Here is a 144,179-nt window from a genome sequence, read left to right on the forward strand (position 1 = left end):
TACCACAATAAAAAGAGAAAGTCTTGACCAAACCAGGTCTCTAGAAATGGATAAGTGAAGCGTAAGGAGAAGACATGTTGGACAAGTTGAGATTAACTTGGATATCAAAGTGAGAAGACGACAATGCATGAGAAGATTTCCTCTGAGGGTTTGCTATTATTACTCTGTGCTTTGTGAGATTTAAGGAGGCCTCACTTACGTTTTAGCCAATGCAGATGTATGAATGCAGTGATGTGTATCTCCTGAGATCTGAGCAGCTTCCACTCATAGTGCTACTGATTAGCTTCAAAACATGGCAGTGGCAGCAACTCATTGAGAAGAGCTACAATAAGATATTATGCATAGAGAACACATTTCAGGGGATAAGAAGCGCCATTAGCCAAGGCAAACACACACAAACATACACAGTGTTTCGGCAACAATACATCTTGTGTTCGCAGCCCCCCTAAAAGAAGAAAAAAAAAATCTCCATGAATTGGAAGTTTGATAAGGTCTGTAAGCGTTCTTCTGCTCTCTTTTATTCTTTCTCTGCTGTAGTCTTTCTTTGCAGCCTTTGTTCTGGGCCCAGGTGAATGGAAGTCATGTGATGTCCTCCATCAAAAATGAAAAAAAAAAAGAGAGAAACACACAGTCTTGAACCGAACAAACAAAAAGTGGTTTTCAAATGGAAGGACCTTGGATGTCTTTCTGGAGAGCAGCTGGAGTGAAGCTGTGCACACAAAAGTTTTTTCTCTATTTCAAGGACCTTTTTCTATCATGGCTGCAGCCTCACCTGGACCACTGGATTATTGCAAGAGGAGCACATACTTGAGGATCCTGCCAGCTCAATCAGGTCTGTTTGTGTTGAAGGATGTTGTGGAGAGGAAGCTCAAATGTGTTGCCTTCCAAAACACTTCTCATTGTCTTCTTTTTGCTGTAAAGTTTAAATTAGTGAATACAGTTGTAAAGGGATGGGCCAGCTGATCATTCCAGAGCTAGAGTGTCAATGGAAACAGGTGAGGAAGAGTCTAAATCGGTGAATGAAACTGAGCGTGTGCATCTGTGCTCAGAAAGATGGGACCGAGCACGATATTGTGTATGCATGTGTGCGTGTGTGTGTGTGTGAGGGTGTGTGTATTCAAGTGCAAGAGTGAATCTGTAAGTAGCAGATTGGGCAATCTTGGGAGAGAGTGTGGGAAGTGTTTAGGCTTGAAGAAGACCGTGTCCAGATGGACGCTGTGGGATTTGCAAGTGTGCACACCAAGCGTGTTAGTATGTGAGAGTGTACACATGCCACATGTGTGTCAAAGACTGTAGTGTAGCACTCTGCGGGTCGATTACAAAGCAGAATTATCCACATTGGGTACTGATGTGCTGCTGAGAGTGGGTGTGATGAAAAGTAAAGAAAAGGTCGGAGCAAAGAAATCATTTGTTGTTTTTAGGTAATTTGTTTGTATCAAATTGTTTAATTACATTAATTTACTTTTTAAACGTACTATCTCGTTGTGCGTTTCTTGGCTCGGGGAATTTTGCTTGGGCTTGGAGGTTTAGTGTCTGTAAATGTGTGTAGTTGGTTATGGAGGATTGTCAATGGAAGTTTGTATACAGTAGATCAAAACACTAAAACATTCAGTGTATATATCGTTTTTCTGTATATATTTAAATAGCCACCTTCTGTGTATGTTACTGGTGTGTATAAATCTTGTATAGGGAAACAGCTTGCATAATGAAATATAAGTAAACCTTATTGAAGTCATCCTGGTGTATTATGCTGATATTTTATAAGTACGCAGTTCTACCGTATAAAATTAATTATCCATTCAGCCATCTATCATCCATCCGGTGCTTTTCTGTACCTGCTTATGGCCCAATCCCTTCTCCTAAACAGCACTCTCACTAAGACATTGGCAGTAGAGTGACCCATAAAGAATTCAGCAAAGCACATAAGTGTGTCCAAAGGTAATGTAAGAAGAACAAAACTGCAGGAGGAGAAGGACCAATATGTCCACGTGGTGTTGTAAGATTAGTGGCGAGCGTCTATCTCCATTACATGTCTACGTGGAGCCTTTTCCACTCCAATCGAAGAATACGAGTGCATCTGGGTTTTCGGTATTAATGTGCATGCAGTTTTAATATTTGCATCATAAGTTGAAAATGTTTATTGCGTTTGTGTTAACATACTAAATAGATAAAATGCATAAATATGTAGAATTTCTTTTAAATGCTTTGATTGGTACAGAGAACGGTGAATACTGACTTTATCCCAATTTACTTTGCTTGGCAGTACAGATAAACAGTGCATTTGAAAACAGTCAGTCAGGGATTTAGTCATTTACTTAATCCAGAGTGCCAGTCCATCACAGATACCTGGGAAAAAAAAGATGTAAACAGCGTCAGAGAATTTGTTGAAGAATATATAATATTTATTTGATAGAGTTGTAATTGCATATGGTGGGCACACTTTATAACTGATTTTAGTTTCAGCTGCATCTTTGTACATAATTCTTTTATGTGTAAATTTATGTAAGGTGTGTTTAATTATGCAAAAATATTGACACATGAAAGTCACAAATTCTGCTTAGCTCAACATGCATCCATCTATCTATACATTTGATAAATGCAGAGGGTCTAGCAGAAACTGACTTATTTTTATAAATAAATAAATAAGTAAATAAATAAATAAATTTTTTGAAGCATACAAGTACTTTTGCTATTTAAAAACTGTTTATTTGAAGATAGCACACAACAGCATTTCCAAAAAAATAACATTGGCTGTTGTGCTGTGTGTTAATTCTGCACACTGACACAGAGGAACATGCAGACTCCACACGGATACCCAGTATGCCAGAGCTGTGAGGTAGCGGCGTTAACTACTACTGTGTCTCTTTAGATGAAAGATAAACTACCATGCAATGTATACAGTCATATATGCACATATATACATGCATACACATTCATTCATTATTTGCAGGGCATAATTACACACGCAGTCTCACCCATATTCACTAATACTCGCCCTATTTCGTTATCCATTAATCGAACTTGAACGTTTTATCGGAAAAGCTGACAAAAACCCCACACTGACTAGGACATGAACTTGGACCCTGGAACAGGGAGGCAGCTGTGCCAACTTGTGTCTAAATTAAAAAAAAAAATGTAAAGATATACAAATATATACACTAATACATTAGAAGATGGTATCTGTCCATGTATAGTATATTTATAGTAATATATCCCTCTATCTATATATAGTCTTTCTCTATCTCTCTCTGCGTCTCTCCCCGAATTTATATATATATATATATATATATATCTACATATCTATAGCTATCTATCTACATATATATGTATAGATAGATAGATAGATAGATAGATAGATAGATAGATAGATAGATAGATAGATAGACATGCTTTCTGTTCAATAGCTGTTATATTATAATTATGGAAAATTCTATTGTACAGAAGATTTATATGAATTATAAGGGAATAACATGTACATGAAAAGGCTGCTTTGCTGCAGTGGACATTGTGTAAAGATTTCATGGAAAATTTTCTTTTTTTTCTGCTTTTCTCCTTCCTTCTGAGACAGCTTTGTTGTCATAAGAGAAGCTCAAAACCGCCAAATTGTATACTTGCCGGAAAAAATGAGACCCGATGATTATGTATGCAAGCACTTTGCTGTGGCTCCAGCGTTTTAAAAGTGAACAAAGCAGAAGCAAAACTGTCCATCTTTTTGTGAAGTAAACTGATCTGAAAGTGACTCTTGATTCCCGTCTAAATGGTGACGTCTGTTGTTTTTTAGTATGCAGGTGTATGTTGTCTAATTATATTTGCACTTTTTTGACTCCCTAGAGTTTTTAAATTTCTTCAACAGATTAAAGGATGCATTGCATAGCATTCTAGAATGAGTTCATAAAATGTACTTGTTTATTACCTTAGCAGTGCAATAACTGAGAGGTACAAGGAAAATTTGAAGCATAAATGGTTTCTACAAATGTGACCAACTACAGTTGGAAAATAATACATTTTATTCTCATGGCCACTCAGTCCAATTTTATGATATACTGTGTTCTTTAAAATGAAAATTATTTTCAAAATGTAATGAATTCTCGTATTAGCCTGCATAGTGAAAACCATCACAATATGCTTTGTATGCTCAGGGGGGCAAATTTATAGGGCCAAAGTAGAAAAGAATCTCAAATAACATCAAATATTGAGTCAAGTTAACCAGCCGTCCCACCTGTCATTTTGAAAACACTGTTTAACAGCCTTTCAGAGATTCAGTTAACATGTCCGACAATGTGAAGAGAATGTCTGTATATCCGTAAAACTGATTAAAAATGCATTCACTTTTAAAAATGAAATTATCAAACCAAATACATATATGTTATGTTTGCTAGAACAAATATGACTTCTGTTTTAATGTATATTGTTCACAGCTTGTTGGCAGAAGAAGGAAGATTTATGAAAAGCAGTGCATAGCAATGAACATGATTACCAGCCCATAACCTGAAATGAAAAGTAAACCATATACTCGTACTGTATGTACTTAAAACCATCCATTTAAAAAAGCATTTCAGTCATTTTATTGCTTCTTCGACTATTCTTCTTAAAATATCTGCAGTCAAACAGTAAGCATAACACTCCCCATTTTGAAGGTAGCATTTAATGTAAAGATGACATAACACATTTGTTTAAATTTATGAATTGTTACATGTTTGTAACAAAAAGATATGAAGCAACTAAAATCAGAATTGACAATGGCAGATTATTGCTGGAAAATGAAAGGACAAAATCTAATAAAGTGAAAACATGCACTGTGGTTTTTGTTGTAATAATAAATCAGCAACCAATTACTGCAGCAAGAATATTTGGTTTGATTAGGTCATCCATATATATAGAAATTAGAAAGTTTACTTTAGAAGTTGTAAAGGAGACGGATATCAAAACAAATGACAGATAGATAGATAGATAGATAGATAGATAGATAGATAGATAGATAGATAGAAAGGCACTATATAATAGATAGATTGATAGATAGATCCATTTTACTTTCTATGTTTTTATTATAACATTTACATTTAATTATAACATTTAACCCAAAATGATTGCAGTCATGGTATCAAATAATTATTACACACATATATATGTATGTGTGTGTGTATGTTTGTATGTATATATATATATATATATATATATATATACTGTATATATATATATATATATATACTGTATATACATACAGAGGGGGACTGGGCAGTCTCATGGTCTGGAATCCCTACAGATTTTATTTTTTTCTCCAGCCGGCTGGAGTTTTTTTTTTGTTTTTTCTGTCCACCCTGGCCATTGGACCTTACTATTATTCTATGTTAATTAATGTTGACTTATTTTCTTTTCTTATTGTGTCTTTTATTTTTCTATTCTTTATTATGTAAAGCACTTTGAGCTACTGTTTATATGAAAATGTGCTATATAAATGAATGTTGTTGTTGTTGTTAAATGTAAATATATATATAAATATGTAAATATATATATATATATATATATATATATATATATATATATATATATATATATATATATATATATATATATATATATATATATATGTTTGTGTGTGTGTATCTATTTATCCCTAGTTTAATGTAAAAGATAGTTTCAGAATATATATATATATACTTTTTCTAAATATCATTGACCTCACTTATGGAAACCGTTTTCATGCATTGTGTTAAGTAAGTGTAGATCTTCCTCTATTGTTTAATGAAGCAAAAACTTTAAAAGCAAAGAATGTCTATGCCCCAAAAAAAGAATGAAAAAACTTTATATTTGAAAAAAAAAAAAAACTTAATGTGTTCGATTGATGTCAGGATTTAATGGAATCAAGTAAATGACTTCTAATGATATTATATCTGGAACAGCAAAAGTCTTTGCCTTTTAAGCAAAAATTAAAGAAATGCCAATTTAAATAGCAGAGGAGTGGGTTTGGGCAAAAACACAAGGGCTCCTTTTCATTCTGAAAGTCTCAATATTTATGAGTCACTCAGTGGAGGAAAATGACAGCCAGTTTTGTGGCCTTTTGTCCCCCAAGCCTGTGATCCAGCCTCCTCAGGAATGTACAGATAGAAGCATTGAAAATGCCAAAGAATTTCAGAGGGGTCCTGCACCCTCAGGGGGAGACTGGGTGGGTTTAGGGCATTCAGTCGGGAGGGGGTTTGGGGCAGTTATTAGCACTATTTCCACTTTGCATCATTCCAGAAACATCACACTCAAAACATGCAGTGTTTACAGTTAAACTGGCTTCCTTTCGATATTAGTGCTATGAAGCAAAATGGTATTTTGCAAAGAGTTTAGCACTGCCCATGGTCAACTGTTGCAATGACATGCTACTTCATAACTAGCCAAACAGAATCAAATTTAAATGACTTTTCTTCACAACGAATCTTAACCTCAGTCAAAACCATAACTTTACGCCCAATGTTGATTTACTTTTATAAAAATATAAATATATTAAAATCAAAAGAAATAACTGTGTATAAAGGGAAATAAACAATGGTTTTAGTTTTCTTCTAGGTACCACAATGTGTAATAGTTAGAAAGAAAATCTAATAAGTATTAATTTCACAAGTATTAGAAACAAATCCTAATAAGCATTAAAGCAGTCACATTTTACCTATTTAATCTGCACTTCACATTTGACAAATATAGAAATAAGCATGAGTTAACATCTTGTTGGCAGATATAGTATTTACTACCACTACGGTTACTTTTTTGTGTTCTTCAATACTCCACATTGGACCAGTTCTAGCATGGAAATAAATAATCATTAATAAGAAATCCAATAATATTAATATACAAGTTTACTGACCAGTTTGGTTCTTTTACTATTTATTTAAAATCAGGGACATGCAGTGTAGAATGTATTTGAATAAACATACGCACATGCATTTTTTTTAAGCCACTTATTCCAATTGGGGTTAATCTGGGGGTAATCCTGACTGCATTATATATGCACAGGAGGGAAGAAGCACTGGAGAGAACACCAATCCATCACAGAGCTCACTCATGCACATGTCCAAAGTGACATTGGGCCAAACCACCGGATCAACATGTCTTTTGGAATGTGGGAGGAAGAGTGGAGTAAATGGAGAAAAAACAATTCAGATGCTAAGAGAATGTGCAGACTCCACATGGACAATAATCAGGTGTGGGATTCAAACCTGAGGCACTGGATCCACGAAAAAGCCTCACCAATTTATGTGGTAACTCTCTGTCCATCCATCCTTCTGTATATTTTCTAATCCTGCCTACTATACTAAAATTAACATCTATCTATCTATCTATCTATCTATCTATCTATCTATCTATCTATCTATCTATCTATCTATCTATCTATTATACTAAAATGAGTATCTATCTATCTATTATACTAAAATGAGTATCTATCTATCTATCTATCTATCTATCTATCTATCTATCTATCTATCTATCTATCTATCTATCTATCTATTATACTAAAATGAGTATCTATCTATCTATCTATCTATCTATCTATCTATCTATCTATCTATCTATCTATCTATCTATCTATCTATCTATCTATCTATCTATTATACACTTTTTTCTTTTTCTGATTGTAATTAATCCATCCATCCATTATCCAACCCACTATATCCTAACTACAGCGTCACGGGGGTCTGCTGGAGCCAATTCCAGCTAACACAGGGCACAAGGCAGGAAACAAACCCCGAGCAGGGCACCAGCCCACCACAGGTTTGTAATTAATAAAAATTGAAGTGATTTTCATAACGTTCCAGGGTTGATATTCATTTGAGAATTCGACGTTTTGTATTTTCTGTTATCTCATTATGTAATGTTATCTCATTACTTCTGCTGAATTAATTCAGAATGTAAATATATGTACACCAACTACAACTGGAATATGTGTGGTGGTCTGAAAGTGCTACTAGCTCTAGCTCTGAGGCTAGGGATCTGCACTGGCAATTAGAAGGTTGCTGGTTTGAATCCCTTAAATGCCAAAAGGGACTCTGCTCTGTTGGGCCCTTAAGCGAGGCCCTTAACCTGCAATTGCTGAGTGCTTTGAGTAGTGTGAAAAGCGATATATAAATGCAAAGATTTATTATTATTAAACCAAGTCTCATTGTTTCATTTGTGAATGGGACAGCTTTTGTTAAGGAGTCACATTAACCTAAAAAGAACTGGATGATCCTTAAGTATTTGGTTCCAAAGCTTAAAAGTCTGACGTATAAACCACTCGTTGACTCAACAAAGAAATTTTTGCTTCCCTTCATATAAAACATTTTGATATTTTAGGGAGATGTTTGCACAAATAACTGATGCCAAGATTAAGGACTGCATTTTTTGTTGGCAACAAATCAGACACATTGTTAATAATGTGAGGTTTGAAGAATTATATTTAGGAAATCACATGGATCGCATTCAGGAATGTTTATGAAACTTTTCTTGGCAACTACAAAGCACCACCCTACATCCAGCTGCTTGACAACCTGCTTCAAGCATACAAAACCATGAAGTGCAATATGTCCCTAAAGATTAATTCCCTGAATTCACACCTGGACTTCACCTTAGTCTCTGCTAATGTTGGTGCAGTCAGTGATGAGCATGGTGAAATGTTTCACTAGGACAATGTAAGGATGGAAAAGCAGTATCAGGGCAAATCTAATCCATCACTTCATGCCGACTAATGTTGGGAACTGAAATGAGAAGCATCGGATGAGAAGTACAAGCAAAAATCTGCAGTAATGCATTTTAGCTCAGTTCAGCTAATGCAGTGTGTCAACATCATCAAGCAATTCAATACAAGAAATTCAATAAAAGTTAATTTCAGGTTTCCCAAAATTCCTAAGTGATACGGCCAATCTGAAATTATATTTGTGTTCATCTTGAAGCTCTCTATCATGATCACCAAATATTTTCTGGAAGAAAAAAAATGTTTGTCCAGTGTAATCACTACTATCATTATTATTTAAGTAGGAGGGCAAGCCACCCTGGTGACTTTGGCGCCCAAACCCCAGTTGCGGCCAGAATATTAGTTAAATTTATAAATGTACAAAAGAAAACGGATTATTTATTGCACTCAAAATCACGAAATTCTATAAATATGTAAAAGAAAAATAAATTATTATTTAACGGAGTAAAAATCATGAAATGAGAATACTCTCTTACCGATTAGAGTATTCCCGTTAAACTGAGGTCCACTATGCTTGATGAGTATTTATTAGAGACTAAATAAACGATCCTTTCATTTTAGCTGACTTTCTTATAAACCATGATAATTTAAAAATGGAATAAGAATCAATACATCTAACAACATCACATTAAAGTTTGATACATTCTGAAAAAAATGATACCAAACATATATATGTAGGTTTTAAAATAAGCCCGATTTATAACATGACAAAAAATGTGACATAAAAACGTTACATAAAATCGTTGCACTTTTAAGCTTAGGATTTTATATATAGAGAGTAGATTAAGAATTTGCTCGTTGCTTTTTATTTGGAACCCAACTGGTTTCCTTAGGTCTTATTGTTTGACTGTCAGGCCCTTAGAGAGTATGAGGGCCGTTCCGAGGATGGCGATCTTCTAAACCTGGGTGGCACTCACTTTATTTGGAGAAACATGGAGATATTTTTGGAGATCTAGTTGAGCATCTCAGAGTAGTCTGACTATGACCGGCTCATCATTATCATTATTATTACTGTTATTATTACCATACCTTCATTACCTCCAACCACTAACGCTAAAATTCAATAATTCCACTTAGGTTGTTGTTTCTACTCCAGCACAGCAGATTAATATTTTGCGCTAAAATAATTTTTTATTTTTATTTTGTTTGATTTTCTAATTTAAGCCAGTAGCACATTTGCCACAAAACCACGTGAGAGCATTTACAAGTCTGTATAGGTGGCAACCTTAATTTAGAATCTGAGCTGCCTGAATACCAGAAACAGGGAGCTCTGTGTCCGACTGCAGGATAGGAAAAAGACTTAATTTATTCTTGGCAGGGTGGTCTTTAACATATTCAGGAATTTAAAAAATCTGTAATAATAAACAAATAGGTCCTAAAGCAGCTGCCTACTGACTTAAAGGAAAGAGTATATCAGTATAAAATGAGCAATAAAGCTAATTAGAGGAAAATACAGTATGACTTTGCCTTTGAGATAATCCATATGAGCACAGCATCCAAAGCAGTGGGCTTCATTTTGATGTGACCTTCTTCTAAAGTCCCAGGGTACAAGCATTGATGATATCAGAGACCTGGAGGTGTCACCCATGAAGACACGGAGATCAAACAACAAGGGCTGACTGTGTTATCCACTCGAGCACAATGGCTCCTCTTCTAAACTCACATTATTTAAAAGGAAATAAGGAATTTGCTGTTTCTTTTTTCCTTTTCTCACATAAGAGTGACAAGAAAATGTAATTAATATATTCTAATAAGAATGTCTTTTATTATGATACATCAAAGTGAAAAAAAAAATATATAAGAAGATTACAAAACAAGGAAAATATGAAAACATAAAATGACTAAAAATAAAGTGCATTGTGAAAGGGGCTATTTAGAGCCAAAAAAGTTGCACAAGTGGAAAGTGAGCTGTTTCCTGGTATAAATACCTTTAAAAAACAAAATTTAACTGACAAAATCTTTAAAATATTTACTATCGCCAGCCACTGAGCCGCGTCTGTGAATGACTCCACACAACCTGCCAGATTTCTTCCTTTCATCTCCTTTTTTTTTTCCCCGTCCTCAAAGGTCGGTTTATCAGACTGTCTGATCTTTTGTGATCCACTTCAAAATGTACCTTTGTAGGCGTCAGCATGCTGACTCTGCACCTTTTTTCTTCCGGGATTATATTTAGGGTTTTGATATGTTTGTTTTTCAGCACTTTGTTAAATAATTCTGTTGTAGTATTATTTCAAATCTTTAATTAATGCATACCTGAGTGACTGCATAATCCATTTTCTCTATAGATATTTTAGGAATAGCACAGATATTAGAAACAAAATAGCACGGACAAGTATAAAATGACAAGGGTCACTAAATCAAGGATTCCATATATGGCCCCCCTGTGTATTTAAACACCTGCCAGGATCGACTTAACAGGGTGCAATGGAGTGCAATGCTGGGAATTTACAATTCCAGTCCTACAGAATTCATTAAGTGAGTTCTTAGATGGTATGTCATTAAATTTATTTCTTTAGTGATATCTGTGTGTTATTATTACAGCAATGATAAGCAATGACATGACAAATAATAAGGAGCAACCATTTTGTTTGACTGTTAGTGAGAAGGAGAAGCACAATTATTCGGCCAATACCATGAATCTTGCTTTACTGCTATATTTAAAGCAGCATTAAAAAACATAATTTATGGGATCTGTATAAAAGATCTACAGTATAATGGACTTCTGGAACTTTATGCTTTTATAAAGACATAAAAGCAACCTCCATTGGCAAAAACTGGCAGTGGAATGAGTTGTACTGAAGAGCTCAGGGACCTTAAACGTCACACTGTCATAGGATAGCACCTAGGCCAATATGTGAAGTTTCAGCTCTGCTAAATCTGCCTGGTCTACTATAAGTGCTATTATTGTGAAATGGATTTGTTTAGGAGTAACAACAGCTCAGCCACAAAGCAGATCACACAAAACTCACGGTGTGCTGCCGCAAAGTACTGAAGCACATAGTAGGTAAAAACCACCTATCCTCTATTACATCCCTCACAACAGAGTTCCAAACTGCCTCTGGAAGAAACACTGGTACAAGAATTGTGTCTCAGGAGCTTCATGAAATGAGTTTCAATGGTTGAGCAGATGCACACAAGCCTAAGATCACTACATGCAATGTGAAGCGATAGCTGGAGTGGTGTACATCACCAGTGGACTCTGGAGCAGTAGAGAGGCGTTCTCTGAATTGTTGAATCATGCTTCACTATTTGGATGTATGATGGCTGAATCTGGACTTGGTGAACATCGCGAGAACATTACCTACAAAGTGCCTATTGTAAAGTCTTCTGGAGGAGGAAGAGTGGTCTGAGGTAGTTTTTTGGGTTTGGGTTAGGTCCCTTGATTGCAGTTAAGGGTGCTGTTAATGCTTCAGCATAGAAAGACACTTCAGACAATTGTGCAACAGTTTGGGGGATGACATTTTCTGTTCTCAAAATGACTGTGCACATAATTAGATTTAAAAAGAAATGGAAACTCGGTGGTCTGCACAGAGCCTCGACCTCAACCCTATTGAACTGCTATGGCATGAATTGGAATGCTGATTGTGAGGCAGATCTTCTTGTGTAACCTCTCAAATATTTTTACGAGTAAACAGAAAACATTTCCAGAAGAGTGGATGCTGTTATAGGCAGAATGGAAGGGCAACTCCATGTTTCATAATTGTTATATTTTGAATTTTATTTCTTCTGGTAGCTATCTCGTGTGCATTGAGTGTAAAGCAGCTTGCTCCAGTTGCAAGGGTAACCTTTGTCATCATTGGAGGGTGTAGCACCAAGGTTTGTCACCTGTTGGCAATTGTAGCAGTGGGTTTAAATAACTGCCCAGTTTGTCATATCTTTATCCAAACTGCTTATAGTAACTGAGTTATTTCTTATGTTCTGATTTGATTTGGGTTCCTGACTCTCATTTTGTCCTTCTGATCTCGATTTTCATCTTGCTGTTTGGCCTCATTGTTTTGACACTCACCTGGTTTTCACTATTTTCTGTTTCGTGTCTCTCTCCTGGTTTTCTCTTTTGTCGATTTTCTGACACAGCAGTAGTATCTATAGTAGTTGATTTCTAATAAAATATTTAGATTGTCCTGCTTAATGAGAAACACTTCTCGGCTGTTATGAAGTAACCAATATTTCTGCTTTAATTTGACCTAAAATATAATTTGATCTTTACTCAGATTATTATAAATATAAGTATATAACACCCATAAATTGAGAATTTCCATCTCTTTACTGAAAATGTATTCGTACAGTCACAATCTTCAATTTACATGCTGGAACAGTTTTATTAATGAGATTAATGGAAGTTTGTTCTAAAACTGCCTAAAATGCACCCAAGAGCAAGATTCAAAATGAGAATGATGTTATCAAATGCCTAGCCTCACAAGGTCATATGTTTTGGGAATGTCCTACATTCTTACATAACTCACAGATATTTTTAACTCTAAAATCACTCCCAATCCGTTCACAGCAATATTCAGAGTAACATCAAGTGGAATAACATTAAGGATGAGAAATCTATCATGGTATTGTGTACTGCATCTTTTACCCAAAGACTCATATCACTCAGCCCAAATAATTCTAACCCACCTACATTAACTCAATAGGAAATCAATGTTTTATAATTATCTTGAGGTAGTGTAACTGGTGATGTCACCCACAAGAGTCTTGATTATTACTATTTTATAAGTCACTAACTTAGGAAACACTAACTTAGAAAACTGATATTGTTTCTGTTGACTTCAAGTATCAGCGTTCAGTGGCAGGGTCTCAGCCTTTCAAATAATAATCTTTAATATAGTCAATCAATCAACATTTATTTAGATAGCACATATTCATACAAAAAAAATGTAGCTCAAAGTGCTTTACAAAATGAATAGAAAAATAGAAGACACAATAAAAAATAAACATAAGTCAACATTAATTAACATAGAATAAGAGTAAGGTCCGATGGCCAGGGAGGACAGAAAAACAAAAAAACTCCAAAGGCTGGAGAAAAAAATAAAATCTGTAGGGGTTCCAGACCACGAGACCGCCCAGTCCCATCTGGGCAATCTACCTAACATTAGTCAAACAGTCCTCTTTGTATTTATGGTTTTCATGGAAGGACCTGATGATGATGGTCATGTAGACTTCTGGCTTTCAGTCCATCAATGTTGGTGCATCATGATGCTTTGAGTGGGTGGTGGTGGCGCAGGCCGCCACCACAAAGAAACAGGAAAAAGAAACAGAAGAGAGAGTTGGGGTCAGTATGGATTTTGGAGCCACTGTGAATAGTTATTATGAAGAATTGAACGTACAGAGTATCAGGATTAAGATAAAGTGAAGTTATAAAAAGGCCATGTTAAAGTAATGTGTTTTCAGCAGTGTTTTAAAGTGCTCTACTGTATTTGCCTGGCGAATTCCTATTGACAGGCTATTCCAGATTTTAGGTGCATAACAGCAGAAGGCCGCCTCACCACTGCTTTTTCACAATAAAGGAATTTAGATGTTCTCTCCTGGTAAACAGCCCAAGATTCTAGGATTGGGTCTCTAATAACACCTGACTTGGCTAAGAGGGAGATCTTCTTTGATGTGTGCTGAAAGTGAGCTCCTGTGACTTAAACCTTCACAAGGGGTTACCTGACTGGACATAGAATCAGTTGTGTGAAGGACCAGTTTTCAGTCTTTCTGTTTTTGTGACATTACTGGGTACACCTGTTTCCCTGAACTTCCTATAATACCCTGTAAGAAAGCAGAACAAGTTTCCAGGTATCAGGAGTTCATCTCTCAGCCGCTCAGGTGCTCTCTGTACATATGGCCTGCATTTGGAGCAAACAGTAACACTGGACAAATACAATTATTTTAATAAGGATAAGGAACAGTTCTGGAATGTATCAGAATTTGGTAAGAATTCATTATTGCTGTTTTAAAATTTGCATGCCAGGAACCTGCTGTTGTTTTAATAGATACAAGGAAGCATATTAAACAAATGTTTTGTTACGTAGCTTTTTCACTTAGGAGAAGGAAGGAGGTGGTGTTTTTAAATTGATGGAATTTTTTTTGGAAATACAATGTCTGTCTTACTTATTGTTTATAAAAATGCATCTTTGACTGTACTGTTTGTTATTGTTTTCTTTTTGGTCCTGTTATAAAAAATGATTTAGCTGAAGTTGGTTAGTTGACCCCAACAAAAACTACACCTAACATCACAAATTTATTACAATGAATTGTGAGCCACTCAAAAATCAAATATTGGGGGATGTTAACATTTATGAGGTTCAAAAGGATTACAAAGACTTTTTAAAGACATTCATTAGTCCATGGTTAAGCAAATGTTCAGAAACAGAAGAAATTTCACTCCAAAAATGTGATAATCTAGGCCGCAACCATAATTAAGTCAAAAGGCCAAAAATGTGTCTCTCTCTTGCCAAATGCAAAAAAATGCAGGGGGAATGGAAGGAATCTATTGAGATGCTGCCCATCTCAAATTTGTTGCAGAGTGCAATGTGTAACATTTGGCATTCGTGAAGGTTTATGATTTCCCATGAGAATAAAACACTTTTGAGCAGGAGATATTCATCTTAGTATGGAGGCAGAAATGGAGTATAATCAATCCGGATAGATAGTCTGAATTTATTGAGATAACAATGAGTTCTATGCAGTACTAACAATTTTGAAAAGATCATATTTGTGTACCCCTCTGTGAGTGGAGGTTCAGCAGAACGTGAACTATGTAATGCAAGCAATCTAAACTTACATGGAAATTTATAAGAGAAATGACAAAGCTAGTGTCATAAGGCGCTTTTCCACTGCATAGTACGGCACAGCACGGTTCAGTACAGCTCACCTTGGTTTGGCTCAGTTCGGCTCGGTTTGCGTTTCGACTGCAGTTTAGTACCACTTTAGAGTGGGCGGGAATATTCACGTGTCGTTATAGTTGCGCCGCCTCTACTGCCGTGACACCGTGGAACTTTTACAACAACACGCAGACAACGACAACACTTTAGCTCGACGACGCGCAAGGGTAAGCATCTAATAAAAGCACATCACTAGCTAACTTTTATCACTGTTGCAAAGCATAAAATGAACTTAACTGCCAGTGTAACATTAAAATGCTGATTCTGTATATTACAGATCTTCCACATTTTGCAAAAAAGTCGCCGCAACAGACTATCTGTTTGGACATTTAACCGTGCCTCAGAGTGGTGGGATGTGATTGTTCCCGGTTTTACAAACACTCAGTGGCTGGAGAACTTTCGAATGTCTGAAGAAACATTCATCCACTTATGCAACAAACTGCGTCCAGCGATGGAGAGACGGGACACAAACTTCCACGTGTGTGTACCTTTAAAGAAAAGAATAGCCAGTGACGCAGTAATGACGATTTTCTCCGGCCAATCAGTGACCAGCAGTTTACATGTCACGTTTTGGTAACGGTTCGGCGCGCTTGGAACCTCGGCTGAGGTGGTACTAAAAAAAGGACCAGGTACCAGGGACTGTTCCCAGTGGAAAACCCCCCAAAAGTGAGCTGAACTGAACCGTGTCGTGCCGTACTATGCAGTGGAAAAGCGCCATTAGTGTACAGGTATCAAATCCAAACTCATTGAAAATGCTGTTTATCATGAGTGAATATATTTAATAACAAAAGCAAAATGCTCAATGTGTTTGTCCTGTAATTTTTGAGTAGCAGACCGATAATATTTGATGCAAAGAAACAATGTGAAGGAAATAAATAAGGATAGAAAAACATAAAGACAGTTAAAATGATATTTAGGCTCTAGATGAAATCAAACACAAGCCATGGTTGATGTCCTAAAATTATTTTAAGCAAAGTACATGTAAAAATATATTTACTTATTTGTTTAGTTACTTTGTGATGTTTTTCCTTTAAAATAATAGCTTTTACAACAAGGATAATTTAGTTAGAAAGCAGGAGATGCATGATCTAACAGAAAAGGGTCTAAAACAACAAATCAAATAAATTGCAACTAAACCAGAGCATGAGGCAAAATCAAGGTTAAAATTTGTAGTGAAAATGCCAGTACTGAAAAAGCAATAATGAGAAATTTTAACGAAAGGTCTGGTAAGAATGCAGCATGGTGGCAAAGTGGGTAGCTCTGCTGCCTCGCAGTAAGGAGACCTGGGTTCACTTCCCAGTTCTCCCTGTGTGTTTTCCCCGAGTCTGCTGTGAGTCAGCCTCTCGAAGAGGCAGAGCTTATTTGAAAAGATTTGGGATTGGCATGGTCACCGGTGTTGCTCTTCCACCCCTACAGAGAGAAAACATAAATGTAGGAGATAGATAAGGAAAATGGATGTAGTGATCAAACACATACACAGCTGGGTAGTTAAGAGATGAGGCCATCATTTTCTGAATGCAGACCAGAAGGCAGGAACACATTCTGAATGTATGAAGACATGGAAGCAAAACACAATACCTGCGGAAAAACCATCTAAACACCAGGAGAACACTCGGAGTACACACAGAGAGACCCAGAATGGGATTTGAAACCTAGAAGGTGCTAAACCCTGTGCTCTCATGACCTTCTCCACTGGACTGCCAACACATAAACAAGACAGAAAAAATATGGAATAAGAACACTTGATGTTAAAGAACCCCGTGTCTACGTGGGTTTCCTCCCACAGTCCAAAGACATGCAATTTAGGTGCATTGGAGATTCTAAATTGTTCATAGTGTGTGCTTGTGTGTGTGTGTGTATGTGTGTGTGCATGTGCCCTGTGGTGGGCTGGCGTCCTGCCCAGGGTTTGTTTCCTTCCTTGCGCCATGTGTTGGCTGGGATTTGCTCCAGCAGACCCCCGTGACCCTGTAGTTAGGATATAGCGGGATGGATTGGTGGTCTGGTAAGATTTTGAGTCCGTAGATCTGTCTAGGAAGTGCACCTATGGCCGACCTTTGAACCTGTTGTGATGATCAGCAATGGTCATGACATCTGAGCCTTTGTCCCTGACAATGTGGGAAGAAAACCTAATGACAGGCTATAAAAATGGCTGCAATTGTTAGAATCTGAAAATGGTGTTTGAAGGGTAGGAAAATTAATGCCAGAATTAAACCTCTGTCTCAGAAACTGCTAAAAGGAGTATAAGATTAGCAAAAGGATAAACAATATTGCATAAAAATGGATAAGCAATATGGCAAAAGGATAAATAATATTGCATAAAAAATTATTAACACAACCCATATCATAACAATAACAGTTAAGAAGAGATATACATAAGATCATGATGCTTGATATTACCTTCAGGCCCCTTGACAAATAAATATGGTGCACATTGGCAGCCTCTTATGAGCTTCTGGTTAAAAAAATGTCAATATGCTAAAAATTTAAAAATAAGACTTAAAATATCCTACCTGAAGGCTCCAATAAACTCAAAATGCAAAAATTAGACCTTGCCTCCTAAATTTAGCCTCAGGCTTTTCTGAGGCCTAATGCAGAAAATTGAAATATAAAAATAATTTCAAACAATGAATGCTAGAATTGTCTAGAATCTGTCATTGTGGAATGACCTAAGATGATCCATTAAAAATATCTGTGAAAAATCAACAAGTTTAATAAATTCTCTAAAGTGGAAGTGGGCAAGACACACAAAGTTGATTTGTGGAATTAATCAATAAGTTTAAGAAAATATTTTAAGGATGTGTGTTATTATTTTGCTAAAAACAGCGGGTGTTCAAGCACTTTTTCAAGTGCAAAGTCTTGGAAGTAAGTATGTGATGAGCAGTGATGAGTAAACCCCAATGAAATTTGCCACACTCCATGTTCAGCGAAATTGCGGAAATGTTTGGTAATTTTGGCAAACTTGGCCAAATGTATTAAAGTCAATGAGTAAACTGAGCTAGATTTGAGTGGACTATAATTCTATGATGGTCTTTTAAGTGTCCTTGCTAACTAGGGAAACATCTGCCCAATATACTAGACCATTTATTGTGGGCGAAAATGTGACCTGAGCTGTGAGGCAGCAGTTCTAGCCACCATGCCAGCCTACCTTCTTGAAATACAATTAATAGAAGTAATTTCCAGAACAGTAAAATTTCTTGCTGACAGAAAGCATGAATGCCCTGTGGCTTCCCCTTCACAGACTCAGTAGGAGATACTCACCTCTCTCAAACCAAAAAGAATACAGTTTTGATCGCTCATTGCTGCTGCTACTGAATAAGCACAACACTAAAGCATGTGGATTCTTCAATCCTTCCTGATTGGAACAACTGCATGAACGCTGGCTAGTTCTTTAATAGGCAAAGGCACAGATATTACACAGAGGTCCTCACAAACAGACATTCTATATAAAACACAAATATGCCAGTCATTCTGCATGAGCTTTTTTGTGTTTAAATCTATCCTCACGTTTTCCACATATTTTTCGCCCACTGCTAGGATCAGGGACACAGGGGATTGTCCATTCAGTATTGGCTGCCACAGACCGCTCTGTGACGTCACATTGTGATGTCACGTTTGTCTAAGCCATCCACGTGACAAATTTCTTGGAAAATATTCAGTGAGCAAAAGCTCACATTAACTGTGTAAAACACTTCAGTGAATTTCACCGATCAACACTAGCGCTAAGATTCTAGTTTTAATTCTTTATAAGGAACATACATTTTTTTTTATTAGTGGTACCAAGTTTGATATTGTAAAATGGAACCTAAGGTAGGAACAGTCACACAGTGGAAATTTTCAGGTATATATATTGCACCTGGGTGAATGATGAGGCAGGGCAAGAGCCAAATGTTTGGGGGTGCCAACAGGGTAAAAGCCCATTTAATTCCAACAAAAATAAAAATAAAAAAAACGCAACAAAAGCATGCGCTCATAGGCAGTCTTTGTCAATGCCAAATCTCTTGAATTAGTGCTCCACCTCTCTCATCTCGGTCTCTTTTTACCATTCAGTATCCTATCAGATCCAAAAATGAGCCTCCACCATCTGGGTAGTGTTCTCCCTTTTATTCCATGCAGACTGGAATAGACGGGGCTTTCCTTGTCTTTGTTTCCCTTAAGGCTGTGTGGGAAAAAGGAGACAAAACCGTTAACGACAGCACCCCCTCTCATCCTGGGGTGGTATCACATACCTTAGGTGAGCCTGGAAGGCAACCCTCTGACGGTCATTAATGACAACATATGTTGTTACAGTCCATAAATATGGTAAATTTAAGAAAATGTTAATATATATTCTGTTGTTTTCAATGCCTTTTGATCCTAAATCTTTTCAATATCATCACTTAAACTGTTACAGTTCTTCTATAACTATGGTGTAACATAATAAAAGAATGAAATCTTGTTTATCCAAAAGAGTTCAGAGCACATTAATTCCTTCTAAATGAAGACCAATCAAAGCATGCATCAAACGTACCAACTGCAATATTTGTTGTAATATTTTTTTACAGGAGACTTTACATTGAATTAAAGAGCCAGCTTTGTTTTTATTCAGAACATCTAATATTCATATATTCATTTTCTACTTGCCTCAGTATGTGCTTCTTCTGTTTCAGAGCTACAAAATCTTCTGGGAGATAAGCTGCATCATGGAGAGGTTAAGGTTTTCTTTGCTTGTAATTTACTGCATCTTTTAATTTAAGTTCTTTCATATTTGATTACCATGGCCACTATAAGCAACATCATGACAGACATATGATGAGATATTTTATATGTGTATGTTTTTTATAATAGGCTGATAAATAAAACAACAAAGCTTACTGCTTTAAAAGCATCCCACGTGACCTCATCTATGTGTCTTGTGATTAGCAAAAATCTTTCCAGCAAATTGTGAAAATTGAACTAAATATAATAATGGCTATTTAATTTAATAAATGTTCTTATTAAGTTAAAATGAACATCCTTTATGTAGTTATTGAAGTAAATACATCCGTTTTGTCATAGAGTAATTGGAATTCTTCTGGTTACGGTATCCTGCCACTAGATACTTTATCCACAGTTTATCTAACAACAAATGTCTGCTGAAGCCACTGTTCTGACTTTTAAAAGCATTTCATGAAATTTTAAATCCAACCTGAAGGCTTCTTTTAATGTCAAATTATTTGGCCTATCATGTAAACAAACAAACAAAAAATTAGACCACATACTTTTTCTAGAACTGTAAGCAGAGCAAGCTGTATCATTTAGTTGAAACTAGATGGTCTCCAATAGAGCAGCAAAATTTTGAGTTTGGCAGTTTTTTAAAACAGTTTACAAACAATAGGACTTAATACCACTGTCTGATTATATTATGTTATTTTTGTGTAGTAGTGATATTTGGTCTTCTCTACACATGGTCTTCCAAAATATATGTTTGCACAGTTCTCAGCCTCTGTCTGTTTAACCCTAACCCTAACCTAATTTTCTTCAAATGAAGATTCAAAGTTATAATTTTGTTCTCATGGGTGTTGACTTGTCATGAACATGGAGATGAGGTTTACAATGTAGTTAATAAACAAAAAAAATAACACAAACAACAATCACAATAATAATAATTTTAATTGTAATAATAATTCTCAAACTGATATAGCAGAGAAGACACGGACACGACAAAAGAAACCTAAACAATGAAAATGGCAACAGGCTCTTGAAAGTATTGCTAAAGGTTGTATTAACTCAAACAACAATCATCTTCCAAATGAGCTTACATTAACACTTACGTTAAAACTGAGGATAGTTTTTCATTTGTTCACTACCATCTATGAGATTTGCACTTGGCATGCCAAAAAAATTCTCCATGGTCCACTTGTCACCCTATAGGGATAAAAAACCAAATCAGAGATCTCCTTAATGTCTCTTTGGTTTCTCCTTGGCAACAATAAGGTCAGAATGAGATAAAATGGAGACGTATTCTTTTGCGTCATGCTTGCCAGATTTTTCTACAAAGAAAAAAATAGCAGATTAGTCTCAAACGTTTCTCTACTTGAGTTGCAGTAGAGATCTTAGAAACATCACATAATGGGCTCAGAACTTCCAAGTACTGTCTTGACATTTTATTTTGCAATTTGAAAGTGTTTGTATTGTGTGTTCTGTTTTAGATGGTGAAATGCCTGTTGTTTGTGGTAATGATACACTTTACTACAATTGCAAAATTGTAGTCCTTGCTTCTGAATAATATTATTAGTTGCTCTAATTCATACTGCTCTGCTCCAATTAGATCAATAGTCATTCTGGAAGAAAAAGCAGGCAATATGACATTAGACTTCAAACCCAGATATTATGTGTTTAAATCCCACTTTTACCACCATGTAACTATGAGCAAGTCACTTCCTCTCCCTGTGCTCCAATTGGAAAAAAACAAAAAGAAATTTAACCAATTGTTGTAAGTCAAATGTTGTAAGTCACCTCAGATAAAGGTGTCAGTCCAATAATAAGTTAAAAATATGAAGTCTTCAAAGAGGATCCAACAACATTAAAAAGAGATTTCACAAAATACAGTATAATACGCACCTCAACCCATAATTCTCAATTTTGACTGCTTTTACCTCAGTTGTATCTCATGTCTCCTTTTGTCTAAAGCTGTTTCTCCTAAGGAAATATCAGTGACAAAGTTGATTCTTAAATGAAGCATAAATGGGAATCTATTTCAAGTCTCAATATATCAACCTTTCTTATGGAGCTGGAAAAACGCTCTGAAGCCGTGCATTAAATGGACAGTTAGGGTCCATTATTTCAGCATGCGCGGCAACAGTAAATAGGAATTATGGATTTTTCTTGATACTTCTGCTTCCTTGAATTTTTTTGATCATTTTAAGTGCGTCAATTTGTTTAATTAATTTAAATAAAAAGTACAGTATATGCTACAGAGCTGTTTTATTAAGACGACTATAACTAGCCTGTCACAATCATCGTACAGTATCAGTTTTGCTGGCTGTTTAAATAAAGACATTCAAAATGTGATTTCAATTAAAGTGGAAATGTGATTATGTGAAATGAATTTATTTCTTTCCATTTTAATTTAAATGAAATGTAAATGTTGAGCTGCAGCTACATTATTAAGAGTATAACTGGACAGTCACTGTCATTGTATGATACCGGTTTAGATGATGGTTTAAATCATTGTCGGGTAACCGGTGCGCCGCAAAAACCTTTGTAAAATATTTAAAATTGCTAGTGTTTTTGAACTTTTGGTTGATTAAAAAGATAATGTTTAAAAAAATATTTTATGTTGGAAAAACAGATAACGGAACACTTACGGAAATTAAGTCTAATAATCGTGAGAGACTTCAAATGATCGACAAGGAAATGCGCGTCTGTCTTTTGAAAATTGATCCTCGTATCAATCTCATATGTGCTGAAAAACAATCTCAACGTTCACATTAATTAAATTTAAGATTTATCCTTTGATTCCTTTATTAATAAAATGTCTTTCAAACTTGTAAAATTAACTGTTTTTATTGCCGATTGTCCATAGATTGTGTTGTCATAACTTTATTTATGGGCAGACCCTCAGGTGCGCCGCGAAAGAAAATTTTTGGACTTAGTGCGCCACAGCTCGATAAAGGTTGCCGTTCACTGGTTTAAATAAAGACCAACAATAATTTTGTAAGTGGTAATTTTGATTATGTGAAACAATATTTTTTTTAGATATTAAATACAAATAAAATAAATAAAACCTGTACATAGCCCAATTCCTATGTGTTTTCTGAATGTCACCCTTCATGACTGTATTTTTCTTAGACAGCTTTCTTAACAAACGTTGCTATAAGAAATCAGACATCTCCCTTGACATTTGCAATCTGTGAATCAATTATATTCACTTTCTTCAGTTTGTGTCTCCTCTCTCAAGTCTGCAGGTTTCTCGGTCTGGCAGTGGTGATTCCACTCAATGCAAAGGGGTTGATTGGGCTCCATTTACAGCTTCACCTCGGGCAGCAAAAATGCTCGAGCCGGCCCTGTCCATAAGAGTCGTAGTTCAAAGTGATGCTGTGCTCTCAAAGTGTATAGGGCAGAGAGGTAAGAATGCCAAGTGGCTCTGAGGCAAAGTAAGAGAATATTTGACAAAGACTATTTTTTAAAACCCTTTCACCTTTATTCAGTTCAGGTTAACTTCTAAATGTGGTTCATTTTCACCTTAAGTAGCCCTTTTTAGTGTGATTACATGCTAAACATATCAAGCAGTAATGCTGTGAAAAGGAGGATGGTGAATTCCTTGATGTGCTCACTACAGACCTCCGTACAGGTTTCAATTCCTCTGGTTTCTTTATTATTATTTATTATTTTTATTATTTCTCTCTATTATAAAAAAAAAAAAAACTTGGGATGAGACTTTTTTTCTGCGATGAGACGTGATCTTTTGAAGAGAGACAGAGAAACACTTTCATGTCCCGCGAGATGGGCAAGTCACATCATACTTACAACCTTTGGAAGCAAGTCCCGTGATACACATGCAGAGCAGGTTAGAGATAATGGAAGTAGGAAAATTCGAAAGTCTCAAAAAAATGAGGGTAAAGATCACATTAGTGCAAACAAATGGAAAATATTACTCATTGAAATAATGGAACTGCAAAAAGAGATCGAATACTGTTTGAGGATGTCTGGGGGAGAAGAGAGACAAGGCAGTGACTTTAAAATGTTCGAAGCATTGCACAAAATGCAGATCATGCGTCACGGGAGCAGCAGCAAGCCAGCAGCTGATTGAGCAAAGAGGAGGTAAAAAAAAACAACTGTTACTTGTTTCCCATTGTATCACCATTTAAGAGGGGTTTCGGAGGAGCAACTGTGTCTCCTTGGGGTACATTCAATCCCCCTCTTCACAACGGCGCATAGTGCTAGCGGAAGGGGATGGTGAGCGAAGCCAAGGAGGCCTGTTACTCCCGACTATTATTTGAAGCTATGTGACATTTGAGTGGTACAGATGATCACATGACACAGTTGCCAACTATGTATTGTATTTACTAGTGTCATAGCAAATATTGTTTTGTTATCGCAGAACTTTTGTCTAGAGTGTTTGTGGTCTTCAGACATGACATGTCAGACTGCCAGTTACAATATATTCAGCATTGACATCCTCCCATTCCAGCAATTTTTTACAAATATTAGTCAAATGATTATAGTGTTCAGACATCCCATGCCATCAATGGCTGCAATTTTGACAATAGACGCCTCTATTACCACTTTTATTTTTTTGTGTGCCTTTATGTGGTTAGCAATGCTGCCTACTGCATATAGCATTCTGAATTTTCATGAAGCATCGAAGCCACTCTCTGTGTGAAGATTGCATTTACACCTTGTGTCTGCATCCATTTCCTCTGGGTACTCCAATTTTCCCTGCTGCTTTACAAAGGCATATGCTAACTTCATTTTCAACTGTAAAGTTGACCCTGTGGAATTCTGGATGTGCTTGTGGGAAGGACCTCAACATTGCCACCCATTTCTTAATGCACAGCACCACCCATCAACACCAGCTTTCTGCTTGTTTCCCAGAATTCTTATCAGGTGCTGATTTGTTGCAAATCACTCGCACTGAGGGGAGACGTTTCTCTTTGTTTTCAAGGACCATAGTTAATGGAAAATACATTCATTCTTGGGTTGAAACAATTCTGGAATTTTAGTTTTACAACAAGAGATGCCAAGTCTTTGGATTATCAGTTAGGATGACTCAAACTCATATCAGGAAGGCATGGCCTTATCCTTTCCCTTTGACATGTAATCTGTATTGTTCATTTTGTAAAGACTCTTGGATTTTTGGTGTCCTCATGAGTATAACTTCCAGGCCACCACAGGCATCTTTCACTTCTACCTCCTCCTTGTGGTTTCTGCCTACTCACATTAGCCTGCATAAATGTATTCTGGCCACCTATATGGCCTCCTTTCTTCCAATGAGAGTCTATGCAGACTTTTCTCCACCCTTCTGACACAATGACACACAAATGGTGTCATTTCTATGACTATGTGCTCTTTGTTTAATCAAGCTGTCTTCATCTATTATTATGATTTCGACAAAGGTCAGATCACATTTTAGGAGACCTTCATGCTAAAATTCCAGAAAATTCCAAAGAGTTCAAAAACTTCTCACAGTTCTCTACCACGCAGGGCACTCTTTTGTCTCTGGGACAGCCTGAATTCTTTTAGGCGTGGATTCAGGAAGGTGTTGGAAACATTTCTTAGAGAATTTTTTTACCCTCATTTTGAGTTAAAAGTATCACACAATTCCAACAGTATTTTCCTTCACACATTTGTGGTGCGAACCTCTCATTCCACCTCAACATAATGGCACTCGAGTGAACTGAGATCTGAGGACTGTTCAGGCTGTTGGAATAAACCAAAGCTACTGTCGTTTTTGTGGGACAAGCTTACGGTGATGTGCTCCTGCAATTATTCAAAGGAAAAGACTAGGATGTGACCATAAGGTGGCATACACAGCCAGTAACAAAGTTTAGGAACACTGTGAAATTCAGGTGGCACTAAGAGGTCTGATGTATCATGGAAACAAGGCAGGATGGATCCATGGATTTATACTGTTTATTTTATAATAGATGTGTAAGCCAGCTTCCTAGAAACTATTGAAATCATCAGAAAAAAAAATTGAAATGTAGAGATGTCAGGTAATTGGAAGGAACTACTCTGGGCATCTCTCTCTCCTAGGATTCGTTTTGCCGACGTGCTCGCATCATTTCTGCAATAGCATCTAAGCGACTGTCTTCCTTCGGAGGTTTCATTTTGCTGACATGCTTACTTCACTTCTGTAATAGCGGATAGGCGAATAACTCTAACTTAGGATATTTCATTTTGCCAACGTGCTCGCCTCGCTTGTGTATCCTCAGAGGTGGAGCCCTTAGCCCGACTCCACCTCTCACTTCCGGGCTTGACAGACGCACACATTTCCATGTGTAGACGTTTTATTTTACATTCTGAACCTACCATCTTTACAGTCTGTCGCAGAAGAAATTGAGACTCATCACACTGGGTGACATATTTCTAGTCTTTGGTCATCTAGTTTTGAGGATACGTGGCAACTTCATGCAATCTCCCTTTTCTTAAGTGAGAAGTATGGAACGTGCTGCTGTCTTCTTCGGCTGTAGCCCATTGATTACAAGGTCTGACATGTTCTGTGTTTAGAGAAATCCTACTGCTACACATTATTTACTGTTATTCTATGGCTTGCTGGTGCTCTCATTCAGCTGCATCAGACATTACCAAAACTATTGATTTTCACTTTATGAGGGCAACATCAAAACCTTATGTGGACCAGAACAGATTAATGTTTTTCAGATTTTCACCTTTGTTTTTTGTTTCATTTTTTCCCAAATATTTTATTAAAACAGATGTTGCATGATGGACACAAAAGTGAAAATTGAATCAGGTTACCCCGTCATGTGTTGGCTTGCTTTGCTTCTCATCTTTGTTTGACTGCTAATTATGGAATGAAAATGAGCATTCTGAGTATTAAAGAGAAAGTCAATCACAATTCATTAGCAATAATGGTAGGAAACTAAAACAGAAAGTGGATGGAATGAAAATCTGCAAATACTGCTGGCCTTCAGAATCTGAGTTTGACGTTCCAGCTCTAGTGACTGGTGTGTGCAATTCCTAGGAAAGCTGCTTCTGAGGGACTTCAGTCACCATTTCTAGCAGCAACAATCCAGTGAAAGTCACTTAAATGACATGTTTTTTCAATTCTGGTGTGTCATCAAATGCAGCTGTTTGGAACTGGAAAACGTGGCTATTCGGAAATAAAGCAATAATCTAATAAAGTGAATCCTTCAGATAGATAGATAGATAGATAGATAGATAGATTTGGAGGTTTGTCCTAAGAATTCATAACACCCTTACAATATCGTCAACATGCATTCTTACTTACATCCTTAATCTCCTACAAATGATCTTGTGTACAATCTATTCCAAAAGCAACACATATAAGGTGATGTTTCATCATTAACTGTCATACCATATAAAAACACAACCACATACACACTCATACAGGGTCACTTTTACAGTGAAGGAGCAGAAATGTTGGCCAAAACAACATAGCTCACAAGAAATTACAATTCAGATATGTCAACTGCATTATTACACACTCATCTTTGCTAAGAATTGTAGTTCTGTCTTCTTTTCTCTTCACTCTGTACACCTTAAACTATAAATATAACACCAGGTAAAGTCGCTTGCATACATTTCTAGATGACTCTGCACTTAAATGGGTGCATTGACAAAGGTGGATGAAACAGAAGAAAGGAGTCAGGTTGAGAACTTTGTTTCTTATTGCAAAGAGAATTGTTGAAACTTAGCATCAGCAAGGAACTGCTTATTGACTTTCAAAACACCAAGGAGACTCATTGCCTGGTCACTATTCAGGTAGTGCATGTAGATGTGGCCCATTTGGGACTCCACATCAATGACAGGTTGGACTGGTCTTGGAATACAGAGGAGTTATATATGAAAAGGCAGAGTAGGCTCTTCTTTCTTAGGAGATTGTGCTCCTTTAATGTGGGTATTGACATCCTTCTATAACAATGTGATGGCCAGTGACTAAGCTGTGGGGTGTTGGGCTGGTAACATCACTTCAAGAGAGGCTTATTGAATCAACAAGCTAAATAAAATGTCAGGCACAGTTATGGATCACACTCTGGACCCCCTGGAGGTCATAGTGAAGAAGAGAATTAAAACAAAACCGAGTGTTATTATGAACAATGCTGCACATCCTCTCTGTGACACACTAACACTGAGGACACTCCTTTATACCAACAGCAATACACCTGCAAAATGTCTCAGTGGGACTGAATCTGCCAAATCAGAAGTTTTCTTTTCTTCTTTTAAAAAATTGTGTCTTTTTATTCATTTTTTTGCATGTTCAGACCATAGTATGTGTATATATATATATATATATATATATATATATATATATATATATATATATATATATATATATATATATATATATATATATATTTACCCATCTATCGATTTACGCATTTATTTATTTGAAGAGCTTCTGTAAAAAGCCACATTTGCCCCTGGAGACAATATCTATCTATCTATCTATCTATCTATCTATCTATCTATCTATCTATCTATCTATCTATCTATCTATCTATCTATCTATCTATCTGTTGTAGATGTCACATTGGGATGGTTCCTCACCCAGACAGGAGACTCCTAATAGACAGATTAGCATCACAGCTGGGGATGAAAGAAGGAGCAGATCCAGAAGGAAAGATCGGTAAGGATGGATGTACAGCCCATTGAAAAGAAAATATATCTCTGGAGGTTTGATATTCCCCCAGTATATGGCAGCAGCATCAGATATCGGTATCCAGTGGAAAGCCAGAAGGACATGCAGGGAAATGTAGTCCTCCTGGAGTCACTGGGTACCGTAAGAGGGTGCTGCATGGAGACAAGCTCCTTACTGTAATGGACTTCTGTATGACCCGGAAGTACTTCCATTGGTCAGGGGCCCTGGCAACGAAAGTACTCCCAGTCCTTAATAAAAGGGACCGCACTCCCTTGACAAGGTGAGTCGGAACTCGTGGGAAGAGAGGCAACACTCGACTGGAGGAGGGCAGTGGTGAGAGAAATTGTAGTGGTGAATTGAATTGTGAAGAGAGAAAACCTGTGTTTTTGTGGTTTTTGCAACTTTGGAGAGTACTTTGGTGACTAAACTTACCTTTATTTGAAGCCTGGACTGCGCTTGTGTGTTTGTGTTGGGGTTTGGGCTTGCTGACACCCCGGTTTCTATCTATCTATCTATCTATCTATCTATCTATCTATCTATCTATCTATCTATCTATCTATCTATCTATCTATCTATCTATCTATCTATCTATCTATCTACAGTCCTGTAGGCCAATACCCTTTATGTGCATTAATACGGTGCCATCTTCACCTATTCTTTTTGCTCTAATTATTTGCTTGAGCTCAGACAATTTTGTTCTGATCCATAAGAGAATGTAACTTTTATATTATAACTTTCCAAATCTTTGAATACATATCTCAGTTTCTTCTTTGTAAGCCACACCAGCCTACCTTTTGCCACATTGTGTATATAGTATATGGAAAGTGAATTTAAGGACCAGTTTTATAGCCGTAGCAAAAGAAACAATTTCTCCTTCAAGATTGGGTCACATTTTGCTCCTCCCATTTTTTCTTAAATCCTGAGAGATCCCCACAGTACACATAGACTAGTGTGAGCATAGTTGGTCTCATATGACTACCAAGTGCAGTAAAACTTTTCTGTTGCGTTATAAATCATGATGGTGCTTCATCTTTTATTAAGCTGTTGCTTAGACCATTAAACAACTGGAATATACTGTAAATGCTATTTTTGATATTTGTGAGTTTTGTCATGTATATTGTATAAACTGTCATTTTTAACCCTGCTGTAACTGGTTTCTTCTCTGTTTCAAACTCCGACTTCATACCGTTGAAAGGGTGATGCTATATCATGTGCATAGCCCAGGTCTTCTAGATGGCAGTGAACTCCATGGTTCATGTTATACTGGGTCAATAATAGTTAACCTATGTGTCAGTTAATGACAGCATGACTAACTCTTTACAACTGCCTAAACAGCTTGTTTAATAAAAAAGATTTAAATTAATGAACTCTATGTGATGAAGGCACGATTAACCAGAATGTTCGATAGTCAGGTAAATTTGTATATTTGCTATTTACGTGAAATCCCATATCTTGTCCATTTCTTGTCTTGTTTTTCTGAAAAATGTACAGGCTTATCCACTAGGGGGTGCTGTATGGAGCAGTTTTGATTATTTATAACATAAACGCTTCCTCCGTCTTACAGCAGCTCTAATTCCCATCACTAGGATCGCGCTGGCTAATACAGAAGAAGATGCCTTCCTGAAAGTATCCTGGCCTTGTGTTTTTTAATGTCCAAAATTAATAGGGAACTATAATTTAGATTGGGCAGTTAAAAGAGTTTGGGGGGTTAATAATTCATTGGTACACCATGACCTGAGTGACCTTTTCAACTTTTTAATAAATGTGTGCAGCTGCACGATGCTGATATGCTTCCCCCTCCTTCTAGTGTCTACGAAAGCTATGAATCCCCGCTTTGTGTTCTTCCTTGAATTCAGTTTCCTTTGTTGAATACAGAGGCTGGACCGGGTTCATTTGCAGCTGGGGGTGGGCGGAGGGTCCTCTGCACACCAGTCGCGGTCAATGGTCCATTGTGTTCCCAGTGAGATGTCCAAATGTGCCGCTGTGGCGGTGGGGTTGGGGGGGTGGGGGGTGGGATGTGAGTTGGTAAAGTTTCTCATTTCAATGTGTATGCATGCAGTGATACACCATTTTCTAGAGATAAGAATAAAACAACAGCAACACAAAAAGCAGTTTAAATAAGGATCTGTTAGGCGATTAAAGGCTTGTCAGATATTTGGTCTTTTTGAAACAAGAGCAGTGTCTGTTTATAAAAGTCCCCTGCTACCTGATACATCCAAACAAACAATTCCAAATATTTACTGCTGTCATTATGTTAAAAATAATTTGTTTCCTACCTACCTACATACTTGGAAGTTTCATTGTAATAGTGGAATTAAAAATTATAAACTCATTACTTCATCAGCAATGTTCATCTTAATTCTGAAACTCAAAAGAGTCAGCAAGTACATTTGCACTGTGTTAGAATTTAATGGTGGCTTGGCATTGTGGCATAGTGGCAAAGGGGTTAGACTTCAAGAAGATACCAGATGAGTCAAATTCACTCCATGGCTTAAAACTTTCTTGTGCTTCCGAAGTAAAACGTAGATCTTGTTATATTGCAAACCTCCATTAGCGAGGCTCAGAGCATGGTAAAGATTAACAAACACAGTTCCCCCTATAATGTTTGGTACAGACACATTTTTCCTTGATTTACCCTTCTGTCCCAAGGTATAAAATTTCAACTCAATCAATTCCAACAATGCACATTGCAGACTTTCATTTAAGGGGATTTCCATGCATTTCGGTCATATCATGCAGAAATGACAACACTTTTTCTACATTTTCCCTGGGCACCCTAATGTTTGGTACACAGCAATGGCAGGTCTGCTAAAGCCTTCATATTTAGGACATTGTCGCATATCCCCTGAATTCAATGACTGCTTGAAGTCTGTGATTCTTAGATATTAGTAGGTGCTGAGGGTCTTCTCTGGTGATGCTCTGCCAGGCCTCTAATGCAGCCATCTTCAGCTCCTGCTTGTCCTCTTACGTTTTCTCTTTAGCATATGGATGGCCTGTCCAATTGGATTTAAACTGGGTGACTGGCTTGGCCATTCAAGAATTTCCCATTTTTTAGTTTTGAAAAGAAAAACTCCAGTGTTGATTTAGCATTGTGTTTGGGGTCATTATCTTGTTGTAAGATGAAACACCGTCTATTGAGTTTGGAAACATCTACTGAAATGTGAACAGATCAGACGCTTCTATCTGCCACAGAATTCATTGTGCCACTACTGTCAGCAGTTCAATCATCAGTGAAGAGAAGTGTGCCAGGACCTGTGGTAGCCACACATGCCCAAGCCAGAATACCCCCAGCACCATGTTTAACAGATGAGGTGGTCTGCTTTGGATCTTGGGCAGTTCCTTTTCATCTCCACACTTTGGTCTTCCCATCAATCTCATGCAGGTTCATCTTTGTCTCGTCTGTCCACAAGACCTTTTTCCAGAATTCTGCAGGCTCATTAAAGTCTTTTATCACAAATTGTAATCTGGCCTTCCTGTTTTTATGGCTAACAAGTGGTTTTCATCTTGCAGTGTGGCCTCTGTATTTCTGTTCACGAAGTCTTCTTCTGATAGTCATCTCTGACGCACAAACATCTGCCTCCTGAAGACTGTTTGGGGCTTTTTCTTTACTATCGTGAGGTTTCTTCTGTCAACAGCAGTGGAGGTTTTCCTTGGCCTACCAGTCCCTTTGTGATTATTGAGCCCACCAGTGTGCTCTTTCTTCTTCATGCTATTCCAGATAGTAGATTTAGGTCATCCTTAGGTTTTACCGATGTCTCCAATGGTTTTATTCTTGATTTTCAACCTCCTAATGGCTTCTTTGACATTCATTGACACAACTCTTGTCTTCATGTTGAACAATAGCAACTACAGACTCCAAAGGGTAGAAGCGAGCCGAGGTATCTCATGAAGCAATGAAACCCACCTGTGTGATCACAAACACCTGAGGTGCCATTTGTCTCAAACATTATGGTGTCATGAAATGGGGGTACCATATAGAAAAAGTGTTGTCAGTTCTACATGGTGTGAATGAAATGTATGCTAATCCCCTTAAAAAGTCTGTAATGTGCACTTTAACCACATCTGAATTGTTTGATTTGTAATTTTAAACCGTTGAGCCTGTTGGGAAAATAAAATAAAAAACGTGTCTTTTTTCCAAACGTTATGGAGGGCACTGTACATTTACGTACTTTGCACAAGTGAACATTTGTACATTAAGTATCTATGCATGTGTAATAAATATATGTACTATAAGGCATATATAACTTTTTTTACAGTCTTCCAGGTTCATAATACTTCTTTTAATGGCATTGTAATTAAATTTTAATGTAACATACAGAAGTGTAAGCTTAAGCATGCTATGCCAGGATCTATGCTAAGAGCTGTTGGTTATAGATCAGAGGACATCCACTAAATCTTGACAATAAACCTTTTTAGTGATTTAAGATCTCAGAGAAAAGACAAAAGTAGTCTTTACCTGTCCAAGACCAAATGATGGCTAAGGCCCTATCTGGGCTTTCTACAAAATGTTTCATTAGTCATATAATTGTCTTACTCTTGCTGTCCCAGCACTGTTGTCATTGTAACCATCTAATGCATGAAATTCTATTTCAAGACAAGCATGGATAATGCGGCCAAGTTAACAATAACTTCCAAGCTCTAGCCAAACGACACACTTCTGTGAGTATTTTAGATAGGAGTAGAGTTTTGGCAATTCTTACTTAGCACAAAGATCAACTAGAGTTCTTCTATATGGTTATTTAGAAGAGAAGTCAGTGGTTTTGGAAGCATTGGTTCACAGAATGTGAATTTTTTTTTTTGCATAACATTTCTAGGCTGTTTAATGCACACCAGCTGTTATCGCACGAGCGTCACAATGTTGTGTGTCACATAGTGTGCACATCACATTCCTACTATTGGTTAACATATGAAGCCACAAAATGGTGGTGCTTATGAAAACGAAGCACACAAAATGATGACGAGATGATGTCATCAAACTAATGATGAAAAATACAATTGATCGAAAATCAAAATCAGTAACACATACAAAACAAGAAGGAATGAAAAAATAAAGAAAGGTTTAGTAATAACTGGCTATAATGACTAAGATAATTAAAGGATTTAACAGCAACATTGCTTCATGATCAGCCATATTTAGTTTTAATTGACCTAAATTGTGCTACAAAAATTGGTCGTCAGCCTTGAACCTTCTAACATTAAAGAACTGTAATGGCCAGTTCTGTTTAGGCAAACTAATCAAACAGTGCTCAAATTATTGCATAGTAAGAAATCAGTAAAAAGAAAAGTAAGCTTTTAGCAGATAAGTAATAACTTTAAGTTACACATAAAGTCTTATCTATTGATAAAAATTAAAGTTTATCTATTGATGAAACCAACATTCATTTATTTAGCCAGTAGTAAAGTTCAAAGTTCAAAGTGGTCCATTGCCATGCACTACACTTTCTTGGTAATTCTCTGTTTTGTTTTCTTTTTCGAGACGTTTGACACTGCTGATGTGACAGGTTTGAAGGCCAGCGTCACAATTGAAAATTGCTGGTAGAAACTACTTTTTGTTAACAATTCTTTGTTTAAATGTTTTCCTGGTTACAGATCTTCTTGCTCTGAAATATTATGATTTTAGATTCATGTTTTAGTCCCGATGACAGTATCTTAATCATCCTGGTTATGACTTTGCTTTGCTTTTTGACAACATTTAATATTCTGGTCTTTCTGAAACTGCTAGCTCTCCATGTCTACCAGAACAATGAATTGGACTTCCCATAGAAATGAAATCTCCTTAATATCTTTTTGCTTTCTCTTACACAAAAATGAGATCAGAAAGAACTAAAAGGGAGACAGTGTCTTTTAACTTCTACTTCTCAGCTTTTTCTCCTGAGACAAAGTACCCTGGTAGTCTCACATGCGTCTCCTCTTGAGTTTCAGAAGAGACCTTAACAGAGTCACACAGTGGGCTCAGATCTTCCAAGCTGTGTCTTGACATTTTTTTGCAGTTTGAAAGTATTTGCATTGTGTGCTCAGTAATATATGGTGAAAATATATGGACAGTTGTTTGTGATAGTAAAATACTTTACTTTAATTCTTGCTTCTGAAGAATACTGTTAGTTGCTCCCATTAAATTGGGGGGTTGGAAATGTCAGTCCTGGAGGGCTGCAGTAGCTGCAGGTTTTTGTTCCAACCCAAATACTTAATGAGAAACCAATCCTTGCCACTCTCAGACCTTATTTAATTTTATGGGTTGTTAGTTTGCAATGTTAGGTTCTTATATTGTAGATTTTTTCTTTTCTAATTATATCATCCAAATGATTTTAAGCCTAAAACTGATAGTTTTCAATCTGTCACATTTTTCTCTTAAGTGTTTTATTAAACCAAGTCTTGCATGACGAATCCACGCAGGTGTAAATGGAAACAAGTTAGATGGAGATGTTGGCTTCTTTGTCATTTGCATTATATTGATAATAAGGAGCCATTAAATACACTGAATGCAACTGTTTAAGACTGAAATAAGCAACTAAGGGCGGGGAGCCTTAACAAGCGAGATCACTAAAATGAAGCATTAAAAATGTGACTTGAGCAATTAGCTGCTTCATCATGAAACAGGGTTGGAACAAAAATCTGCAGCCACTGCGTGCCCTCCAGGGCCGACGTTGCCTACCCCTGCATTAGACTATATTCTTTCTGGAAAAAAGGCAGGCCATGTGGCATAGTGGTTAAGACTTTGGACTTCAAACCCTGGAGTTGTTTATGTACATCCCACTTCTGACACCTGTAACCTTGAACAAGTCACTTCTCCTGCCTCTGCTCCATTTGGAAAAACAAAAGAAATGTAACTAATCCTATTTCAAATGTTGTAAGGCACCTTGGATAACGAAAAATAAACCATATGAAGTCTTGAAAGAGATTAAAACAAGACTAGGAAGAAATCTCACATAAGATTTTCAAACCAAATCCTCAATTCTGCCTCCTTTTTCTCTAAAGCTATTTCTCCTAAGGCATTTTAGGATAAACATCTGTGACAAAGTCTCCCATGCCATCAAAGATCAATCTTTGAGCATTAAACGTTTCTTATGAAGTCGTTTTCATTTTTTTTTTTTCACAATTGGAGCACAGACATATTAAGTGACACACAGACATGCAGTGACTCAGGTGTGGTAACAGAATGAATGACAGGATCATTTTAGGCTTATAGGGTCCTTATTTTGATATGCACAGGACAGAGTACAGTACAGTCAAATTCTTATCTGCAATTGCTAATCAACGTGCAATATGTCGCCACTCTTTGGCACCATAATAAGTGAGCATGAATACATTATCTTGAAATCTCTGTCTTCTTTAAGTGAAAAATCTCAGAACACAGCATAAACCACTATCTGCAGTCTTTTACATAATAAAACTACTGAATTAACCTCGAAAAAATAATTGCAAATGAAGTGAAAATGCAAATGATGTGAAAACTGAAACTGCATCGGTGCTTTCATGGCTCGGAAAAATCCTACAAAGCTCAAGTCAAGGAAAGTATTTTTGGTTGAGGAGAAAATTAGGTTTATAGCAATGTATAGCTACGTTAACTTAATAGGTTGCTAAATTCATCAAAGATTGAAAAATGTTTTGTGGGGTGTAATCTAATTGAACATGATTTCCCTTTAGTATCTGCCATTAGGACATCAAACTGATGAAATATTTTCTGAAGATAATATGAGTTGAGCGTGCCCTGGGACCAGAAGTATTTTTGTATTTTGGATTATTTGCATAATGAGATATCTTGGGGACACCTTTGATCAAGTAGGGAAATGCAGCCAAACCAGCTAAATGATGACTTGTGTGTATAATAATTCATATTATCAAATCATAATTATAATGTGAGTTGATGTGACCTACATATTACATTTCAGAAGTGTTGACTATGATGTACAGACTTTATGTTAGCTTCCTAATACTGCTTATTTGCACTGAAGATATTTTTCAGTTTATATCTGTTGTTACTTCTCAGGTCAGTAATATCTCAGCCAATTTTCAGTCCGTCATGCCCACTGTGCTGGAAGTCAGCATCCATTGTGGAGGGTTACATACTGCACATAAACCATAACGTGTTTTTACCAATTTAAAAATAAACTGCCAATATAAAATGGCAATTTGCAGCAGGGTCCCGTTTTCTTAGCATAACTGGAGCAAGTTACTGAACTTATATTGCCTACAAAGGCAGGGCATCTAGTGGGAAAGAAACTATGATGTTTCATTGCTTAGCAGCACTCAAAGTTCATGGGTAACCCCAACCCACACATCCTGATTGTCAACTGTATGTCGTTGCTTTATATCGCAGTTAGCTTCATAGGGGACTCTCTCCCACCTCCATCTCACTCTGAAAGAATAAATACATTTTGAGTCTGTGTTTATGTTATTCACATCCTCTTTTTGGTGTACACATATTTTCACGTTCAACTTCAAGCAAAGTTTAATGAAAGAGACTCCTGGTGTCTAATTTTCCAGTTGTGGTATCATGTCGGCCCTCAGAAAGTTTTGGATTTTGGAATTTTAGATCACGGATACTCAGCTGTTAGTAAATTTAAACAGTGGTGTCATAACTCTATACTGGTAAGAGTTATGAGAGTTATTATTATATATACTAAACAAGAATAGTTGTGTAAGATATTTGAAACATTAAAATGTGTGGTTCAATTTAAACAGTCTGAATATTCTCGATTGTAATAACTTGTTATTTTTCACCCTCTGATTGAGGTTCATAGATCCTTAGTAAAAGATCAAAAATCAGAAAATACATCATAATTGTAATCACTGACCTTGAAATAGTATAGAATAATACCCCACAGGTTTATGTTTGAAATTTGACATTTTTATCCTTCTGGGAGTGGCTTTTACAAGGCTATTACCACCGGTAAAAATCAAATTTCAAAAATATGATTGTGATTAGTAACCTCAAAATAGCATAAACTCCACCTGCCTATATTAAAGATCCCTCCTTTTTATGAAGTTTTGTGAAATAGAGTACCGTATATGCTCGCGTATAAGTCGGGTCTTGAAAACTGAAAAATCGATCCGACTTTTTAAACATTTTTTACATCTTCTTCCCTCCTCCAATCTCGCACCAGTTTCTCAGACGCATCGAAGTTTGTTGCAGCAGCGCAGTTACCAATTTCTTTTGCCACTTCAATGACGTTTAATTTAAAACCAGCTTCATATTTCTTTTGATCGAACGCTCCATCGTAGATAAGGGATGCTCTTACGATAAAGGTGTATGAGGGTGTGAGATATAATAAGCACAAATCAGTGCAAACATTGCTTCGAGAATAGCTTGGGTATTACCGTGTGGTCACGTAGGCATAATACATAGGAAAAAAAGGCAGTGTGTTCCTTGGTTACTCTCTCAGGTGGGTGTTAGCATATCATAATCCCGTGTACCAATAGCGTGAGTTTTCTGCATTCAACTTATACGACTGACATTATAAAATACCAGAAATTATACAGTAAAATCAAGTCCTGACTTATCCATTACTATGTACGGTAACTTTGACCCCTCATATCCCATTAGAGGTTGAACCCCTGATGTTGCATGCATAATTTCAACTCCTTCAGATTATTTTTTTCTTAAGACACCTATTATTTTACTCTATTATAGGGGTGTAAATTCTTGTACAAAATATGGACAAGCACATCCTACAAATTAGGATGTTTTGAGTCTGGTACACCAAAAAAATAGTAAATACCCCCAAAAAGCTTGACATTATGAATAACTAGACATCAAGATGAGTCCTATGGTATATCATATGTGGGTGGTTTTCTCATACTGGTGAGTCAGGAGGTGCCTCACATAAGCCAAGCAACAAACCCTGGCTGAAACATAACAGAGAGGGGAACTGCAAAGACCCCTGGCTCAACTAATAAAAGAGTCCTTGTTGTAATAACGAAAATGTTTATTTAAAAAATATTAAAAATTTTAAAGTAGAACGATGAAATGAAAAAAAAAAACCCGTTACATCAAAAAGCTAATCCAGAAAAGCAACAAATCCAAAGACCGAGAACTAATACAACTGCTAAACCAAGAGAAAAGAATAAAAAATTGAAAATCAAAAACAAGAATGTACAATAAACCAAAACGAAAAGATAATCCAAAATGGTGACAACACGAGCTAGTTTGGTAACTAATACCTCAGCAAAGGTTTTGAGGTAGTACGGGCCTACTTAGGGCTGAGGGTGGACCTCCTGCTGCAGCAATATATAAAAAACAGGGAACACCTACAAAAATATTTACAGAAAAAATGTAATCTATCCATCTCTGTTTTATGCTAAATAGGGTCACATGGAAATTGGAGCAAATCTCAGCAAGCACAGGGTGCAAGTCAAGAACAATCAATGGACAGGATGAACACACAGACACATTACATCTGAGTTGGCATCACTGTTCAACCCTACCATCATATCTTTGGGCTGTGGGAAGAAACCTACATGGACATGGGGACAACATACAAACCTCACGCAGGAAGGGCCTGGGATGTGAACCTCAGCTTCTTTGTTGTGAGATATTGCACCATTGTGCCACCCAATAATAATATGATTATTAAAAACTCAAGGCACATCAAATGAAAATAATAAAGGAGAGAAACTGACAAAATAATTTACATAGAAAATTAACCAAAACAATTGGTAGAAAATAGCAAAATAAATAAAGCAAAAAAAAAAAAAACAGAGTTCAGGGATGACACACTACCATAACCATAACTACATGTCATTGGGAGTGTGGGAGGAAAACCAGAGTACCCTGAGGAAGAGGAGGTAAACTCCATATGGAACTGAAATCCAAATCTATGAGGCATTAGTGTTCCTCAATGAATTAAATGAAAGTTATTTATTTTTATGTGATTATTTGACACTTTTAATTGGAATAAAAATCTTTACTCTTCACACATTGCATGGAATAGACAATTAATTGTGAATTTGGCCACATGCACTTGTTCCCCCAGTCATAGAGATCGCTGTGAAACTTTAGAAGTTCAACTTGAAATGATCTGCTAGTCTTAAAGGTCGCTGAAGCCTCAGGGGGACTGAATGCAGTTTTTTTCTTTTTTTCCTTTTTTTTTTGAATTAGTATGAAAGTGTCCAGACTCACATTTATTTCAGACCGGCCAAGTCCTGCTCTAAGCTGGGAAATGGTTAGGGTGTTTTGACCTCAGCCAGATGTCACAGTACACCTCTGAATTAGTGTCTGCATTGACTTTTGCCTGTACAAGCTCTGTGTTTTGGAGCCAATTATGTGCATAGTAGCTTTTGGGTTCCAGCTGCTGCGAGCCGTGCTATGGTGTCCCCTCCTTTTGATTCAGAGATGCCCATTTGCTGCCAAAACACTTCTAGTAGTCCTGAGGAGGGGTTGCTTTCTTCCCAGCTGTATCAGCGCAAGGTTGGCAGTCAATGGATTCTTGTCCTGGGGAAAGCAGCCAGCATCTGCAGAATAAATCTCCTCTTTCTTTATCTCTTTCACTTGTAAGGGACCTTTTGAAAGAGTACATAGTCCAGTTTTATGGAGAGTTGTCCATTTCTTTTAGAGGCACAGTACTGCATTGTGGGAGACCCAGTGCATTAGTTTCAAGGCAGATTTATGCCAGGTTGCATATATAACTGCACACACACACACACACACACACAGACACATTCATATAGTTTACAATAACTGCAATGCTTGTATCATTGTATTATATGGGCAATACTATTTTGACGATTAACCCAAATCTTCACAGCTCATTGTTGACATTAAAAATGACCTATCTGAATTTTTAAATACTACTTACAAATTATGTATTTGTTTGAAATATCAGATAACACTTTGTGGCTGAATAAACAGATACCATTGTGTTGGCTGAATCCTTTTAGGCGTTGAGATTGAGATTTGAACTGACATACGGCAAATAAGATTTAATGTGAAAAACACATATAAATAAGAATCGGGAGTGGTCTCCCCTCGACTTTCTCATATACTCAGATATGGAGATGGATATTGGAGGAGTAAACCGCAAGACAATGATTATATTTTTATCTTATGTACATTAAAAAATGATCGATAACAAATCAAATTAATAAAATATATTCAACAATTATTATAAAAGTAAAGTTGAATAAATCGGACTCTGCTGCTGCTTGAATAAAAGGTAAAGTACCACTTCCCGGTTAGCGGAAGCTCATAAGTTAATAGAAATCTATGTTTTGTACCTAATACTTGAAAGCGTACTCAGGTTATTGTGTTTACACACACACACACACACACACACACAAAGAGACAGACACACAGACATAATTCCAAAAATTTTATTTTTCGTGTGAAACGTCGGGATTCATCAAAATCTCAAAGTTGAATTTTTGGACGATTACAATACTTTCCTTATGCTTCTTATACGAGAGAGTAAAAAATTCCATTAATGTGGAAATAATCACATAGTAGTGGGGTGTGGAGATATAAAAGAAAAAGACTTCTGAGTCAAATTTCACTTTTCCTCTAACACCAGGAACCCCTGAGAACCAGAATGAGGTGGATGTCGATTATGACCAAGAAATTATCTGTCACTTACAAATGAACTCATAAATGTAACAAATAAGTCTGAAATTATTTTGGTGCCTCTATACTACTATTTCTAGTACTCCTGCTTCTTTTTATTTTTTCTATTTGTATTGTTTTCAGCTGTGAATGATTCCCATGTCTGTATTAATATGCGTCATTACAGATCGATGCTTCCAAGTCATGTTAAACATAATTTTATCCCAAAACTGAAAAATCTCTCAAAAGTCAAAAAGCCATCAAAAATACTTTTAATTAATTTACTTAAAGTTGTATACATCTCTGGGATGCATTCCTAACTAGTCTAGTCTTGGCCAGACTACTTCTAGCCTTGACCAGTAGAAAAGAGGTCATCAGGTGGTGCCCTGTCTTCAAGTATTTCAACCCCAACAACAACAACACTCTTCAGTTAGTGGATCAGCATTGGTGGTCACTGAACCTCTCCTCCTGGCTTCCAGCTCGCCTCCCCGCTCTTGAACAAGAACCAACAAGAAGCTCTCTCAGCTGCCTTCCCGACCTTCTGATCTTCTGTCTCGGCCTCTTACTTCTATCCTGATCATTAGACTTCACACCGACTGTGCGGCTAGCCCGCCTCCACCTCCACTGGAAGCAAAACAGGTTTTCCCTTCTTTGTTCTTGCTGTTGTTTGCTAGCAGTTGCTGGTTTTCAATTCTTCTGGCTCCTCACTGCGTTCTTCACACAGTAGCGTTCAGTTGTACTCAAATGTTTTTCTTCCCTTCTGTTGACCAGATAACGACATCTTCCCTTATGGTAATGAACACTATGACCTAAAGGAACTGGGACCTCCATTTCAGGTCAAATCTCATCTTCCAAGCTTTGGACGAATGATATATACGCCTAAAAATAAAGGTGCCAGAATGGTTCTTCAAAGCGATGCCATAGTTGAACCATTTTTGGATTCCATGAAAGTTCCAGAAAGAACAGATAGATAGATAGATAGATAGATAGATAGATAGATAGATAGATAGATAGATACTCAGTATAGTAGGCAGGATAGATAGATAGATAGATAGATAGATAGATAGATAGATAGATAGATAGATAGATAGATAGATAGATAGATAATTTAATAATCCCAAGGGGAAATTCACATAATCCAGCAGCAGTATACTGATACAAAGAAACAATATTAAATTAAATAGTAATAAAAATGAAAAAAAATGAAAAAAATAAAAATAAAATTAACGTTAGCATTTACTCCCCCAGGTGGAATTGAAGAGTCGCATAGTGTGGGGGAGGAACGATCTCCTCAGTCTGTCAGTGGAGCAGGACGGTGACAAAAGTCTGTCACTGAAGCTACTCCTCTGCCTGGAGATGATCCTGTTCAGTGGATGCAGTGGATTCTCCATGACTGACAGGAGTTTGCTTAGTGGCCGTCGCTCTGCCACAGATGTTAAACTGTCCAACTTTAATCCTACAATAGAGCCTGCCTTCTTAACAAGTTTGTCCAGGCGTGAGGCGTCTTTCATCTTTATGCTGCTTTACCTTTATTTATTTAGATCTGTAACAGGCTCTATACAGTAAATAACCACAAATAGATGGTAACATATTTGTGAAATACCAATGGGTCCTGGTTTTGAAAGGACTCTTGCTATGTACAATAACACAGGCTAAGTCCCGGTTTTCTTAATCTGTCAATGTCCAGCTAGGTAGCCTACCATACATTAAAGATTTTAGTGTTTTTCTACATCTTAGGAAGGTTTTCAAAGCACAAAGAACCAACATCATATACAATGAATTCTTCTCAGAATGAAATGGTGCTTTGTCAAGCAATAGTTCAATGGGAAACCACACAACCCACTAAAGAATAATACAGTGCCATTAAAGAGACATTATTCTCAAGAGTGTAGAGTGGGTTTGGCTGAGTTTTGGACTATAGGCTTTCCTCATTCCTAAAAAAGAAAAATGAGGTTGGTGAATCAGTTTGCTTTTGCTTTGTGTTTCCTCCGCCTTTCTTGTTCCAAAATATATGTGAACATCAATAGTACCTTATCATGTCATCATCTGTGCCTACTTTGGTCAGTGACATCTTACAGCATGACAGGATGTGGTCCATGGTTCCTCTCTCGTCACACAGCTTGCCCAGTGAGATATCCCTTGTCCACCACCTGTACAAGTTGTCTGGTGTAGGGATGGTGTCATAATACATTAAAGAATTTATGCAAGAATCCTTTATAGATGCATAGGGTCTTTATTGCCATGCATACAAAATGCAGAGAAATTCATAATTGTATGTGTTAATCAACAGGGAGCAAACCTCCTTAAATAGTAAATTAATAATAGAAAATAATACAGTTTTATAAAACAGAAAAAAGGAAGAAATTAAAAAAATTAAAACATTCACAGACAATCATTAATAAAATCATAAAAGAAATAAGTACCTACTTAAAAAATCAAAAGGAAGTCTAAACAGCATAAAGGTTTTGGCAGGCTGTTATGATTCTATGTATGTTAAAAAAAAATTCCAGTGTGTTTGTTTAAACTTCCTTTTGTTCATAGCTGTCCCATTTTTTTAATGTTTTGCATCATATTTTGAATTTTATTTAGTATTATTTTTTCCATTAAAAAAAAAAAATTGTGCCACTTTTGTTAGCCATGTTGTAATTTGTCATATTTTATTCAGTATCAGTTACTCCAGAATGCAGGCCCAGAAAAGACATATCAATGCCACTGATGATTGAAAAACACGATATCAGACACGTCATCGCCCAAGTTTGTGGAAATCTCTAAAGCAACAACCATTTGCATGCTTTAGTATTCTTAATTTCTGACTATTTACTTTTGTTTCCTTACTACGATTTTTTGAATTCGCATTTGTGTATCATGATGGGTAGGACAGATCTCTGGTTTTGACATTGGCTTTAGTTCATGTTTCCACCCCTGGTCATCTCCATATCTCTACCAGCCTTTCCTTATCTTACTTCTCCTTTCCTTCCAATATCCATCCATCCATTATCCAACCCACTATATCCTAACTACAGGGTCACAGGGGTCTGCTGGAGCCAATCCCAGCCAACACAGGGCGCAAGGCAGGAAACAAACCCCAGGGAGGGTGCCAGCCCACCGCAGCCTTCCAATATCCTTAACAGTAAATCTCCATTGAGGTATGATGGATCAATTAATAACACCATTACCTAAAGTTACCAAAAAGCAATGAAAGAGCGAGCACAAAAGAGCCATAAAATCACACGAGCTAGCACATGCTAATTGCACAGCACCACTTTACAGAATACAGGCACATAGATAGATAGACCTGTAGGCCTAAGGACCTGAGAGTCTTATTTACAATGATGCCTTGGCTCAGCAACAGCAGAGCAAACCTTAGGCTAGGTCTCCGGAGAAAACAAAAATATAAAGCTAAACAGTCTAAACAAAGGTAAGCAATGAGGGAAATCAAAAAATATAAGGTAAGGCCTTGCATCTTGCTGAAATCCCAACAATTAATCTGTTCTATCCCAGTTCACTTTAATCTAATTTTGCACAATTCAAATTCAAACATTCATCCATCCATTATCCAACGTGCTATATCCTAACTACAGGGTCACGGGGGTCTGCTGGAGCCTGCAGGGCGCACATACACCCACACACCAAGCACACACTAGGGACAATGTAGAATCACCAATGCACTTAACCCGCATGTCTTTGGACTGTGGGAGGAAACCGGAGTACCAGAAGGAAACCCACGCAGACATGGGGAGAACATGCAAACTCCACACAGGGAGGACCCGGGAAGCAAACCCAGGTCACCTTATTGCGAGGCAGCAACGCTACCCACTGCGCCACCGTGCTGCCAGATTCAAATAGCTAAGCCAAATATTAACAAACAGATTAAGCGATACTTCAAATTACTGGCTTATTACCTACATGGTGACACGGACAGAAACCAAACCATCACCATCACTTCTCGAAGCTTTCCAAAATCATTAGGATTATACAAAAAGAGGAACCAACCATCCAATGAAACTTCATGTGCTGTCAAACAAAATATAATGGAAATGAAACAGGAACCATGTATTCCTAGCGGAGTGACACAAGTTGAGTCATGACAGTCTACAACAGGGTAATGTTAAGAATCAATTAAAAAGTTAATCAGATTCTGGGTTATATAATAGAGACCGTGGAATACAAATTAAGAGACCTTATACTAAAATGTACTTATTTATATTATTATTAAGCTGCAAAATGAGATTAATGCATGTGTGAAACTTAATCTTGATTTTTTTAAACAGCAAAAAGAAGTGTGGGATTGTGGGCCAAAAACAACTGGAAAAATGTTCCCAGTTTCCAGTCTCTGTAGTCTGCTTCCACAACGGCTACAATTTAAAACAATGCAATATTTTACAATGTCGGGGATCCCATCAATGATAGGCCATTAAGTTGGGCGTTGTATTATAATACTCAATATGAGCCATTGTACATCTTGGTCCTTGCATCCCATTTAGTGCCTGACCAGTAACAAACTTTTTGCAGTACTGCAGATGATGCAGGAGCATTTAGAGAAATTAAGATCCTTCAACTTAAAAAAATTTGAAATGAAGAGTTTGAAATGATTACTTTAAATAAGGTTGATGCCAACTGTGTTTTGAAATATGCTGCTCCACAAACACATAGAAAAGGATTCATCCTGGTTAAGGGTAACGTTTACAGGAATGTAAATGATTTTTTAACGCAGAGACCAGAATGCTACCTACACTCTACTCTCAAATATTTCAGTGGCACTTTACTGGGAGATGTGGTTCCCCATTAAAACCTTTACTTGATAAAGAAGCATTTCATTCTGGGAAGGGTTCTCTGCAGAGCCGATTGGTGCTTTCAGCTTTAAAAATGTTCCTAATTGAAATCTTGAAGGGCCACTGAGCAGGACACAAGAGATCAAGAAAACCTGAAAAAAGTCTGTGTTGTTATACGCAACAGGAGTCCTTTTACAATCAGTAACCCATTGGTGTTTCACAGTTTTTATTATTATTGTTATTATTTATGGTTACTTATGGACCCTGTTACAGTTTAAAGAAACAGAGGTTCTCTCTGAAATCTTCATATGGATCGTTCTTTTCAGAACAAAACATGGTTCCCTCATGGCATTGCTTTAAAGAACCATTGTGGCACCTTCATTTTTAAGGGTGTAGTGTAGTTGAAAGCATTGCCCGGGAGATCAAGAAATCTCACTTTAACATTATTGACAACAATAACAGTAATGATAATAAAACAGAATAGAACAGAAGCTGACACGTGATGCTGGACTAGACAGTCTGTTCTCAGCCTAATTTATATAGCATTTTCACTCAGTGTGCGTGTGTTAGATACTTTACTAGCATTTCACCTCAGATTTAATTACTGAAATAAAAAAAAAGTAGAGACAAAAAAATAATTATCAACCTTTATTATTAGACAGCTGATGTTCTACAGAGAAAGCAGGTGAAGACATCGTCCAGCAGTCTGTTCTCAGTCTAATTTACACAGAATCTTCACTCACTTTGTGTTAGGTACTATCTGGAAGTTTGTATCAGCTCCAAATCTAATTTTAATTACTAAAATAAAAAAGTAGAGAAAGAAGAAGAATTTCCAACCTTAATCAAGAATAAGTGATGTTCTAAAGAGAAAGCAGGTGAAAACATCAAAGCAGCAAGAAGTGAAGTCGATCACTAAGACAGGCAATTCATATTTTAATGTAATCTGCTTCATTTCAGTCCCTTTATTTGTTTAAACTTTTGTGTGGTTCTACTATAAACAAACTACAGTATAATATAGTTGGTGTCAGTGTAAATTCATATAAACACAGGATAATCCTATATTTTTAGTAGGAGTAATTTATATATGAAAATGAACCTGCTGTTTGGTGTCTTTTTTTTGAATATACTGTATATTAGATACAAACATATTATACAGTATAGGATATTGCACAAATAAAAGATACACTCTGAGTAAACATGAAGATAGAGATGGTGCTACTAATTTATTAATATTCTTGCCTAATCGTATTTGTTTTTCTTTTCTTGTAACTTTCTCTTTGACATGTAAAGCACTTTGAGTGACAAAAATGTGGTATAGAAATAAATGCTGTTGTTGTGTTAAACTTGTTTCCTTTAGAATGTATAGAAATGTTATTTTGTGTAACAATTTTTCTGTATAGTTGATTAAACTCAGCTGTCGATGACTGTATAGTAAGAATCAACAAACTTATACCAATTGAAAAAGAAAAAAGCCTAGTTTTAAAATTCAAAACATAGTATTACTATTTTATTTTTTCCCTAAATTTCCAAAACAGAATTTACTGTAATATATGTATTCGTTATATAAAAAAAAAAAATCAACAAAACCTCAGAAATCATTAGCAACCCCACTTGTTTGATCAATTTTTAGGGCCCCGTTTTTCTATGAAAAATGTAAACGTCAATTCACCCATCTGACAGATTTCCTTCTACATCGCAGTTTCTGGTGGTATTTTTGTGAATTTTACCCAAGTGGATTGTTAAGAGTTACATCTGTGGAGAAATGTTCCAAAGGTGCGTTTTATTATTAGCCAAATGAATAATTTGTTTTTGTTGTTATAAAAATAATAATTGCAATTCATAGTAACATATAATCCTTTAATTTGTTTACAATACCCTGCAATTCTGAACTGCACAAACAGGTTAGTAAAGGGATGAATGGGTGGGTGAAGGCACCTTATATTTTGGTATTTCCGATTATCTTCTTCTTTCCATTGGTCTTAGAAAGTCAAAGATCAGTCTTTGACCGGTAACGATGAAAAAAATCAAATACACAATTAACAAAACCTAATTGTGTCGAATTGTGACATACAAACAAACTGAAGCATCGGTGCACAATGAGTTTTAGATTGTAAAGATATGACTGATACACACCCACACACATATGTATTATGTATACTGTAATTTCAATAAAACAAGGGACAAGAAGACATTTTAAGATACCGGCGCAGTCCCCACTGCTGCCATTTCCCAGCACCTCACTACCTCCAGCTCTTAATTTACTCTCCATGGCGTTTGTCTTTTTTGCTGCTCGTGTTTCTGATTCTCGCGCACGACTCCTCATCGCAGTTATTGGTGCCCGGCTGCAAACATCTGATAATAATGTCACATGTAATTTAATTAAATTGTTTGGTATTAAATAAACAGTGGATAATGAAGTGTTAAAATGAAATGAGTAATAAATGTCTGCTTCTATTAAAGGAAATCTGTGTATTCGTTAATCAAATCTGATAGCCTAATGGTACGGAATAAGCGTGAGAGAATCACAGTTGGTTACTCATTCAGCTGATATTTTTAGAAAGACGAAATATGTGTATGCTAAAACTAATTTATTAATTACATTTTCCTCCGCACGTTCCCGTTAAAGTCCATCGATTATTAAGATCTTTTTATCTTTCATGAGCTCAGTAACACAAACCTTTTACTGTCATTTTTCCACCGCTCATGACCTGCTCATCCCGTCCTCGGTTTTATCTACAGACTATCCGATTCCTAATTTTGCCATAAATGACATTCTTGTGATTTCTTCAGCATCGTAGCCTTCCGGTGTTCCTGAACATTACAAAAGAAACATTAATAATATATACTGTACAAACCAGTTTAAGTCGGGGATGTCCCCACATTGCAGACATTCTTGAAATGATCAAAGAGAAGATCTTAAGCCCAGACATGTCACACATCATGCTTTTTAGACACGGACATTCACGTGCTGACACTCTCGGTCTAGCTGACACACACTGGGCTTGAGGGAGACCTCCATATACAATGTGGCTACTACCGTTGTCCAACGAAATGGGCAGTTATACCCCGGTCCCTAAAGGGGCATTTCATTTCTCTGCAGTTTTTCTTTTTCTTTCTTTCTTTCTTTCTTTCTTTCTTTCTTTCAAATCGTTTAGTTTTTTATCTGAAACAAAACTCACTCTGATATATTATCATTTGTGCCCTTAATTTCACCTGAGACATCCTGTTTAAAGTAGCATGAAAGGGCTTCTGTTGAGCAGTCTGTATGCTATACGACATGTGGGTCAAGCGCACATTACGCCTGTTAACAGTGTCATCGACTTTAATTAAGAGCCCACTGGGGTACAGAGACACCGCATTGGGAGGACGAGTCGCACAACTGTCGCTTTGCAGTCGTCTTCGATAATTAACCATTTCTAAACAGTATTTTTTTTAAACAAACTGTAAAGTAAATTAGTTTTTGACCCTATAGGTACCTTAAATATAACAAACTAAGTCAACGAAATATTTATCATTTAAAAAAGCTGCTGAATGTTTCCTTAAAGATAAAAGAACAAAGGAGCGGTTTAATTACGGATGCGACATGAAACAACTGCTGATCGGCTGATGAAAAACTCGGCACATATACTGATGACAAGATAATGTTCAAAGATATTTCAAATGATATCAAATTACCCAAAGCGTGTTGCTCAATTATGGCTATTTTAAAAAGTCAAATTAAAAATAAAATTAACAATGCAGTCCATTGTCTCCTATTCGGAGTTTAGGTATACCGGAGCGTGTCTTATATTCACTATTATCATTTTTTTTTCTAAAGTATTTTTGTTACAGGTCAATGTTGTAATATTCGATATGTAACGAAATGGCACTAATTTGATATTTATACGGATGAGAGCAACATTCTTGATCTTCTGGTTTATTTCAGCTGGAATTCCCGGCTCCTGACAGCGCAACCGCAGTGACTTTCTACGCAGGAGCTCGACCTGCACGGACTTCACGGTAACAGCAAAACTGGAGACTTTAGCAAGACACGACATACTGGATCGGCAAAGCAATCGGCCCTGCGTGAGTTCTATTATGAATCATCCAGTAATGAATATACAAAAAAAAAAAAAAAAAAAAGACATCTTGGATTGTGAAATCAGGTGCAGCACAAGAGACTCTTCAGACACTCGAGTAAAGCATTACTGTCGCTCCCTAAGTAAAGCTTTTTGGATGAGTACTCGGCACTTTAGCAGCAGTTTTTATCCGTTTTTGTTTTAATTAGTTTAGATGCTTCTGTGACTTATTAAATGAAATCAGAAAAGCACTGATAATCGAAAACAATGTCATCTCAGGTTTTGTTTTCTTTTCACAACACCCCAAAGTGACACTTTTTAAAGTAATTTCACCATACCATCAGTAAACCTATAAATTATTTAACACACGCACAACTGTCACCACCAAAAGCAGCAGCCTTATAAATAATAATAATAATAATAATAATAATAATAATAATAATAATAATAATAATAAAAGAAGAAGAAATGTAGCTTGTAAACAGTTGTCCAGGTGATCATTCTGTCATTTGTATCCACCACTACTGTCATTCCACATACACTACACAAAAGCCTACAGACTTTACAGATAAATCAATACACATAATGCAGCCATTTTAAATAAATACATAGTAAAGAAATTCCTTAACACAAACAGTCCTATAAAACATATACATGAATATGCACCACATTGATAAATCTTGGCCTAATCCCTAAAGTTATAGCAATGAGCGTATCCCAGAAAAAAACAAAACAACAACAATAATAATAATAATAATAATAATAAAATAATAATAATGCTTGCACGTAGGGTTTACCAGTACTGTCTCTCAGCTTCAGAATCTCGGGTTCAAACGGAGACTCAGGCATTGCCTGTGTTAAGTTTCCATGTCCTCCCTGTGTTTACTCTTAAAAATAACGGTTCTTTAAAGGCACATCACTCGAATTTGTGATTCCTTGTAGAACTATTGCTGGGTGAAGAACCATTTCATGCTTGGAAGGATTCTTTGCATATGAAGTTTCTCCATTGTGCTTTGAAAAGGTTCCTAATATGCGGGCTAAACAGAAAGCCTTCAAGATGGTATAGGCTGCGTAGAAGGACACAACAGATCAAGAAATCCTGAAGTTGCCTGTATTATTTTATGCAGAAGGAGTCCATTTAAAATAATGAACCATCTGGTATTTCACAAATCTTTTATTATATTCATTGTGGTTTATGGAACTTCGTACATATTTAAATACAATTATTTTTAGAACACGAGTTTCTTTTGTGAACATAAAATGGTTCCCCTATGGCATTTCTCTGCATAGACCGTCTTCATCTATGTAATCGGATTTTTGGCAACATGGGTCTGCCCTCGCTGGCGCCCCGTCCAAGAATGTCACAAACGAGTAAGAAAGTGAATGGATCGATATTTATTTATTTGTTATTTATTAATATTAGTAGTAGTGGTAGTTCTATTATGTTGTAGTACTTTAATACTAAGTAGTATTAACAAGAACATTAATAATAGTACTACTACTACAACATTAATAATAACATTAATTATAGTTAGTATTATAGTACTACAACATAATACTACTACTACTACTACTACTACTACTACTACTACTACTACTACTAATAATAATAATAATAATAATAAATGCATTTGTACACGCGTATTCAGATTTCTTAACCCTGTTTTTTCAGGTGAACGCTGTATACCCGAATGCATAGTACCGGCGAAAGGCATATTATTTTATCAAAAATACGGAAAAAACTGAAACATTACTAATGGCATTATTTCGCACTACATTATTCTTTGATTTTATTTTTGTAGTTATTCTGGTGGAAATTAGAGATGAAAAGTTTCTATTAACGAAGCAATCTGAATGTGGGATTGCAGTACAGTTTTGCAATTTAGTGGGAATTTTTAAATTTCTTTATCAATGAAAATTATTAAGTTGCAGTACAGAGACTTGGGAGATGGAACCATTTCTAAAGGACTATTCATAAATAATTTTGCCAGTAGTTTCAAAACTCTGCAATATGGACTTCTCCTAAAATCTATATCTTCAGCGGTACAAATTGTGAGGAATTAAAGCAGCAGCTCAGTAGAAACTGTCGAGCACCTGCGCCCGCTACGGAGGAAAGCAGTGCAGGGCAGGGCATTCCATAACCGCGGCCCTGATACACTAAAAGCCCTGCTGCCCATAGTGCGCAGTCTGTATAATGGAAATGTTAATACCAAAGTGACAGAAGAACGAAGTGAACATGACGGAGTATGGAGAGAAATTTAAGAAGGAAAGAAAGGTGGAGTTAGACCATGAAGAGCCTTAAAAATTAAAAGAAGTTTATACTGAATACGGAAGGGAACAGGTATGCAGTTTAAAAAGTGTAGGAGTGATATGCTGCCAGGGTTTTAAGTGGGTAACCACTCTAGCTGCTGAATTCTGTACATATTGTAATTTATTTAGACTCGAAGCAGGGATACCAAAAAGCACTGCATTGCATTGGGAAGACGCGAGGTGACAAAAGCACGAACAAGCGTCTCAGATGCAGTATCAGAGACACAGGCCTATACATTTCTTTAAGGTGGAAAAGGGCAACCCTAGTAATATTATTAATACGAGGATCGAATAAAGGAGAGTGTATAGGATCAAGGACACACCAAGATTTTTAACCTGTGCAAACAACGATGTAATAAAGCCAGGGATTTTTACTGAGGTATTGTCTATTTTCTTTAAAGTGTCTGGTAATGCAATAATGAAATCCTCAGCTTTTTCACTATTTAGTCTGAGAAAGTTTTCAGAAAACCAGTGTTTTTATTGACAGCCAAACAGGCAACCAGTGCCAGTCATGTTTGCGTAAGCCCTTTGTGCAAAATAAATAAATAAATAAATCGGCGTATCGTCGGCATAACAGTAAAACCGTATAGGCCGTGCCGTCTAACAACACCGGGAGGAAGAATAGAAATGAGAAAAAAAAAAAAAAAGAAGCTAAGGGCCAAGAACTGATCCCTGTGCGACGTCCTGGAGCAAGTAAGACGGTTCTGACTTAAACGTACCGACAGCAACAGATTGCCGAGGGTTCTTAAGATACGGTTTCAGCCATGCAAGAGCTTTTCCAGTAATATTTAACTCATTCTCAAGTCGAAACAAAAGAACGTCATGATTGACCGTATCAAAAGGAGCAATGAGGTCTAAAAAGATCATTAGTGTTAAAAGACCACGATCTGCAGCAATTAGTCACCATGACAAGTGCTGTCTCCGTACTGTGATCTATCTATCTATCTATCTATCTATCTATCTATCTATCTATCTATCTATCTATCTATCTATCTATCTATCTATCTAGTTTTGTAATCTCTTGCTTCCATTAATCGCTCCATGCTAACCATAGGAAGGGCTCGCTGTGACGCGGTTTTACGCAGGCCATAGCGGCAAGGAGCGGCACTTCTTTACAAACAATTGAAGTCCTGTTGAAGCGTGTGTCCGGCTTGATCGGTGACATCGAATTTATCTTTATGTCCCTGCCTTTTGTTTTCCAACGTAGAGGAGAGGAAAAAAGAGATGAGAAGAGAAGGGGAGATGGAGAGAGAGAGAGAGAGACAGATGAAATGACACCAAAACTGCGCGGCCCATAAATCTAATTAGTGTATTAAACAGCCCGAAGTGATCTGACATATGTATAAATCATCAATGTCAGAATTTGAGGTTTAATAATCTGGATCAGATTATTAATGGGTTGCTATGGATTTTTGAAACATTATTTTGCTGACATCTTGTGTGCTCAGAGACCTGTGCAGGTTTATGTTTAAGCATTCAAACTTACCAATAACTGAATATGAACATACATTATATACATAATAATATATATCCATTCATAAGTATATATAAATATTTTAAATTAAAAATGATTTTAAAAATCGGTTTCCTCAAGTATTACTGAATTTAGCCAGCTTTGAACTGACATTGCACGGTTTTTGCCTTCCGTTTGATGAAGCTGGCAAAGGACTTACCATCCTCTGAAATGGAAATAGTAGGTTTAGTAAATGGATGTTTGTATAATAATGGTAAAATGTTTATCCTTTTAATTTATGATATATGAATGGAGACTATAACTTATTATTTTCAAATAATTAAAGTATTGGCAACATGGAACTGCTTCATTCAAGTATTGCCAATTGCAGCTGAGAAGCCCAACAAGTTCAACATCTCTGTGTGCTGCTCTGGGAAATCCAAGCATACAACAGGAGTGAGGAAAATTATTAGTGATAACTTTGATCTTAAAGATATGCATAGTGTAACATTTAATTCTAAATCTCACTTCATTCACTTTATGGTGATGGGAGACTAGAGCTTATTTTCTGAGCCCTACAGTCCTGGGTTGAAATCCTGGATCTTAACATTCTGAAAAAAAATGAGTTCAGTTTATGTAAGTAAAATTGACCTAAAACCATATTAGAATCTTGTTTGCTATAGCTTGTAACACTAGGGTGCAGATAAACAGCAGCATTATTTAAAGTGCACTTTTTAAATTTATATATGAATTATCATGAGGCCCAAACACAGAAATCTTCACTGCTGCTTTTCTAATTGTTTAATACGTATTTTGATAGACATAGGCTGAAGATACAGTACTGCAGTACTAAGAGAAAAAAACTGTCACGTCATTACCATATTGCGGTACATTTAAGCCTCATCATCTATGCTAAATTACTTCAGTAAATCAATTTAGTCTTGTGAACTTTTTATAGTCTGCTTGAGAACTATTCATGCATGTTAATATCACATGTTTGTCCTATGCTTAGCTTTACATTTACACCTGGTTATATATTTTTTGGATCATTTATTGAATTTATTAAAAGCATAAAACCTTCCATATAATCGAGTTAAACTTAACACAACTAAATACAAATCAACCCCCACCCATGAGAAAGAGAGGAAGGCCAAAAGCCAGAGCAAAACTGTTGAGAGTAGTAAAGAGAGAAAGGAGTCTTTCTCCCCAATATGAAAGCTTATTCTAAAATGTTATTGATTAGATCCTGCCAGGTTTTAAAAAAGGTTTTGAACAGATCCTCTAAGTGAGAATTTGATTTTTTTCAATTTCAGATAATATCTAACATCAGTTACCCAGTGACTTAAAAGAGGAGAGTTAGGATTCTTCCAGTTTAGCAAGATAAGTCTATGTGTCAATAGTGTAGTAAAGGCAACTATAGTTTGTTTGTCCTTCTCCACTTTAAGCCCCTCTGTGAGCCCACCAAACACAGCTGTTAGTGGGTTAGGAGGGATTGTGACACCAAGGCTGTCTGATAGGTATTTACAAATCTGTCTCCAGAATGATGTTAATTTGGTACAAGCCCAAAACATGTGGCCTAGTGAAGCTGGAGCTCGATTGCAACGTTCTCTGGTTGAATCTTACCCTGGAATCATTTTGGACAATTTTAAGTGAGATAAAAGGTTTTAGGTTGAATAATTGAATGTTTTGCACATATGAAGCTCGAATGAATTCTATGTGTAGCTGCCTTCCAATCCGTTTCTGAAATGATGAGTAAGAGATCCTTTTCCCACTGTGTTCTGGGATCTTTAAAAGGATGGAACCTAGTTATATTAATACTTGTAATAACTTGTCAACTTTTTTCTAAATTTTGGTCTTATGAGTTACCTTGATACAATGATTTCCAGTAGGCGAGTCATCCATCCATCCATACCTCCAGGCAGCCAGCCAGTTCTCATCTCAGTTGCATTGTGCAATAATCAGGAATTAACCTTAGATGGTTAGTCAGTCCAAGAGAGTGTATACTCATGCTCACTCACACTGAACAATCTAGACCTGACAATCACCCCGGATTTACAGTGTCAGATGTCCATAATTCCATTATTTTCTTTTCACAGCCACTCTACACTCAGAATAATTCCATAGAGGAACTATGTTTGGTTCCAAAAGAAACATCCACATGAAGGTTCTGGAAAGACCCAATATTTATTTGTTTAGTTCTGTAACAGGGTCAATAAATAACCATGAAAAGATAATTACAGATTCTTTAAATAGCAATGGGTTTGTAATTTTAAAAGGACTTTTGTGGCATACAATTACGCAGGATAAGTTTAAGTTTTCTTGATCTGTTAGTATTCTGCCATGTATAAGATTACACAGTAAAGGCTTCCATTAGGACCACATATTAGAAACATTTCCAAAGTCCAAACAACCAACTTCATATGCAAAGAGCTCCTCCCAGATTTAAATGGTTCTTTGTCAAATAGATAGATAGATAGATAGATAGATAGATAGATAGATAGATAGTTCTTTGTCAAATAGATAGATAGATAGATAGATAGATAGATAGATAGATAGATAGATAGATAGATAGATAGATAGATAGATAGATAGTTCTTTGTCAAATGGTTCTCAAAGGTTCTCAAAGGAACCACTCAACTCAGTAAACCTTGTTTCAGGACCATTATTTTAAGAGTGTCTATCCAGCATTAGTGGGTAACATGGTGTAAGTTGGTCTGCTCAGGGGTCTTATGTAAATGAATTGTGGGAATATTATTAGCTATTGAACAATTTAATTGCAAATGATGGCGGTGGTCTAATATTGCAGACAGTTTCATAATCAGTAGCATCAATGATATGGAGGTTACACAACTTTACTCTTCCACCTTTCTAAATGCCTCTCTGTAAAGCACCATGACTCACTGCGGTCTTGAAATTGGACTTTTAACAAGCACATGACCGACTCTTTCTGGTTTGTGGAAAAGTTCATTTTTTCTCTAGTAACCCATCTTTCACTTGAGTGATTCTATTTTTTAATTCATTTGAATTTTTAGCCATCATTAACTAATATCTTTAATGTATTTAAATTAAAAATAGCCATGGTCATTACAGAAATAGGTAGTTTCTTGACTATAATCTTCTTGACATGGTTATAATGTTGTCAATTTGCATTTTTAAAAGTTGTTTTGATGGTGTCCCTATGACCTCCACTGTCCTGAAAAACTTGCTAATTTAACATATAAAGCTTGAATTAGATAGATCAGATTACATTAGATTATCGTTTATTTGTCCAAAGAAGAAATTAAAAATTTACAGACATTCCCAATAAATAAATAAATAAATAAAAACAGCAACCACCCAAAACACACATACAATCTTTTGGCTTGGATACCCGAGAGCTGCTCCTGTCAATAACAGACTTGTAGCTGGCAGTCAGATGAATTTAGATCTGCTCAGATTGTACCACAGGTTTATATTTACATTCATTAATATTTGTTTAGAGCAGGACCAGCTGTAATGTCCACAAATGGAACATGCCTAAGAGACACTTGACTCCAAGTCTGAAGTCAGCAGCATTCAGAATGATTCATCATTAAGGTGTTGGTAAAGAATTGGTATCATTGCTGTTGCTGAGCAAGCCAGGAGGATGTAACTCGCATTCAGGGGCAGTGACATGGATGAATTCAGTCCGCATTTCAATATTTTCATCACACGATGTAGTTTCAATTTTATCATGCTACCTCTGTCACCATTGCACATTCACATACATCTCTAGTCCCAATCCGGCTTTTTTCAATCAGTCTGATGAAACCTGTCTGGCATTAAAATAGCATCTGAAATAAGAGATATAAGCTGATTCTCCACAGAACCCAAAATATTAAAGTAACTGACCTGAGCTGTATCTCACTATGAGATTTAACAGTTACTTGAAAGCAATCAAAAATTTCTCATTATACAAAGTCAGCCCAAGCCTCAATCCTTTCTATTTTAGTATTATCCTCACTCTAGTCTAGCTTGCAACTTTTATCCTTGTGGCTGTGGAAACAATTTGTGGAAAAAAAAAGGTATCTTTCTTATAGAAATTTTTCATTGAAGCAAAAAATAAAACAAAACATCATCTTTGTAAATTAAAAAATATATTTCAGGGCAAAAAAATCAATTAACGCACCAGTTTGCATCACCAGGTTTTTGAGTTACGTCAATCACTGTTTACCATATATACTCGTGTATAAGTCGGGTCTTGAAACCTGATAAATAGGATCATAAAATCTGACGCCGACTTATACACCCGTTCAGAAATGTGACACTTGAATTTTATTTTTTTTAACATCTTCTTGCCTCCTTCAATCTCACATCAGTTTCTCAGACACATCGAATTTTGTTGCAGCAGCGCAGTTGCCAATTTCTTTCGCCACTACAACGACTTTTAATTTAAAACCAGCTTCATATTTTCTTCTCCACTCCATCATAGATAAAGGATGCTCTTACGATAAAGGTGTATGAGGGTGTGAGATACAAAAAAAAAACAAAACAATGCAAACGTCACTTCGGAATAGTTTGGGTATTACCATGTGGTCACGTAGGCACAATACATATAAAAAAGGCAGTGTGCTCCATGGTTACTCTCTCAGGTGGGCGTTAACATATCATAATCTCCTGGACCAATAGCGTGAGTTTTCCGCTTTTGACTTATATGGCCGACATTATAAAATACTGGAAATTATACGGTTAAATCAAGCCCTGACTTATCCACGGGAGAACATATCTACGAGTATATACAGTAAATTAAGTAGATCCAACACACTTCAATTTGTAGCATGAATTAACTTTGCCTTTACATTATCATGTACTTAAAATTTACCAGAAAGTACCAAAATTTTTATGTTGGCTACACAAAAAAAAATTAAGTTGTTCCAGAGTACTCCTTTTCACTATGCATTAAGGCATTATGTGTCTTATGTCTCCCATCCAGGACAAAAACTCTGGTGTCTTCACTGAGGCAGCAGTCCTGCCTATCACATTACCTTTTAACATGCCATGTACTGTGCTTAGCAAACATCAGCAGGAATAAAAAATTTTTTAAGTTGTTGAAATGTTGTACATTTATGTCCTTCCAAATAGTTTTATCTTATTATTTGTCATCGTTATTAAGTTCAGTTTTGACATTAACATACATAAATGTTATCTGTTACACTCTTAACAATAATAGTACAGAAATGGCATTTTAAGTTTTTTGACTGGGTTGTGCGGTTTCTCATATAAGTATTGCTTGATAAAGCACCATTTCATTCTAGGAAGGGTTCTTTGCATAAAAAGTTGGCTTTCTGTGCTATGAAAAACTTCCTAATATGTTGAAAAACGAACCAAAATCTTTAATGCATGGTAGGCCACCTAGCAGGACACTAAGAAAACCTGAACTTAGCCTGTGGTACTATAAGAAGTAAGGGTCCTTTGAAAATTACGAGTCATTGGAACTTCATAAATCTGGTATCGGTTCATGGTTATTTATCGCACGGAGCCTATTATGGGTCTAAATAAGTAAAGGTTCTTTTTGGAACTTTCATGGAGGTGGGCCTTCTGTAAACCAAAAATGATTCCTCCATGACATTGTCGTGAAGAACTGCTATGGCACCTTTATTTTTAAAAGTGAACTTCAGTCAGACAAAGGCTGGAAGATGAGACCAAACAGATATTTTTAAAGTCTAATAGGTATCCTTACAGGACACATCAAGAAAACCTGGCCTGTGATATTGCATGCAGTAAGAGTTCTTTTAAAACCATGACCCACTGGTATTTCACAAATCTGTTATCCTCTATTCAAGGCCATTTATTGAATCTCCTATGGTTCTAAATAAATAAAAGGTACTTTCTGGAACTGACTCTAACATAGCTCAAAAACACACTCACTTCTTACCTCGGTTAGGGAACAGGGCATTCATTTTTATTGCTAACATGGCTCTCACAGTGATATCTTTCACTACGTTAGAATGATATTTGGTATTACTGGTTCCATTATTGTAGCAGCATTAAACTGCACAGGCCCCGAATGTTGAGCAACAGCTTGTCTTCTGTGAAGATACAATGTTTTGGTTTTAATTACAACATATTAGATTACCTTAGATAAGATATACTTTATTAATCCTCAAGAGGAAATTCAAATGCGTACCACAGAAAAAACATTGAATACACAGATACTAACTCAATACAATATAAGACATTAGAATAAAAAACAAAAAACAAAACAATACAATAGTAGAACGTTTCCACTGCGGCCTTCAGGGTGTCCAGGGTCAGTTCTTTAATGGAACTGGCTTTTCCAATAAGATTTGTTCAGGTGTTTTGCATTGGCCTGAACTCAGGGTTGCTTTCTCAGGAGACCGCAGTATGGAACAAATACGTGTTGGCTGCAACAGACAGGTAAAACATCTCCAGCAGCTCACTGCACACATCAAAAGACCCAAGTCTCTTCAGAAAGTACAATCTGCTCTGGCCCTTCTTATAAAGTGCCTTTGTCAGGCCAGTCCAGTTTTGTCTTCATATGGACTGCCTTTGTACGTACAGTATAGCTCTACCCCACTTCCACTCCCCCACCCTGGATGATTACTAATATCAGGGGGTCCTTGACATGCCAGAACTCTTTTGTCTTGTTGATGTTGATCTGCAGGTGGTTCTCCCTGAACCACAAGACAAAGTCTTCCACCAGTCTTCTGCACTATGACTAGTTTCCTTTACCAATACAGTCTATGATGGAGGAATCATCTGAGAACTTCAGTAGACAGCAAGATGGCTGGTATTATAGACAGTGAACTAGAGAGGATTAAGGATGGTTCTGTGAGGTGCCCCAGTATTACACACTTTAGTGTTGCATGTAATGATAGCATTACATATTGTTATAGCTGTAGCAGACAAACAGATGTCCTGACAGGGATGTTGCCTGCCAGGAAGAGTCATTGCCACAGTGTAATGTTTGGCAGTGCAACTCTGGTCTGGCTCCTGTCTGGACACCCGCAAGTTTGGGAAGAAGGCTCTGCAGAGTTACTCAGGGTCAGTCTGAGGTGCTGCCCGGAGAAGACTACCATATTATATGGCATTTCTTTCTGGAAGTTCTGGAAGTACTTTCCAGGTCTGAGGTAAAGGAAGCTACCCAACCTCTCTCATGTAGAGTCAGGAGGTGAATAACACTAGCTTGAGAGGAGTGGAGAAGAAGAAAGAAAGTTGGGATGAAGAGAATAAAATATCGGTGTCATTGAATATCCCTTGGAGGCCAATTAAAATCGTTTATAAATGAAAAGAGTATGACACAGTAGTAAATGTTCCTAGAGCAGGCCATCTAAAAAACTGAGTGATCTATCTATCTATCTATCTATCTATCTATCTATCTATCTATCTATCTATCTATCTATCTATCTATCTATCTATCTATCTATCTATCTATCTATCTATCTATCTATCTATCTATCTATCTATCTATCTACTGTATCTATCTATCTATCTATCTATCTATCTATCTATCTATCTATCTATTGTACACTTTTTTCTTTTTCTGTTTGTAATTAACAAAAACTGAAATGATTTTTATAACATCCCTTGGTGTGCAAAAAAGTGTGACATTCATTTGAGAATTCAACATTTTCTCTGTGTTTATTGATGTTATTTCATTATGTCTGCTAAATTAATTCATAATGTAAATACATCTACACCAACTACAACTGGAATACTGTATGTGTGGTGGTCTTAAGGTAGCGGCACTGCTACTAGCCATGCAGCTCAGATATACCAAGTCTTGTGGTTTTACTTGTGAATGGTACAGTTTTTGTTAAAGAGTCTCATTACCCTAAAAAACATCTAAAAAACTGAGTGATCTATCTATCTATCTATCTATCTATCTATCTATCTATCTATCTATCTATCTATCTATCTATCTAGTTTAATTAGATGCAGGGAAATCTCATCTGTCCTACACATACATCACTCTGCATAATGTAAATATTGCTGGGAATAACTGCAAAATTATTATCTTTGTAGAACAACACCTACTTTAGTGATTTTAATCAAATCGATTGATTTATTTTTAAAGGAGTGAGGTTAGTTTTTGTTATGGACAATCGAAAACCAGAACTAAAAATTCATAAATATGCCAATCAAACAGTAAATCCATCAACACCAAAACTCATTTCACAAAGGAGTAACCAAACCTCAGGTCAAGGTCAATGCCAGTGAATTGCTTTTAATTAATTTACTTGAATGAATTAATAGTTGATGATTTAATAATTAATTATTTTAATTGTTAATATGAATAGAGTACCTTTGTGTATTTATACAGGAAGTTTCATATTTCTCCACATTCTCAAAGCCAGTCTCCATTGCTAAGGTCTAGCGTGTCTAGGTCTTTGCCACCTGTGCTTGCCAATAAACTGACATTGCACCCAATTGTCACCCTTCGTCTTGCTGATGGTGAGTCCACAAGATGGCTCTGCATCTCCATTTCAAACTGAGCCCAGCCAGGTTATGTAAATTGTCCAATCATGAGGTGCTTGCCAGGGAATGTCATCTCCATGCCTGGCTCTAGTAGTGGTTCCTGGTAACCTACTACATGAAGGGTACATATTTTTTTATTTTGTACCTTCAATTTGAACTGTTCTTTATCTGACCTTTCAGCCCAATTCTCTTTGCCAAGGAAGACCTTACCAGGAATGCAAAGCTCCAGAGACTTAGTGCTGAGTATCAATAAGGGGCACAAGCTCCATCACCATGTCAAGTAGATTTGAAACAAGAATATGACCATGTCCCTTGTCATATATTGTGTGAGGAGCTGCAGGAATATTGGATAACAGGGCCACTCTTGTGTGTCATTCATTCCCTCTATGGATCCAGTGAGAGCTGTGTCCAAATTATTGGCCTTAAGTCATATTTGTTCACTGTGGGTGTTGGGCTCCATCAAGGCTGTGTCTTGTCACCAGTAATGTTTGTGGTTTTCATGGACAGGATATCAGGACACATCTGAGAATGTGAGTATCTCCAGTTGGGGAGTCTGGGGATAGCATTGTTGTTTTTTGCAGGTGAAGATGTCCTCTTTGTCTAATTTGTCTGTGACCTTTGTCATGCACTTGAGCAATTCACTGCTGAGTCTAAGATGGCTGGAAAAAAGATCAGCACCTTCAAGTCCAAGGTCATGGTTCTCTCTTGGAAAAGAGTTGATTACTCTGTTTGGGTGAGTGGGGAATAATTCATCTTACTGGAAGAGTTCAAGCATGTTGGGATTTTGTTCACAAGTGACAGTTAAAGGGAACATGAGATTGACAGGCAGATTAGAGTGGCAGTTCTGTGGGCATGGAAAGGGAGCTGAGTCTAATGACAAAGTTCACAGTTTTACTGGTTGATCTACATCCCTGATCTCACTGATGACCATGAGTTGTGCGTAATGGATGAAAGAATGAGATCTCAAGTACAAGTGGCAGAAATGAGGTTACTTCACAAAGGTGAATGGGATGACACTGATAGGATGAGAAGCTCATCAATTCGGGAGCGCCTCAGAGGAGAGTCCATGCTCCTTCTGATTGAGAATAACCAATTAAAGTGGTTTGGGCATGTTGTAAGGATGCATTTAGGTGGCCCCCCAGGGCCGCTCACAAATTGGAGGGATTACACCTGGGAATTCCCAAAGAAAAGTTGGAATCTGTAGTCTGGGACAGTGAGGTTTGGACTGACCTGCTTGGCCTGTTGCCACTCTGACCCTCACTGAGAAAAGTGGATAAGAAAATTGGATGAGTGACATTTGTTTGGTTATGTTGTCCACCAAAAGGGTTGTTTCTTTTTTGTCTTTTCTTGACATAATGTTTTCATTATTTAATTTTCGTTGTCACACTAAAGTTTTTTTTGATCTTTTCCTCTCTAAAAACCTTAAAGTCCATGCCTAGTATCCTTTATCAGCTTGTAAACCATATAAAGCGTCTAGCAAAAATAAAATTATTCTCTAGCAGTACATTAGAAACATTCAGAGAAAACTACTTGATTTAAAGTAGGGTTTCATATAAAAACATTCAAGATGTATTTCTATTCTTTTGGAGTGGGTAGAAATAATTGATGCGGTTGGAACGCCTGATGAAGATGCTCCCTCTCTGTCTCCTGATAGATATGTTCTAAACACATCCTTCCATGAAATACCCAAAAACAGAATCAATACATAGTAGAAGTGTTCAATTTTAAAACTTACTGCAAAAAAAATCCATAGAAAGAGCTAGAACCTGTTACTGTACAAAGAGAAAGGTAGAATCTTGTCAAGCCTGCTCAGTTTTTTGCTAGTGTGATGCATGCTAAGATAAGTAAGCAATCTAGAAAATGCATAGACAGATAGATTGATGGAAAAATACAATTAAATAGTTTGTTATGTATCTCTTTATTTAATCATTATCTCAAAAAAGGGGCAAACATTCATTAATACACATAGAAAATATCTGAATTTTAAACACTGGTTTGAAGTTGTCAGCATAAGTATCTGAAGGAGAGCTGTTTTCCTATGTTGACCTAAGATTTTCACCAGTAGGGTGAACCTCTTCCACTAGTACAGGGTGACACAGAAAAACGGGAACTTTTGAAAAACCCAATAAAAATGGAAGAAATCCAACAAAAACATTTTTATTGACAGCAATTAAACCACTACAACTTGCCTTTTAAGAGACAGTAATCCAAATTATCAATGTCTGAAAATTACGTCCTGTAGATGGTGTCCTCCTGTATGTATGCATTCTTCCAATCTGCTGTTGAGGTTCCCCATTGATTGCTGCAACATCTCAGCTGGGATACCACGAATTTTGTCTTGAATTCTTTGTTTCAATTCATTCAGTGTCCTTGGCCGAGTCGTGTAGACCCGACTCTTAAGGTAGCCCCACAAGAAAAAATCACAAACTGACAAATCCGGTGATCTTGAGGGCCAGGGAATGTCACCGAATCTTGAGATGACACGCTTACCGAACGATTCTCGCACAGCTGCCATTGATTGCCTTGCAATTGATTACTAAATTACTAAATGGCGAGATTGTTTACAGCTCAAGGTCCCTGTTCCGCAGTGCTGCCAACTGTACACGGCTGCCACTACACATTTCAAAATTTCCCGTCTTTCTGTGTCACCCTGTATAATGATTCAGATGACAGACACTGCATTTAATTCAGATTTTGTCTTCCTTGCCCTCAATTCAAAATACTAAGTGCAATAGTTCTATGTTCTACCAAATAAACATTCTGGATGAAGACCCTGATTTTCTTCAGGTTTTGTAGTGGCCATCAAGAACTGGTAAATCAGTTAGGTGACAGAGGGAGATATCACCTGAGGGGCACCATTTACAAAGGTTAAAGGGCACAAACTCTAGCAGCAGCCAACCCAGTTCATCAAATTCTAATAATATTGACTACCCATTATCGTCAATGAAGGGCAATATTCATCCACCCAGCCTAGGGCTCCATATGGGCTTCGACTGGCACTGTGGCCATCACCAACTTGAACTTCTTATGCTTTCTTTAGAACAACTGAGGATACAACAGAAACAGTTCCTGAGGAACCAGCTAACACAACAATTTCTGTGTAGATGACTGTCTTGCTGCTACATGCCTTCAAAATGCTGTAATACCAATCAGAAGTATTTTCCAAGAAATGGGAATTTCCCTCTGAAACATAAGGCTTGAAGATCTCTTAGCAATGTATTGCTCATTCTTCTGTTGCAACATAATTTGCAATATAACCTTAAGAGTGAACATTAGTATGATCTGTTATTCATTTTCAGTTATGGCAATTTTGTATTGCAGATTCAAGTTAATTATAGGGATTGCTAATGCATCTGCGTTTGTTGAGGGTTTTGAAAATAGTTCAAAATGTAGCTATCAGAAAGTTTCAAGCAATTAGTATTGTCAGGGATGCCAGGGGCCACGACCCGGCCGGGACGTCATGAGGGACCGTATGTGGGTCTGTGCCCACCCTGGATCACGTGGGGGTCGCCTTCCTGGTTGCTTTGGGGGCCACGGGTACAGGGCATGGAAGCTCCACCCTGTAGGGGCCCGTGGTCTCCGCCAGGAGGCGCCCCAATGCCTTGGGGACCTGTTACCCCAGCACTTCCACCACACCAGGAACACCTGGGGCTCATCCGGGGACTGTATAAAAGGGGCCGTCTCCCTTCATTCGAGGCTGGAGTCAGGAGGCGGAAGGACAAAGCTCAGAAGAGCTGTGGAGACGGCCCGAAGAGAAAGGCATTGTGGCCAGGACTGTGATTGGGGTATTTGTACACGTGACTGGAGTCTGAGTGACCAATGAACTGGGGTCTTTGTGGCCATATCATTTTGTATATAGTGTAAATAAACGTGTGTTGGTGTTTTAACAACATGTCCGCCTGTCTGTGTCCGGGCCGGGTTCACAGTATGTATATATATATTAGTTGTCACAGGTGGCTGGGGGTGGTACCCGGCCAGGATGCCCAGGTGGACTGGAGGAGGGCTTACGCCTCCCCAGACCACGTGGGGGCGATCGCCCTGGTGGCCATGGGGACCACAGGTACAGAGCTTTGAAGCTCAGCCCTATAGGGGCCCATGGTCACCACCATAGGGTGCCCCAATGCCTTTGGAGCTCTGGACCTCCACACTTGCCGGGAGACACCTGGAGCACATCCAGGTGTGTATAAAAGGGGCCGCTTTCCTCCATTTAAGGCTGGAGTCAGGTGGAAGAGGACAGAGCTCGGGGGGAGAGAAAAGAGGCGGCCTGAAGAGAGTGAGGCATTGTTTTGAGAGCCTGGACTTTAGGGTGATTGGTGCTGCGGCATTGGGTTGTGTGTGTTCCACCTTTGTATGAATTTGTAAATAAACATGTTGTGGTGCTTAAAAACATGTCTACCTGTCTGTGTCCGGCTGTTCCCCACATAGTACATCAAAAACTCCACAGTCCAAGTGTCTTCATTTATATGAGTCATTTATAGAATAACATCCACAAGGTATAGAGGGTTGTGTCTTGAGTAATGGTAATAGATTGGGCGTTAATGATTCTAGATTATTTGGGTCATTGGATGCCTTTATAAGGGGTTTGTTGTTGATCAACTCAACCTTACACACTCAACCTTACACATCACTGTTTGCAGACTTTCATCACCCAGTGTTGGTTGGTTAAGTACCGAGGTTAGAATTTTTCTTATAATTCTAATATATCTTTCTCATACTCTGTATGAGTGAGAGTCTGATGGTGGGTTAAAAATCCATTTGATTTCTTTCTTTGTCATAACATTCATTATTTATTTTTGGTCAAAGTGTTTAACTGCTTCACATACAGTAGCTCTCTTTTAGCTCCAATGATATTTGCTTCATTATCTAAGCATGTAATTTTAACTCTTCCTCTTTTGCAAATGAATTGATGTATGGCATCAGCTTAAGAATTTTTGTCTAAACTGTATAAAATCTCAATGCCAACAGCTCTGATTGTTACACAAATGAAATTACTCCAAACCTCTTGACCAAACTTTTATCTTTATCTTTTTATCTTTTAAGTTGATAAGGTCCAAAATAATCATCTTCAGCATTGACAACAGGTGGTGGGTCAGGTAGCAAATACTCTTCTGACAAATCTCATTGTTTGCTCTCCTGTTTTAGCACTTCATCTTCTGCATGTTGTGCGCTTTGAAATGATTTTCTTGGCAATTGAGTTACTATGAGGTATCCAATATTTCTGGTGTAACTGTGCCAGCATATAATTGCACCTATAATGTTCAATTTCCTTATGGACGTTCTGCAATAAAAAACAAGCAATGATCTCAGATTGTAGGTAGACACGTAGAGAGAAATATGAACTGTTAGATTGGCTTACAAATAGAACAATGGCATACAGTTTTCTGACTTAAAGTGTAACTGCGTTTGTCCAAGGTTTCCAAAATTCTACAGCTTCAGCTTACTTCATGAAACAATTTAATCAATAAGTGTTACACATATGCAAATAATTCCAAAGCCCAAGTATCTTCATTGTAAAAGTTTTAGTAAAAGTCATAGCTAACAGTCCATACATAAAATTTAGAAGAAAATTGATAATACACAAACACACAGAAAAACTTCTTATCTGCTCTGAGGTGCAAATGCGAAAGAAGAGAACCAAAGAAAAGTTGGGGTGCCAACCGAGCCACACCTTTTACTTCAAGTGTCCAAAAGTACAGAAAAAAAAATGAACATGCAGTGGAGCAACAGAAATAAGTTATAACAATGGCCTTTCTAGCCTCTGTGACCTCTCAGATAAATCAGCTCTCTTGAGTAGGTCTGGGTTGGGAAGCTTCATCATGTGAAGCTTCATCATGTGAACCTGAACCTCCCGAGTAGAAGAGGTGTGGCTTAGCTGATGGTGGGCATGGCTTAGATGGCTTCGCTGGGAGGGTTCTTGGAGCTACAGAGATAAATAGGAGATGGCATTGTTAGTGGTGGCTCCCCCTCTTGCTCTGAGAGGGTTTTGCATACCTTGTCAGAGACTGGAAGTTGATCCTCAGGTGCCTGTGCATGACACGCTACATTTCTTAAAGTTTCTGTATGTTATTAGATACACTAAGACTGATGTTTAATGTGTGCACATGGCAATCAGATAATTACTGTATATACCTTTATGCTTTTTTGTCTGTAAGTTCATATCTCTATTTGGCTGTTTATCTACAATCTGAGCTTATTATGTTATTGAAATACAGGAATATAGAAGAGCATTAAGGATATTTCATTAAAATATCAGCTAATATAGGATAAAACATGTCTTCCATTATCTATGTAGCTACTTTCATTCCATTCACTTTAAGTAAAAGCTTATGAAAATTTACCATTAACATTAACTTAAAAGTTTTTGCTGTTACATCTAAATTAAAACATTAATATGAAGCCAAAAAACTTGGGCTAAATAATCTTGCTTGATGTTATGTGCACATCTCCAAGTTAAAAGGGACAGCTATTGTAAACTTAGGAGTTCCAAAGAACAAAAGTCCCAAAAGTTTCCAAAGCACTTCCGATAATACCCACTAGAAGAGAAAAACATCATCAAACTCCCTGGCTAGATACAAATGGGCCTCGAAGAATCTTTATAAGATAAAAGATAAGTTCTTCACAAAATGCTCTTTAATACAATGAAGATCTATAAAGCCCAAGAACCAAAGGGATTTCCCAAAAACAATAAGGCAATCCAAGGCACACAAAATCACAATACAACATTTGATAAAGAGACATAATCAAAAAACAGAGCAAGAAGATCAAAATCCCAATAAATACAACAGCATAGAAAAGCCACCAAAACTCCCAGTCTACATTCGCAATGAACCGCCAGGAACTATAGGAGACCCTCTGAATTTATGGGATGGAGGGCAGCTCCTGGCAGTGGCAGGCAGGTGCCTCCCATAAAACACATTAGAATACCATAATGTACACAAAGCACATAATGCATAAATGTAAGATTAACATAAAACAATGACCAAAAAGTGAACAACAAATATATACATTAAGAATATGAGCCCCAGCCAGGGGAGGAACCTTGGCTGATATAAAGCAACAGCCAAAAATGGAGACTCTTAAAAATGAAGCCGGAGTCAAAATACCGAAAGAAGCCTCTCTACTGGTTAAATAAATGAAACTAATTAGAATCACAAAGACTTGTTTTGTTTATTCGCCAAGAGATAACTGAGAGATGTAAAGGCACTGAATTTACAGTACATGCAATGACTGTAGTGTCATTTGTGCAAAATCCAGAGACGGCTCTAGGCTTAGGCCTTGGCATGCAAGAGGGAACCAAAAAGTCATTTTGTATACCATTGCTAGGGTGTCAATTTCTAAGGGACACCTCCTATGTTATGGAAACGTTCTTGCAGATCTACATCACGGTCTCTATGTTGAATGTCTGTTTTTGGACCCTTGCATCTGAGTCTGTCTTGGGGTGCAGTATACCCTTCAGATGGCCCAGGTGACAGGTCAACTCACATGATGACTAAATGGTGTTTCATAAACACAAAATGACACGACATTAAAAAAGATACTAACATTTTAAAAGTAAACACAGAGAAGAAAATAAACAGCAAAATCAGATTCCTTACAAAAAATACTTAGAAAGGTGACATGAAACCCGCATACAAACTTCAAAAAAGAACAAAAAAATCATAACACTTTTTTTAAATGTGAAGCAGCTGAAAGCTTTTATGAAAGCGAGTGTCAGGAGGAGACAAGAATGTGGTGAATTGGACTAGCAGGAGGTCAAAATACAAGATACGAAATGAGATCCAAAATCAACAGTCAAAGTTCATACCACTAAACTAGAAATTCAAAGTACAAACCCTGAAAAATAGTTAGAAAATTCACTATGAGGTTGATTTTAGAATCAGTCCAAAACTGGGATTTCTGCACTAACCCACCATCAACTCAAGTACTCTCTGGGAGATAGAATCAGGCATCATGTGATGTAAACCACTACTTCGTAGTAACCATAATGAAGACAACCTAAACCACGAGGAAAACCAGACAAAATGGCAGAAGTCAAGATAAAAACAAAATCCTCTGAATGGTGGCAGAATGATTTAAAAAAAAACATAATGTTAAAAAGCTGGCACCCTGCCCAGGGTTTGTTTCCTGCCTTGCACCCTGTGTTGGCTGGGATTGGCTCCAGCAGACCCCCGTGATCCTGTAGTTGGGATATAGCGGGTTGGATAATGGATGGATGGATAATGTTAAAAATGAGTGCTAATTACAAATATGAACAATGCATATTCCAAAATTAGAAAAATAAATTCTAAGAGGCAAAAAGAACAGACTCTTGAAAGCCTGTATGCACTTTTAATAATGACAATAGAAAGTGCAATTACAAAAAAATATATATATGCCCAACGAGCTTCTTCCAGCCACACAATGTGGCCAAAGAGGGTCCTGCAAATGACTATCCGCACCTTGGCGGTGGCCACAGGCCCCAGCAGGGTTGAACTTCTATGCTCATGAACCCGTAGCCCCACTGGAACCAAAGGGGGCTGCCCTCTGTTGGTCGAGGGAAGAAACTGTCCTGGATATACTCTCTACCCCCAGTCCTTCCATAATCAGGGTGTCCTGGCCAGGTAGGTGCCCCAGCTGTCCACCACAATATATATATATATATATATATATATATATATATATATATATATACTCAAAACATACATATTAAATGAAACAGAAAGCTTCCTATTGCTAATCAAAATTAAATGTACAATGATACTCTTTTGAAGGCAAAGTTTAGTAAGCAACATGACATGACCTCTGGTGATGTTTGTATGTTCGTAGTTACTGAAGTTTCTTTTTATAGAAACAAACACTGAAGATTTCCTAATAGTCTGGTACACATAATGCTTAAGAATTAGTCTGTCAGCCACTTCCTAACCCAATTTGTCCTGTAGTGGGTTGCAGGGGCTTGTCCCAGATAGCACAGGGCGTATCTTTGTACAGATACTCATGTTTTGTCATCTGCAATGGCGCAGGACTGAAGTTTGCATGAATAGTGAATACTGTACATCTTCTTCCTCAACAGATCATGTCTACTAAGAGAACAAGCTGTTTGATTTGCAGAGGATCATTGGAGTATGTGAAGATGGTGCGTCTATCTGAAGTTGCAGAAAGAACTGGATGGATAACTTCTGATGTAAAATGTGTGCCATCATTTGGTAGGTAAAGGATCACAAACGTACTGTGCAATAGAACCTTCCAGAAGAACTGAAAACTGGACAAATCAACACCTACACTGGATGGCAGTTATATAATGCAGAGCCACAACTGTACAAATCCAACATCACTCACTAACAATAAGTGTCAAAAGACAATCAGCCACTGCCTCTGTCAGCTTAGTATGAACATAAAGGACTTGGCTGGTTTTGATGAAACGTTATTAGACAGAATGAAGGATGATTTTGATCCAACAACTCCATGAGAAAGGATTTTTCCAGAGATTCATTGTTAAAAAGCATACATCACCAAAATTAAGCATCATGGTTTTCGACCTACAGGATCCAAGTTAGTTATCAGTGTGCACATCATAACTGTCTAAATATCTTGTTTACTATATTGGAATCACTTTCATTGGCACAGATGGAAACCGAGTATTCCAGCACAATAATGGATAACCACACTTTGTTGCTTTCCAGGTCCCCTGAAGCTCTTGATTTTATTCCAAACAGACATTTTTGGGACCTTATTGGCAGACATCTGGATTCTGCTTGCCAGGCCCAGCCACAATTATGTCTCAGCTAACCAGGAACACAAAGTAGGAAGTGGAATAATATCCCACAGAAAAGTATCCAAGCTCTGATTGACTCAATGCAACTTTAAGTTCAGGCGTGTCATTATGATAATGGTGAATCTGCTATTATGAGGATTTTGGAAAAAAACATTAACCCATTAAAAGTGCATAAGAACATAAGCAATATGACAAACGAGAGGAAACTATTCAGTCCATCACGTCTGTTTGTTTACCTAAAAGCTGTCCCAAAGTTGATAGAAACTGAATAAGATCTTCATGGTCCTATAATTTATTTAAAGCACTTCATACTTGATTTTCTGGGTTCAATCTATTTACAAAGTCTTGGAAAATTCATAAAAACATGTTTATTATGTGTGGACTGTGGATATCTTTGTGCAAGATTATGAAAGGAATAAAGATATTACAGGTGTGGCAAAATTACATATTACCAAGAACATTTTCACCACAGATTTTGTTGACCTAATTTGTATATAAATCAAATTTTGTTGGCATCCTAAAACTATATCCAGAAGTAAATATTTTGTGTTTATTACACCAAGAATGTCCTTGTCACCAGAAGCAGAAAAAGGTATTTTGAAATGTAGGATGTACACTGCGACTAAAATTCTCAGTTCTGTTCTTTAACTGGAGTTACCCAATGGCCTAGCAGTTAATACAGAAGCCTTAAAGCTTTGGGTTTGAGTTGGAGTCTGGTTACTCTCTATGTGCAGTTTGCATGTTCTGTCTGTTTAATTTACCATCAGGTGCTCCTGGTTCCCCCAGTATCCCATAAAAGTGTGTTACATTAATTGGAGTCTCAAAAAATTTCTGGTTTGAATGCGTATAAGTGCAAATATCCCTTCTGATGTACTGGCATCATTGATTTTGGTAGACTGAGACCCTAAACTGGGTTAAGTAGGTACAGTATGTAACAAATGTCACAACAGGATGTATGCACTCTTCAGAAATGAAAATTAGCTTATTTAATTTGTGATTTTCTTGTGTATAAATAATGCGAACTTCATAGATAGGGTAGTCTTCCGCGGGAATGACAAGTTGATATGCAGATATATTTTTGAGGCTCCAATCCTGCAGTCTTCAGCTACTTTAGGATTTGAAACAAAAATAATGCATGATGGTGCTCAAAAGAAACTAAAAATGTTGCCACTGTAACGCCCTTGCTTCTGTTCAGGGGGACTTCTTCGATTATTATCAGGATGTGGAGCTCATTTGCTCAGGTCACTTAGACGACAAGTAGGGACACCTCCTTACGGGAGGCCATGATTTTATGGACAGGAAAGGGCTGAGTAAGTCACCTTCACTGTGTGGTTTCTCTGCACTGTGGATGAAGAAGAAGAAGAAGAAGAAGAAGAAGAACACGTTAGTGGCAGTGCCCCCTCTTGGCTCGGTGTGGTACCACATACCTGGGAGGAACTCGAAGGATGCCCCTCTAACGTGCATGTGTGACAACAGATAGGTAGATAGATAGATAGATTATCAACTCTGTAAACTGCAATAAATAAATACATGTACTAATTAATTAATGTCCATAGTCTATTATAAAAAGAACAACACAAGAAATCGTAAGAAAATATTTAATAGCCCTTTATAAGGCTAGATGTTACAACAATTGGAAGTCATTTTGAAATAAACTAATAAAGTAAACCACATTCAACGTCAGATGGTTCAAAATGAACATTGACATACATTTCTGAGGTTATTATGCAGAAGAACCAAAAGTGGCAGAGTCATACGCAAGGCTGGTCATTGGTCCTCATCTGGGTCTTTATCTTCAGCTCTGGAGGTGGAAAGGAAAATATGTAAGTGGAGGTGTCCCATACAACTCCTTCCTCTACTGTACCCTTTGTGACAAAGGTGCTATGTAGCGCCCGACCTGGCACAGACTCACTCAGGCATGTGTAAAAATACACAACACTTTTATTTTCTTCTGCTGGGGGGCACGTGTTCCCTGTGAACGCCTCCAGCCACAACACAGTCCCAAAAGCACTTAATATAAACCACACATCTCTCCACCTTGGCACCGCCATTCCTCCCAGGCAACCTCGTCCCCTTCCTCCCAATTCTGGCTCCAGAGTGGTGGATGCCGGCCCTTTTTATAGCCCACCCGTAAGTGCTCCAGGTGCTTGATCACCTGTTGCTAATTGCACTTCTGGGAGGGGCTGTAGAGGTGTCCAGGTTGGCTCTGGGATCCATGCAGCACCCCCTGGTGGCCACCCCAGATCCCCACTGGGTTGTGGAGAGCCCATGGAACCCTGCGGGAAACTGAGGCACCATCGTCAACCAGGGAGGCTGCCACCAAGCATCCCGGAGGTGGTACTGTGGAGCCCATGGCTGCTCCCCCGGAACATAAGTAGAATGGGAGTCCCGGCCGCCCACCACACCTTAAAAATAGAACCCGGTTGAAGTCACACAATAATTATGCCTATGACTCTATTTAAAGCAAGTATATAAACATGGCAGATAAATGAAAGCAATACAAAGTGGGTTTTCAAAGAAACGTCATATTGCACATATAAAACAACAACCTAACTCTTCAGTTAAGCATTAATGTAAATTGTCATTTGGGTCAATAATCTTGGTGTGAGATCATTTATTTTAAACTCTTGATTTTTTTGGCATATACTGTATGAAAAAGCAAGGTTTTGTGCACTTTTTGGTTGTGGTCCAGTCTGTGGGAAACCAATATCTCTCTATTATATAAAAAAAAATCTTGGGTCGAGACGTGATTTTCTCGGAGACACTTTGACGTCCCGTGAGAGGAGGACAGCTGCTGTACAGGCTTTTAAATGTTTGAAGCGCTGTGTGACATGCAGATCACACAGAACAGCACAAGCAGCAGCAGCAGCAAGCCAGCTGATCGAGCATAGAGGAGTTAAAATAAATGTATTTGTTTCCCATTGTATCACCATTTAAGAGGGGCTTTCGGAGGATTGACCGCATCTCCTTAGCATGTCTTCAGCCTCCCTCCTCACTATGTGAGAGGCAGAGACGCGAAGTGGCTGGCAAGTAGTGCGGCCTTGTGGGGGAGGTGGGGCGGGATTGGGGGCACAAACCTAGTTTTAATTAAAAAAAAAAAACAAAAAAAACAGAAAGCCCCAGAAGGTAGCCTACCAGGCTCACCTAAGATATGTGGTAGCACTGTAGCACTGTTGCTAACAGTCTTGTCTCCTTTTCCCTCACAGCCTCGAGACACTGAGCAATAAAGCCAAAGAAGCCCCGCCCCTACTGGTCCATTTGGTATAAGAGGGAGATGTTTCCAGGAGGTGGCATCTCATTTTGGACCTGACTGCTATAGAGAACATGAGAGAGAGAGAAAATGCATCCTTTAAAGTGTACTGTTTTGTCCCGACCTTAGAGTGTCCTTGAGCATGTGTTTTATTTACAGTTTTCTATTTTGCTGGAATTTAATAGAGTTTTGCCCAGTTGGTATGTCAAGCATTTCGTTTTTGCCCCGCCTCATTATTCGTCCTACACTATCAGTGCTGTTGAAAAGATGGCCTTCAAATATTGAGAAATTCAGACTTTTTCCAAAGTATTCCAATACACCTATCAACCTGACAGGAATTCACAGTCTTAAGATGTTTAAAATCAGATTTCCTTGGACAAATACTATTTTCTGATTGAAATGATTCCACTTGATTATCTGGTAAGAGTGAGTGAGGTTGTGAGCTCTCAGCTGACAGCCTTTGCATACACAGCAGTTGTACTCACATGGGCTAATTTATTTTTTATTGGATTTAACACATTGAAGTGAAATACCAGAATGGGCCTGTCAATAACATTTTGGAGTCAAAGTGTACAGTTGTGCTTGAACGTTTGTGAACCCTTTAGAATTTTTTATATTTCTGCATAAATATGACCTAAAACATCATCAGATTTTCTGTCAAGTCCTAAAAGTAGATAAAGAGAAACCAGTTAAACAAATAAGATAAAAAATTATACTTGGTCATTTAATTATTAAGGAAAATGATCGAATATTACATATTTGTGAGTGGCAAAAGTATGTGAACCTTTGCTTTCAGTATCTGGTGTGACCCCCCTTTACAGTAATAACTTCAACTAAACGTTTCCGGTAACTTTTGATCATTCCTGCACACTGGCTTGGAGGAATTTTAGCCCATTCCTCCGTTCAGAACAGCTTCAACTCTGGGATGTTGGTGGGTTTCCTCACATTAACTGCTCGCTTCAGGCCCTTCCACAACATTTCGATTGGATTAAGATCAGGACTTTGACTTGGCCATTCCAAAACATTAACTTTATTCTTCTTTAACCATTCTTTGGTAGAACAACTTGTGTGCTCAGGGTCGTTGTCTTGCTGCATGACCCACCTTCTCTTGAGATTCAGTTCATGGACAGATGTCCTGACATTTTCTTTTAGAATTCTCTGATATAATTCAGAATTCATTGTTCCATCAATGAAGGCAAGCCGTCCTGGCCCAGATGCAGAAAAACAGGCCCAAACCACGATACTACCACCACCTTGTTTCACAGATGGGATAAGGTTCTTATGCTGCAATGCAGTTTGTTGCTGTCTCCAAACCTAATGCTTTTCATTTAAACCAAAAAGTTCTATTTTGGTCTCATCCGTCCACAAAACATTCTTCCAATGGCCTTTTGGTTTGTCCACGTGATCTTTAGCAAACTGCAGATGAGCAGCAATGTTTTTTTGGAGAGCAGTGGCCTTCTCCTTGCAACCTTGCCATGCACACCAGTGTTGTTCAGTGTTCTGCTAATGGTGGACTCATGAACATGAACATTAGCCAATGTGAGAGAGGCCTTCACCTGCTTAGAAGTTACCCTGGGGTCCTTTGTGACCTTGCCGACTAGTACATGCCTTGCTCTCTATTGTTGCACTCCTGGGAAGGGTAACAATGGTCTTGAATTTCCACCATTTGTACACAATCTGTCTGACTGTGGATTAGTGGAGTCCAAACTCTTTAGAGATGTTTTGTAACCTTTTCCAGCCTGATGAGCATCAACAACTCTTTTTGTGAGGTCCTCAGAAATCTCCTTTGTTCGTGCCATGATACACTTCCACAAACATGTGTTGTGAAGAGCAGACTTTGATAGATCCTGTTCTTTAAATAACACAGGGTGCCCACTCACACCTGATTGTCATCCCATTGATTGAAAACACCTGACTCGAATTTCACCTTCAAACTAACTGATCATCCTAGAGGTTCACAATCATTTGCCACTCACAAATATGTAATATTCGATCATTTTCCTCAATAAGTATAATATTTTTGTCTCATTTGTTTAACTGGTTTCTCTTTATCTACTTTTAGGACTTGAGTGAAAATCTGATGATGTTTTAGGTCATATTTATGCAGAAATATAGAAAATTCTAAAGGTTTCACAAACATTCAAGCTGAACTGTAATTACTGTAAATTAATCATGCTTCATTTTAGTAAAATGAAGTCACATATCATGTTTTTCAATTTCTTGTATTTATTTGTTGTACTATGTAGTAAGAAATAGGAAGCAGATATAAAAAGGTTTGGGGATGGCCACCCCGTATAATGAAAAATCAGAAAATAAAGAAAGCACATCTTTATAAGGTGGAGTTCAAATCTGGACTAACTAACAAGATGAGTCTGAGCTATAAATATGGTGGGTTAGAGGAAGAGGGGAAGTCAGGGAGGCCTGAACAGGAAGTGATGTGGCAGGTAGATGGGTTCTGGGTATCAGATTTGATGTCATCAAAAGTGCCGAGAGTGACATCATCAGTGGGTGGACTGGTGGTGATGTAATTGAGAGGTACAGTCTTCAGCTGGTCTGCAGAGGGACAAGAGGAGAAAGGATCCAATGGCAGCGCCAACCCCTGGTCTGGCTGACAAATAACACTATTTGAGCCTGTAAACTGTCTGCCATGTGCACATGTATGACAACTAATAAGAATGAAGATTTGTAATGGATTTCAGCTCTATCATAATTTTAAAGTTAATATTGCAAAGTACTGCACCCAAATGTTGTATTTCTTATATCCAGGGTTAACCACAAGTAATTTAAAATACCATAATAAATGATTTAACCCATAGAAGGTTTAAACCTAAACCCTAACCACAACCCTACAAACAGTAAAATGCCACTTTGAAAATTTGCTCAATTTTGTTATTAGTTTTGCCCTGCAATGGATTGGCTCCCTTTTTAGAATTGTTACCTCTGTAGTGTCTAGTCCATTTGGAAAGTGATGAGTCTGAAATTGTGTGTTTGAACTGGATTGAATCAGACAGGGAGTTCAATCAGACATTTTCCCTTCAGTTATTAGGCAAGAAGACTGTGTCAGTTATTGTTATGTCTTTTATTGTTTCTTTAACCAAAAACAGAATCCACATCTAAATGAAATGAAAATCAAAACCATAAAAACAAATACACAAAATTAAAATGCAGAGATGTTACTGAAATAATAATAAAATATATAAACAAATGTAAGTAAAAAAATGAATGAAACATTTTTTATAGTTTGTTGATATGTTTGTCCCAAAACAGTAAATTAATAATTTGGAAGGTTGTTTAATTTTATCAAAATGTTTTTAAATATCACGAATTGCAATTCTGAGCATTTTTAATTATAGGTAAAAAAATTGCATGTTTACTTTTCATGTTAGCAGTAGTAAGATTTTGAATTGAGAGTTTAAACATCCATCCATCCATTATCCAACCTGCTATATCCTAACAACAGGGTCACGGGGGTCTGCTGGAGCCAATCCCAGCCAACACAGTGCGCAAGGCAGGAAACAAACCCTGGGCAGGGTGCCAACCCACCACAGGGCACACACACACACCAAGCACACACTAGGGACAATTTAGAATCACCAATGCACCTAACCTGCATGTCTTTGGACTGTGGGAGGAAATTGGAGTACCTGGAGGAAAGCCACGCAGACATGGGGAGAACATGCAAACTCCACGCAGGGAGGACCCAGGAAACGAACCCAGGTCTCCTAACTGTGAGGCAGCAGTGCTACCCACTGCGCCACCGTAGTTTAAACATTTTCTATGTTATTATTTGTAATTGTGACCTTTTTAAATTAATTTAGTCAGTTTGACACCTAAAAGCTAAATATGTATTGTAAATGTTTTTCATGTTGTAAACAAAAAAAGAAAAATCACATGTGAGGCTAGTGGAAAACTTTACTTACAGGCCATGCAACATTACACAACTTTTCGATTGAAGACTTAATTTCTGCAATCTAAGAGAGTTGGGGCAGTTGTGTTATGTGCCTGTAACCAGCAGTCGTATACCTTGACATATCCAGAGACTCAGTCCAATCAGTCTTTAACTCTCTCCGTCCAAATCAAGCAAGTTTGATTTTGTCTTAAGTTGTTAAGGCTGACTTGTGTGTGTATAAGAGCTATAATAATAATAATTCTTTGCATTTATATAGTGCTTTTCTCACTACTCAAAGCACTCAGCAATTTCAGGTTAAGGGCCTTGCTCAAGGGCCCAACAGAGCAGAGTCCCTATTGGTTTACGGGATTTGAACCGGCAACCTTCCGATTGCCACTGCAGATCCCTAGCCTCAGAGCCAATGAGCACTCACCCTCACCTGAAAGTACAATGCATGTAATGCAGCTACGAAGAATAAGGATTATGGGTGTTGTGGACCTGAAAAACAAAAGGGAGACTCATTTGTATTATGTTGTGTGTTTTACATATCATAACAGAAAGGTAAAAAGAAAAGGAAGGGCAGAAATTCAGGCTGAACTCACCTCACATGTAAACCTTTCACACAGCACCAGCTCAGTCAGGCAGAATGTTTATTGGCTGCCAGAAAAAGGAGCAAGCTTGGAATATTTTAGAAATTTTGGAAAGTCATCACACGGTCATCTAACTGGGCATTCCCTGAAATTTCTAGTTGCACCTAGTTGCATCTTACACCTCCAGGAATGAAATCAGCAACTGCTGTCATCAACTTTAACATCTCCAACAACTTAAAGTTGAGTAATCTGATACTGACCTGGAGAATCTAAGCAACACTGAGCACCTTCTGAGTTTTTTGTGTGTAGGGAGGGATGCTGCTGCTATATTCACCTATCCGTTCATTTTCAAGTTAAAAATGTCAAATTTAGGGATAGAGTACAGAGAAGGCCAGAAGGAACATTGCGTCTTTGTGGACCTGGAGAAAACATATGACAGGGTGCCTCGAGAGGAGCTGTGGTATTGTATGAGGAAGTCGGGAGTGGCAGAGAAGTTTGTAAGAGTTGTACAGGATATGTACGAGGAAAGTGTGACAGTGGTGAGGTCTGCGGTAGGAGTGACTGATGTATTCAATGTGGAGGTGGGATTACAACAGGGATCGGCTCTGAGCCCTTTCTTATTTGCAATGGTGATGGACAGGTTGACAAACAAGATTAGACAGGAGACCTCGTGGACCATGATGATGCTGATGACATTGTAATCAACAGCGAGAGTAGGCAGCAGGTTGAAGAGACCCTGGAGAGGTGGAGATATGCTCTAGAGAGGAGAGGAATGAAGGTCAGTAGGAACAAGACAGAATACATGTGTGTAAATGAGAGGGAGGTCAGTGGAATGGTGAGGATAAAGGGAGTAGAGTTGGCGAAGGTGGATGAGTTTAAACACTCGGGATCAACAGTACAGAGTAATGTGAATTGTAGATGAGAGGTGTAGAAGAGAGTGCTGGCAGGGTGGAATGAGTGGCGAAGAGCGTCAGGAGTGATTTGTGACAGACGGGTATCAGCAAGAGTGAAAGAGAAGGCTTACAGGACAGTAGTGAGACCAGCTATGTTATACGGGCTGGAGATGGTGGCACTGACCAGAAAGCAGGAGATAGAGTTGGAGGTACCAGAGTCAAAGACGCTAAGATTTGCACTGGGTGTGACGAGAATGGACAGGATTAAAAATAAGTATATTAGAGGGTCAGCTCAAGTTGGACGGCTGGGAGACAAAGTCAGAGAGGCGAGATTGCGTTGGTTTGGACATGTGCAGAGGAGAGATGCTCGGTATATTGGGAGAAGGATGTTAAGGATGGAGCTGCCAGATAAGAGGAAAATAGGAAGGCCTAAGACGTCTATGGATGTGGTGAGAGAGGACATGATGGTGATGGGTGTAACAGAACAAAATGCAAAGGACAGAAAGAAGAAGAAGAAGAAGAAGAAGAAGAAGAGAGTATGGTAGGAACCCACCATGGATATGACAACTGTCCATTTCAGGGCACATTTCTACCCACACTGCTAATGTGAAATAAATTGGAATAAACATAGAAAGTGCCACACATACACATAGAAGACTGCACACACACAGTGACTGCTTTCGGGTTCAAACTCAGTCTCCTGGAGTGGTGAGGCTACAGTGCGGGTATATCACTCTCATAAAGTTATGTCAAAGAAAAATGAAGTCATTTACAGTATATATTATTTAGTAACACTTTAGTTTAGGTACAGTGAAAATGCATCTATTTCTCATTTATGTTACTTAACAAGACCTTACCAAACACTTATTTGTATTTTCACTTATTTACAAAGTGTCAGCAAAGTGTTTATTCATCTCTGTAATATGACCTACTAATGGAATTTCACTTTAGAGTGGTCTGAGGTGGCTTAACTGAGTCACAGTTCTCTTAATATTACATATTATAAGACCTGTGAATCCTTCGTATTTATAAGCAAATTTACCACCATGTCAAGATTTCACACTACACAGAGATGAATAACCCATTTACTAATATTTTATAAGCATTATGAAGACCCTTTGTTAAGGCCTTACTACATAAGTGTAAATAAGTAATGGATGCATTTTTGCAGTATCTAAAGTGTTGCCAATTATTTTGCATAAAAAATGGACATAAACCATTAATAATTTGATAAGCCAGTTCAATCATACAGTTATATGACAATTAAGGAGAAAACCCATCAAAAGTAACATATTAGAAGTACTGCATTACTTTGATTTGACTTGCACAAAATGGCTTATTTAAAATTATAATAAAATACTTTTAAAATTAAACAGCACATTTAAACCACATCCTGTAAAGTACACTCACAGATTTTGTAAAGTTGTAAATTACAGCTGACATTACTCTTTTTTTCCACGTCTCTAAGGACAGTAGCCCTTTAAGCCTCACAGTGGGAGGATGACACTTCACGATTATTTTGTTGTTGTTAAAAGTTGAAATCCTTTTTTTTTTTGTCTTGGTCAATAGGAAGCATTTTTGCCCCATGTAACATAATAAAGAGACTCTGTTACACACTGAGCTTGGAAGTGCTCTGTTGAAAGGTAGTGGATAACTTGATAATGGCAGTCCATTATTCCAGTGACCTCTGGCTAATTAACACACTGAGAAGGTCTTGGCCTGAGGGTTTGAAGATCACAGAGAGCAGCTTGGTTACTATGACAGCGATGGAAATCATGAGACAGCTCCGCCTTCTCTGCACTTACATAAGTCACAGGCAATGAACAGACTAATTACTTAATAAGAGTTGGTTAATTGGCCTGATTGATGAAACCTCTTTATAGAGAATATAATGAGATTATGTCACTTAATAGTTGGAGCTCTTTGGTGTTTTCTAGCCATGTGTACAATTAATAAATATAGAATATCCTATTACTAGTTGTGAATGTTTGCTTTTTCTCTATGTGCTATTGTTTTTGCTAACAGATTGAATTTACACTTTTGTTTATAATAGCTCAGAATATGTAGTTTCATTAAAATTAGCAAAACGTAACTAGAAGCCGCTGGTCTCATAAAAAAGTATGATTACATGTAACTCAAACATAACAGCCTTCTTGGCTTTTTCATCATAAAAGTCGGAGCAGTTAAAGGGTGTAAGGAAGGAACCAACCCAGGATGGGGCGGCAGCCCATTGCAGGGATTACTTACCCACAAGCCCTCATTTAGAAACATAAGTACTTGACAAAACGAGAGGAGACCACTCAGTCATCAAGCTGTCCCAAGATCTTCAACCAGACTCTTTTTAACGGTTGTTAAGGTCTCTGCTTCAACTCCATGTCTCAGTAGTTTGTTCCAGAGTTCCATAACTCATTGCGTGAAGAAGTGCTTCCTGGCTTCAGTTTTAATTGCATTTCCCCTTAATTTCCACTGACATCCCCGAGTATGTGACTCACAATTAAACCAAAATAATGTTTTTGGATCTAATCTATTTATGCCTTCGAGTATTTTCAAAACCCAGTGACTAAACAGGTTTAATTCTCAGAGTCTCAACAGTAGGTCCTTGGTTGCTCTCCTTTTTACAGGTTCAAGTGCTGCTATGTCTTTCTTGTACTGTGGTGACTTGAACTGCACACGATACTCCAGACGTGGTCTGTTAGTGCATTATATAGTTTGAGTATTATGTCCCTTGACTTATATTCAACAATTGTGATAGTATAACTTAACATTTTATTTGTATTTTTAATTGTTTCTGCACATTGCTTAGTTGATGAGAATGTTGTGTCAACATAAACCCCTAAATCCTCTTCAGACGTTGCTTCCGGTAGGACAGTGTCTTCCATCTTGTATTTATAATTGATATTCCTTTGGTCCACGTGTAGCACTTTCCATTTTTTTTACTTTTAACTGTATTTTCAAGGTGTTCACCCATTTCTGAAGGTGGTCCAAATATTTTTGAATTATTTGCTTCCTCATTGTCCCTCCAGTTTTAGTGTCATCTGTGAATTTCACACGTTTACTAACCATAAGACAATTTATGTCATTAATAAAAATCAGAAAAAGTAATGGTCCAAGGACAGACCCCTGAGGGACTCCACTGATGACCTCGCTCCACGTGAACCATTCTCCTCTTACCTGTACCCTTTGTTTCCTGACAGTTAATCAACTAGAGATCCAGTTTTGTATGTTACCTCTGATGTCTATAATTTCTAGTTTCAGAATAAATCTTTGGTGTGGGATGATTAAGTCAAAGATTTTTTAAAAGTCTTTTGTTTTTGTCAGTTATTCTGGTTGCTTCTTCAAAAATATCTAAGATTGTTTTGGCAGGACCTTCCTGTCATAAACCCATGCTGGCTGTTATTTAGTATATTATTTGCATTTTGGTAATTTTCTAATTTATTTCTTATTATAGTTTCTATAGTTTTACATGACACTGAAATGAGACTTATTGGTCAGTACCAGGATCCATTTTGTCTACTTTCTTGAAAATGGGAGAAACATTTGCAACTTTCCAGTCCTCCAGTACTTCTCCTTTCTGACTTGACTGCCCAAATATGCCTAATAAGCTTTTAAAGAGTAGTTCTTATATTTTTTTCAATACAATTGGTAACATTATGTCAGGTCCAGGAGTTTATTAGTCTTCAACATATTGAGGGCATGAAGCTCACCTGACTTTTCTTATTTTAAGATCTATAAACTCAGAGTTAGTTTTTACTTATGTATGAGGAATTCCACTTGTTTCTTCCTTTATAAATAATTGGGTGAAATATTATTGTTCAATTCATTTGGCCAGATTATCGACACCTCCTGTCCTCTGCATCTTATGCTACGCCCATACTACTACGTTTTCAATTAAAAATGGCTTTTATCATTGAAAATGATCTCCATCCACAGTAGTGTTTTCAAGCTGTTTATGAAAATATCTTAATCCACATGAAAATGACCAAAAACATGTATGTTGGAGCTCTTCACCAACACTGAACCTGCAAGCATTGGCAAAAAAATTCTTGAAAGGATGGTAATGTTGCCAGTTATGGTATTTATCAGAAAAATGTAGAGACCAGTTAATTATTTTCTTTTTGCACATGGTGGTCACTTGCTGAGGAACTCTATATGGTCGGCATACACCTTCAGTACTAGTGATGAGCAGAACAAGCAACTTTTGGCTAGAATTATTTATCTAATCTCCATTCAGTAGTTAGAGCTGATATGGTCAAAACCTGCAGCCTTACCAGTGAAGCCCTCCTCATGTCTGTGTCTTGACCTGATTAGCACATTATGGATATTTTGTGAATGCGGGTGGTGTCATTTATATACCTGGGAGTTTGTATCAATGGAATAGAGGGGGATTCAAAGTACACATCACTGGAACATCAGTATGGTTTTGTTGGATAAGAGCATTGCAGAACTAAGGAAAAGGCATGTGTGAAGTATGTACAGTGGTGTGAAAAACTATTTGCCCCCTTCCTGATTTCTTATTCTTTTGCATGTTTGTCACACAAAATGTTTCTGATCATCAAACACATTTAACCATTAGTCAAATATAACACAAGTAAACACAAAATGCAGTTTTTAAATGATGGTTTTTATTATTTAGGGAGAAAAAAAATCCAAACCTACATGGCCCTGTGTAAAACAGTAATTGTCCCCTTGTTAAAAAATAACCTAACTGTGGTATATCACACCTGAGTTCAATTTCCGTAGCCACCCCCAGGCCTGATTACTGCCACCCCTGTTTCAATCAAGAAATCACTTAAATAGGAGCTGCCTGACACAGAGAAGTAGACCAAAAGCACCTCAAAAGCTAGACATCATGCCAAGATCCAAAGAAATTCAGGAACAAATGAGAACAGAAGTAATTGAGATCTATCAGTCTGGTAAAGGTTATAAAGCCATTTCTAAAGCTTTGGGACTCCAGCGAACCACAGTGAGAGCCATTATCCACAAATGGCAAAAACATGGAACAGTGGTAAACCTTCCCAGGAGTGGCTGGCCGACCAAAATTACCCCAAGAGCGCAGAGACGACTCATCCAAGAGGTCACAAAAGACCCCAGGACAACGTCTAAAGAACTGCAGGCCTCACTTGCCTTAATTAAGGTCAGTGTTCACAACTCCATCATAAGAAAGAGACTGGGCAAAAACGGCCTGCATGGCAGATTTCCAAGACGCAAACCACTGTTAAGCAAAAAGAACATTAAGGCTCGTCTCAATTTTGCTAAGAAACATCTCAATGATTGCCAAGACTTTTGGGAAAATACCTTGTGGACTGATGAGACAAAAGTTGAACTTTTTGGAAGACAAATGTCCCGTTACATCTGGCGTAAAAGGAACACAGCATTTCAGAAAAAGAACATCATACCAACAGTAAAATATGGTGGTGGTAGTGTGATGGTCTGGGGTTGTTTTGCTGCTTCAGGACCTGGAAGGCTTGCTGTGATAGATGGAACCATGAATTCTACTGTCTACCAAAAAATCCTGCAGGAGAATGTCCGGCCATCTGTTCGTCAACTCAAGCTGAAGCGATCTTGGGTGCTGCAACAGGACAATGACCCAAAACACACCAGCAAATCCACCTCTGAATGGCTGAAGAAAAACAAAATGAAGACTTTGGAGTGGCCTAGTCAAAGTCCTGACCTGAATCCAATTGAGATGCTATGGCATGACCTTAAAAAGGCGGTTCATGCTAGAAAATCCTCAAATAAAGCTGAATTACAACAATTCTGCAAAGATGAGTGGGCCAAAATTCCTCCAGAGCGCTGTAAAAGACTCATTGCAAGTTATCACAAACGCTTGATTGCAGTTATTGCTGCTAAGAGTGGCCCAACCAGTTATTAGGTTCAGGGGGCAATTACTTTTTCACACAGGTCCATGTAGGTTTGGATTTTTTTTTCTCCATAAATAATAAAAAACATCATTTAAAAACTGCATTTTGTGTTTACTTGTGTTATATTTGACTAATGGTTAAATGTGTTTGATGATCAGAAACATTTTGTGTGACAAACATGCAAAAGAATAAGAAATCAGGAAGGGGGCAAATAGTTTTTCACAACATATGTTAGTTGTTATGTATGATTGGAGCACAGAGACAGGAAAGATAACTTGGTGGAAGTGAGAAATGATGAAATGATGGGGTGGTGGAAATATAATGGCAAACAGTTTCAACAATTTAGCCCTTTCAAGATTTCTGCTGGTATTCCACCTTGCTGCTTATTGCCATGCAACTCCTTAAATCTCTCATAGGACATAGTCTTACAATGCATTTTATACCTTCCACAACATACTTTTGGCACAAAAACAACAACAAAATAAAACCAAACACTTTGTACAGCAATGAAAAATAAATCTGTGTTATTCTGTGATCCTTCAATACTGAGTTTACTGCTACAGTTAGGTAAGGTTCAGGAGCTCATGTTGACATGAGTCACCATCGAGGTTGTATATTCAAGCAGGGCTGTTTCTTGCCCTTTTTGGACCCTAACCAAGATATCTATTTCAGGGCCCTCCTTCTTTATCCTTTTTGTCTGTGTAGAGTGTAGCCCTTCACTAGCTATTGTACCCCATACACTCGTTTAGCTTCTTATGCCAGAAAATGCCCCTTATCTAGGGTGTCCAAAAGCTATCAGCTGTTCTTAGGAGTGAAAAAATGGGCGCCTGTTTTTATATGGAATTGACCGGTAGGCAAAGGAGGCAGGCACAATCAGATATGCCCTGCAAAAAGAATGACTCACATGAGAATGACATTCAGGGCAACTGAAGCATACCAAATCAGCCCTCCTTCCTGGGCAATGACAACAGGCAGCAGTAAGCCAGACATTTCCACTGATGTTTGAAAGCTGAAAATATCCAGCAAACATGTGGACAGGGGGCAAACAATGGGCAGTGTGGGCTTGGGAAAACCCAATTAAATACCTCACTGGCCCAATGTGAGGGCTTAGCAGAGTTCTTTAAGTGGCCCAAAATGGGTTAATCACTTGCAGTCCAAGTTCAGTAAGCCCGCTCATTGGCCCAATGATAGTTTGGTAATGTTGGCCAATGTCGTCATTACCCCATAGTGTCCTTCTTTTTAATGTTGTTGCAGAGTAAGTAATGCAGTTAATTATTATTTTCAGTGGGTTTTAGAATTTGAGTTCAGAACTTTATATATCAATTTGAACGACTTAAAAAAGTATTGTTTTTAGATTGGCTAAAAGTGTAAATTTTTTTTATATATTACTGGTAATGTCTTCATGTTCAGGGTTGTAACACTGAAATAAAAAAAAAGATGGATTAGTACCAATAAATTCCATCCATCCATCCATTTTCTAACCCGCTGAATCCGAATACAGGGTCACGGGGGTCTGCTGGAGCCAATCCCAGCCAACACAGGGCACAAGGCAGGAACCAATCCTGGGCAGGGTGCCAACCCACCGCAGGACACACACAAACACACCCACACACCAAGCCCAATTTAGAATCGCCAATCCACCTAACCTGCATGTCTTTGGAATGTGGGAGGAAACCGGAGCGCCCGGAGGAAACCCACGCAGACACGGGGAGAACATGCAAACTCCACGCAGGGAGGACCCGGGAAGCGAACCCGGGTCTCCTAACTGCGAGGCAGCAGCGCTACCACTGCGCCACTGTGCCGCCCACCAATAAATTCAAATTGTGAATTAAAAAGTTAAAGGCATATTAGTATTGCATTTTTTATTTCTTTTCTTACTATCAATTAATTGTAAATCTTCATAATTATGCATCATTTGATAATGAAACAACAAAACTGGCAGTTCTCAATCTGTGGGGCGTGAAGATGTGAAAAAAAGAAAACAAGAATCGAAAATAATAAAAATACATCTATTGAAACCAAAACAAATTCACTTAAACTACATTCTGATACTAGAAAAATAAATATAGAGTTAGATAAATGTCAATGAAAGTTAAGTAGGTACAATAAAACTTGTAGCGCTGTATTAGCAGCAAAAAATATAGGAATAAATTTTATTAGGGTTTCAAAAAAACGTTAGGGGGACGCGATTAAAACTATTATGAAACCTCGGGTTGCAAATACTAAAAGGTTGAGAAACGCTAAACTAAACACTTAAAAAGGTTTCAAGGCAAGGGTTCACATCTTGGGTCCTCCTTGTGGATTTTGCATGTTTTCCGCCATGTCCATGTTGGTTTCCTCTATGTGCTCCGATTTCTTCTCACAGAAGAAAGTCATACAGGTTTGGAGGTCTGATGGTGCTAAAGTGGCCCTGATATGTGCTTGTGAACCTGTGAACCCCCTGATTTGCTGGTGCCCTGTTCAGAGCGTGTTCATGCCTGCACCCTTTTCTTGCTTGGATAGGCTCCAGGTGCCAACCCAATCATGGCTAAGCGGGTATAGAAAATAGTTAGATGGACTAATAAGGTATGCACTTTGTTCAGGTTCATCATTACATTTTGGCTCCCTATCTGTTTCCCTCTCTGGGCCAGTGGTTTGAGGCCCTGATGTGCAAAATCCAACTCTGCCATTGTTGGCTGCCTACATAGGACCTACTCTGGCCCAATGTTAATTTGCTTGCTGGGCAAATATGAGTTTCATCATTTTCATATTATGGTACATCTCTCCCTTCCTAATGTCTCATTTGATGCTGCCTCACTCAACCTGACCCATTATGTTAAGACTATACAGGTCAGTTTAGATGAAGCGGAGTGAACCTTAGACTAAAGCTGCTATTCTCTTAACAATAACCACGTCAAGACTTGGGGCTTGGAGACTTCTGAGCAGCACAGCTGTTTTAATCTAAAAACGACACTAGACACAATATACAAAACAGAATAGGAACAAAACATTATAATAAGGAGAAAGGTTCAAAATGTTAATTAAATCTGTGTTTGCTATGTAAAGTATCTTGTGATGGTGTATTCTGTGAATGTGGTATATACAGTATATATTACTTGACTAGGTGATTGGCTGATTTAAATGATATTTTTATACAAATTAACATACATTTTAAAGCAGGGGTTCTCAAACTCGGTCCTGTGGCTGCAGGTTTTTGTTCCTAATCAGTGACAACACTCACTTAATTAGCTGGTATTTTGTTATCTTATTTTACATTCAGAAAAGCATAGCAGCAGGATTTTTACATTTATAAGAGATTTAGAAATATTTGTGCTTTTGCTAGTGATACAGTATTAATGCTTAACTCTCTTTTGTTGATTTCATTATATTTTGCCCGTTCTCTATGCAGTTTTTCCCCTTCGTTGTATCTTCTTAATGACAATTAAAAATGAGCAGAGCAGACACACTGGCTAACAACATTGAATAATCAATGGCTGCAAGTACTTTAGCATCAGACCCACTAATTAGTAAATGATGGATTAATTAAACAATTAGAACACCTAGAAAAGTAGAATGAAAATCAAGATGAAAATATTGTTAAAAAGAAAAAAATACATTATTCCCATATAATTGTTTGGTACATTTTATTTATTTATTTTTTTACCAAAGTTACTTTACTAATTTCTATATTGTTCCTAAAACACGGAACTTGGGAAATAACAGTTCGCTTCATTAGCCCCGAAGTCCAATTAAAAACAAAAACCTGCAGCCACAGTGGGTCCCCAGGACCGAGTTTGTGAAGCACTGGTTTAACATCAATGACCCATTAAATAATTGGACCACTGGCAGCTTAAGTGAGTTACAAAGATTCAACTGTATAGTCCGGTGCCTTATTCACTAAGACACATAGCCTGAGGATATAATGGTACTCTTAAAACTCTTCTTCTTCCTCTTCGTCTTTTCCACTTCTCTGTGGGGTCAACGTACTTGATAAATCTTCTCTAAAGCACAGCTCGGCCCTGCACCTCCTCCCCAGTCCCTTCTTCTTCAGATCATCTTCTTTTGCTTTATCCATCCCCCTCTGCTTTGGCCTTCCTCACTTTCTCTTCCCCAGTACTTCCATTCCCATCACTCCTTTGCCAATGTGTCAATTGTCCACTGTACTATCTTAGATATCTCTTCCACTTTATCGTGCCTCTGATTGTCTAGTTTGTTATTCGTTCCTTTTTTTATAACTCCACACATCCATCTCAACATTCTCGTTTCTTCCACATCTTCCACTGTGCTTACTTTACTGCCCATGTTTCAGCTCCATACATTATTGCTGGTCTTACCCCAGTCTTAGAAACCAACAAATCTATTAAAGTATTGTACTTATACAATTGTAAGTTCAATGACTGATACAGATCAATAAACAGAGTGAGGATGGCTACCTGATAGTTCAATGTTTAGTAAAGTAATAAATGTAAGCTTTGAAATGAAACCCATGGATTCTTGAGCTACTGATACAGTTTCCAACATCAGCTTGAAGGAGGGATGTAGAAAATGTTGCAAGAATAATAAAAGAAGATAGATTATAATCATAAAAATAAAAAAATATATACTTTTGCATGTTCTCCTCTGACTTTTTCTAGCTACTCTCTGTTGCGGCCTGACTGAAGTGAACATGTCTTCTGCACCTGGGCAAGTTCTGCTGCTGCTCTTAATGATCAGGTAAACAACGCTGCTTCTTTGTGCTCCCCTCCTCTCACCTTCTCTCATTCTTTTCTTTCCCACAGCTGCTGCTGAGTCATATTAAACCGGGAGTGGATGTGATGAAAGCTTAGTCTCCCACCTGCATTTTGAGGTTCAAAACAGACCGGCCTTGTTAACACTGGTGCTCACTGATTTATTTGCTGGGGTTTTCCATTCTTCTTTCCATTCATTTTCTTAGTTCACAGTGACAAGTACTGTTAGCAGTTGCTTTCTTTAAAAAGCTTGTCATACACATGAAAAAGTGGAAAAAATATTTTCTAATGATCCATATATGTTCTTCATATATATTTTCTGCTTAATTTCTCAAAAACTAAAGTTAAATCTTAAAATGCCCTACATTTGGCATTTCTGGTTTCAAGTAGTCATCCTTAAGTAGAATATAACTTACAGTTAGGTCCATAAATATTTGGACAGAGACAAATTTATTCTAATTTTGGTTTCTGCACATTACCACAATGAATTTTAAATGAAACAACTCAGATGCAGTTGAAGTGCAGACTTTCAGCTTTAATTCAGTGGGTTGAACAAAACGATTGCATAAAATGTGAGGCAACTAAAGTATTTTTTAACACAATCCCTTCATTTCAGGGGCTCAAAAGTAATTGAACAAATTAAATAACTGGAAATAAAATGTTCATTTCTAATACTTGGTTGAAAACCCTTTGCTGGCAGTGACAGCCTGAAGTCTTGAACTCATGGACATCACCAGATGCTGGGTTTCCTCCTTTTTAATGCTCTGCCAGTCCTTTACTGCAGCGGCTTTCAGTTGCTGTTTGTTTGTGGGCCTTTCTGTCCGAAGTTTAGTCTTCAACAAGTGAAATGCCTGCTCAATTGGGTTAAGATCAGGTGACTGACTTGGCCATTCAAGAATTTTCCACTTCTTTTCTTTAATAAACTCCTGGGTTGCTTTGGCTGTATGTTTTGTGTCATTGTCCATCTGTATCATGAAACTTCGTCCAATCAATTTGACGTCATTTAGCTGGATTTGAGCAGACAGTATGTCTCTGAACACCTCAGAATTCATTCAGCTGCTTCTGTCCTGTGTCACATCATCAATAAACACTAGTGTCCCAGTGCCACTGGCAGCCATGCACGCCCAAGCCATCACACTGCCTGACTCCACTGTGTTTTACAGATGATGTGCTATGCTTTGGATAATGAGCTGTTCCACGCCTTCTCCATACTTTTTTCTTGCCATCATTCTGGTAGAGGTTGATCTTGGTTTCATCTGTCCAAAGAATGTTTTTCCAGAACTGTGCTGGCTTTTTTAGATGTTCTTTAGCAAAGTCCAATCTAGCCTTTCTATTCTTGAGGCTTATGAGTGGCTTGAACCTTGCAGTGCACCCTCTGTATTTACTTTCATGCAGTCTTCTCTTTATGGTAGACTTGGATATCGATACGCCGACCAAGCCCTGGAGAGTGTTGTCCACTTGGTTGGCTGTTGTGAAGGGGTTTCTCTTCACCATGGAAATGATTCTGTGATCATCCACCATTGTTGTCTTCCGTGGACGTCCAGGTCTTTTTGCGTTGATGAGTTCACCAGTGCTTGCTTTCTTTCTCAGGATGTACCAAACTGTAGATTTTGCCACTCATAATATTGTAGCAATTTCTCTGATGGGTTTTTTCTGTTTTCGCAGCTTAAGGATGGCTTCTTTCACCTGCATGGAGAGCTCCTTTGACCGCATGTTGTCTGTTCACAGCAAAATCTTCCACATGCAAGCACCACACCTCAAATCAACTGCAGGCCTTTTATCTGCTTAATTGATAAGACAGAACGACGGACTTGATCACACCTGCCCATGAAATAGCCTTTGAGTCAATTGTCCAATTACTTTTGAGCCCCTGAAATGAAGGGATCGTGTTAAAAAAAACGCCTTAGTTGCCTCACATTTTTATGCAATCTTTTTATTCAACTCTCTGAATTAAAGCTGAAAGTCTGCACTTCAACTGCATCTGAGTTGTTTCATTTAAAATTCATCGTGGTAATGTACAGAACCAAAGTTAGAAAAAAGTTGTCTCTGTCCAAATATTTATAGACCTAATTGTAAGTCAATAAATTACTATTTACCACCGAGTCCAATTTCTGTTGTTATTTTTGTGATGGCCAGCTGAGATAGCACAAGGTTCCTTATCTGTAAGGTAGGCCAGCCCTTAGGAGGCATAATGAAGAAAGTGAGGAATGTTCTCCCTCAGCCAGGAGATCAGGCAAAAAATGGCAGTGTGGCAGTGGGTACACTGGCATCCCAGCAGGTTTGGACTGAGGAACAATACGCAGTGTGATGGAAGGACAGGGGGAGGCAACCTTTCAGGGCTACATGCTCCCCTGACACACTAGATGATAGCCTCCCTGGGCAACATTATCTGTGTAGTCACCTGCAAGGCATGCTGGGAACTGTAGTTCCATAGTGGCCTTGTTGGTTCTGTGGGTGCCACCAGGGGTTGTTGCTGGAATCTGTCATCCCTACTATGTGCAACTTCCATTTGACCCAGCGCTTGAAGTACTACAAGATAAAAGACGCCACTCAACCTCATCTAGGAGAGTTTGAGTCAGAAGTGGAGGGTAGATAAGGCTCACCTGGAGATGAGGAAGAATTAAAGAGAGAAAGAGAGAGAAAAAAGTATATTGTGCTCGTGAATATATTGAGAAACCTGTGGCAGGTATTTTTTTTATCAAATAAATTATTTTTTGAACTTGTGTCTGTGTAGTTGTCTCTGGCTTTTAGGGTGATGACCCCATTTGGAAACATTTAGTCTGACTGACTAATTACATAGTAATGTATAGTGCCTTGCGAATGTGCAGTATTCACACCTCTTCACTTTTTACACATTTTGCTCTGTTACAACCTTGTGCTAAAATCATTTAAATTCATTTTTTTGCCCCCGGTAAGCAACACCTAAAAGCCCAAATGAAAAAAATAACAATAGATTTTCAGAATATTTTGCAAATGTATTAAAAACACAAAACTGAAATATCACATTTACACAAGCATTCAAACCCATTACTTATTACTTAGTTGAAGAATCTTTGGTCACAGTTATAACTTGGAGTCTTTTTGGGTCAAATATGTTAATCTTCACTGGATGGGTACGGAGGTTCTGACTGCACTGGTTGACACCATCAGAGGGTGCAACACCCAAATGACTGTCTATAAAATATTTGTGCATTGTTTTGGGCTGAAATCACTAAGAGGGACCACCCCTCTGGATGATGAGATGATTGTGTGTCTGCATGCATTTATTAATGAGAATTACCATACTGCAATAAATGGCTGGGAGTTTCTTTGTTAAGGAGCTCTATCCATTAAGTCAATGAGCGGTCTGTGGCGGTCTGAATCTGGCCTTGGTTATCACACTGGGTGGCTCTAGTGATGCCACTACTTCTGCTGTTCTTCTCTACAGATCCTCTTAAGTTCTCTTAGGTTGGATGGAGACTGTTGGTGTCCAGCTATCTGCAGGTCTCTCCAGAGATGTTTGATTGAGTTCAAGTCGGGGATCTGACTCTGAGACCTACAACTCAAGTGCTTTGTTCTTAGGATCATTGACTTGTTAGAAGGTGAACATTTGGCCCACTCCGAGGTCCAGTGTGTTCTGGCACCAGGTTTTCTTTAAGGATATCTCTGTACTTTGCTCTGTTCATCTCCTATCAACCCTCTCTAATCTGTCAGTCCCTGCCATTGCAAATCAAACTCACAGCAAGATGCCATAACCATCCTTCTCTGTTGGAATAGTATTGCACAGATGATGAATGGTACCTGGCTTACTCCAAACATGGCACTAATCTTGGTTTCATCAGAACAGAAAATCTTGTCACTCTCTAGATGTGAGTCCTTTAGGTGCCTATTTGCAAACTCCAAGCAGGCTTCCATGTCTCTTTTATGGAGGAGAAGCTTCTGTCTTTCTACTCTTCATAATGCCCTAACTGGTGGAGTGTTGTAGCGATGGATGTCCTTCTGGAATTTTCTCTCATCTACACACAGGTACAATGGAGCCTAGCCAGTGTGCACTGTGTTCTTGTTCATGGTCCTTCTCTCAACATTACTCAGTTTGGCCTGGTGGCCAGCTTTAGGAAGAATAATGGTTGTTCCAAACTTCCTCAGTTTAAGAATTATGAAGGCAACTGTGCACTTGGGAACCTTCAATGTTATAGATTTGTTTTGTATCCTTCTCTAGATTTGTGGCTCCACATAATCCTGTCTTTAAGCTGTTTAGGGAGTTCCTTCAGCCTCTTGGATTTTGCTGTGATACACACTGTCAATGGTGGGGCCTTTTATAGGCAGGTGTGTACCTTTCTTAATCACATCAAATCAACTGAATTAACACAGGTGGACTCCAAACAATGTTTAGAACATCTCAGTAATGATCAACAGAATGTGAAGCACCTGAACCCAAAAAAGCTAATTTTCAGTACTTTTCTACAATTTTTTAAATCAATTTATTGAATGCTTTTTTAATCACCTTCCCAAAGATTGTAAGACAAAAAAGATTTGATATTACCTCTCCTCAAATTACGTAATCTGGAGAACATATTTTTTAACTTTGAAAAGCCTCTTTTTACAGAAATCAATGACAGTGGACAATTTGTAGCTTCCTTAGCATTGCATTGTTTGGTCTGAAAACTGACATTTTTATTAAATCTCATCTTTCTACTGTAAAACATGCAAAACACTAAAAGTACACAGGCAGAAGTGTACAAAGTATAATAATAATACAAATAATATTAATAATAATAATAATATGAACAGCACATGCATATGTGCAAGTGACGCGAACGTCACTTTCAGATTTACCAGGCTCATCTTTGGTTTCTGTACTGGCCTCACTGTATCTCCTATTCAATTATCCATCAAGCTAAACACCTTCATGCAATAATTCCTGGAACCACGAAGTGATGTTGAGAATGTTTAATTACACAAATGGTGTGAAATTGTAAATACGAATACAAACAAACACTAATAAGTACGTGTGTAAGTAACATAAAGTAAATACAGCAGCATTTCTAACTACGTTGTAAGAGCTTAACAGCCGAAAGCTCAGTAAATGTATGTGTTGAAATGCAACATTACTTTGACATTCCCTAACTAAAGGTACTTAAAAGCTATAAAACTAGAAAAAAGAGATAACTTATAGGGAATGCCTTCACAATGGCTAACTAGGTGAAGGATTGTTTGAGAGAACAAACACAGAGATAACAAACACACCATGCTTACTGCTGCTGCACTCACTTCCTACTTCCTGTCACATTGGCTTCCTGTTTCCTGCAGCAGCAGTATTACGATTTTTATGAAGATTATGTGACAGGTGTCTGGTCACACTTACAGGTAATCTAGTCTATATACCGTTAAAATATATAACTACGCCACCCAGTTTTATTAAGAGACTGGGAACTGTTGAAATTTACTGATAATAGCACACAGGTTTATTTAAATTGAGTGGTGAGTAAAAACACAATGAAAGACACAACAGTAATTTCAGGAAAAGCAACAGTAACTTCTATTACCCAAGACAATATAAAGTACATTAAAAAGATAAACAAACCTAAAAAATATATAACAATATCAGGAACAAAATTCCCTTTTTTAAAAGGAAAGCACACAGTTCACACTTTAAAAGTTCATTAAAAAGTGGAGGATACAACCTTTAGTGGTGCAGAGTCCAGTTTGTGCACTGCGTTACCCCAACCATTAATCGTCCAGCAGTCCACACGGATGCACTCTGTTCATCGGCCACTCGTTTTGTTAAATCATTGAATCCCTGTCAGCGTGTCTTCATTGTTCTTTTTTTTCCACTAGGGCGCTCCTTGTGTTACTGCGACCTAGGCACATCTCACTTCTTGTCTGCCATCTTTGCTTGGTCCTTTTATGTGGCTTCCCTCTATCGCTGGACCCACAACCGGCATCTTCTTGTGGAGCCGCCTCTTCCTCCCTCGAGGTAAATGTTGCCGTCCTTGTGCCTCACGTCGTACCAGCCACGTACCCTCATCTGCCTGCAAGACCCTGTGCTCTGTGCGAGTGTCTTGGCAGCGTTCTCAGTGGACTGTCCCTCACCATTGCCTTCTCCAGCCCAGAAGTTTAAATGTCCTTCAGTCCCTGCCTAGATCAACAGGACAATGGATTAAGCAATGGCACATCCATATTTTAACTAATAGTGAAAACACAAGTTAACAAAATGTTTTGCTACCAACTACCAATGAGTACACATAGGCTAATTAGAAACCAATATTCTCAGACTTGTTAATTTTCAAGTCAGGTAAATACAAACGTTTTTCAAGGAAGGAGCAGTTCTTTTATCACAATTTTTCAACTGTGTGTATATTTAAACAGTTGAAACTTCAAAGCGATGATTCTTTTGCAAGACAGCAAATACCTATATCCTGTGGACAGCCATCACAATAATCAGTAACAGGATTACCCAGGAAATCTGCCTTTTAACTTCTCACCCCAGTCCCAACAAAGGGTGCCTATTGCCTCTTCATCTACTGTGTTTTAAATGTAATATTTACATGTTCCTTTGCCTAAGAGGGAAACGAAACCACCCAGTGTACAAAAAATGCCCCCCTCTGACATTAGGGTTACAAAAGTTTCCTCAATAATAAGAACAGTGCCAGTTTCACTGACCATTTTAATTTCACTGCCTGAAGACAGATCACTGCTGATGACAGACGTTTCGTATGAGGCTAGGAGAAGACGAGTCTACACTGTTGCCCAGGTTATACTCAAGTAAGACATGCCTATTCCATGCTGCTGGGACTTTTACAGCCCGCATAAACCTCTGTTATTGAGCGAGATGCTTCTTTACCGCTGCCTGAGTGATGCTCGGGACTAACGCTAAGGAGGTTAAAAAAAGATATTCTAATGGAGTATTATTATTTGTATGAAGCAAAACTTATTTTATTCATTTGCTTTCTAAATTTGAATATATATTTTCATACAGAGCACATCCACAAGGCTCTGATAAGGTAAGCCCACCGGCACAAGTGCCTGAGGGAGCCCAGTTGCTAACACCTTCTTGATTCTCACCCACAGATGAGCTGTGACATCGTTTCCAGTTTCTCCTTGGAGGTTCACCCTGGGAGTCTGTTTAAGGAACAATGGTACGAAAACATTGGGGTTCATCAGGGAACCCACATCCAAAGAGGATGGCGCTGTAGAGGGGAGAGCAACCCCCTTAGGAGAAACAATTACTTTGTAGCATATCCAAGAGGCTCCAAAGGATGCAAGATGTCTGTGAAATTGTTTGGGCTTTCTTTTTTGTCTTATTTGTTGCTTTATTTTGTCACTGTCTTGCTCCACTGACAGACTGAGGAGATTGTTCCTCGCTCACACTATGCGACTATTCAATTTCACCCAAGGGAGTAAATGCTAACATTATTCAAAGTTATTGTCTGTTTTTATATGCATTTTTATTACTCTTTAATTTATTATTGTTTTTTGTATCAGTATACTGCTTCTGGATTGTGTGAATTTCCCCTTGGGATTAATAAAGTATCTATCTATCTATCATATAGTGCCCTTCACATCTATCTATCTATCTATCTATCTATCTATCTATCTATCTATCTATCTATCTATCTATCTATCTATCTATCTATCTATCTATCTATCTATCTATCTGTCTAAAATGGGGGCATGGTTGGTACCTAACTCTACTATCTCTGATGCAAAATAATGCTCATTTTTGCCAATTTATTTATACTTTAAAAGCTTTTCTTAAATAGTGCAGATTAAAGACAAAAACAGTAGAAGGGGACAGTTACAAAAATTCACCTAAAGCTCAGTGTGGCAGCAGTTAAATAGTTAAAAGAAAAATCTGCAGTGCCCCACGTCCCTTGATGCCCTTGGTGCTTATTTTGCTGAACGGTTAATCCAAGGTTGCTTCATGGTAATGATGTTCAGTGCCAGTCACATGATTAGATGGCATCATTATGTGTGATGCCCTTGTTTAAGAAGGCAGCATGGTACATTAAACATCTCAGCATTAGATTTGTGACAACACTTTTGTAAGCCATTCTGTTTAGGATAGTGGAAACTAAAAGGGCTACTGAGAAGGACTTCCTTTGTTTTGATTTCCAAGCTACAATTTTAATTTTGTGCTTTGGTGTTGTTGCTTAGGTTTTGTTTGCTTTTTGTTTGATTGTGGTTTACTTGCTCCCTTTGATTCTATGACGTGTTTTTCTTGTTCTTTTTCTCAGTTTTCCTCTGAACACCTTTCTGGTAAAATGTGCTCATAACAGAAGAAAAGAAGAAAAAAATCCATCCCACACTATAGCTTAGAACATGCACTTTAAATAGAGACAAATTAACTTATTTTTTTATTTGTATCTGCTGCTATTTCTTGTGGTCCAGCTTTATTAGCTGGACAGCATGTGTCACCTGCCTTATGTAAATCAAATGAGACGATGTTGCTTTTCTCGCATTAATATTATATTTACATCAACAAAAGTGTTAACATTGTCTGATATATCATCAGGAGATGTTGGTGAGGTACAATTGCAAATTTTCCACCATGGGTACAAAAGAGATGATACTGGCTCTATTCTGTTCTGCATCAAGAAATATCCCAGGGGAGAAATAGTGCCTCCTGCTGGATTCAGGTGCCTCGGCCCTTTATCTTTGATTGTATCCTCTTTTCCATTAGTTAATTCAGTTCTGTTAATTTCAAAGACACTTTAGAAAGATGACACGGGTGCATGTTACATGTTGATGTTATCGCAGGCATTTGCAGTCATTTAAAGATTAATAAGGATAATAAACCAATTCCTAGATGCTATTAAAAAAATACATACTCAAAATAAAACAATGCCAAATGTTATGAAAGACCATCAGAGCTGGCAGCATTAAACTTTGTCATATGCAAGAGTTTTACTCTTCCAGAAACATTTTATCTCATGAAATAGAAAATCAACAAGAAACAGAACATAAACAAGATCATGAGACAGTACCTAAGGCAATCCATTTTATGACAAAAACTAAATTATCTCCTGGTTTAGAACTTTTTGCAGAAATATTTTTATAGGTGCTACTAGTTCTACAAAACTATTGTAGGCATTTTGCGAGCCAAATTCAGACATTCAGACTGTGGAGGTCTGTTTTTGAATGTGCAGCAATAGTGTGAGCTCTGGTTTGGAATGGATGAGGTCAGACTTCTGTTCTTAAAATGTAACAACAACATTTATTTCTATTGCATATTTTTATGTAAAGAATGTAGCTGAAAGTGATTTACAAAATGTCAAAGAAAAAGTTTCAAGATAAAAGAAAACAAAACAAAATAAGAAAGAAATAATGGCATAATCAAAAATAAGAAAAAAATAAATATGCATTGCAGATGCCAAGGCGATTCCTTACCTAGCCAGGAGGCCATAAGGGAAAGACAGCTTGGAAGGAGCCTGGCCAGGATGGGTGGCAATCCTTATCTCAGTCGGGGTGAGAAGGTAATGAAGAAACTGGGCAAAGTTGAATGTCAGAGGCAGTTCATTCCCCCACATGGTAGGTGGCAATGTCCCTCTGGGCTGGTCTCAGTTTAGGACTCCTGTAAGGTTGTATGGGAGTTGGAACGTAGAAGAACAGCTGTGTTGGAGTCCTTGGATTCCACAGGAGAGTGCTGGTGGAGGTAGACTGCCCTGGTTTCCATACAACCCAGAAGTGCTACGGAGAACCACTACTGTGACACTAGAAACATTCCTGGATCTGATATAAAAGAAGCCTGCCACATGCCCTCAAGAAGTCAGAGTTGGGAGGCAGTGGGCAAAACTCACTTTAAGGAATGAAGGAGAGAACAATTTGTTAATTGTAAGCACTTTTGTGTTGGTCTGGCAGAAGCTCATTTGTCAAATCAGATCATTTATTTGAAAATAAAGTGGTGTTGGGTGGTATTGTGTCTATGGTTTGGGCCTCAGTGGTCCCCACTTGTGGTCTTTATTTATAGATCTGTTTTTTAAGTCTATTAAGATAAGTCCGATGTTATGATCAAGTGGCCAAGGAGGACAGAAAAAAAAAAAAAAAACATTAGGGGAACGATGTTGGAGAAAAAACAAAATCTGCAGGGGTTCCAGTGCCTAAAAAGCCCCTTCACAGCATTCTACTTTGCATAATTTCACTTAGTTAGTCCCCTACAGTTGGGCAGATGTTACGATACACAAAAACAGAAGGTGACCATGACTATTTGGAATATTCTTTTTTAAGCTTCAGCCTAGAAGATTTCATAAAATGGGTCTTGTCGATATTTGAAGTTTTCACTTTTACACAAACATTACAGACACAATACTTTGATCAAGTGTTGGCGCAAAGCACCACCATAGAAAAACTGAAAAAGAAAGTGAATTAAAGGTCAATGTTGGTTGCATATAGAGAATGAAGTCGGTGTTATAGTCAACCAGTATAGCGACTTTAAATTGGTTGTTGAAAGAAAAACCAAAAGCAAATTGATTGGAAGTTTGGTGGATGTGGCAACATCAGCTTTCCTGAATGGTCAACATATTTTTCTTGCAAGGTTGATGGACATTGGTGGAAATTTCCTCACATCTGCAGCTAGTAGTGTACCTGGACATTGCCTAAGAAACACTTTAAAGAGACACTTAGAAAAGGATCAGTTAGAAACTCTCATTGTTATACAGGTTATCAGGTTCATGGTATATAAACAGATTTGGAGAGAATTTATAGGTAATGAGCAAAAGACAACATTTAAAGAGTCATCTGAAATTTCAACAGATTTGAGAATTTATTACATTCTATCGTTGAATTAAATCATCTACTTTTGTTGCTTTTCTGAATAGCCAATAGCCATATACACTGACAAAGTTTCATAATTTAAACTTTTGAACTGTCCTTCATTATTTATACTTTAACTTGTTGTATCCATGTGTTCAGTGTACAAGAAAACAGAAGGTAGGTCAGCTTTTAAAATTAAATGGTTGACACTGAATTTCTTTTTCTTGTCAGTTTTTGAAAAACAATAACAAACTTTTGGCAATTTCAGTATTTTATACTTATAATTATAGCCATGTTTAGTGCATCTCTCTTGAGGCGCACACATTTGAACTGGATTTGAAAAGAATGCATTATAGAAAGTTTTTTGCATGCATTAGCTAAATGACAGAGGCTGCATTACTTCAGTCCAGACCATTACTGTACAACCACCACAGGTGTCACTTTTAAGGAAGACTCTACCTTCTCTGAAACACACTTTTATTGTCTTGGTGCAGAAAAGTACACATTTATCGCTTTGCCATTACACTCTGTATATGGCATTCCTGAAGATGTGTAGTTATCATTTTTGGAATTTAATTCATTTTTTCACTATAAATTGGGGTGAAGTCACCATGTGAAGTTTTGTTTTTCTGTTCCTGGAACGTTCGTCACCAATTTCTGACTATTTTGCATGGCTGCAGCCATATTGTTTGCAGTCACTATGCCCATTGCCGGGCTGTGACGGACGGCCGGGTCCCATGCCCGGCCGGAATGCCCCTGCAGCATATGTTTCGGGGGAGCAACCATGGGCAACTTAGTACCTCCCCCGGGACGCTTGGTGGCAGCCTCCCTGGCTGGCGGTGATGCCTCAACCTCCCGCATCTGGCTCATGGGAGATGGAGTCCACAACAGCCCGGTTGGGAGAGGGGGTGCTGCATGGATTCCACAGCCCAGCTGGATAACTCTACAGCCCCACTTGGAAGTGCAATCAGAAGCAGGTGATCAAGCACCTGGAGCACTTTCGGATGAGCGAGAATGAGGAGGAAGAGGACGAGGCTGCCTGGGAGGAGTGGTGGTTCCAGACGAAGGGTTGTTTTTTTTGATTAGTACTTGAGACTGTGTTATACCTGTGGGGTTCACGGGGAAGACGTGCCCCACAGGTGAAGAAAAATTAAAGTCTGGTGTGTTTGACACGTGCCTCAGTGTGAATCTGTGGTGGGTCGGGCGCCTATATAGTGCCCTAATTCACAGGGCTCATAAACACAGATCATGTGATGGAGTGCAATCATCTCATTCCACCCATAAAAGATGGTGGCACACATCTTCTGTATTCTCTCATTGGGTAAACAAGCATCATGGTAGAAGAGTTGGAGAATAATTCTCAGTTGTTCAAGTTAATTTGGCTTCAGTTATCATTGTTTAAGACCATCATTTCTGGTTAGTGTTCTGTTTCATAATCTTGGGGGGCAGTAGTTAGTGCTGCTGTCTCCTGGAACAGGTATCCTCTATTCAAATCTTGCGGCTGGTGGTTGTCTTTGTAAAGAACGGCCTATTCTCCCTGTATCTGCATAAGTTTTCCCCTGGACTGTAGTGAACTCACGTGTACTCTATAATGAGACAGGCATAGGCCTCAAGAAAACCTCAAAATAAGGCCTAATCCAGGAAGTCTGAGTCCCAAATTTAAATGGCTAGTTTTGACCTACACATGCATTAAGGGCACAGGCTGTGAAAGTTTTAGACAACATTCTGTTAAATGTCTCTAAAGAAGTAGAAATGATCCTTCTTGGGAAAGGAAAAATAAAACCATTGACTGTGAAGGCCAAGGCCAAGAAAAATCTTAAAAAATAAAGATAGGTATTAATAAAAACAGCACAAAAATACCTAAGAAGTCCAAAAATGGAATCTGAATATCAAAACTACAAGAATTGAAGGGAGAAATAGAAATTAGCAAAACCTTTTATACTCACAAAGCTCTTAAACACGGGAAAACATTCAATGAACTTTAAAGGATTGGCTGATTTTATAGGAAGGAGCGATCCATTAGCAGTGATGCAAGAGTGGACCACCTCATGGGGACCCTCCCACAAAATAGAGAGAACATAGGAAAATACTGCTAAGTTAATGGATAATAAATAATGGACAGACAGAACAATGAAAACAAAAGATACATAAGTACAATAAATACTTGAAAGGAAATATTTTACAATGAACAAAAAAGACACACGAAAAGAAAATAAATATAAATCAGCGAACACAGCCTGGCTGACTCTTGGCATGGATAACCTGATTTTCCTACCACATTCTAAAAAAATGTGTATTAGGTGCAGTTTTATGGGTAATGCATATAAAGTAAAATGCATTACACAGGTTTCTTTTAAAAGTAACGCGTAAGGCAATGCAGTCCTTATTTAATTGAAATGAAAAGTAACTGTGTTACTTAAAAAAAACAGATAAGCCTTACTGCTTTAGTAGCATAGTGCATGTGTGCACACACTCCAGCCACCTGGTGACAGCTACTGAGAACGAGGTGAAGCGCGTCGTTAGCTTCTAATCAAGTGAGAAGAATTCAACAAAAGCTATAGGTTTAGATTGAAAAGAAAATCTGTAAATCAAGTTTCATTTTAGTTTTAATCCAGTTATTTTCTATTTGATGTTGAGCCAGTGTGGTCTGGTGGTGCTTGGGGATGGACAAAGGAGATGAATGTTACTGGCTTCACAGAACATGAAGGTCTAAATCTATTACAACTGGGGGTGTGAAAGAGATAATAGAATGGAATCAGCTTCTTCTCACTGATTAGTGGTGATTGGGCCTAAATAGAACCTTTTGGATTCTTCAGCGGTCTGCTTCTGCCATGGCACTGAAGTCTTTAATGGCAGCATGCACTCCCAGACACTTTAACCATTTGAGCGCTCATAAACACAGCCCAGCTCAGCCTCTTTCCACTCATTCTGCTCACCAGAGGCAACCCACACTATCCGCCAAGGTCAGGGTCCACATCCAAGGCATCCTGGCTGTGACACATCAGGGGTGATGGGCTTTAGCAGCAGGGAGATAAGAAGTTCTCTCTGAGTGGTGTGTCTACTCCCCCACTTTGCTGCTCAGGGGGCTGATTTTTATTACCATGCATATTTTTAACTTCACCTGTTTGTTGTCTGGTACAAATCTTGTAGTCGATATTTAACCCACTTCCTATTGTCCAAATGACTTGAAATTGTGCACACTTACTCACTTCCGATGACAATACATGAACCAATAATCAGTTTCACTAATTGATCAATTAATCCATGTTAATTAAGAAATGAAATTTTCATATAAAGAATAGTTAAAGATTTCACCAATAGATGGCACTAGTAACAGATAGAAATATTAAAGGAAGTGTTAAAATATTGATTACAAAATTATACTAAAACCAACCAACCAACCATTTTCTAACCCGCTGAATCCGAATACAGGGTCACGGGGGTCTGCTGGAGCCAATCTCAGCCAACACAGGGCACAAGGTAGGAACCAATCCTGGGCAGGGTGCCAACCCACCACAGTAAAACAAACCCAAGACTAAAAAGTTGAAATTTATATATATATATATATATATATATATATATATATAAATACTTTTTAAAAACCACACTTATATTAAAATATTGCAATAAAATTTTAATATAAAAGCATGGTCGCTTTTCATCAATCAACATTCAAAAACACTTCTTAAAATTTTAGCAAAAGCACTCAACTTTTACTTTACGAGTGATATATGAGATACTTATTTTTTACTTTTTAGTACACTTTTTAACTTATTATAAGCATGGTTATTAAAAAGTATTTTTTTATATATATTATTTATAGTTGGCTTCTCCTGGTACTCCTGCTCCCTCAGAGAGGTCTCAGGTGTGGATCAAGGGACCCTACAGAATTTATAAAACACCAAGATAATTATTAATCTTGACAGTTTTATGAAAGTTCATGAACTTAGACTTGAATAGCAAATGTCAGCCAGTTGAATGTGCAGTTTTTCATACAAAAGGAGAAAAAGCAAAATTAACACACTGTTTATAATGCATTATATTTTCAATAAGTACCTTTATAACAAATCAAGATTAAAAGTAATTAAAAGTAAGTAAAGAATAATGTAACTAAGTTACTTTAAGAAGTAATGTTGCCTAACACTGATTAGATAGATAGATAGATAGATAGATAGATAGATAGATAGATAGATAGATAGATAGATAGAACTTTATTTGTCTCCAAAGTGAAATTTACAGAAGCTTATCATATAAATAAATACAGTACCTATACATTCACATATTATTGCCTATCCACTTTTATACTTCCTGTCTTTGTTTGAGGCCTTTACTCATCCTTGTGTGTCTCACACACACTTTGTATTTTGATTGCATCACCAAAGCTAAACAGACCAATCAGAATGTCCTGAGAGACTGGACACACACACACTCACACCCACAAATGAGCATTTTATTATATAGTAGATTATTTAATAGCAGACAACATTAGTTTAAGCTTTGTTTCGATGACTAACGTCCTTAGTAAACAAAGTTTGTCAATTTTCATGCAGTTCAGTGCAGGGGTGTTTCTACCTTTGGCACTAATTAAGGATTTAGCCTCACTTTCTCATAAAGTCTTTGCCTCATCAAGAAAGTCATATATAGTCTCCCGTAAAGTTTTAGAGATATCAACAATTCTGGGGGTATTCCCCGTGGAGTTTTTGCAGTGTTGATGATCAAAGGGAGGTGCTTGTTAGCCCGTTGAATTTTTGTGTTGTTGATGGGCATTGTCAAAATATTGAACGGGAGAATTAAGGGATGGGCTTTCAAAGATCAGAGGTCAGAACACCAAGTTCACTGGATGGGTAGGCGGGTTTTCCTATTGGTCAGTGGCTGAACGCTTGACAGAAGGGGCTAAAGCACCATAAGCCTCTCCAATAGCACCACTGCTTCAGTGTTGTCTAATCAGAATTAACAGGCGATTTTGGGGCAACAGGTTTCTAGGAAAGGTTTTTCATATAAATAAATTGCAGTTGGGTTATGACAATTCAGTTTCTGAAGGGGTTTTCAGTAATGGATCAGCTCATTCTTAAAGCCTGAACGTCTCTCCTGTTAGCACCCTACTTAAGTTAGGACACAATCATTAAGATGTCCGCTTGTGCTGAATGACACTGCTTCAGGAAACAGTTACTTGTTTTATACTTTAGTGATTATAATGTGACTCAAACACAAAAAGAAAGTAGTCTGCATTTTTTTGCAAGAACCATTTTCATTATTTCTATAAAACAAAGAGAGATCCTACATTTACTTATATTTTTGCTAGTTAAGTTCACTTCATATCAGATCCAGTCCTTCTATTAGTTTTGCGATGTGCCCATTTTTAGAAAGGAGTCTGCTTTTATTCAGTTATGGCTGTTGGGTATTTAATAGCACACTGACTGGTACCCTGTGTGGAGATGGTTTCTGTTTCACACCCAGAGATGCTTTGATAGGCTGAAGCAGCTGGGATTCTTACGTGAATTAAGAAGGTCCAAGAATTTCTTATTATGTTAAAATATGCAAAGGAATGTAATGGAGTCATATTTAGTTAGCTCTCAGATCTGTTTAGTTTGCATAAACATTCTGTGTACTGTATCTGCTGGTACTGCTTCATCGGTTACATTTCCCCATAAATTGTTAAGTCATATGTGCAGACTGCATCTCTATTGTTAGTCATTAGCACTAAAACATAAATAATATGATAGTTAGAATTTGTTACTAACCCTCACCTATTCTGTGTCTCTTCTCTGTACTCAAATATGGCAACTACTGCCACTGCCCAACTGCCAAGTTGTTTGCTTGCCTATGGAAAGTCTTCTCTGATGGAGGAGCACTGGAACCGTTAGGTAGAGGAGGTCCTTTCATCGGATTGGCTGGCCCAGCGCTGACTCAGCTGTGAAATGGCCAGTAGGCGGGTGGTAGCTTGATGGCCGAGGTCTTCAGGATTCTGAACAAATCCTATTATGTGATATCATCTACTGCTGAATTTTGCACTTGTAAACAAGCGCTATATAGCACCCGACCCGGCACAGACTACGCAGAGGCACGTGTTCACACTCAAAGGGCTTTATTTTTCTTCAGCTGTGTGACACGTCTTCCCTGTGCCACACAGCCCAAACACAGTCCCAAACACAAATACACAAAGAAACCAAACACTTTCCTGCTCCACCACTCCTCCCAGGCAACCTCGTCCTCTTCCACCCGATTCTGGCCTCGAGTGGAGGTGGCTGGCCCGTTTTATACCCCACCCGGAAGAGTTCCAGGTGGCTGACCACCTGGTCCTAATTGCCCTTCCGGGTGGGGCTGAGAATTCAAGCAGCTGGGCTGCGGAGTCCATACAGCACCCCCTGGTGGCCACCCGAGCCCCCAACGAGGCTGTGGAGGACTCCATCTCCCATGGAGCCCTGCGGGTGGTTGGGGAATCACTGTCCGCCAAGTAGGCTGCCACCAAGCACCCCGGGGGAGGTACTGAGCTGTCCTTAGTGGCTCCCCCGGAATATACACAGCAGGGGCGTCCCAGCCGGGCATGGGACCCGGCTGTCCGTCACACACTATACTTGTAATATTTCCATTGTACTGAGGATTACTTGTGTCCCGTTCTGTGTATTGTATTGACCCCCTTCTTTTTGACACCCACTGCACGCCCAACCTACCTGAAAAGGGGTCTCTCTTTGAACTGCCTTTCCAAAGGTTTCTTCCATTTTTTTCCCTTCAAGGGTTTTTTTGGGAGTTTTTTCTTGTCTTCTTAGAGAGTCAGGGCTGGGTGCCTGTCAAAAGGAAAGGCCTGTTAAAGCTCATTGTGGCACTTCATGTGTGATTTTGGGCTTTACAAAAAATAAATTGTATTGTATTTCTTTTCTTTACCATATGAAAAGCATGGAATTACAGGCACACTAAACATTGATTTAGCTAAGCAATGCCTGTTTTTTTTTGTAGTTTCCAAGTTATGCATAAGTTATGCACATATACATAAGTTATGCATATAAATCTGCTTATAGCAACAAAATCTAACTTTTTTCATATGTAACAACCACCAATTGAGTTGTTTTTACACATTGTATAAAATGTTTATACTCAGTTTACAATATATCTTTAATCCTAGAAAACTAATATTTGATATGACAATCAGCTTTTATTTGTTCATTGCTCAAGCAGCATAAATAAACAAATACAATTGTAGTACACTTTCTTTTTCTTTCATACCTTTCTTATTCAGTATAGAATATAGAGAAAAGCCAAGCAAAATGACACCTTTTACTGGCTAACTAAAAAGATTACAATATGCAAGCTTTCGAGGCAACTCAGGCCCCTTCTTCAGGCAAGATGTAATACAGAAACTGAAGTTTCCTGTGTTTATATCCACACACTAGGACAAGAAACAAGATGTCGCTGTCCATGTGTGCCAGTTTCTTCCACCGGGTCTTCAATTCCATGTAGTAGCGGTACATTTCGGTGTCTTGTATGTCTGTAGTACTAGGTTGTTGTACCGTGTTAGCCATTATGAATGTAGAGAAAAGCCAAGCATGGAATTGAAGACCCGGTGGAAGAAACTGGCACACATGGACAGCGACATCTTGTTTCTTGTCCTAGTGTGTGGATATAAACACAGGAAACTCCAGTTTCTGTATTACATCTTGCCTGAAGAAGGGCCTGAGTTGCCTCGAAAGCTTGCATATTGTAATCTTTTTAGTTAGCCAATAAAAGGTGTCATTTTGCTTGGCTTTTCTCTACATTCATAATGGCTAACACGGTACAACAACCTAGTACTTCAGTATAGAATAAAAATTCTTGTTTTCTTTATTTCATATAGTTTCTGTCTATATTAATTTCAAAGACAGTGACACTGATTTAAAGGGAGCAAACCATTTCTGAGTACTAGAATAGGAGGTCTATGTTACTAAAACAAAGTTGTGATTGTTTTACTTGAATTAATTTAATATGTTTTCTAAAAATATTTAAGTCGTCTAGAAAAGGAAACGTTTCAGGTCACAGTATTTAGATGTAAATAAGTGTTTAATAGATTACATGGGCACATATAAAATGATCAGATCTGTTCAGGTTTTTTGTTTGGTAGTCTCAAAATAATGTGTAATCATTTAAGGAAATACTATTGACGATATTATATCATTTAAAGTCTGATTGATTGATTAATAGGCTTGCTATATATCAGCGTTTCTCAACCTTTAAGTATTTGCGACCTGAGTTTTCATAACAGTTTTAATCGCGCCCCCTAATGTTTTTTTGAAAGGAGCCCACTAATACCAATTTGTTCTTTTTTAATTAACGATATATCATAGGTGCATATTTTATTATATCTACTTAACTTTTATCGACATTTATCTAACTCTATATTTATTTTTCTAGTATCAGAATGTAGTTTAATTTAATTTGTTTTGGTTTCAATAGACATATTTTTCATATTTTTGATTCTTGTTTTCTTTTTTTCACATCTTTAAGCCCCCTTAGGGGGGCCCGCCCCACAGTTTGAGAACCACTACTATATATGATACATAGAGAAAAGTCAAATATGAAGCTGTTGGATTTAAGCATATCCACTCACCAGATTCACTAAGGTTGAGTGAGAGACGTACTTTTGCAGAGATTTCTGGAGCCCCACACACTCCTTTCCAGCGACCTCATGACCCCCGAGGCTCTCCCAGTCCATCTACTGACTTAATAAATTAGAATAACAAAATAGAAGTTTATATGAAGGACTGACCTGAAAAATCGGGATATTTGGCCACATGTGATGTAAATAATATTCCAGTCTCTCAAGATAAAGATTGTACTCACTCATTACTGAGAGTGGACAGACATGATGGATTATTTCTGTTTTTTTCTGTATCTATTGCTACTAGGAGATATTATTCAGAAACACAGTATTACAGTATCTTTCATTCATATGCTGAAGCATCCAGCTATTTTTGTCATTTGAAATAAATAATATAGCTTACTTACATTATTAATTGGCTGCTTCCTTGAAAGGTAATAAAATGAAGATAATTATTTGCTCTATACAATTTACAAAATAGAATTTATTTTAATTGGTTGTTACTCTGTGAGTGAAAAAGTAATATAAAATAATCTTACCTAGAAAGTCTTGCCTTTCAAATTCACTGACTCCCTCTGATAAGTACAGTACAGTAGCAGTTCATCTTTGACACACATTTAACATTCAGATGTTAGATTTCTATGCTTTCTAAACTTGATTACAGATTACATCTTGCCTGAACAAGGGGCCTGAGTTGCCTTGAAAGCTTGCATATTGTAATCTCTTTAGTTAGCCTATAAAAGCTGTAATTTTGCTTAGCTTTTCTCTACATTCATAACAGCTAACGTGGTACAACACCCTAGTACTAAAGCATGCTTAGAAATGTTATAAAGGTTCATGAAGGATATTTCATAAGATTTTTTATGGATCAGGATATTCACATTGTTCATTTGCTACTTTACAGTTAATTAAAAAACAGTCCGGTCTTTACAGGTTGGACCTGGAGAGGAATGATCATATAATTTTTGTAGTTCAAAGAGAGACCCCCTTTTTTTGTAGTTTTTTGTATCAGTATAACTGCTGCTGGAGTACGTGAATTTCTCCTTGGGATTAATAAAGTATCTATCTATCTATCTATCTATCTATCTATCTATCTATCTATCTATCTATCTATCTATCTATCTATCTATCTATCTATCTATCTATCTATCTATCTAGCTGTCAAATCATGACACTGGCATATAGCTGATTTTAGATCCAGTCTTTCTTCTTGTATATTAAGTTGTGAATGGTTTATCAACTCTTTACTTTACAGACCTTATTTATGTTTATGCTACATGACATACATTGCAATCTTAAGATTCTTGTTTATAATTTAAAGAACAAATAAAAATGAGTGAACAGGTAGAGAGTTTAGTTATAGTGCACACAAACTCAGAAAACATTTACCCACCAATATTAAAGGAGCTTCATCAGCATTTAGCTCAAGGTTTAAAATTCATTATTTTAGCATAGCGTACTCTTTATAAAACATCTGTTGAGGCCAACTGTTAGTTTCACATGCACGTAAAATGTGAAAGCTCCTGCACTCTTAAAAATACTGGTTCTTTAATGGCAATATACGGTTCTTTACTGGGTGATTCCTTGTAAGAACATTGCTTGACAAGGCATCAATGCATTTTGGGAAAGGTTCGTTGCAAATGAAGTTAGTTCCATTTGCTTTGAAAAACGTCCCAAATGTCAAAAATAAAAAACCTTAAGAAATCTTTAATGTGCTTTAAGCTATCTAGCAGGACACAAAAAAATTAAGAAAACCTGGACTTAGCCTGTGCTACTGTATGTATGCAGCAAGAGTCCGTAAAATGGTATTTCAAAAATCTGTTACCATATCTGTTCATGGTTATTTACTGTAAGAAGCCTGTTACAGATCTAAATAAATTAAGGTTCTTCATGTGAATGAGTCTTCTGGGAACATTCCATATACTTTCGCTCTGAAGAACCCCTTTGGCACCTTTATTTTTAAGAGTGTACTGTTGTCGTCATGTCAGTCTGTGTGTCTGTTTCTGTCTGTCCATATAAAAATACACGTTTCTCAGTGGCATGATTTGGTTGCGTTTTGGTACACTTATTTTTCACGGTTCAATTTTGTTGTGCACAAGTACAAATTTTTGAATCTCGAATTACTACATTTTTAAAATCACCTATCATAAAACAGGAAGATTCTGTGTGATGTTAACTGCTGATTAAATTTATCTCGAAAGAGGTTAATTTCTTCTTTTACACATCTGGTAGTCACTCCTGATGGCAAAACAGATCCCCTATTCAAGGGACTCGCTGTCATGTGAGCTGATTACATATGCAGGTGGTGGTCTTCAATATGGGCTCTGATTTGCCAGTACTTCTTTAAAAAATGTAAAGTGTAAGAAACATGAATTACAATTAGTCATAGAGCCTCCGCAATCTGCAACAAACAATAGGACATCAATCAATGCCATTTTGCATCACTTGAGTACAAATCTTCTATTTATGAAAACTAGTCCAGCTTATTTGAGCTCAATTTTTAAATGCATGAAATTGCAAAATGCTACCATGAAACAAGCCATTTTTTGCAGTCTGGTATATAGGACATGCGATTGCTTTCTGTGAAAACCCTCATTGTTAAACACAATATGTGATAAATTAAAATCTGTTATCTACCTCTGATGAAAGAAATAAACAAAAATTGAAATGCTTCAACGTTTTTAACAGTTGTAATAGATTAAGTGCTCGCTCGCACCCTTGTACCCTCAGACTATACGTCAGACACCAGGTAAAAGTCCAATAATGATATTTATTATAATAATAAAGTGCACAAAGCACGCTCCTCTCCACAATTCTCAATAAACAATACAATAATTAATAAACCAATCCTCCACTCCCAGACGCTTAGCCACCCTGCCTCCCAACTCAGCTCATTGCCTGGGAGTTCCCACAGTCCTTTTATATTCCTTGACCCGGACGTGTTTGTCCCTCAGTCCATGTGACTTTCTATCACTTCCGGGTCAGGTAAAACTTCTCTTTTTCTTCATCCCGGAAGCACGTCATTTCTTCTGTCCATGTGAGTGGGACGTACTTCCGGAGTGTAGGGAAAAAAGTCCCTGGGCCTCCCTGCAGCGACTCCTGGCGGCCCCCATGGTATCCAGTAGGGCACCTCTACGCTGCAAGGAGGGCTCCATCTGGTGGCCGGGATACATAGCCGGCCATATCTTACACAGTTAATTAAGTGATCTCAATGTCATGTCGTGCATACATTTTCTAACTTACCTGCAGTGATAGTTTTGCTTGTCCATTGCTAAGACTTTTCCAGTTTCATTCTGTTTTTGGTGTCCTTTGCACTTGGTTTGCCTTACGGCGTATCTTCACAAACTATGTGCATAATTTCAGACATTTTTGTGTCAAGTTCATCTAGGTATGTGACTGAGAGAATGAAGTTACAATGTATTCTCTCTGTTTATGTGAGGTTTCCTCCCACAGCTAAAATATATGATGTTTGAATAATTATTTAAACTGAGTGTCTGTGTACATAATTGTGCCTTACAATGGATTTTAAAAATCCCTGGATACATCTCTCCTCGATCTATTCCTACCTGCTACAAATACTGAATATGTGCAGTACAGACCATTGAGTCGTATTAACAGAACCCAGCAATGCTAACAGTAGGGGTTTTGATTTTGGAAAGAATCTTTTCCTACAATACTTGATTAGCATTTTGGTTTGGTTATTATGATTCTAATCTTTGAGATACAACCATTCCCTTCTTTGTGGCTTCTCTCTTGATCATCCCACTTAAAAAAATTAATTTCCTTCTTGGAAAATTTATCATTGCAGATATTTTGTATATTCCAACCATTCAAACAATCAGAATACACAGAGTCCTGCCCTTTAGAAGACAAAGCAAGCCTTCCGCGTGGCATAATGAGGCACTCTGCTGCTATTACAGAATAAAAGGCAATGGCCTGATAGAATTTAGACAGGAACTGTATCTTAGCCAGGAATATTCATAATTATTATAATTGGCTACACATGTTTAAAAATATTTTCATAGAAAATCAATTAAGAAAATATTTTTGTAACAGGCTCAGTGGTTTGTAGGGAAACAGTTATGATATCAACTTAACTTCCAACTGTGCCACATGACTGGTGCGCACAACTCAATCATCACAAGTTATCTTTTACATGCCACTAAATAACTGGTAGCTTTGAATAGAAAAATGTTTTCTTGACAGAGTAAAAAATACCAAGAAAATAAATATCTAGCGCTAGTATTCACTGTGCTTTCTGAAAGTATTTCAACCTTTTCACTTTTTACACATTTTATTATGTCGCAGCCTTATGCTAAAATGGTTTAAATTCATTTTTCCCACATCAAACAACTCCCAATACTTCCTGCTGACAAAGGGAAACAGGTTGTTAGAAATTTTTGCACATTTAGTAAGTATTTGTTATTCAGACCTTTTGCTATGACACTTCACATTTGGCCTTTTGATCCTTGTTCAAATGTTTCTCCAACTTGTTTGGAGTCCCTCTGTGGTCAATTCAATGGATTGCTCATAATCAGCAAAGGCAAACACCTGTTTATAGAATGTTTTTCAGCTGACAAAGTGTATCAGAGTGAAACCATGAAGTCAAAGAAATGTACGTAGAGAGCAGAGACAGGAGACACAGATCTAGGCAAGGCTACAAAACCTTTTGCAGCATTTATGGCCCTCACAGCCACAGTAGCTTGCACAATTCTTAAATGTAATAAGGTAAGAACAACCACAACTCTTCACAGAGCTGGCTGCCCAGCCAAACTGAACAATTGCACGAGAAGGGCGTGATTGAAAGAGGTGACCAAAAGCCCGATGGTCACTCTGGTTGAGTTCCAGAGAATGTGTATGGAGATGAATAGAAAGATAACCATCATTGCAACACTCCAGTATTCTGTTTCTTGTGGCAGACTGACCAGACAACACATGAAAGCTCTCTTAGTTTTTGCAGTAAGGCATCTTGAGGACTCCCAGACTGTCGTAGAGAAGATTTTTAAGTCTGGTGAATTGTTTGGAATCAATTCTTAGTATCATGTCTGGAGGAAATCAAGCACTGCTCATTACCTGCATAATGTGGGGTTTTATTGAGTGGCAGAGATTGGTAGAATAGTCAGGGTTGAGGAAAGTTGAATGGAGCAGAGCATAGAGATATCCTTAATAAAAATCCTGCTTGTCCATTACAGGAGATGGACGTCTGAGGTGGCGCTCCGTTAGCAGCGGCTATATTTTTTCTCTTATTTCTTATTATCATGAGGTACCCTGTATTTACCCATCCTGAGGAGTTTATACTACAGTATATATGAGTAACAAAAAAGGCGGTCAGAAAAAAATGGAAAAGAAACCTAAAACTACACCCAAATCTAGACAGAAATCAAGCCCAAGTGCAAGGTACGGCCTTTCAGAGACTGACCTGGAACAGGCAGGCAAAAGCACAGACTTCCCAGGATCCCGCTCCACTGCAACATCTCCAGTCGAGAGCGAAAATGGGAGTGAAGGTGTAAGTGATGCAGGTCACGATTGCTCGCTGATTCCAGAAGATCACTTGAAACTAGGGATGGCCTTGCAGTCCACGCATTCATCTACTCCTCGTGAGCCAGAAGCATCGGCTGTAGCGGGGGTTGCCACTTCATCCACGGAGCACGAAAGCGAAAATGATTTGTCCAAACTGAAGGAAATGATCACAACATTGGCCACGGCCAAGAGTGAGCTCAAGAAAGACATTCAGAAAAATATGAAGAAAGAAATAAATGGCTTGCTCAAGACAAACGAGAAGACAAATGCGAAGCTATGGCTGGAACTCCAAGAGATGCTGCAGGAATATAAAGACTTGGAAAAATGTATATATAATCGTTTTGATGAAGTCTGAGAAAAATTGAGGAACACATTCAGGAAAATGCATCTAAACTGAGAAAACTTGCCGATCAGCTGGAAGACATTAAGCAGACATTCACGGTTCGAATTGAAACAGCGGAACATTTGGCATCTAACGCTGATTGCAAAGCTACAGCTGCGAATTCCGAATGCAAAAATTCTCGGAAACAGACTTGCGGCTCTGGAAGATGGATGCAGAAGGAATAATATTAGAATTGAAGGTCTACCTGAGAATCGTAAAAGTCCAAACCCAGTGAAATTAATAGTTGAACTATTATCAAAAATAATTGGAGAGGACTTTATATCAGATACCAAGATAGTGGCCGCTTATCTCATATGTAGATCAAATACCTCTAAACCTAGGTCTTTAGTTGTCCGCTTTAAGAGATTACAATTTAAGATTAATGTAATGTCACATCTCAGACAAAAACAAGACATAGAAAGCCGATATTAGATACAGCCTCTTGTATCCTGCCAAACTGAAAGTGGAAATTCAAGACAAATATCACATCTTCTCCTCCATGGAAAAGGAATTAAGAAAGCTCATCCCAACGCTTTTTTGAAATACAATTGTGAGTCGCATCCTGTCATGGTATGGCAAGAAGATATTACCTGCTGTCTGATCTTCTTGCAGTGATACGGGTACCATAATTATACATCCTTTTCTCTTTTCTTGACACTTTTTGTTTATGTCTTAATTCCAATTATAGGCGTAGGTGTGGAAGAAATAAAAGTAGGGTTTTTGTTTTTTTTAACTATTCTAAAGGAGACTGTTTAACATCATACTCTTGGTTTATTGTTATCGTTATTATTGCATTAGGGTTTACTATGCTTATCCAGGGCCACTTTTTAACACCACTCCCTGGGTTTACTGTCTTAATATTTCAAGACTGCTAAAGATTATGTTTTATGCTTATAGTATTTAGACTTTATCAGCAATAGATATCTCTACTTTTTAATCCTCAAATGCCGCTGCCAGGGTGCTTGTTTTGTTTTGGACATGCTCTGTCTCTAGGTATGTCATAGGACTGGGACTTTGTGAAGTGGGGTTCAGCCTCACGTGGGGAGGCAAAATGGGGGGATGGGGATAAGGGGGGAGAGAAAGAGAGCAAGCTATATCTAATCTATCCTTTTAATCCTTATAATGATAACTACCAATATAACAATAGGCTGCATGGCAATAAGTCATGGGAAAATTAGAAATTAAGGTTAAAGCTGTCTCACTTCCAGTTAAGACTACAACATGACATCAAAAATTCAGAATCAATGTCTCCATGATGGGACAGTTAACTTTGTGAGCTGAAATGTTAAAGGCCTGAATCACAAATTAAAGAGAAAGAAAGTATTCTCTTACCTAACAGGTTTAAAACTCTAAAATAGTATTTTTACAGGAGACCCAGTTACTAAACAAGGATCAGTTCCGGTTACAAAAACACTGGACTGGCCAAATGTTCCATTCCAGCGTTACAAAGAAAACTAGAGGTGTGGGAATTCTCATACATAGAACAGTCTCATTTGTGGTATCAGATGTAGAATCTGATCCTGAAGGGAGATATGTGATTGTCATGGGCAATATATTTAACTGTAAAGTGATTTTGATAAATTTTAATGCACCCAATGTCGATGATAGGGAATTCATTCAAAATGTATTTGCATTCATTCCCAATGTGAACACGCAAAAAATTATAATGGCTGGGGACTTTAATAGTGTTTTAAATCTACTCTTAGATAGGACTCCTGTCACAGGGGGGAATGACATCTAACACTGCAAAGACAATTACACAGTTTTTAACTGACCAAAACCTATCAGACACCTGGCGATTTCTAAACCCAAACTCAAGAACATATTCCTTCTACTCACCAGTGCATCACTGCTACTCAAGAATTAATTATTTCTTTATAGATAACTAGCAAACCCGCGGCGTACCATATGCCACATAATCAGGCAGGTTTTCTAATGATTTTTCAGCACAGGGAGAAAATTAACATTTGAAAAATTGGTAATGTAATAAATCAGCAAGAAAAGCAACATTGTAACAATGCACGGAACGAACCAACACACAATTGTTCGTGGCTGAAAACTGGCGGACCGCCATCACTCATGTGCCCACCTCCAACTCGTCACTTGAGTCGTTGTCGTCTTTGCACAGTCCAGATGCACCTGTGACTCACGTAGACTTTCTGTGTTCCTGCAGGAGCATCTAAGAAGACGCACATTTGTCGCGGATGCGAATTGCTGTATGTAGCGTGTAAAACAGTTTGCTATGGTGCACACGGTCGTGCGTCATAACCGAAAACTCGGTTTTTAAAGACTGATTCCTTCATTGTGTTTTAACTTCAGTTGTAAAGGATTGTTTTAAGGATCCCATGAGATACCCCTCGCAAACCGTTTTACACGCTGCATATGGCGATTCACCTCCGGCGTGGCTCCTTCCTGTGTGCGCCATAGGTGTCTTACTTGTTGGCGGCTTAGTGAGTCCACGCCCCTTCCGGCGTTCTTTCCATGGTTGGCTTGCCTTAGTGAATTATATATATAGATAATTTCTTACCTACGATTAAATCTTGCAAGTATGACGCTATTGCTATTTCCGTTCATGCCCCTCTGATCTTGGAACTAAAACCATTATGCCCCACACACTCATCTCGCAGATGGCGCCTTAACCCATTTCTATTAGACAAATACATCCTCAGAGGTCTCTGCAGGAATACTCTGGGAAACTCTAAAGGCCTTCTTAAGAGGACAGATTATTTCATATCTTTCCCACAGAAATAAATTCGAAACCAATAAGGTATCAGAGCTAACCAGCGAAATTACAAGAATAGATGAAGAACATGCCAGGTGCCCAAGTGAGGCTCTTCATAGGAAAAGGCTGGCTCTGCATTCAGAACTCAACCTCTTAACAACCAAAGAAACTGAACAACTCATTTTTAATTCAAGACATCATTACTATGAACATGGAGAGAAAGCTAATAAACTCTTAGCTCAACAAATCCACAAGCAAGAAGTTTGCAATGCAATCCCAGCAATCACCAGCATAAACAGAGATAAAATCATTGACCATAAAAATATAATGTACAAATTCAGAGACTACTATAAATCCTTATATTCTACTGAGTTTAAAGAAGACAATACACAATCTAATGCATTTCTTGATACATTTCAGATACCACAGATACTTTTTAGTGCAGAGGAACTGGATAAACCTTTGGTGCTGTCAGAATTACTAGATGCTATAAAGTCACTTCAAAGTGGAAAAGCAGCAGGCCCTGATGGCTACGCTGCAGAATTTTATAAGAAATTCTGCACTCAGCTAGCTCCCCTCTTATTAGCAACATTTACAGAAGCTAGAGACAATCAAATTCTACCTCAAACTTTTCACCAAGCATTAATAACCATCTTTTTTAAACAAAATAAGGACTTATTACAATGTGCATCATACAGACCAATTTCACTTCTGAATAGTGATGTTAAGACACTCTCCAAAGTCCTAGCTAGAAGGATGGAGAAAGTGCTGCCATCAGTAATATCACAAGATCAAACTGGATTTATTAAAGGCCAATCTTCAATGCCTGTTTAATGTAATATTTTCACCAGCAAAGTCAAACACCCCAAAGATATTATTATTGTTGGGGGCAGAAAAAGCATTCAACATGACTGAATGTAACTACCTTTTCACTGCATTAGAGAAATTTGGGTTTGGCCCGAACATTTGTGCATGGATCAAACTCTGTATACCAATCCAGAAGCTTGAGTTTGTATTAACAACATTTGCTCAGGCTACTTTAAACTAGAATGTGGTACCAGACAAGGATGTTCCCTGTCACCACTGCTATTTACAATCGCCATGTAACCACTGGTAGTTCACTGATGAAATGCTTATCAGATAAAGGGGATTATCAGAGAAGGACTTAAACAGAAAATTTCTCTACATGCAGATGATATGGTACTGCATATATCAGACCCACAAAATATAGGGTGGTCCAGATCTAATTATGCAATTTTCATTACGCTATAACTTATTAAGTTTATTACTTTGAAAATCACCCCAAAAATCCAGGACTATTGAGAAGTGTGGGAACTGACGACATGAAGAATAGTCTTCGCGCTGTACTGGAATCATCCCCGCATAAATCAAAGTCATCCAGATGATCTGGATCTGCATAATTAGATCTGGACCACCCTGTACTGTGCCTGCAGTCTTAACAGCACTTACAGAATTTCAAAAGATCTCTGGTCTCAGAATTAATTTGAATAAAAGTATGTTCTTCCCAGTGAATTCTCAAGCCTACAATATCAGATTGGACACCCTCTCTTTTATTATTGCAGATCAGTTTATAAACCTAGGGGTAAATGGAAAAAATTATGCAAGACTTGCATAGCTGGTCAACCCTTCATCTCACTCTAGCTGGAAGAATTAATGTTGTTAAGATAAATATCCTACCTAAGCTTCTCTTTTTATTTCAAAATATTTCAATATACATCAATAAATCATTTTTAAGCAATTAGATTCAACAATTCATTTATTTGGAACTCAAAACATTCACATATCCAAAGAGCGACCCTACAAAGACCTAAGGAAGAAGGTGGCATAGCTCTACCCAACTTTCAATTTTATTACTGGAAAGCAAACATACAAGCTATAAAAACCTGGACACAAATAGATGAACATACACAGGCCTGGTCTGCAATAGAAATAAAATCCTGCAGTACTTCTTTATATTCCCTGCTTTGTGCCTCAATAAATGCAAGTTATCGCCAATATACTAATAACCCAATTGTGCTTCACTGACTCAGAATATGGAACCAATGTAGGAAGAATTTTAAGGTGGAGAATCTTTTATCTGTGACACCTCTGCATGAGAACCACCTTTTACAACCCTCACAAACATATGCAGTTCTTAATATCTGGAAAACATTTGGGATGAAATTGCTTAGAGATCTTTATATAGACAACATCTTTACATCCTATGAACAATTACATCCCAAATTTAACTTTCCAGCAACACATTTCTTTCACTATCTTCAAATTAGAAACTTTGTTAAACAGAACCTGCCCGAATTCCCTCATCTCGCACCTTCCTCTATTCTGGAAAAAATATTGCTTAGTTTCGAGGACTCATTTCTGCAATATATAAAATTATTTTACAGTCCCTCCGTTTCAAAGATACAAGAGGACAATGGGAAAAGGATCTCCCACTCAACATCTCAGAAAAGGAGTGGAAGGGAGCAATGCAGAGAATTCACTCGAGCTCCATATGCGCAAAGTATACAATTATTCAACTCAAAATTATATATCGAGCACATCTGTCTCGCCTAAAACTGTTCAAAATGTTTCCAGGACAAGATCCAACCTGTGAACGCTGCAATCAAGTCCCAGCCTCACTGGGTCACATGTTTTGGGCCTGCACCAAATTAACATCATTCTGGACCAAAATTTTTAAGTGCCTTTCAGACAGCCTTGGTGTCACAATCCATCATAATCCACTAACAGTTGTGTTTGGTGTTCTTCCAGATATGCTTAAAGTGGAGAAGGATAAACAAACTGTGATTGCCTTCACTACACTATTGGCATGCAGACTTATTTTGATAAACTGGAAGAATCCTAACTCTCCTCTTTTAAGTCAGTGGATAACCAACGTTTTATACTATCTGAAATTGGAAAAAATCTAATTCTCAGTTAGAGGATCTGTACAGAACATTTTCAAAACCTGGCAGGATCTAATTAATAATATTATAGAATAAGCTGTTAAAGCACTGAAGAAATCGATTCTCTTCCCATTTATTTTTTTTTCTTCTCCATTCATCTTTATCCATCTATTAAACTCGTCAGTTTATGTATTTTTACGAGCTTTAAGTTTTACTCCGTTGGCCATGCTCTCTTTCTCAGGGGTGGGAGGTTGATTTGTTTTCAATTCTATTTTTTGTAAAAATCAATCTATCTGTATGGAATGATTACAATAAAATCAATTAAATTAAAAAAAAAAACCTGCTCCAGAGCACTATGGAGGTCAGACTGTGCCAGTGTTCATACTTCTAATGGCACAGTGCTTAAATATAAAGCAAAGGCAACACGGGAGCTGCTTAAGGGACAATTCTGGGAATGTTCTTGAAAGGCCAAGTCAGTGTCTTGGCTTGAACCCAATTGAACATCTCTGGAGAGACCTGAAAATAGGTCTCCACTGATGGTGTTCATCCAGTCTTATAGAGCTTAAGAAGATCTGCAGAGAAGAAAATCACCAAAACAAGGAGTTAGAAGCTTGCCATGTCAAACCCAATTTGAATCCAGGCCGGAATTGCTGTGAAAGGGACTTCAATGAAATACTGAGTTAAAGATCTTAATACTTATATCAATGTGATATTCTTTTTTTATTTTAATAAATCTTAAGAAATTCCTAGCATCCTGCTTTTGTGCTACTACTCTGGGGTTCTCAGTATTGCTTAATGTGTGAAAAAAAAACAAATTTAAATAATCTCAGCACATAGGAGTCTGAATACACTCTGAACTCAATATATCTTCATTAAAGAAGCTCCTGTATTAGTCATTTACTCTTATTTAACAAAGCCTTCTTTTGGTGTTCATAACACTTTTAAAATATCAGTAGACAGGTTATTAATCTCTGAACAGTGTGGCCTACTAAAAAACTGCAGTTTGGAATAGTCAGAGGAGCCTTAAGTGCTACATACAGTATGTCTCTTGATATTGCATATCTACTCTTTCTATATAAAATTCTAAGCCTAAATGTACAATGATTTTGTGCAACGATTTTATGTGACGTTTTTATGTCACATTTTTTGTCACACTTAAAATTGGGCTTATTTTAAAACCTACATAAATATGTTTGGTATCATTCTTTTCAGAATTTATCGAGCTTTAATGTGACGTTGTTAGATTTTCAGATTCTTATTCCATTTTAAAAGTATAAACTAAAATATCAAAAACTCACGTCCCATGAGACGAGACTTTATGGCAACAGATTTAACCACGCTTGGAGCCTAATATAAGACAAAGAGTAGGACAACTGCTGTACAGACTTTTAAATGTTCAAAGTGCAGCAGCAAGCCAGCAATATCACCGTTTAAGAGGGGGTCTCGGAGGAGCGACCACAGTCTCCTTGGGGTGCGTTCAGCCCCCCTCTTCACAACACAAGCGGCAGAGATGCGAAGTGGCTGGCGCGTAGCACAGGCAAGGGGGGTTGGCGAGCGAAGCAACCAGTGGTAAGCCCCCTAGTTTGAATATAATACTTGTGCATCTTTTATATTAATAAGTAATTTTACCAGCTTATTAAATACCACACTGTACAGATAGGTATAGCCACTTTATCGATGCTTTGTAAGTGTCACTAACACCAAAATGAAGCCGTTGTTAAGGTTTTGCTACGAAACAGTAAATGAGTAATAGATGCATTTTTGCAGTGCCTCAACTAAAGTTTTACTGAAGTTCCTTTTGAAGTCAAAATTAACTGCTATATCTACATAAGACAGAAATAGTAAAGTTAGTTCCACACGTTATAAAATTAAATAGGTCACATTACAATGTTGTTTCTTTTAAACGTCCTACACATATGCTGTAGATGTTTAAACAACGCAGGGAAGCCGTGATAAGGTGAGAGGTACAGTATGTCTTTGATCATGACTGTTTGTTCCAGTTTCAGTATGCAGTATTTCTGGTTGAAGTTATGCCTTCAGGCAACACCCTGCGAAATCAGGCTGACCACCTGTTTCAAGCCTCATCTGAATATCAGATAAAATGTCAAGGAGTAGGAAGACTTCATTGTTATCATTTGGGGATTCCTTTTCATTTTCTTTCCATTTGTAAACTACTTTAGGAATCAAAAAACATGTGGCATGCCTGAGCCCAGTGAGAAAACAGATATATATTATTTAGTGGAGGAAAAAGACGGAAAAGAGAAGACAAAGTAGGAGGCTAAATTTGGACCTGTTTGGTTTTTGCTAGAAGGCGAATTCTGGGATGGTTAACGAAGTGTGTAAACTTTACTGAGTTACAAACCTCACATTTTATACAAGGCCAGGCTACAGACAGGGATTATTCAATTTCTACACCATCTGAGCACTACAGATATGTACAAGTTAGAAAATGTGTGCAGGCCATAGCACTCAAGTGAGTTCAATGTTTTGAAAGTTGGAGCATTTTAAATTTTTGTTTATTTACTTCATCATAAGCACAGAAATCACATTATTGTTCATGAAATATTTTTGTAACAATAAATCACATTCTAAAATAGCAATGATAATAGAATGTAATTAAATACATTAGTAGAGCACATAAAATACACATTTTCTAGGTGCATTTGCATATAATCCATGAAGCACCTATTGCAATAGCCATATCTGTGTGCCTGTTGGCATATCTGTCCACATGAAAGAAGTCAGCCATCCATGGACCAATTTCGTTGAAATGTGGCATGCTTATTCTTCGATGAAATTTGTTGAGGAGGTTCAATTTTCGTCGGAATATCTCAAAAAGGTCTCACTGTATGAAATTTAGAAATTTTTTAAAAGTCTCCCATTGGTGAATCTGTGAAATCGTTTGTTATAAGATAAGAAATGTTCCTTGTAACTTCAACTAGGAATTTGCTTACTGTTTCGATTTTAACTTGAGTGTGGTTGCTTGAACTTGTATATTCTGAATATTTTCGTCTTTTATTTGTCTTGCAGCCACTTAGATGCCCAGTGCAAGCGTGTCAGATGCCAGGGAGACAGGAACCATCTTACACCGAAGCTTTCTTCTCCTGCTGCTTCAGGTATGTTAATCGTAGAAGTATAAAGCAAAAACAAAATAAGACAAAACATAGTCACTTCTCCGGAAATAAATGGAAGGGGGAAAGCAACTATGTAGTGTAAGTATATATAAGACTGAATTGATTGAACTAATATTATCTGTGAATTATTTTTGTTAAGAACCGATGGAATCTGCTGTGCATGAAAGGTAGTGAACCACAACAAGTGTACCTCTGCTCCTCTTTTATCTCCATTGTAAAGTGCTTTTATTAAGTGGAAATTCAAATGTGTACAGCTGAAGAAACACAAAAAACAAAAATATGTATTCACAGGATAGATAATACATCCAATCAATCAATCGATAAATAAATAAACACAAACATACATACATACTTAAAAATAAACTTAACGAGTATATCAGGAGGAAACATTGAATTGCCTAATAGCAGTGGACAGAAAAGATCCCCGGCAGTGCTTCTTAACACACCGTGGTGGAATGAGCCTGTGGCTAAAAGTGCTCCAAGAGAGCATGTCCTGGAAGGGATTTTTCATGATGGCGTCCAATTTTGCCACCATCCTCTTTTCCACAGCAGGTTCCAGGTTTGCCCTATGATGGAGCAGGCCTTCATTATGAGTTTGTTTAGGCATTGGTTTATTTTGTGCTCAGATTGCTAGGATACTACATACTTTCTATTATGGACTGGATATGTCCATGATTATGAACTATATGCTGGATAGGGCCTCCTTTTGCTCTCAAAACAGCCTCAAAATGTTGGAAACATTGCTTTGACATGATTACATCACACGATATCTGATGATCAATCAGGTGCACATTCATGCTGTGAATCTCCTGGTCTACCACATCCCAAAGGTGTTGTGTTGGATTTGGATCCTGAGATTGTGAATTCTCCTGAAGAACACTAAACTGATTGTCATGTTTATGAAAATATAGTTTGAGTTAACTTGTGCTTTGTCTTCTTCTTCTTCTTGCTCCCGTTAGGGGTTGTAACAGCGGATCATCTTCTTCCATATGTTTCTGTCCTCTACGTCTTGCTCTGATACACCCACAACCTTCATGTCCTCTCTCACCACATCCATAAACCTTCTCTTAGGCCTTCCTCTTTTCCTTCTGCCTGACAGCTTGTTGACTTGTGCTTTGTGAAATGGTGCATTATCATGAAGGAAGTAGCGATTAGAAGATGGGCAAATTGTGGCCATTGTTGGCTATGTTCATGAAGGAATACTCAAATATGCCGTGGCAAATGTTGATTGGTATTAACAGGCTAAAAGTGTGCCATGAAAACTTTCCCTACTCCATTACACCACCACCCCTACGACCCTGGGCTGATGACACAAGGCGGGTTTGGCTGCATGGATTCATGCTGTTGGTACTAAATTCTGATCCTACCATCTGTGTGCCTCAGTTGAAATTGTGATTCATCACACCAGACTTCCAGTCTTCAGCTGTCCGGTTCTGGTGAGCCTCCGTCCTTCACTGCAAACTCATTTTTCTGTTCTTGGCTGACAGGACTGGAACCCGACACAGTTTTCTACGGTTGTTGCCCAACCACCTTAAGGTTTGTGTTGTACACTCTAAGATACTTTTCTGCTCACCAAAGTAGTACAGAATGGTTATTGGAGTTGCTATAGTTTTTCTGTCAGTGCAAATCAGGGTGGCCATTCTCTTCTGGCCTTTCTCATCCACAATGTGCTTCTATCTGCAGAATTACAGCTCACTGGATGTTTCTTGTTTTTTCACCATTATGAGTAAACTGTACATACTGTTTCTCATGTAAATCTCTGGATAACAGCAGTTACACAAATACTCAAACCAGCCCGTCTGGCACCAACAATCATGCCACAGTCAAAATTACTGATATCATAATTTCTTTCCATTCTGGTGTTAGATGTAAGCATTAACTGAAGTTCTGACCTGCATCTCCATGACTTCATGCATTGCGCTGATTGAATAATTGCATGGATAAGGCAGGTGTACAGGTGTTCTTAATAATTTGCTCACTAAGTGTATATTTCTATCCCTTTCTTTATCTACTTTGCAATGTTCTTTATTTTGTAATGCAATGATTCTCATCCTGACCCAATTTACAGTTTTGTCACTTTAATGAGTTCTACTCTTTTGACATGGTGGTAGCCTTTTTATGGCTCTATAAAATATGACTATGATGCAGTCATAAAAATAGTATCAGTATTATTATTGAGATTGTTACATGTACAGAGTAGGATGAAGTTCTTACTTGAAAGTTTGATCAACAATCAATAAAGAAACACAAACCAGCCTACCTGATGTACTCCTTACCTATGTTTCCAGTTATGAAAGATTTGAGTATTAGATTCATTTTGATAAATAATAAAACAAAACATATTTAAACTGTAGTAAAACATATTTGTCATAAGAAAATGTTTGACTTATTTTCAAACGCACCTTTTCACATCCAGGCTCTTGGTGATCATTCACACCTCGTAAACCAACACAAGCAGGAGTCACATTTCAAGAAAATGATTCAGTAATGCAAGGACTCAAATGTAATTTTAAACACTGTTTGAATATGTAAAAAGAGCTGTAGGAAGTAAAACATTGTGATAATACTGACATTTGATCACACCCTTGGAGCAGAGAACAGATCCTTAGCCAATGAGCTACACTGTCTCAGTAAAAATTCCTGTTGATTTCTTGGTATTGCATTGCCTAATTTGACAAGTCCCTCTGGTCCAGGCCTGGTTAACATCTACAGTATGTGAAGTTTGCCTTTTCTCCTTATGTTCTTCTTGGTTTTTCTATGTTCTCCAGTTTCAACCAACATTCAAAAGATGTGCAGGTTAGGCAGATGGTAAGAATTTCTGAGTAATGTGTGCTGAAAGAGAAATACACTTTCGCCAATTGAGACAAGTATAGTTTATGACATTTTACGTTTAAAAACTGACATAAGAAAATTTAAACATGTGATGGAAAATTTTTAAATGCTCCAGGTTGCAATGATAATAATATATTCTGTCTTCAATGAGAAGTTCTTAGAATGCTTAACAATCAGTGTCATTATGCAATTTAAATAAAGACACAAGAAGTTTGGATACTGTCTAGAATGGCAAATAATTAGTAAGCCGTGATGAAAACACAACAGAATCATACAAAAAAAATAAATAAAGGATAAGGGACTCAATAAATACATCAACAAGCTTTATTTTATAATGCACTCTTTACTGAACACACCAAGTAATGGCCTTTTTAAAACAAGAAATCAAAAATAAAAAGGCGTAATTCATTGGAAAACACAAAATACTTAATCATTCAAAGCATGATAAATTATATCCTATATTAAAAATGAAAATAAGACATTTTAATTAGGAACAAAGTAGTGATGAATCCTCAGGCTTTAAATAAAAATTGGGAGAAAGACTGAAATAAATTTATATAAAACTATGCAGCAGTACTAGGATTGTTCATATGTTCAGACGCTTAGAGCACCAGATTGGGTTTAGGGCTACACTGGGCAGACTGTTAAGTTTTACAGACACTTGCAGATTAAGAATTTATTTGGGCTGTTCTTTTCCTTTTTCGCGAGTAAAAACAACTTCTGCAGTCCTCCTGTCTTTCTAAAGTTTACACAAGATGTGATTGTTCTGTGTCAGCTACTCTGATAATACCAGCTAATTACTAGGTGTCATTTTCTTTAATTACATTGGGATCTCTTACATGAAGTCATGGAAAGTATTTGAGCCCTGATAATATGGCGTTTCATTTACATTTATTTGAGGTTAGTTGTCAGGATTAAATTGGCTGAAGTGGTCTGGGCAGAGCTTTTCTTCCCTTGCACCCAGTGTTGCTGGGCTCCACACCAGCCTTACCCTGTAAATCTGAGATCTGAGAATTTTATGTTATGTTACTTTTTATTTTTATTTACAGCATGCTAATTAATCTTTAGACCTCTACTTGTAATGTTTTACAGTTGAACTTTCGAATAGATAGATAGATAGATAGATAGATAGATAGATAGATAGATAGATAGATAGATAGATAGTGTGACCATTAGGGGGCACTGCAGCACCCCAAACACCAGACACAACCTCACAAATACAAGTCCAAGGTGCAATTTTTCGTTTTATTTTATTTATTTTTTGTTTACAAATTTATTTATGCATAAATGTATAAGTTTAATAAATTACCATTAAATAACAACACAAAAAAAATTATTAATATTGACAAAAGGAAATTATAACTACAAGAATACAAGAATCATTTTGAAAAAAAAACATTAACATATGAAATTGTGTGTCAAGTTTTTTTTTTTTTTCATTAATTTTATTGTAATCATTCCATACAAATTGATCAATTTTTACAAATAATAGGATTGACCCCTGAGAGAGAGAGCTTGGCCAACAGGGTAAAACTTAAGGCTTGTAAACATACCTAAATTGATGAGTACGATAGGCCAATAGAGATGAATGGATAAGAAAAAGAAATGTGGAAATAACTGCTTCCTCGATGCTTTAAGAGCTTTTTCTAAAATATTATTGATTAGATCCTGCCATGTTTTGAAAAGAATCTGTACAGATTCTCTAACTGAGTATTTGATTTTTTCCAATTTGAAATAGTATAACACATCGGTTTCCCGCTGACTTAAAAGGGGAGAGTTAGGATTCTTCCAGTTTGGCAAAATAAGTCTGCGTGCCAAAAGTGTAGTGCATGCAATCACAGTTTGTTTGTCCTTTTTAACTTTAAACTAATCTGGAAAAAAACTAAACACAACTGTTAATGGGTTAGGAGGTAAGGATATTAAAAATTTTGGTCCAGAATGATGTTAAAATGGTGCAGGCCCAAAACATGTGACCCAGTGAGGCTGGGACTTGATTGCAGTGTTCACAGGTTGGATCTTGCCCTGGAAACATTTTGGACAATTTTAAACGAGAGAGATGTGCTCGATATATAATTTTGAGTTGAATAATTGTATGCTTTGCGCATATGGAGCTCGAGTGAATTCTCTGCATTGCTATTTTCCACTCCTTTTCTGATATATTGATTAAGAGATCTTTTTCCCAGTGTCCTCTTGGATCTTTGAAAGGAAGGGACTGTAAAATAATTTTATATATTGCAGAGATGGTGTCTAAGTCCTTGAAATTGAGCAATATTTTTCCAGCATGGACGAGGGTGCAAGATGAGGAAAATCGGGTAGATAGTGAAAGAAATGTGTAGCTGAAAAGTTAAATTTGGAATGTAATTGTTCATAGGATGCAAAGATGTTGTCTACTGTATATAAAGATCTCTAAGCAAGTTAATCCCAAGTTTTTTCCAGATATTAAAAACTGCATATATTTGCGAAGGTTGAAAGAGGTGGTTCTCTTGCAGAGGTGCCACAGATAAAAGCTTCTCCATCTTAAAATGCTTTCTACATTGGTTCCATATTCTGAGTGAGTGAAGCAAAATTGGATTATCAGTACAGTGATCCCTCCTTGATCGCGGGGGTTGCGTTCCAAAACCCCCTGTAAAAGGTGAAAATCCGTGAAGTTAAAACCTTATGTTTATATTGTTATTTTTTATATTGTCATGCTTGGGTGACAGATTTGCACAGAAATACAGGAGGTTGTAGAGACAGGGACTTTAAAACACTGCAAACAAACATTTGTCTCTTTTTCAAAAGTTTAAACTGTGCTCCATGACAAGACAGAGATGACAGTTCCATCTCACAATTAAAAGAATGCAAACATATCTTCCTCTTCAAAGGAGTGCGCGTCAGGAGCAGAGAATGACAGAGAGAGAAAAGAAAACAATCAAAAATCAATACATGCTGTTCGGGCGAAGCATATCATTGAGAAGTTTTATTTAATATGTGATACGTGCTCTGATTGGGTAGCTTCTCAGACATCCGTCAATAGTGTCTCTTGTATGAAATCAACTGGGCAAACCAACTGAGGAAGCATGTACCAGAAATAAAAAGACCCATTGTCCGCAGAAGTCCGCGATATATATTTAGATATGCTTACATATAAAATCCACGATGGAGTGAAGCCGTAAATGTCGAAGCGCGATATAGTGAGGGATCACTGCATATTGCTGATAACTTGCATTTATTGGGGCACAAAGCAGGGAATATAAAGAAGTACTGCAGGATTTTTCTTCTATTGCAGACCAGCCCTGTGTATGTTCATGTCCAGGTTTTTATAGCTTGTATGTTTGCTGCCCAATAATAAAACTGAAAGTTAGGTAGAGCCATGCCACCATCTGCCTTAGGTCTTTGTAGGGTCGCTCTTTGGATGCGTGGATGTTTTGAGTTCCAAATAAATTAGGTTATTTTTGAATCTAATTGCTTAAAAAATTACTTATTGATGTATATTGGAATGTTTTGAAATAAAAAAAAGCTTAGGAAGAATATTCATCTTAACAAGGTTAATTCTTCCAGCTAGAGATGAAGGGTTGACCATCTATGCAAGTCTTGCTTAATTTTTTCCATGCAGACGGCAAAATTTTGTTGATAAAGAGCTTTGTGTTTACTTGTGATGTTTACTCCGAGGTATTTAAACTATTCTGCAATGATAAAAGGTAGGGTGTCTAATCTAATATTATATGCTTGAGAATTCACTGGAAAGAGTACACTTTTATTCAGATTAATCCTGAGACCAAAGATCTTTTGAAATTCTGTAAGACTGCAGGCACAGAAGTTTGTGGGTCTAATATATACTGTACCATTTCATCTGCATGTAGAGAAATTTTCTGTTCCAGTCCTTTTCTGATAATCCCCTTTATCTGATCAGGATTTCGACATTGAACCGCCAGTGGTGACAAGGAGCATCCTTGTCTGGTACCACATTCTAGTTTAAAGTAGCCTGAGCAAATGTTGTTAATACAAACTCAAGCTTCTGGATTGGTATACAGTAGTTTGATCCATGCGCAAATGTTCGGGCCAAACCCAAATTTCTCTAATGTAGTGAAAAGGTATTTCCATTCAATCATGTCAAATGCTTTTTCTGCATCCAATGATAATAATATTTCTGGGGTGTTTGACTTTGTTGATGAGTATATTACATTAAACAGGCGTTGAAGATTTGAAGGTAAGTGTCGACCCTTGATAAATCCAGCTTGATCTTGTGATATTACCGAAGGCAGCACTTTCTCCATCCTTCTAGCTATGATTTTTGGGAGTATCTCAAATTTCAGAAGTGAAATTGGTCTGTATGATGCACATTGTAATAAGTTCTTATTTTGTTTAGGAAAGACAGCGATTAATGCTTGGTGAAAAGTTTGAGGTAGAATTTGATTGTCTCTAGCTTCTGTAAATGTTGCTAAAATTCTACAGGGTAGTCATCAGGGCCTGTTGCTTTCCCACCTTGAAGTGACTTTATGGCATCTAGTAATTCTGTTTGCACCAGAGGCTTATCCATTTCCTCTGCACTAAAAGTATCTATTTGTGGTATCTGTTATATATCCAGAAATGTATTAGATTGTGTGTTGTCTTCTTTAAACTCAGTAGAATATAAGAATTTATAGTAGTCTCTAAATATGTGTATTATATTTTTATGGTTGATGATTTTGTCTCTGTTCGTGTTGGTGATTACTGGGATTGCGCTGTGAACTTCTTGCTTGTGGATTTGTTGAGCTAAAAGTTTATTAGCTTTCTCTCCGTGTTCATAGTAATGATGTCTGGATTTATAAATTAGTTGTTCAGTGTCTTTAGTCGTCAAGAGGTTGAGTTCTGAATGCAGAGCCTGCCTTTTCCTTTGTAGAGCTTTGCTTGGAAGCCTGGAATGTTCTACATCTATTCTAGTAATATTCATTTTATTAATGCAAACACCTCTCACAGACTTCCTCAAAAGTCTTCTTTCCCTCTGTCTCTTCTCCTCCACACCTCCTAGGTAAGCTTTGTCCGTCCTCCACACCCGACTCCAACTCACCTGGATGACTCAGGAGTATTTCCAGTGTTACCGCAGTCCTGGTTGGAAGTCTTTCTGGGTCAGGCAGAAGTTTTTTAAAGTGTGTCCCTGTCGGCATTCAAGGATGGGACTGTCCTGCAAGTATCCATGCAGGCGCGATAGCCCAGGAAGACTGCCAGCATCTGTATTGGGGAGCAAACAGTCCATGCGGTTAGTCTCCACCTGTCCTTCTGACATGCACACGTACCGGTCCCGGTACATAACGACGATTTTACGACGTCACAATCATCTCACAGCCATGTGTGCATGCCCCTCTGTCATGCACCTCGACATACTACACATCAAATGAAAATTCAGAGTCTCGTCTTTCCGATGATATAAACCATTTTGACACACAACAACCACAGCACTGACACTAAATCCTTTTTTACAGAGAAGTAAATACTTTTAAGAGCTAACTTTTCCTACCTTTGACTACCTTTGAAGGCTCTCTGCAAGTCAAACATCAATATTTCCGAGCAATATTGGATCTCATTCTGTCCGTAAGGCTCCAGGGAATATAATCCAGTAAAACGATTAGGTCCAAAACACACGATAGATCCTCAAAGGGACAAAAACTCCAGAAAACGTTTTTTAACTCGAGACTTGCTCCGACATTTTTTATAACTTCTATTGATCATATCAGACGTAATCTGTTTCTGTCGGCAATAACCATGCTAAAGCATGTTACACGGAAGTGTTAGCTTCTGATTGACACCTAAGTTGGCCAATTACGATGGGTCTGGGGGGTGACTGGCACCTCGTATAGCCAACGAGTGTCACAGACAGCTGAACGATGACGCACAACTCCAAACCCTGGTAGAATCTACCAGTTTGATTGGACGCTGTGAGTGTCACTCCAAACTTACAGCCAATGAGCAGCTGAGCATGTCGATATGTAACTTGCCATACCAACTTGTAAACAAAACCGATCGGAGCTGCGCGAAGCTGGCATTTGTGCCAGTCTGCAGACTTGGTGCGTGGTTGTTTATTGTAATTTCACCAAGTTTTTTCGCATTTTAAATATGGATAAGAGTACAGATAAACTTAAATACACTCTCGATTAAATAATAGATGCATGTACGCGGCGTGACAGTTATTGATCGACCAGGAGACGTCTAATGGCAGAGAGCGACATGTGACACGCCCTTGTGCTTTCTGCCTGCTAACGATTGCTACAATCAGTGGCACGTGGAAAAACGATGAGCTGTATTGAAACAGTTTGTAAAAAAAATGTATATAGTTTGTGTGCATTTTATTAAGGAAACTTGGACCATCCTAGTCTGAATGCCAACCCATGCCTGCTGTCCATGATGATAGATAGATAGATAGATAAATTGATCAATCTTTATTTATCCCAATGGGGAAATTTGGCTTTTTACAGATGAAATAATATAATAAACATCAACCCTCAAATTAATACAAAAATAAAACAGTAAAAATAATAGTAATAAATAAAAAAACTTCATACTTGGGTAAAGATAAGACATCAGTCATAATGAGGCTTTATAAAGGCATATTGCTGTTGGTATAAAGGAGCTCCAGACATGTTTCTTCACTGGTTGAAAGTTTTCAACGCTATTGTGTCATAGAGAGGACGTGCAGCATTGTTCATATTTGCACTCAGTTTAAGCAGGTCAAGAGTGTGTCCCATAGCTGAGTCTGCCTTCTTAATTAACTTGTTGATTTGATGGTCCTCTCTTGAAGTGATGTTACCAGCACAGCAAACTACAGCTTAGAAAATCAGACTGGCCATCACAGAGTAAAGGATATTACAACTCACATTGAAGGAGCACAGGTTACTAATAAAGAGATTGTTCTGCCCATTCTTTTATAGTTCTTTTGCATTGCTGAACCAGTCCACCATTAATGGTAAAAAATACAAGTGAAGGTTAACACTAGAACCAATGCATTCATTCCAGCGGAGTGGTTATGAGGTTGCGCTGTTTAGTAAATATGGCAACTCTAACAGCAACAGTTTTCTCACCTTTATAATATGTCACAAGACCAGTGAGGTTAGGGTTGAAATAATCAAGGCAGATACCTTGTAAGGCATCTTTCATGTCCATGATATTTAGGATCTGTAGAAGGTGTTAGCAAAACCTGGCAGGGTTAAGCCCCTCCCCTTTTTGTCACCCACTACACGCTCAACATACCTGGAGTTTTTCCTTGTCTTCTCAGAGAGTCAAGGCAGGGGGGCTGTCAAGAGGCGGGGCCTGTTAAAGCCCATTGCGGCACACCTTGTGTAATTTTGGGCTATACAAATTAAGATCAGTGCCTAAAAGGACTGAACTGTTGATCTAATAGAATTGGGAATTATTTCTTTAATGTGGATAAGTGTACATTTGATGTAATATAAAAATAAAGTATATTTTAGAGCTCTTGATAAAATACCTAAGACCAGATCATCGTCTTTTTTCTACTTCTTGATGGTCCCTGGAACAGTAAAAATGGTAAGATGTTTGTGAAATAATGAGGTTGACTCTTACTTCGCGGTTCACAGGAGATTAACATTGCATTTTGTGATGCTGTCATTACAGGTGAGTGAATGAATCAATAATAGCTGGTAAGCAGAAAGCCTGGCTAGTGATGAGACAGCAAAAATAAAAAATAAAAGTGCAAATGCTGTAGAAGATGGAAAACCAAACAAAAAAATTGATTGAGGCATTTCAAGACCAGCTTGCTTATCTATTGCTTGGTGCTGAGGAGATGGTGGTACAGATTGCCAGTCCAATGCAGGACACATTCACTTATAAAAATGTACGTTCAGCCACACCTGGCCAATTGCTTCTTACCCTGACACACACATTTGTCATGTGGGAGGAATGTCTGAGTTTTCAGAGACAATGCTCATGCAGACACCACACAGCCATTAAGCAGGTCTGAGATTCAAACCCACAACTCCAAAACTGTGACGATACAACAACAACCACTGTGCCTCCATGTTACATTTGTGTATTATAGGTGATGGACTGGTGCCCTGTCCTGTGCTTGATGCTGGTGAGATACATACCAGTGATCCTGAAGTGAATTAAGTGAGTTTGAGGATTGAGTTATGAAATGCAGTAATCAAGCTGTGACGATATGAAGTTATATTAATTAGCTAGGAAGGGATCCATAATGATGCCTACATACCACTAGCTGCATGTACATTTTAGTATGCACATTTTCATTTTCAATGCTTTTATTACTTCCATTGACTAATATATTGAATAATATGAATTATATTACACAAATTGTAATGTATCAACTTACACATCCTTACAGCAATGGGCTAAGGTGAAAAAGACGCCTAGTTTAGAGCGAGATGGTACTGTTTCAAAATGTTAAAGTGAAAGTAGAGGGCTAGTTTATAAGTGCTGCAAACTTCAGGCTTTAAATAATAGCCAGTTATTTTCTAAGCCACTTAGTCCTGAACAGGGTTGCAGGGGTCTGCTGGACCCTATCCCAGCTAGCATATGGTGTAAAATAGGAAAAAAAACCCTGGATAGGGCACCAGTCTATCGCTGGGCGAAGGCGAACACACACCCCAAACACACACTAGTGCCAATTTAGGATCGCCAGTTCAACTAATCTTCATGTCTTTGGACTGTGGGAGGAAACCGCAGCACCAGGAGGAAACCCACACAGTCACGGGGAGAACATTCAAACTCCACACGGGGAGGACACGGGATGCGGACTCTGCTCTGCAGTACGTTATTTTTGTCTAAATTAATGTTTAACTAAAATGTCTATTTAATTGTACCCTTGTGTCAGTTCAACTTTCTCCTAGGCCCATAACTCGTTCCAACATTCCCCAAAAGCAGCCCTGGCTTTTCACATCTTCACACCACAAAAGCATTACGTCCTGCCATGTTTTAGTGCCCCACTAGATGGCTTCTTAGTACCTCATAAAATTCCAGAGTAACTCTGCCATAGAGCATTATAGACTTCAGATTTACGCTATACATTTGCATATGCAATATATAATTACATGTAAAGAATTGGGTTGAATATTCTCATTTTTAAGCTTTTTTTGCTTTGGTTTTGGTGTGATTAATTACCAGTTTTTTACAGAGTTGCCAAAGGTGGAATGGCAAAATTGAGAGCTCTGCATCAAAAATATGTCAACTTTCAAGATGAATTTCATATAGTGTGAGATAAGGCAGGGTTGGCTGTGCCCCCCAACAATGTTATAGTACACAGCAAAAAATAATTTAAACATTTATGAAGGCAAGAGTGCAGAACCGGGGCAAAGTCATTAGTACTGCTGCATCACAGAGCTCACTGGCTTCTTCACTACCGATGTGAATTCACATATATTCTGTTTTTATGTGGCTTATATGGGTGCTTTGTTGACTCCTCCTCTTTGTTGTTCTTCTTCTCCTTCTTCGTCTTCTTCTTTTTCTTCTTCTCAATCTCCTTTTTCTTCTTCTTCTTCTTCTTCTTCTTCCATAGCTATTCAAATTTGCATATGGTGTTGCTATTTTTTTTTACTAGACTTTTTTTCCTACCATGTCCAAATGATAAGCATGCTAAGTACAGTATAATAAAATGGCAGGTTTACAGGTTTATTGTGTGAGTCGTGACCATTTTATAGCTATCTCATCAGATGTGGCTTATTGTAATGACTTGACTCTGTAAGTGGTTAAAATAATTATTGTCTTGGAAACCCTTGTTATTATGATTGATTCAGAGCGGACACCTTTAAATACTCCACTCATTGAATTGTGACAGCTCAGCTCAATTGAAAAAAAATCAAACTTATACAACACTTATAAAAGTGTTTTTCATTTATTTTATTTATTTTTTCATTCATTTCCGGTGCCGCATCCGAGTGGCAGCCTTTCCAGCAGCTCTGTATATGACTTTATCTTTTTACCTTTCTATCTCTATTTTTCTCTACTTCACTGATCACTTCTACCACTTTCTTTTATGTGGAACTGCTCCCTGGACCCTTTTTACTATTTTACTATTTGACATGGATTTTTACACTCCGAGAATCGCCTATTCAAGTAGTCAGCTTAAAGCACTGAGAAGAAATGCTTATGCCAGTGTGGTTCCTTATTTACCTGATGAGGTAAGAAGACGATATCGGGGCAGCCGAGCCGGCGCAAAGATAAAAAATAAGATTAAATCGAGACAACTTGAGAGAAAATGGCGTTATAAACCGTCGGTGCCTTCTGTGATCCTGGGAAATGTAAATACTTTGTGAATTTCCCCTTGGGATTAATAAAGTATCTATCTATCTATCTATCTATCTATCTATCTATCTATCTATCTATCTATCTATCTATCTATCTATCTATCTATCTATCTAAAATAAAAACATTTATCGATCAATACATAAAATAGTCTTTAAGTCTCTTCATAAATTGTCCTACACCAATAAATCCATGATTGAATTATTTCATTTCTAAAGTTCTCTTATACAAATGGAAGAGACAGAGCTCATCTGAGGTCATTTGTTTTCTACGACTCTCCTCTGCGATGCACAGGGCCCCTCAAACCTCTCGATAAGTTACTGGAATGTCTTTTCCAATTGTGACCTTCGATTTTTTCCTGTCTCAAAAGTTTCCTTCCATTCAGTAGACGTAAAAGCTCAAAGGATGACCGTTCGGTCATTCTCTTCCTTCTTTTTGTCTTTTTTTCCCGGGCTGGATTTTATTAAATGGTCTCTTCCTTAAGGAACTCCATATTCTATTCTAGATTCTACAATCAATAATATGAACACAGACAATAATAGGACAAGAGTTTTTATAATAAAAATAGTATATATACAGTCAGAAGTGGCCTTAGGCGTATGCGGGATCTAGGACTAACCAACCCCATGCGGGGCAGGTTATGTCAAATGCTGTTACCAGCTTGTGTGGTCTGTATAAACTTGCACGTGAATTTAATAAAAATAATGTTAACATACACTGGATTTTCACATTACAGAATTCAGCTAAATTTTTGCAAGATAACACGCAGACTTTACAAAATATAACTGGAGAATATAACTTGACAAATCCACTCGAACGGGTCACGCGGACCTCAAAAGCAGGGGTCTCTATAGGCATAGGGCCTGAGGAGGTCACCCCTAAAACTCGCTCTTGTAAACAGTACATTCAACCACATATACAAGCACAAATATACTGCCCCTTTGCCCACACTTTATGTAGCTTGGTCACAGCGTGTGCACCCCTATTTGCTTGGTGGGAGGTTTTAGGTTGCATTCTGCTTTGAGCCTTTGAGCTTTGCTCACCTGAATGATAGAGAAAATGTATGGATAGATTCTGCTGAATAAATACAGGATACACATGTAATGAGTACACTTACCAAATTTACAGATGATACCAAAATGGGAAGATGAGCAGACATTGAACAGGAAATAAAATCAATCTTTATAAGTGTAGAAACAAACAGAACATTAAATTTCATACAAATAAGTGATAAGAGCAACTTACATGGAATGGTGATGAGTGACCACGGCCATGTTTCAATTAACATACAGTTTTGTGAAATTGACACTAATATTAGTTTTGTTTGCAATTTCTTTGGTGTTTCAACATTTTTTTGGGGGCAAAAAACAAGGACTGTAGGTGTGTAATACAGATAATCACATGCAGACCGACAAACTCAATTCTCTTTATGCTTCTCATCCACATCACCATGGAGGTGCAGCATATATTTCTGAAAAGGTGCCATGCTGCAAGCAGGGCCAGTGCCACCATTAAAGCAAATTAGGTATTCGTCTAAGGCATGAATGTCGAACTCCGGTCCTGGATGGCTGCAGTGGCTGCAGGTTTTCATTCATCTCATCTCCTTCATTAGTGACCAGTTTTGCTGCTAATTAACATCTTTTACCTTAGTTTAATTCACTTGACTCAGGTCCCTTAGTTGTCTCTTTTTCCTTAATTAGCAGCCAAAAAATAATGAGACACAAAACGAGCCACCACATGACCAGCTCACTTGTGCCCGTCACACAATATCTGAAAGTAAAGAAAGGTGATGGTCTCGGTAAGGTTGATCTCTCAGGTCACCAAAACATTTTGACAGTGTTCATAGAAAGAACAGAAAAACAAACGGTTTTGGAAATGTCTGCTGTGGCAGAATGAGAGCAGCAAGAAGCCATGGAATTACATAATGGGTTTAATCAATAGCAAGAATCAGCTTCTCATCAAGAGACTGGTTGGAGTTTGAAATCCCAATTTAGGTCATCTGTTGGCTCGTTTCACATCTGATTTCTGTTTGGCTGACATTTAATGAAGAAAGGAATAAAATTAAGATGACTGAATCCTTAAAAACAGGGCTATTAAAATGAAGGGAAAAGGAGTTAATTAGCAGGGAAAACTGGGCACTGATTAGGAAAAGTGTGTCTTGTTACCAGTACAAATAAAACGCAAATCTGTTGGCTCAACAGATGCGATAGGAGATGAGTCCGTGATTTTGTTTTTTTTACAGATCTTCATTTAAATGGTAAATGACAGGAGGTTGCACGTAGAATGCGTAAAAAAGGTTTCAGACAGGAAATACACTAAACTGGAGTTCGAATGGGAAGCTCTGCTTTGGTCCTTGAGTGTTGCCAGAGGGAGATGTTGGGTAAAAACTCATCTGTCACATGGAGGTTTCACCTGACAGGGAAATGATTTTTGTGAACACGTAAAGTGTACGAGTTGACCTTCTAGGATCAAATTTAAAAAAAAAAAAAGAAAAGAAAAAGATGGTGATTTAGAGTTGAGAGTGGAGGTGCAGAAAGAAGAGATAGAGAATGAGAAAGAAATGGTATCCTGTGAGAGTTATTGGATTTTGTGAAGAAGTTGAAAATGGTTTTCTGTAAAATGAAAGATGCATTTGGAATTGGAGCCTGGTGTACTGTAGTTGTGGTCTCAGGTTCTGCCACACAAACACACACACACACATACACACACATATATATATCCGGGTTCCAAGATGGCCACTGGAGCATCACCTCCAACATTCTCTAATGACGTCGCTTCCGGCTCCGACCCATGATGACCCTTCCGGTCTCCCGAAGATGACGTCACTTCCTCACTACTTCACTTCCGGTCCCCTTTTGATGACGACATATCCGACTGCCTGTTTCAACATCATCTCCTGCCAATTCATATCCGTTCACCACTTTGTGTATGAAAGCCACCATTTGTAAAACTCCTGTATGATGTGCTGTGAAGTATTTTGATCACCAATTTTGACCACTGGTTTAGATTTTTGTCCATTAGACATTATATGGGGATGGTCCCCAACTCTTTTCTGTAATGGAAATTCCCCTTTTCTTATCAATATTATATATATATTTATTGTGACAGATAGGGGGCGCTCTCGCTCCCTTGAACCCTTGTCCACGACTCCAGACATCAGGTAAAAGTCCAAAAGCTGACTTTATTAAATCGCCACAGTGCACAAAGCACCCTCTCCGCCACTATACTCATATAAATCAATTACAACAAACAATCCTCCGACTCCCAGATGCGTTGCCACCCTTCCACCCAGCTCAGCTCACCGTCTGGGAGCTCCCGTAGTCTTTTTATATATTCTGACCCGGAAGTGTTCCCAATCCCCAGTCCATGTGATCTTGTATCACTTCCGGGTCAGGTAAAAAGTCATTTTCTTCACCCTGGAAGCACGTCATTCCCCTTGTCCATGTGTGCTTCCAGGGCGTAGGGATAATACCTGTTGTTCCTCCCTGCAGTGTCTCCTAGTGACCCCCACGGCATCCAACGGGGCTGCGTATAAAAACTGCAATATCCATGATGCCCTGCTGGTCTTTGGGGAACCACCATACTGCAGGGAGGGCTCCACCTGGCGGCTTGGGGATAAATTGCTGGCCATACACCACTATATATATATATATATATATAGTATCTTCCAAATAATGGAAAGAGTACACACCATTTGTCAAACCTAAGACATTAGTACCTAAGGCAAAGCTTTTGATAGTGCACCACGGCAGCTGGTTCGCTTATATCACTGGTTGAAGATCGGAGTATTACATTCAAAGGTCTGAGTTATAATATATATATGTATAGCTCCCCAAACCTGGACACAGATGGGCACAGAGACACAAGTCCAAAAGCAGCACCCAGCTCTCCACTTCAGAGCACAATACACAATTAAACAGCACAACAATGCTCAGACTCTTCTCTTTCTTTCTTTCTTTCTCTTTCTCCCTTTTTTTCTCTTCTCTGCCACTTCCACTCCTCTCCATGCAATCTTTGTTCACCACCTCCCAACTCTTGTTCCTCAAAAGGAATGCACCCGGAAGTGCTACTACAGGTGTACTCTGATCCTCTGGTCCCAACACAATCCAGTGGAGTTGTCCTCTCATGTTTTGGGGGAGGTCTTCTACCCCTTCCATCACAGGGGCATCCCAGCCGGGCAAGGGTAAGGGTATGTGAAAGGGTATAGGCACCACCCTGGTGACCTTATAGAAAAGCACACAACAAGTTATTAGAATGTATTTTCAGACCCAAGTTCAAAACAGAAGTAAGGGACTTCTGTCACCTCGGTAAGAATCATAATTTGCTTGCAAAAGTGATATATTAATACTAATCCGAGACAGGGGCTGTGGGCTGAGGGGATTAGCAAGAATATATCACTTTTGCAAGCAAATTATGATTCTTAGCGCAATGAGAGAAGTCCCAAAATTAACTGGAATGTTCAAGCAAATTATAAAAAAAAAACCCAATCTAAATCCATTAAGTAGATCTCTCATGAAAAGCGGACAGACATACAGACAGACATACATTGGATTTTATATATAAAGAGATATTGTGATGATCATTTTCTAATTGCTATTTACTTTTATTTTTTAAATCTGGATAAAGCCTTGCTGATAATGTTATATTATGTCACTTTCTGTTATTTACACCAAAAAAACAAACAAAAAGAAAAGGTATATTATCTCAGAATTTGTATGGCTTATTCATTTATGCTTCCAATTAAACACCATAATTTATGGGGTTAAATAGCCGACAAAGGTCTCTCCAGATGCTGATTTATTATGCTGTGTGGTGGGCGGCCGGATCCCATGCCTGGCCGGGAAGCCCCTTCTACTTATGTTCTGGGGGAGCAGCCAGGGGCTCCTCAGTACCTCCCCCAGGACACTTGGTGGCAGCCTCCCTGGCTCATGATGGTGCCTCAGCTTTCTGCAGGGTTTAATGGGAGTTGGAGTTCTCCCCAACCCTGTGGAGATCTGGGGTGGCCGCCAGGGGGGGCTGCAGTGATCCCGGAGCCAACTTGGACACCTCTACAGCCCTGCCCGGAGGTGCAATTAGTGCCAGCTGGTTCAGTACCTGGAGCAGTTCCGGGAGGACTAAAAAAAAGGGCCTGCCTCCCTTCAAAGACAGCCAGAATCGGGAGAAAGAGGACAAGGTTGCCTGGGAAGAGTGGTGGTGCAAGGTGGAGACTTGTTGGTGTGGAGTAAAGTGCTTTTGGGACTGTGTATTGCCTGTGGGGTTCATGGGGAAGACATGCCCCACAGGTGAAGAAAAATAAAAAGTCTTTGGGTGTTGGCATGTGCCTCTGGGTCAGTCTGTGCCGGGTCGGGCGCAATATGGCGACTTTATCACATGCTGATTTACTTTTTAAGAACACTTTGCAGTTTCTTTTTGAAATATGTTCATTTTGGTTTGGAGTTCCATGTATATGTGAATCAAAATGATTTAGTTTTGTCGACATTCTAGCTCTTCACGTCTCATTCAAGCATATTGCACCAATCTGTTATGGCTGCCACCAATGTTAAGACTCTTTTCCTTCGGTATATTGGAGGGAGTGCCATGGCCAAGTTGCTGAATCCATGTGAATTGTAGATAGCATGGAGGCCCTTTCCATGCCTTCAGTGCACGTCTGTCTGACCATTGCATAATAGCACATGCTAGTGCTCCATGGCTTGGAGTGTAGCTGATCATGAGAGCAACGTGACCAAATAGTGCAAGTCAGCACTAT

General features: G+C 37.8%; 1 long non-coding RNA gene across 2 annotated transcripts; it reads left to right on the forward strand.

Annotated features, from left to right (window-relative positions):
• The first annotated feature begins 343 nt into the window (after window positions 1-343).
• Window positions 344-76,068, forward strand: LOC120537013. Of its 2 annotated transcripts, none has more exons than XR_005635246.1 (3): window positions 344-832; window positions 50,118-50,257; window positions 71,520-72,665. It is a non-coding gene; the product is annotated as an uncharacterized LOC120537013 (long non-coding RNA). The 2 variants fall into 2 exon arrangements; XR_005635247.1 differs by lacking the exon at window positions 344-832 and adding an exon at window positions 75,428-76,068 and having other exon boundaries at window positions 49,434-50,257; window positions 71,520-72,813.
• Window positions 76,069-144,179: the final 68,111 nt, after the last annotated feature.

This window comes from Polypterus senegalus, chromosome 10 (assembly GCF_016835505.1).
Source record: "Polypterus senegalus isolate Bchr_013 chromosome 10, ASM1683550v1, whole genome shotgun sequence".
Classification (NCBI taxonomy): domain Eukaryota; kingdom Metazoa; phylum Chordata; class Cladistia; order Polypteriformes; family Polypteridae; genus Polypterus; species Polypterus senegalus.